The 144,179-nt window shown below is 41.1% G+C and overlaps 2 protein-coding genes across 5 annotated transcripts; one reads left to right on the top strand and one right to left on the bottom strand.

The window, feature by feature from the left end:
* Positions 1-4,839: 4,839 nt before the first annotated feature.
* On the top strand, positions 4,840-6,083 carry LOC106567474 (insulin). The gene is made up of 3 exons (XM_014136745.3): positions 4,840-4,914; positions 5,306-5,492; positions 5,787-6,083. Exons 2-3 carry the CDS (start codon positions 5,318-5,320, stop codon positions 5,927-5,929), a joined length of 318 nt encoding a protein of 105 aa, XP_013992220.3. The 5' UTR covers positions 4,840-4,914; positions 5,306-5,317; the 3' UTR covers positions 5,930-6,083.
* A 27,449-nt stretch (positions 6,084-33,532) lies between these two features.
* LOC106567417 (glutamate receptor 1) lies at positions 33,533-126,535 on the bottom strand. 4 transcript variants are annotated; one of them, XM_014136625.3, is made up of 16 exons: positions 126,098-126,531; positions 125,772-125,906; positions 93,497-93,736; positions 72,529-72,716; positions 65,688-65,741; positions 63,233-63,391; positions 62,957-63,124; positions 62,291-62,395; positions 61,300-61,410; positions 57,315-57,521; positions 53,849-54,339; positions 42,742-42,940; positions 42,184-42,431; positions 39,459-39,573; positions 37,252-37,386; positions 33,533-35,636 (listed from the first exon to the last, which is right to left on the bottom strand). In XM_014136625.3, the coding sequence occupies exons 1-16, from the start codon at positions 126,180-126,182 to the stop codon at positions 35,472-35,474; spliced, it is 2,805 nt and encodes a 934-aa protein (XP_013992100.1). In that variant the 5' UTR covers positions 126,183-126,531; the 3' UTR covers positions 33,533-35,471. The 4 variants fall into 4 exon arrangements, 3 of the variants coding, with proteins under 3 accessions (XP_013992100.1, XP_013992101.1, XP_082816332.1); XM_014136626.3 differs by lacking the exon at positions 39,459-39,573 and adding an exon at positions 38,814-38,928 and having other exon boundaries at positions 126,098-126,530; XR_001320064.3 differs by lacking the exon at positions 33,533-35,636 and having other exon boundaries at positions 37,368-37,386; positions 38,814-39,573; positions 126,098-126,535.
* Between the last annotated feature and the right edge of the window lie 17,644 nt (positions 126,536-144,179).

The following is a 144,179-nucleotide window of genomic DNA, read 5'->3' as shown; positions in this document are numbered from 1 at the left end:
GTATTAATTTAAAATGTAAATACCTCTGCAATTTTTTAAGTCACGCAGCCCTCCATCCTTGACTTTTCCTAAATAAGTCTATTTAACAGACATATGTTGTTAGAATTTCAATATCACGAATAGAATTTGTGTTATAAGCAGTTTGAAGAGGACAGAGCAGATTCTGAGGTTTCCAAAACACTTACCTTTGCCCAAAACAATTTAAGATATGAGCTCTATTTCAGAATATCACTTTTCCAAGAATAACCGCTGTTCCATTGCGCTCCACATCTGAGCACGGGGGTAGCAGATCACCTACAGTAAAATAAACGATTGAAACTACTATTGTGTTCCTTGAAATATATATTATGTTACCCAAGACCTCCATAAACACAACCAAAATATTATTTTCCCAATAGTATATATTAAATGTGTTTATTAGACGTTAGAATGTTGCAGTAAAATTGTTTGCTCATTGACGTAATAAGGGGTGTAGTGAGGCTCGGCAGTTTAAGTGTTAAAAAATGTTGTTCTTAGAAAATCTAAACCTACTGTATAATACACTTAGAATTTTTTTTGTTCCAAACGGATTCTTCGGCTGTCTCCATAGGATAACTTGTTTTGGTTCCAGGTAGAACCCTTTTTGGTTCCAGGTAGAACTGTTTTGCATTCCATGTAGAACCCTCTGTGGAAAGGGGTCTACATGGAACTCAAAAGGGTTCTACCTGGAACCAAAAAGGGTTCTACTTGGAACCAAAAAGGGTTCTTCAAAGGGTTCTCCTATGGCACCTTTTTTTTCTAAGAGTGTAGGTATAATTATAATCCACTCTTCTTTCTTTTATTTTACAATATGTCATGCCCACACACTAATCAGCCACACATCACAAGAGCGGTGCTAAATTACAGGCGCTGCTCAGTTTGAGCTTTCAAGACAAAAATAAACATTAAAGATGAGCCTCTGTACTCTGGTCTCACTGTGAGATAGAGTACATTAATCAACCCAGTGATTATCAAGCACATTTTTCTTGCAGAAAAACATTTATAGTTCTGTCCTCCTTACATTATGCTGTTCATTATGTTCATAAGACTGCCAGCACTTTAAAGAGCAAACATTATTAATCTTGCCCATTGTTATCAGACACCACTTTTGAAACTTATAACAAAAGTCTACTTTTTGTTCTCTCTCCCTGAACTCATTTCATAAAGCACATCAGTCAGGCTTAATGGCTTTTGTGAAGTCTGAGTCCTTTGGAAAGACAACCTAATGAGCTTTACTGGCCTTTAATTCACATAGATGTTTGTCCAGAAATAAGTAAGCACATACCCAACTATGATGGTTTGAGAAGATGTCATTTTTGAGAAGACTGAGACTCTAGTCCTTGAGCTTTCGACAATGTCTTAAAGTATTTGTCCAGTGTTCCATATTTTTTTAATGAAATATTACCTAAAATGTATTACGCTATTAATTAAATAGATGTCCTTCCAAAACATTATAATTAATGATGCTAAAAAGCAGCTTTTCTCAGTGCCCCTGCTTGGCCGGTTAGAAAATAACAGAGTGGTTTGGGTATGTACTGGTAAAAATTGTCAATGAGACATGCATACCCTTGGTTATTCAAATTAGCTCCCATGTGGGGGCACTGGGGCAGATTGCCCGAGCCCAGCTGCACCAAGTCAAATAGTAAGGATGGATTCAGGAAATGCACTATGGAACTACTAGGGCACAATAAATGCAGAGTGATTATTTCACAAGCGTGAGTCGTTTCTGTCCTTTGGTTTGTCACTGTTCGTGAAGCCAGCTATCTAGCTACTGCTTCCACCTATATCAGTCAACAACAGTTAACTGCTTCTAAACAGCCAGCAAGCCAACTCTTACAAACCGCATCATTTCAAATAGAAGTGACTGGCGAGAAAGTTGCTTCATATGCTTTGTCCTTTTTCTGACACCAGCTGCGGATTGCTTGGCTTGCTAGCTAGCTTTTTTGTGTGCATTGAGTGTGCACTCCTGAGCCTGTCTTCCCTAGTCTCAAGAAGGATCTACCTAGCAAACAGGGGACATCCTAAGCACATTAGGCGACACTTGTGGGGGTCGTAGAGCAAAACGAAGACCACCATCGTGAGAGTGGTAGTTAATAGTTAGTAGGTGAAACCATTCAGACGCTACAGACGTTTTCACGAGAAGACCGATTTCTGGGATATCTCATGGTCTGACAAACACCGCTCTAGCTCTGCCACCTTTAACGCAGATGCGGAAGTGCGATATCGGCGGATGTGGTGGATTGAGACACATCCAATGCAAAAAAATATATCTCTAGCTTAAACTGACAGATTTTGATGGGGACTTTTTTTATTATGTTACTTAGATTGACTCTAGGGGGTTAAGTACCTTACTGTGATTGTTTTCAATTAAAATAGTCAAAAAGAAACAAAAATAGCTTCTTAACAAAGACCAATATCTCAAGCAATACGTTTTATAGGACTGTCTGGGCGTGGTTTGACTTGGGAGAGGAAAACTGAAAACTAGCTGTGATTGGCAGAGAGGTTTGGAACTCACTGTCTTTAACTAATTTACCACCTGGTGACATCACCAAGCAGGCCAAAACTCCATCGCAACAAAATAAGCTGAAATTTCAGGCAACTCTTATACTAAAAGGGCGTTATCATAATTTTCACAATTTAATAGTATTATTCCAACATAGTGTGGAAATACATATAAACCACAGGAAAATCATGCTTTTGAATGCGCTGAGCCTTTAAGTTGTATTTTTAACATGTGCAAAATTTAGGAAATCTCAAAATGCTGTAAACCATAGAGGTTGTGAGTTCAAATCCCAGGTGAGAACATGTTGAATAATAATTATTGAATAAATAAACACAAATCTAATAATGTATGTCAAAGTGTATCAAATGTAGTATGTAAGTTGAAAACTAAACTGTGAATTGATCAATGGTTCACCATTCAGGGCCTTGATGGGCTTGGCAACAGTAACAAGGGGTGACCAAACGGGTTCTTTGGAAGCTAGGATGGCCGTGCCCTGGGTAGAATGTGTAGATGCTCTACAGACTATCAGTAACATTTCAACTAATTATCTGCTAACCCTAACACTGGTTCTAACCCTAATCTTAACCCTAACCCTAAACTTAACCCTTACCCTAACCCTAGCCCTAACCTTAACCCTTACCCTAAACCTTATTATAAACCTAACCCTAACTGTAACCTTAGCAAGCAGTTGCTTATCAACAGATAGTTTGTTGATAGTGTGACCATATGTAGAACATCTACAGATGGAAAATCTGGACTATCCAAATAAAGTGTGACCTTTTTTGGGTGGGGATAGTATGTTTCTTTACAACCAGTGGGTGACGTCCCCGGAACAAGCCGGGAACTAGACAAAAACCTCCACGGGACCATGACAGAACATTCTAAGAGCGTCCTATAAAAGTCCTTGAGGATTTCCCTGGAACAAACCAGGAATAAGACAAAACCTCCAGGGGACCATGACACATCATTCCAAGAATGTCCTAAAAACATCCTCAGGGATGTCCCCGGGACAAACCGGGAACTAGACAAAACCGCCCGGGGATCATGACACAGCATCCTGACCATTTTAGGCGACCATTTCGGGACCAAAAAAAATTTGAAAACATTTTTAAAGCTGCTGGGCCAATCACATACGGGCCTGTCTCGGCCAAAGAGGATGATTGCATTATACAAGCAAATTGTGTTTTTTTTAACAGTTTGTTTAAAAAACAAGTTTGAGATGGGGTTTTACTCAGTGTTTTTTCTCAAATGTATGAATTGTCCACAAGTACAAGGAGAACGAATTTATTTGGGTATGAGCAAACAGTATATTATATATATTTTTTTATTATTTACTTTAAGAAAAGCTAAAAAATCCATAGAACCTTTAGCCATCATTTGTACTGACAGCAAACTTGAGAGAGGAGGGGGGAGTCAAAGGTTGTGTTCTGTGAGACAAGTGTAACACCTGCTGGTACTCAGCAGTACTACTGGAGGGGATGCTGATGCGATGCAGCCCACTTGCAGTAGTTTTAGCTCTGTTAGAATACGATTGTGTTGCATTTTGTGGATAATATTGTGCAATATAGATTTTTCTGTAGAAGGAGGCCCGGCAAAAACAGAATCAAATGTTATGCACTGCACACCTTTTCATCAGAATACTGGAGGTTGTTGGGTCAATACTGCTGTTGCCTCATCAAAACCAACTAAATGTAGTTATGGCAACTACATTGAAACATTATACAAATTAATGTTCTCGGAAAGTTCATTTCTCGTCACACTGACTGAGCCAAGAGTATTTGTTTTATTGCCATCATTGTAAAGCTAGCCATGACAAGAACTTAGTGAGTGCATCATGGAAAAAGTTGTCACAAAATGATCTGACTCTGTTAAATGGGCAATGTGTCAACATGAAATATCCTGCTAACATCACAACAGGTCATGGTAAGTACCTTCACCTCCAAAAACTGATGCAAAGGACACTCATTGAGCCACCAGCTGTCTCTCACTATCTTCTTCAAACAAACACCTCCTATGCTCTTTAGCATGGCTGAATCAGGAGCAGGTAGCCAATACATAGGTCACCAATCCCTGAAATCCTCTGTACATCTCAGACACAGGTCACATTAGTTATGTCCGATTCACTGGCCCTCTGCTTGGACCACTAATGTCACTTAGTAAGACAAACATGCCTAACGAGGCGAACAATTGGATTGCCACTTACCATTTGATTTCATTGAGTGACTTCTCTTTTTTCCGCTGACGCTGGCAAAGACCACAGGCCCTTGTTCCGAGACCCGTCTGCTCCAGGGGTATAAATGGGGAGATGACCTGGTGTTCTGCCTCAGGTAATTCTTCTCTCAGCATTTTTGCTACTCTTCTACAGAGCTTCTTCACCACCAACAACTCCATAGGTAAGAGCTTAGGGGTCTATGTGTTTCACTGGAGGATTGGGAACAACAGTAGGGTTAGAGTGGTAGATCTTGGGGATGTAAATGCAACTGGAATATGAAAATGCCTCAGAACTCTTACCGTTTTTGTTGAACAAATGTATTTCTATGTACTATGTACTTTACTTCATCTAGTACCCAATAACTGTAGTTTTGTTGATGTAGGGATATGGTTTATTTTAGAACATACTGAATGACAACATATAGACAGGATATGGGTCGTCAGCATCACACAAAATGAGTAATATCAATCCAAGAACTAGAATAGAGATTGTTCTCATACATTGCATGAAGCTCCCATAGTGTACTGTAAGCAGTGTGAATATATCTGTTTCATTGTGTTTCCTTCCTCCAGCCTACCATCACTATGGCCTTCTGGCTCCAAGCTGCGTCTCTGCTGGTGCTGCTGGCACTCTCCCCCGGGGCAGACGCTGCAGCTGTCCAGCACCTGTGTGGCTCTCACCTGGTGGACGCCCTCTATCTGGTGTGTGGAGAGAAAGGATTCTTTTACAACCCAAAGAGAGATGTGGATCCCCTTATAGGCAAGACACCTCTAGCACTGTCTGAATTCAAAGACTTCATAGCTGCTCGAATACTCAACTTGATCTAAGACCACAAGATGCTTTCCTGTTTTTGTGTGTGTAGAAATAGCATGTAGGAAACTCAGGGTCACTATGAAGAACAATGTTGTGGAACAATGTAAAACCTACAAATATTTAAATGAATGTGAAGGCAAGGATGAGACACAGGAAAAGGCATATACAGTAGTCCATACAACATATGCTGGTTTATGTTGTGGTATAGCACTCACTCAAAATATTTTTCTCCTCTTGCAGGGTTCCTCTCTCCAAAATCAGCCCAGGAGGACGAAGAGTTCCCCTTCAAAGACCAGATGGAGATGATGGTAAAGAGAGGTAGTGTAGAGCAGTGCTGTCACAAGCCCTGCAACATCTTCGACCTGCAGAACTACTGCAACTGAGGCCTGTCGCACCACTTAGCCTGCTTTCACCCACTGCCACGGTCAAATTCTCAGAGACAGCATCCTATTTCAAAGATTTGCAAACATGTAATGCAAACAAGAAATGGTCTAGACGTGTTTTATTTTTCACAGAAAATAAAGTAATATGAAATTATCAAGGAATTTGAGTTTTGCTTTAGGGGATGGGCCTTATGTTCTGAGTAGGCTACTATGACTTCTGTGCAATTTGTGGTTTTGAGTTTACATGATATTGTAAATGCATATTGCGGTAATTCAGACATGTTCATATCATGTCCTCTTAGTTGCCTCGATTGTGGTACTATGCAGTTAAGAGCGGCCTTGCACAATGACCCCTATTTCTCCCGGTATTGCATTCTTTTGACCGTCTACCTTATCATAATCAACTAATGTTACAGTGTTTTCAAATCTATTATGCTCTTTGCTAACATCAGTCAGTGTTTTTGAGATAGGCATATGCACAGCTTCATTCACCTTGCTACTGTGCTTGGTTCATTCACCATCATGTTATAGCTCTCAGACAAGCTTTTGGTTTATGAAACTTTATTTAGTATTTGCTAATTATTATGCATTTTTCTGTCTTTAAAATTCATTCATTATTCACTTCTGAAATCTTAATCACGTGGGCCCAGTTTTTCAAAACTTTTCATCTGGATCTGAGTGGTCCGGATTCAGATCGATCGGGCTGTTTTTTAGAAGAAAAAAAATACTGATATAGCCCTCTCACCAAAGGCTCAGCATGGAAATAATCGTGAAAAGGATGAACTTGTATGAAATTGACTCGTTAGGGGGGAAATGAGAAGCTAGGGATATTACTAATAGATATTTAAAGGCTAAGATTCCTGTTTCCAGAATGTTTTCCCATGTAATAAGAATAAATGCAGTATGACTCAATAAAAATACAACCACACACTGAATACAATTTGACTTGAATGTGTTATTACTGTTATGAAGAAAGACAATCATAAATACAATACAATACAATATATAAAAAAAGAATAAATAAAACCTCAGTAACTGACACTGTTAGATCTAGCTTGCAAGCTAATGTTGGAGCGCATTGGAGATTAATGAATGTTGATAGAAGACGAATGATTCAGCGAATGAATGGGAAACCAAATGTCACTGGGAAACCCTGTAGGCTTTCTGTGACATGTAGCATAGCAAAGTCCTTTTCAGTTTGATTATTGCCACTAAAATGCCACAGGAATCCTTACAAAAAGTAGGAATGTTCATTCAAATCGTTAACATGTTACATGTTCGCAACAGACAGAAGCCTTGTTGAACTCACCTCCGGTTACATTAATTCACATGAAAGTAAACTTACATTAGTTAACATGAACGTAAACGTCAAAATACTTATATTGAATTAAAACCAACACTAATTCTTAAACTATTGGTATGTTGTTTCTTTGAAGCTTGCACATGAAAGTAGCATAAGTGTTTGATGCGATGCAAACAACAGGCTTTACCAAAATAGGCACGTCCTCATGACAAGTAAACTAGTGTAAAGAACATAATGTACAAACACAGGCAATGTGTCATTCCTTGTTTTCTGTTGCCTAGAGTATCTAAAAGGGCCTGAGTACTGCCTGTCAATGCAATAGAATGGCGAATCTTGATCATTTCCTGTGTTCTCTATGTTCTGTTTTTCCTGCAGTGGTCTCTGCGAGTTTGTATACAGCTTGCAACTCTTTATGTCAGACTTTTCTGATGCACCATCACTCGAGACTCCAAAGCATAGATCTACAGGTAACCTTGCTTCACGGCCAACATGATAAAGTACAGAGAATATCCGGTTGCTTTGTTATGAGTGCAATTGTACGAATATACAAGATGTCTCAGGTTGAGGATAACCATAATGGTTAAATACTTCTCCCACAACCCTTTTGCAACCATGGATGCTGTCTGATTCTTAGTAGGAAAGACAAGCATGTCTAATATAGCGATCTGTATTGACTAGGACATTTGCTGCGTTACTGGAATCTGGTTCAATGGACAGGAAATCCATGCAGACAAGATCCAAAGGTCCGTCACTATGTTTATGAGACAAAGGAGCAACTATTTAGTCTTTCTATAGATACAGTGAGCACAGGAAATGCAGTAGTCTTTGACCTCTGGTTTCATATGTGGCCACTAGAAACTGTCTCTTACTAATCCATAAGTATTGTCGAAACCCCAGATGACCTGAGTCACCGTGTAGTGACTTCAACACATGTAGTGACTTCAACACCAAACTTCTCTGGCAGAAGTAGCTGCTTTCAGTGAGGTCTGTTTAGAGGATTTGTATAGCAAAATATATAGCAAATAGAAATCCAATATGGATGGTGTTAAGAGATATATGGGAGGGGTTGCATGGAGCTGTAGGGTGAGACTAATAACAACAAGAACACAAATGTAAAAGATTCTGAGTCTGTAAAATGTATATAGGTCCAGAACTTCATGAAATTGCACAGTTAAAAATATATAGCAAATAGAAATCAAACTGGATGGACATCAGAAATAGATGGGAGAGGTGGAGGTTTGAGGAAGGCCAGGACTAAAAACAAACAAAATATAACTATTGTAAAATAGATTGCGTCAGTAAAAAGTATATAGTATGTATAAGCTGGAAGTAGAAGCCTAAGTGTTTTGTATGTATGTATGTACGTATGTATGTGTATACATATATACATATATATATATACATATATATATACATACGTGTATATATATATATATATATATATATATATAAATATATATATATATATATATATATATATATATATATATATATATATATATATATACATATACATATATACATACAAATCCCGCAAACCCTACCACCCTTCCCCTAAATGGAGAAAACGAATAGATGGGAGAGGTGGAGGTTCGAGGAAGGCCAGGACTAAAAACAAACAAAATATAACTATTGTAAAATAGATTGCGTCAGTAAAAAGTATATAGTATGTATAAGCTGGAAGTAGAAGCCTAAGTGTTTTGTATGTATGTATGTACGTATGTATGTATGTGTATACATATATACATCTACATATATATACATATATATTACATACATGCATACATACATATGTATATATATATATATATACATATATATATACATACGTGTATATATATATATATATATATATATACATATACATATATATATATATATATATATATACATACATATATATATATATATATATATACATATACATATATACATACAAATCCCGCAAACCCTACCACCCTTCCCCTAAATGGAGAAAACGAATAAACAAACTATAGTTTTAGCATGTCGGTTAGGACATCTACTTTAAGCATGACACAAGTCATTTTTCCAACAATTGTTTACAGACAGATTATTTCCCTTATAATTCACAGTATCACAATTCCAGTTGGTCAGAAGTTTACATACACTAAGTTGACTGTGCCTTTAAACAGCTTGGAAAATTCCAGAAAACGATGTCATGGCTTTAGAAGCTTCTGATAGGCTAATTGACATCATTTGAGTCATCTGGAGGTGTATCTGTGGATGTATTTCAAGGCCTACCTTCAAACTCAGTGTCTCTTTGCTTAACATCATGGGAAAATCAAAAGAAATCAGCCAAGACCTCAGAACAAATATTGGAGACCTCCACAAGTCTGGTTCATTCTTGGGAGCAATTTCCAAAAACCTGAAGGTACCACGTTCATCTGTACAAACAATAGTACGCAAGTATAAACACCATGGGACCATGCAGGTGTCATACCGCTCAGGAAGGAGACACGTTCTGTCTCCTAGAGATGAACGTACTTTGGTGCGAAAAGTGCAAATCAATCCCAGAACAACAGCAAATGACCTTGTGAAGATGCTGCAGGAAACAGGTACAACAGTATCTATATCCACAGTAAAACGAGTCCTATATTCACATAACCTGAAAGGCTGCTCAGCAAGTAAGAAGCCACTTCTCCAAAACCGCCATAAAAAAAGTCAGACTACAGTTTGCAACTACACATGGGGACAAACATCGTACTTTTTGTAGAAATGTCTTCTGGTCTGATGAAACAAAAATATAACTGTTTGACAATAATGACCATCGTTATGTTTGGAGGAAAAAGGGGGAGGCTTGCAAGCCGAAGAACACCATCCCAACCATGAAGCACGGGGGTGGCAGCATCATGTTTTGGGGTGCTTTGCTGCAGGAGGGATTGGTGCACTTCACAAAATAAATGGCATCATGAGGGGGGAAAATGATGTGGATATATTGAAGCAACATTTCAAGACATCAGTCAGGAAGTTAAAGCTTAGTCGCAAATGGGTCTTCCAAATGGACAGCATACTTACAAAGTTGTGGCAAAATGGCTTAAGGACAACAAAGTCAAGGTATTGGGGTGGCCATCACAAAGCCCTGACCTCAATCCCATCGAAAATGTGTGGGCAGAACTTAGAAAGTGTGTGCGAGCAAGGAGGCCTACAAACCTGACTCACTTACACCAGCTCTGTCAGAAGGAATGGGCCAAAATTCACCCAACTTATTGTTGGGAGCTTGTGGAAGGCTACCCGAAACGTTTGACCCAAGTTAAACAATTTAAAGGCAATGCTACCAAATACTAATTGAGTGTATGTAAACTTATTTTTACTTGTATTAAATGTCAGGAATTGTGAAAAACTGAGTTTAAATGTGTTTGGCTAAGGTGTGTGTAAACTTCCGACTTCAACTGTATATATATATAAATATATTTACTAAACAAATATATGGGGGATTGGAAATTATGCAGACAATTAAGTTGATGGAAGTTACAACCAAAATAATTTTTCTATTGTTTAGTTCTGAACAGAAACATTATTTTTTTTCCCGTTCCGCTGTTCCGAGCAGCAAAATAAAGTTCTGAACCGGTTCAAACCAAAAAAAAGCTCTCCATCACTCTCCTTGGTCAAATAGCCCTTACACAGCCTGGAGGTGTGTTTTGGGTCATTGTCCTGTTGAAAAACAAATGACAGTCACACTAAGCGCAAACCAGATGGGATGGCATATCGCTGCAGAATGCTGTGGAAGCCATGCTGGTTAAGTGTGCCTTGAATTGTAAATAAATCACAGACAGTGTCACCAGCAAATCACCATCACATCTCCTCCATGCTTCATGGTTGGAAACACGCATGCGGAAATAATCCTTTCACCTACTCTGCATCTCACAAAGACACGGCGGTTGGAACCAAAAATCTCAAATTTGGACTCATCATACCAAAGGAGAGATTTCCACCGGTCTCATGTCCATTGCTTGTGTTTCTTGGCCCAAACAAGTCTCTTCTTATTAATGGTGTCCTTTAGTTGTGGTTTCTTTGCAGCAATTCGACCATGAAGGCCTGATTCACAAAGTCTCCTCTGAACAGTTATAACTCTGGGTCTTCCTTTCCTGTGGCAGTCCTCAGTTGGTGATGGTTTTTGCAACTGCACTTGAAGAAACTTTCAAAGTTCTTGAAATTTTCCACATTGACTGACCTTCATGTCTTAAAGTAATGATGGACTGTTGTTTCTCTTTGCTTATTTGAGCTGTTCTTGCCATAATATGGACTTGGTCTTTTACCAAATAGGGCTATGTTCTGTATACCACCTCTACCTTGACACAACACAACTGACTGGCTGAAATGCATTAAGAAGGAAATAAATTCCATATATTAACTTTTAACAAGGCACAACTGTTAATTGAAATGCATTCCAGTTGACTACCTCATGAAGCTGGTTGAGAGAATGCCAAGCGTGTGCAAAGCTGTCATCAAGGCAAAGGGGGGCTACTTTGAAGAATCTCAAATATAAAATGATTATTGAGGTGTTTCATACTTTTTTGGTTACTACGTGATTCCATATGTGTTATTTCATAGTTCTGATGTCTTCACTACTTTCTACAATGTAGAAAATAGTACAAATAAAGAAAAACCCAGACAAGAACTTTGTTGGAAGCCACAATCTATTTGCATTATTAAAGCTGATTTACACCCGAAAAAAAATCTATAAAAAATTACTTCACCAATGGATAGAGCAGCTTGCTATGGAGTGGGCAAGCTATGTATATCCATTGGACAGACAAGTGTAGTGTATGGTGCGACATGCGACTGAAATTTTGCGTGTGAGGAGAGCGCTGGACATGAAGTTCTGGGCCTCTTCTTGTTATGACATGCATCATTTGAATTATCTGTTGTCACCTCAAACGTTTCTCCATACAGGTAATTGTGCAGTTTATCAACGACGGCCCACTTCAAAACTTGAAATTCAAAGTTCAGACGGGGATGAACTTCTACTGATTAATGTGACTGGACGCAGGATTTGATCCTTGTATTCTCGTTACAGTATTCCGCCTAACGCTTAGCCGCTTACACCGATATGTAGTATATATGGCTTTCAAGAGCCTGCACCAACCCGCACCTGTGACGACACAGCGTCTGGTCTCGGCCATGTGGTTACTGCTTCAATCTTTGATGGATCTATAGCCATTCGATCTTGGGAAACTGTGTGTCCAACATAGTTGACTGACTTCAGCAGAATTGACAAGGCAATGCTATTTGAAGAATCTCAACTATAAAATTTGTTTAACACTTTTTTGGTTACTACATGTTTCTATATGTGTTATTTCATAGTTTAGATGTCTTCACTATTATTGTACAATGTAGAAAATAGTCAAAATAAAGAAAAACCCTTGAATGAGTAGGTGTTCTTAAACTTTTGACCGGTAGTGTAGGTCTACTGCAGCTCTAACTGGTTATGATGCACAAGTCTGTGTAGAGTACAGGCCTGAGTACTGCCTGTCAATGCAATAGAATCCTACTCCAATGAGCTTTGCCTACAACAAAATCTCTTCCATAGTTAGTTTTGCATACTAAAGCTTGCATAGTTTGTTTTGATTCAGTATGTTGCATTGAACGTGGCTAATGTTGCGTTGATTCAATCACAATTCCCAAAGTAAAGGGAAACGTTGATAGTTGTTAACTAACGGAGAAAACAAGAAAGTTGAGTGAAGTTCAATCTCGTGCTTCTCTGCACAGGCTGATTTCACGAGCAGTTTAGAGGTAATATTGCTCATAAGCCTCTTTGATGGTAGGATGAACTCTTAGTGTGCTCAGGCAGTCTTCACGTCCTTTCTCTTTGCAAGCCGTCATTAGCCTTCTTACCACATAAATGTTCTTAGCAACCAGGATAGAGACTTACGCTTCCATGGCAGTGTCTGGACAAACCAACACAAGTGCTTCAATTGCCTCTGCTGCACCTACTACTGATTCTGAAAACTCTAACTTCAGCAACAAATAACCATCGTAGGGGTATGAGAGGACGAAACTACTCCAGACAGTATTCCGGGCAGGTTCTTGTCTATGATATCCTTCAATCCCAAGAAGCGTTCAGCTGTAAATATGATGATATTGATCTTTCTTGAGTTCTTATGGACTCTGGCAGTGCAGTTTATCACCATAGCAATAAATGCCAAAAATTATTATTTCACTATGAGGGTATCGGGATCCTACAGCTGACAAACAGAACTAGACTGTGGTGTCTCCGCCATGACAACTGACACACTTGCACTTTCTTTCACTATTTTGGGATTACTTCTCTGTGAATGTAATTTGCCTGATGATGCGCTAGCGGAGAAGGGTGATTCCTCACAAAACTGGAACAAAAAAAGACCATAGAGAGGTCTGTTGGAGGAAAGACATTGTTGACATATTTGACATTTATATCTTAAAGCATAATCGAGAAATCATTTATTGACTTTATTGAATATTTGAGACATTTTGGCCTCACTCAGGTCTCACTTAAGACACCATAATGTTTCATCTGTAGGTGCTACAAAACAAAAGTAGGTGTCATATGGAGGTTTACAGCTTGCTCTGTAACATGAGTATATTCTTACTTAAATGTATGGATTCTGAAAAATATATAGAAAATGAACCGTTTTTTTGATTTGGCAAATGTTTCTACATATTCTAGAACATAAAATACTCTACAACTGCAAAGTATTGAAAGGGGCATGGAATTGATTAGTTGTGAAAGCACAGCGCTGTATTTTGACGGAGGAAATTGGGCAAGCCAGACATACATATATACACATATACCTGAGCAGGTCAGGTTGACTTGTTTGTTTTGTTTGTCCACACTGGATGCCATAATAACCCTGTAGCATCGATTTGTTTTGGTTAAACATTTTATTTCTGCTTGGAATGAAAAGTCCATCCAAACTGTGTGGATAGAGAAGGAACACATTATTTTATACATGTCTTTTATTTAACTTGGCAAGTCAGTCAAGAACAAATTCTTATTTTCAATGACATCCTATGAACAGTGGGTTAACTGCCTTGTTCCACTACTACTACTACTACTACTACTACTACTACTACTACTACTAAATTAAAATTTTATTTTATTTTATTTTTATTTTATTTAAAATTTAAATTAAATTAAATTCTGCTAAATGACTTAAATGTAAATGTAAATGTAAATGTAGGCTATATCCTCTTTTTGAATGGAGGCCTTCAGTATTTAAAATGCTTGTAGGTTATTGATTTACAGTAGTCTTATTCGTGAAGGGCGTTGTTGGCAGAGCCTAGAAAATAAGAACTGTTGGGTTGACATACATGAATACACATAAAGCTTACATTAAAAAAAATATGATATTGTCAGAACGTCTTCATTTTGACCAGGACACATTTTAGGATAACAGCAGCTGATTTTGTATGTGTTTTTAAAATGTTTTTGAATATTAAGTTTGGTTGTTCATGTCTTTGAAATATTTTAAAAGGCCAATTTTCAGGACATACCAGTTGAAATGTCCATATAATTGGTGATTTCTAAACTCACAAGAATAGTCATCCGTGTGTTTAAGAACACCTTCGTTGACAGAGAAAACATGTCATTGCATCATGGTACAAAAGTGTGGGCCTTTTTCAAATAGTGAGGTCATGTATTGAACTACAGAAACTGTCAGTCTCACTAACCTGAAATGTCACATGGATTTCTAAAGTATCTTCTTACATTTTTGTCCTTCCGAAGAAATTGAGCCTCATTTTATTTGACCATTACAATATTTAATTGGGCTTTGTGTGGATAGGCCAGTGTTGATAAAAAACAACATGAATACAATGGTATCATTCTGATAATTGTCATGGTTGTAACTGGTGTGACATAACAGTCAGTCATCAAATGACCTCAGTAAAGATAGTCCTTAATTAAAACAATAGCAAAGCGGATACCCTGTCACTGTTTCGGTAAAAAGGGATAAGCCTGGAGAAATGAAACCATTCTCAAATTCATAGACAGAGCTATGGATGCAAGGACTGACCGTCCATGATATCCAAATTATAGTTTTAACCATGTTTTGAGGTTATACAATATTTGTTTACATTTACATTGTTTATAAACATAGCCCCCTTTTTTTCTATTTTCACCTAAATGACATACCCAAATCTAACTGCCTGTAGCTCAGGCCCTGAAGCAAGGATATGCATATTATTGATACCATTTGAAAGGAAACACTTTGAAGTTTGTGGAAATGTTAACTGAATGTAGGAGAATATAACACAATAGATCTGGTAGAAGAAAATACAAAGAATAAACCAACCTGTCTTTTTCTACCACCATCTTTGAAATGCAAGAGATAGGTCTTGCAGTTCACTTCATGCCATCACTCTGGTTGCAATTCCGATAGTGTCCACAAGATGGCAGCAGTGTATGTGTCAGATGGATAACTTGAAAAATGAGTGAACAACAAGACTTTTAGTGTGAAGTCCCCAAGTACATTTGGGCAAATCGTGAAGGAGACATTCACATTCATATTCCATTTTTCTGCAAGAATATCGTCAAATCTATATACTTGGAATTTGTTTTAGCTTTCCAAGTATTAGTAGCCATATTATAAGTTCAACATTTGCAAACAACCAATTTTCATGACTTCATAACTCTGAATATCCTTATAATTTTTGTCCAAAATGAAAAGGCATGCTGTAGGAAAGGTAAGGTAAGGTAAGTAGCTATATTTTACGACATATACATGGTTTCCGGATACTCCCGTAAAGCCCAGCTCATTGGCTATCTAGCTAGCTTTGTTTGACCCCGATTGGTGCTTATTTGACAAAGGTACAGTTGTTCAAGTGATGGCCGCCCGCGTCATCGGCGTGCCATGAAGGCTTCGCTCTCTGACCAAATATGATGTCCTATAGGACATACTACACCCCTAATGAAATAGTGAAGTCTAGTTACCTTCTAGGATCTCTGAGGAACAGATAGGAATGTGATTTGACTCATTTAAACAACGTTTAGGGTGATTTTTGCGCAGATTCCTTTCTTGCAAATTGAACGAGTGGAAATACAAAATCGATCGTGCATGCTATATGGATCTTTTAAGGATATGAAAAATGATTTTATCTAACAAAATGACACTTCATGTTATCTCTGGGAGCCTTTGGATGATAAATCAGAGCATGATTTCAGAATGTAAGTACACATTTCACCTTCAGAGGTGAATTTATCAAACCACAAATCACAAAGAAAAAAGTGTTTTGTTGTTAGGAGCTCTCCTCAAACAATAGCATTTTTTCGCAGTAATAGCTACTGTAAATTGGACAGTGAAGTTGTATTAACAAGAATTTAAGCTTTGAGCTGATATAAGACACTTATATGTACCGACATTTGTTGTGTATTTCAAATTTGCGATCTTGACAAAACGTGCTGCATGATTTTCAACTGTTCCGTTGACGGAACGTCGATCCTTAAATGATACAATGTTTGTTTACATTTACATTGTTTACAAACATTGGAATAAAACAAGCTTATATTTTGGGTTCTGATGTGGTATTACAGTTGAACAAATGGGTATATATTATTCATTTATAAGTCCTAAGATGGACATCAACTAAGGATTCTAGCTTTAAAGGCCCAGTGCAGTCAAAAAAAAACATTTTGAAAAGACCGCCTGAAATGTTTGCCTGTTTTGGTGGGATGGAGTTATCTCCTGCCTTGTGACATCACCAGGTGCTGAATTAGTTAATAGACCAATAAGAAAGAGAGTTCCAAACCTCTCTGCCAATAACAGCTAATTTTCAGTTTTCCCCTCCCAACTCAGACCACTCCCAGACAGTCCTAGCAAAATTATTGCTTGCAAAATTGCTCTTTGCCAAGCTATTTTTGTTTCTTTTTGACAATTTTAATTGAAAATATTCACAGTAAGGTACTTAATTGTTATCCAGAAATTATTTGATGTTCATATAAAAATGGCTGCATTGGACCTTTAAGCAATCTGCATCTCTATGTAGTCCATTATCTCTGTTGCTCATTTCAATATGAACTGGGTGTTTTGGATTGGTTTCTTTTCAACAGATATTCTGATAGCAGGAATATACTTTATTTTACAGAAATACCAGGTATTTACTTAAAAAGTACATGGTAAATACACAATAATAGCATCATAGCTTTTATAAAGCTATAATGTTAAATGTTACTGCACTCTGCTTGTTTATCCAGGTTCCATAATGAGGCTGCTGTGTCTGTCAAAGACTGCTGTGTGTATAGTCAATGGGGAGACAGGCTTACTTAACACCTCGTTCACTGACAATCACAATGCCACTGAGACAGGGCTATCAGCCGTCGGCAACAATTGGAGCAGTTATAACTTCTGGATTGGTTTGACCCTGACGGTGCTGTCTGCCTTCCTGATTGGAGGAAGTGTGATGCTGAAGAAGAAGGCTCTGCTTCGTCTAGCCTATTTTTTTGCTCCTTTGCACCCCAGTATCTCTACTTGCACATCTATAACTCCAGTGTTTAATTGCTAAATTGTAATTATTTCGCCACTATGGCCTATTTATTGCCTTACCTCCCTAATCTTACTACATTTGCACACACTGTATATAGATTTTTCTATTGTGTTATTGACTGTACGTTTGTTTATCCCATGTGTAACTCTGTGTTGTTTGTGTCGCACTGCTTTGCTTTATCTTTGACAGGTCGCAGTTGTAAATGAGAACTTGTTCTCAACTGACCTACCTGGTTAAATAAAGGTAAAATTAAAAAATTCAAAATAGCTTGTAATGGACAGACAAGAGCAGGTGAGTGTCTTCTCAGGAAACAATGTTTAAGGGTGTAGAAAAACAAAAAGACATCTACAGTATAGGGCTTTGTTCCTGTTCATTGAAATGAAGTGGTATCAACTGACAGTAGTTCTTGCACTATGACCTTACAGTATGATATTTCAGCTATCCATAAGGAAAGGGAAATTGAACAGTACATCCAGCCACTCTTAAAGGTTGTTGTAGCACTCGAAACTGGGCACGAACCCTGACCGGAGCAATGCACTGTCTATAAAGGGTTCTCTTAGTCAGTTATATAACATTTGATTGCACAAACTGTACTAGCATCAAGGATTTCTGAGGGCATGAAACAACTTTATGGCCTTTACAGGAGGTTGTCTGTGTTTGTTCAATTGAAGGTGGTCATGGATATTTAAAGGACTGGCTATGGTGGGGTGGCCTTCTAACCAGTGAGTTTGTTTTGTCAAGTAGCAAAATCTACTCTCAATATTCGCCAGAAGCACTTGTAGGGCTGGAAATTGCCAGGGACCTCACAATACAATATTATTACCATACTTAGGTGCCGATACGATATGTATTGTGATTCTCACAGTTCTATGTGTATTGCGATTCGATACTGCGATTTAATTGCAATTTGATGTTCCAAACATAATGCTCACCATTATGTCTGCTGCAGAGAGACGAGAAAGAGAATGATACATTTTTCGGATCAGTCATGGAAATAAAAGTACTGTAAACATGTTGGCTCACTATTTAAAAAGGAGAACAGTCTATAGGATGAAAATACATTTGTTTTGGCTCAGGTACAGCCAACAAGCTACTAGTGTTAGCTAACGCTACCGAGCAATTTATTTATTTTTTACAAATCGATACTTGGAGTCAAAGTAATAATATTGCGATATGTAACTGTATAAATATTTTCCCCTCATCACTAACTATATGTCATGTGGGAATACTTGTATTTTATGAGTAGTTTCACTATATTTCTGTTGGGTTACATAAATGTTTGTTCTTTTCTGCTTCCCACAGTGGGTGCCGGCGAAGCGGCTAACTTTGCAGCATACACGTTTGCCCCAGCTAGTGTGTTGACTCCTTTGGGTACTCTGAGTGTCCTTATCAGGTACCCTTACCTCTCTGTTACCTGGCTTATATCTACATACAGCTAGCTATCATTGCATTCTCTCTGGTGCCTCACTTTCCATGACTGTGGAAAACCGAATACCTATGTCACAAACCAGGTACCCATCCAACATTTTTATGCGGGTAACAAGCAAAGTACATGTCAGATAAAAAATGTCACGACAGGCCTGATGGAAACAGAACATTTGTCTGTAAACTTTCCAAATGTCGACAAAACAAAATATGCTAGACAAGAAGTGATCTTTTTGTGTCGGTAAAATTAATTATGCGAGAAATGACGGTGGAAATGCTTTTATGTGCAAATATTGATATAATAACTATCATATCGAAGTAAACTTGGAGTCACGCCATGATGTGGTGTGGTCCTCCCACTACGACTCGTCGGGGAAGCATGCAGTTTATTAGGCTATAAAGCAAATAAATGATGATGAACTTCACAGAGTGGTGAAAGTGCAAGGTGATGAGCTTGATGGCCCTTTCCAATTAATATTGAGGGTCTAATTCTGGTGACATGATCATCTATGCTTGGCTGCCATGTGACAAATACATTTTTTATTTTGTCCATAATAATTTCATCATGTAAGCTATACCTGCACTGCATCGGCGAGCTGTTGGCGAGAGAGCCTGTGCCAATACCAAAATGTGCACAGTTGCTATACACTGAGTGTACAAAACATTAGGAACACCTGCTCTTTCCATGACATAGATTGACCAGGTGAATCCAGGTGAAAGATATGATCCCTTATTGATGTCACTTGTTAAATCCACTTCCATCAGTGTAGATAAAGTGGAGGAGACAGGTTAAAGGATTTTTAAGCCTTAAAACAATTGAGACATGGATGGTGTATGTGTGTCATTCAGAGCGTGAATTAGCAAGACAAAATATTTAAGTGCCTTTGAACATGGTATGATAGTAGGTGCCAGGCGAAACGGTTTCAGTGTGTCAAGAACTGCAGCGCTGCTGGGTTTCTCATGCTCAACAGTTTCCCATGTGTATCAAGAATGGTCCACCACCCAAAGGACATCCAGCCAGCTTGACACAACTGTGGGAAACATTAGAGTCACCATGGGCCGATGAATTGAGGCTGTTCTAAGGAGGTGTTTCTAATGTTTTGTGAGAAATCCACCATTTTTTGTGAGAGCAGAGTTGAAAATGCCATGGAATATTTTTTTATTCGGTACATGGTAATTTAACCGCTAAAGGTATTTTTATGTGCTATACCTCATCAAGCACAGCCTTTTATCTGCTAAAAGTCAATTTGATGGAAACACATCTCTGGTGGGAAAATGCGCATATTGTTTATATGCACATTTTAGAATATTCGCATGAAAATCTGTTGCCAATTAGATGGAAACCTAGCTAATGTTATCATGTTGTACCCTTATGTTGGTATATGTGAATGAGTGCTGAGTGATTAGTGCTTTTTGAGGTCTGTTCGTTTCATTATTTTTTTACATTAAATACGCTATGCATTATGTGGGTTCAATGCTGTAACAACACAGAATAAAACAATTAATAGAAGTCTCATGATGGTAGTGACTGTCCCAATACTGCTTATCACTTATTAACCATCATTTGTTCACATTTGTTTTATTGGATGACTTAATTATTTCATTCCAAGTCATCATCTCATCTCTATAGAGCTGCTGCTGTCTGACAAATAAAAAACATTATTTTAGAAGTTCTTCAAAGTAAATAAACTTAAATCTGGTTAACCTCATTTCTACCACCATGTTACATGTGCATTAAGAAAAAAAAAACTCTAGACCACCTTTACTTGCTCAATACGGAAGTGGTCAGATGACGCAGATGCTAAGCTACAGGACTGGTTTGCTAGCACAGACTGGAATATGTTCCGGGACTCATCCGATGGCATCGAGGAGTATACCACATCAGTCACCGGGTTCATCAATAAGTGCATCAATGACATTGTCCCCACAGTGACCGTACGTACATAACCCAAACAGAAGCCATGGATTACAGGCAACTTCCTCACTGAGCTAAAGGGTAGAGCTGCCGCTTTCAAGGATCGGGACTCCAACCCACTGTAGCCTATGTGAGTAAGACCTTTAAACAGGTCAATATTCACAAGGCAGCAGGGCCAGACAGATTACCAGGATGTGTACACCAAACATGCGCTGACCAACTGGCAAGCGTCTTCACTGACATTTTCAACCTGTCCCTGGCCGAGTCTGTAATACCTACAATTGAAGAAACAAAATGACCATTCATTGTGTAGCTGGGACACTTGGGATTGCAAACAGAGGAAGATCTTCAAAGGTAAGAGATTTATTTTATCGCTATTTGTGATTTTGTGACGCCTGTGCTGGTTTGAAAAGGTATTTTGATGTGGCGCACTGTCCTAAGATAATCGCATGGTATGCTTTCACCGTAAAGCCTTTTGGAAATCTGACAACGCGGTTGGATTAACAAGTAGTTAAGCTTTTAAATGATGTAAGACACTTGTATTTTCATGAATGTTTAATATTACGATTTTAAATTTCGCGCTCTGCAATTTCACCGGATGTTGTCGTAGTGGAACGCTAGCGGGACACCGAGCCGTAAGAGGGCTTGTAAGTAAGCATTTCACGGTAAGGTCTACACATGTTGTATTCAGCGCATGTGACAAATAACATTTGATTAGATTTTTAGCTTCTTTTCATATCTTTTGTAGAGGCATTGTTTTGTCTGAGTCACTTCATTGTGTGTGTGTTCGTGTGTGCTGGTGTCTGTGCGCACACGTATGTGTGCCTGTACATGCGTGTGTGTGTTTGTTTTAGGAATTGGAGTCTAATAATTCAATCCACAGTATGTAGGATCTAATAATTTTGCTACAATATGAACACTATGATATTCCTCTTTGTAAACAGGATCCAGAACCATTTAAAAGTGAAATAATTACTGTAATGTGAAGTCATTATCCTTTTTCAACAACGTTTCTTATTACAGGTCAAGTGATTGAATGCCAACACAGAACCCCTTAAACTGTAACAGTGCAGTTGAACATTGAATTAATATTCAGTAAGTTATTCAGTGTACTTGTTTTGGCCTCCTAACTATATTCCACATTGTGACAAACAGGTTTCCCTGCTTTCTTTCCAGGAGGAGGTGTGAACTGGTCCCAGTCAACAAAGAAGTGTCAGGTGTCTGCAGCACTGAGCTTTGTCAGGAGCAGAGCAGACTAACGATGTGGGTTTGTTATTAACGGCTGAGCTGAGAGCGGGACCATACTCTCTCAGACAGAGCCCAGGGACAGGTTGCTATAGAGCCATCAGAAAGGTAACATACTAACATAATATCAACCCTACATAAAAAATACTAGTTTACTATAGAATACTATACTACACTACGTAGTATCCCTCGATCATGTAGTGTTTAGTATATAATATTGTAGTATACTGTAGAATACTATACCACACACTGTATTGATATGCTAATATCAAGTTTGCATATGTCCCGCCCCTTTCCCTCCCTCTTAATCCAAATTGTGCCACCCATGACTGAAAAATTTACTGGCCAAGTATAGATCATATATTGTGATCCTTACATGTTATAGGGGAAAAAAGCAGAAGTACTGAACTGAGCTGGTCAGACTGCAATCTGACCGACCTACCTACCTAGAGGTTATGGACAATTTGCACTTTTAGAGTTTGTCCAGTAAGGAGAAAGCCCCAAAAACAAAAAAAATATCATTAATATTACAGTATAATTTTCCACGTGGGATGCAAATACACAAATGAGGGTTTCAGTGTGACTACACCATCACTGAAGTATCTAAAACCCACAGGTCATGTAAGGGTTAATGGGTAGCCTAGTGTTACTAAGAGATTGATTCTATCATATGGTAAACTAAGCCTGCTCTGGTTCCTTGTGTATCACTATCCCAGTCTAAGCAAGGTGTACTGTGGAGAGGAGAGCACGTTTCCCCCATCCTCACACTTCAATCCCTGTTCCCTTATGAAAATCCTCATCATATCCAATTATCTGATAGTAATTCAAAATAATACCCCCAATAATTTGTTAAAACGCTCGTGGTCACGGTCTGTTCTTTACATTAATTGTATGACTTTTAAATGATAATCGAAGGACTGCCTTGGAGTTTTAGAACATGAATGGTTCATGTTTCACATTGGGCATTTAATATTAAGCATACAGTAGAAAATAAAGCTTGACTGATAGCCAAACTTAATAGCTCCAATAAAAGCACCAAGACATAATGGTGTCACAAGCAATACACAAGATGTCCAGTAGATGGAGTTCTGCATCCAGTTATAGACAAATCTAACCATTCTTCTGGTTTAGGCTGCTTATCACCCATACTACCATAGACGACAAGAACACAATACCAGCATGCAGAATAACAGATATGGTAAGTTCGTACATATCATACAAAAACAGCTTAGACTCTTAAGAGAAATGCCCACTTAGGGTGTATTAGGGACTATTGTACTATCTTAATATAGACGCATTAGCAGCCTACACATTAGTGGCAGACATTATGAACCAGTCAGCATCAGTCAAAGGTCAGGGTTGTGGCTTAGAACAAAGTAGTTTAACTGCAACACAGATGTCAATAGAATTGTTGTCCACGATTTAGTTAATCAGCTCTTTGACTGTGAATGGAGTTTATACTTGTGTGATAATGTCCCAGAAGCACAAGCAATATGGAAATATATGACTTTCTAAACTTTCCTTCAATTTGCAATCAGTATAGCTAAGAGATGATCATCTTGTGTTTTTCTTCTCCAATCATCGGCATTATGATTATGAGGAAGGGCTGATTATGTCGAAGGCTGAGGAGGAGAAGGACTCATTCTGTTCTGTAATAGAAAAAATTGAAGATATCGTTGTTGTTTGCTTCATTGACCATAATGTAGTGTTGATGAAGTTATTAGTCTCAGTCATTCATCAGCCAGTGCGTCAGTGAGCTCATCACACCCTGTTCCTCCTCATGTTTATCAACCAGTTGGTTTCTGCCTTTGATGGTCATTTAAATCCCTAATCTTCTCAAAGGGATTTGTCTCGCCGCCACTCAACTTGAAACAACATTTTGGTCACAGTAATATATTATGTTGTGCTTCCCTCCTTCAATCGTTCTAGTTGTATATAGTGACAAAAACATGTTATTATCTGAAAGTGGCAAAAGATTAAATGCATAGGCCTTCATAACTCTGTGCATATTTCCTTTTTGTAAAATGCCTTTTGTTCACCCTCATTGTGTGTTGTGTTAATTACTGCGATCACTCACCATTGAGTCCCGCTCGGGGTTTCAGCTGCCTCCCACTCAAATGAAGGATGCACAGAAACTAAATGATCAACTAAACCACACTATAAATTGTCTACCGCTGGCTAGATTGTACCAAGTGGAGACATCTTTGTAATATACTCATAAAGCTTACATGTAGCTAACCATTACGTGCAGTAAGTACAGTGCATTCGGAAAGTATTCACTTTTTGACTTTTTCCACATTTTGTTACGTTACAGCCTTATTCTAAAATTGATTAAATAAAACAATTCCTCGTCAATCTACACATAATACACCATAATTACAAAGCGAAAACAGGTTTTTAAAAATGTTTGCAAAAGTATAAAAAATACAAAACAGAAATAACTTATTTACATAATGTAAGTATTCAGACCCTTTGCTATGAGACTCGAATTGAGCTCAGTTGCATCCTGTTTCCATTGATCATCCTTGAAATGTTTCTACAACTTGATTGGAGTCCATTTGTAGTAAATTCAATTAATTGGACATGATTTGGAAAGGCACACACCTGTTCATATAAGGTCCCACAGTTGACAGTGCATGTCAGAGCAAAAAAGACAGGATAGTGTCGAGGCACAGATCTGGTTAAGGGTACCAAAATTATTCTGCAGCATTGAAGGTCCCCAAAAACACAATGGCCTCCATCATTCTTACGTGGAAGAAGTTTGTAACCACCAAGAGTCTTCCGAGAGCTGGCCGCTCGGCCAAACTGAGCAATCTGGGGAGAAGAGCCTTAGTCAAGGAGGTGACCAAGAACCCGATGGTCACACTGACAGAGATCCAGAGTTCCTCTGTGGAGATGGGAGAAAGTTACAGAAGGATAACCATCTCTGCAGCACTCCATCCATTCAGGCCTTTATTGCAGAGTGGCCAGACGGAAGCCACTCCTCAGTAAAAGGCACATGACTGCCCACTTGGAGTTCGCCAAAAGGCACCTAACGAGACCTCTCAGACCATGAGAAACAAGATTCTCTGGTCTGATGAAACCATGATTGAACACTTTGGCCTGAATGCCAAGTGTCACATCTGGAGGAAACCTGACACAATCCCTACGGTAAAAATGGTGGAGGCAGCATCATGCTGTGGGGATGTTTTTCAGCGGCAGGGACTAGGAGACTAGTCAGGATCGAGGGAAAGATGAACGGAGAAAAATACAGAGAGATCCTTGATGAAAACCTGCTCCAGAGTGCTCAGGTCCTAAGACTGGGTTGAAGACCTTCCAGGACCTAAGACCTTCCAACAGGACAATGCAGGAGTGGCTTCGTGACAAGTCTCTGAATGTCCTTGAGTGGCCCAGCCATAGCCCGGAATTAAACCCAATCGAACATCTCTGGAGAGACCTGAAAATAGTTGTGCAGCGACGCTCCACATCCAACCTGACAGAGCTTGAGAGGATCTGCAGAGAAGAATGGGAGAAACTCCCCAAATACAGGTGTGCCAAGCTTTCCAAAGTCCAAAGGTGTTTCAACAAAATCTCCATTGATCTTTGTGGTTGAATCTGTGTTTGAAATTCACTGCTCGATTGAGGGACCTTACAGTTAATTGTATATGTGGGGCACAGAGATTAGGTACTTATTAAAAAGTCCATGCAACTTATTATGTGACTTGTTAAGCACATTTTTACGCCTACATTTATTTACGCTTGCCATAACAAAGAGGTTCAATACTTACTGACTCCAGCCATTTCAGCTTTTAATTTTTAATACATTTGTTAAAATTAAAAACATAATTCCACTTTGATATTATGGGGTATTGTGTGTAGGCCAGTGACACAATCTCAATTTTATCAATTTTACATTTTCAGGCTGTAACAAAACAAAATACAGAAAAAGTAAAAGGGTGTGAGTACTTTCTGAAGGCACTGCAACTATATGATATAGGCAGCAAGGATAGTTGTAATGCATGTCATATAACTCCTTTGTGCATGTTATAGAAGTAATATGTTAGAAATGCTCGTCAATCTTCTGAACGCACAACTCAATTATTTGTTGACTATAGACTTTCAAGCCTCTCCAGATGCAAGTGGACCTCCAATGCCACCATAATCTGATTAACTTCAATCAGGCATTTCCCTCTCCTAATACATAGAAAATGCATTAGACGTTGTGGCGCTGTCATCCTAAGTACATAAGGAAGAGGCATTATAATGTGTGGTAAGGTCAATGTGCACGTGTCCATCTGTTAAACATCTGGATGTCTAGGCTGCCAACCGGAGGCAACACTTTGAAAGGATTTTCTTCATGCACACTTTATGGACAACACAACCTGTCCATGGACCAACTTTAGGCTACCTGCTATTAGAGAAATCTCTGTGTCTGTGAAATAATGTCCAATCATCTTTGTGCAAGGATTCGATCTTGTGCCTTATGGCACACTTGATATCGTACAGTTTAGCACTCAGTTTGAATACATTTCATAATATCACATTCTCAGCACATTGGGCTGAAGTTTACCATTGTGTAACAATAAGAGAGATGTAAGAAAACAGAAACGCTACTGACTCTGCAGCAACCAGGCTCATTCAAGGACTCAAGTCATGTCCGTAGAATTGCAAGGTTGGCATGGCAACATTTTGGGGGACTGAAAATGGAGAGGTAGAGTGTTAACACCTTGAACAATGAAGTTCTCCTTGAGTGTGTAATGATACTGCTGTGCTGCCTAGGCCCCCTAGCCCACTAGTCTAAGACCAGACACAAACAGTTGACTTGATACAAGACGGGTTCATTCTTCTCCACCCTGGGCTCTGGGAGATCTGCTTGATTAGCCCATGCAGGCAATAAGGGTCAGTCCACTCTGGAGGGACGAGCTATTGTTAATTTGTTGTCGCCACATGGAACGATGGCCAGAGGTTGACAACACATTAGATCACGTGATGTACAGAGTGATTGAGCCAGCACTCATCTATCCTGGAGAGGTCTTAGATGAAGATGCTATGGTTTATACAGTGCGTACTGCAAGCATTGCATAAGGCACAAGAGAGAAAATGAAAAAGTAAAGTCAACAACAACAGAAATCTTCAGCTCCTTCTCCTTGAATCAAAATTCTCTTATCAGCTGTAACAATGCTCCCATAATGCTCCCCACTCAGGGACTTATTCAACTGGAAGTGTGAAGGAGAGAGACAGAGAGAGCAAGAGAGGGATAATAAAGTGCTGTCATTATTGCGTGGTATATCAGGAATGGTGTCTTTTTTATTTGATAAATACTTGCAAATATTCCTGAATATTCCTGATGAAAAGGCACCTTTTCATATGAGCTTATGGTGGCTATGCGATGTCAACAATCAGCAAGCTCACTCTGTACATAGTGAGTTTGGGATTTCAGCTGCAAACCTTTTAAGATGCAAAGGTGGGTGGAAGAGATAAGAGTGGGACAAAATTATTATATTTAAGAGCCCCATACTGTATGCACAAACGTATTTTACTCACAAAGGAAAATAAGTCACTTTACTACCTGTATGAAGATTTATAACTCTCAATAGCCTGTCAGTCCATGTAAAAAAGCCAGTTCATTCAAATTCAGAGGTTGGCAGTAAGTGTGACTGCAGATAAGGAAGGTTTTCTTTGGTGGATGATGGAGATCAATTTGGCTCTCTAAAGCTAAAATATGAACTGCTTTAGAAGACATCTAATGGTTGAAACTTGGAGAATACTGTCAACTAGCAAAATACTATACTGAACAACAAAAAAATGTATAAATGGTCTCACTATCAAACAGTCATGAAATAATAAAACAATAATATTAGCTTCAAGAGACAATCAAGTAGGCCTAGAAATTTTGCAACCATATAACGGTCAGTTATCACTGGACCCAACGCTGCTAATAGAAATACAAGGGAGGGCACAAATATCATGTAAATCCGATGGCATAACAGAATATATATATATTTTTTAAACTCAAATGTATATGCTCAGCCAAATTAAAATGCAAATAAACTATCTGTTTTAGTTAGCTAAATGTGAATGCTTCCATACAGCCGGTACACAGTAGGTAGGGTAAAGCATAGCAGAGAGAATGTTCGACCAACCTTTACTTGGCAATACTTAATTCCCGACTTGGAAGACTTCTAAACTTCCATGTCTAGTTGCAGGGGGTTAGTTTGAATTTAGAAAATGCTCCATTATTAAATTAATGTTTTGCTCCATGAACTAATCCAACAATGTGTACCCCTGTACACATTGTTGGATTACTTCATCTCTTCCTAACACACTCACTTGCTGTATCAACTCAAAACAGGAAGGAAAAGGCGGGATCCTTGGGATGTCCAACACGGACGTCACCCCATTGAGTTGAAATGTAAAACTGTTAAGGTAAGGGTTAAGGTTAGGGTTAGGTAAGGGTTATTATAGTTCAATTTAGGGTAAAGGTAGGGTTTAAGATTAGGGTTTAGGGCAGAGACGTCCCAAGGATCCGGTGTGGCTAGAGGGTAACCAGGGTGGAGCCCAGAGACTATACACACTCAAGGAACCCTGGCACCTTGTGGGTAACAGATATATGAAGGTGGCAGCAGGTAGCCTAGCAGTTAAGAGCGTTGGGCCAGTAACCAAAAGGTCGCTGGTTTGAATCCTCGAGCCGACTAGATGAAACATAACATTTGTTGATGTGCCCTTGAGCAAGGCACTTAACCCCAATTGCTCTGGATAAAAACATCTGCTAAAATATAAAGAACTACAGTTGAAGTCGGAAGTTTACATACAGCCAAATACATTTCAACTCAGTTTTTCACAATTCTTGACATTTAATCCTAGTAAAGATTCCTTCTTTGGTCAGTTAGGATCACCACTTTATTTTAAGAATGTGAAATGTCAGAATAAATAGAGAAAATTGTTTATTTCAGCTTTTGTTTCTTTCGTCACATTCCCAGTGGGTCAGAAGATTACATACACTCAATTAGTATTTGGTAGCATTGTCTTTAAATAGTTTAACTTGGGTCAAACATTTCGGGTAGCCTTCCACAAGCTTCCCACAATAAGTTGGCTGAATGTTGGCCCATTCCTCCTGACAGAGCTGGTGTAACTGAGTCAGGTTTGTAGGCCTCCTTGCTCGCACATGCTTTTTCAGTTCTGCCACACATTTTCTGTGGGATTGAGGTCAGGGCTTTGTGATGGCCACTCCAATACCTTGACTTTGTTGTCCTTAAGCTATTTTGCAACAACTTTGGAAGTATGCTTGGGGTCACTGTCCATTTGGAAGACCCATTTGCGAAAAAGCTTTAACTTCCTGACTGATGTCTTGAGATGTTGCTTCAATATATTCACATAATTGTCTTTCCCCATGATGCCATCTATTTTGTGAAGTGCACCAGTCCCTCCTGCAGCATGGCACCCCCACAACATGATGCTGCCACCCCCGTGCTTCACGGTTGGGATGGTTTTCTTCAGCTTGCAAGCGTCCCCCTTTTTCCTCCAAACATAATGATGGTCATTATGGCCATGCAGTTCAATTTTTGTTTCATCAGACCAGAGGACATTTCTCCAAAAAGTACAATGTTTGTCCCCACGTGCAGTTGCAAACTGTAGTCTGGCTTTTTTATTTGGACCAATGACTTCTTCCTTGCTGAGCGGCCTTTCAGGTTATGTCGATATAGGACTTGTTTTCCTGTGGATACATACACTTTTGTACCTGTTTCCTCCAGCATCTTCACAAGGTCCTTTGCTGTTGTTCTGGAACGCACCAAAGTACGTTCATCTCTAGGAGACAGAACACGTCTCCTTCCTGAGCGGTATGACGGCTGCGTGGTCCCATGGTGTTTATACTTGCGTACTATTGTTTGTACAGATGAACGTGGTACCTTCAGGCATTTTGAAATTGCTCCCAAGAATGAACCAGACTTGTGGAGGTCTCCAAGTTTTTTTTCTGAGGTCTTGGCTGATTTCTTTAGATTTTCCCATGATGTTAAGCAAAGAGGCACTGAGTTTGAAGTTAGGCCTTGAAATACATCCACAGGTACACCTCCAATTGACTCAAATGATGTCAATTAGCCTATCAGAAAAGCCATGACATAATTTTCTGGAATTTTCCAAGCTGTTTAAAGGCACAGTCAATTTAGTGTATGTAAACTTCTGACCCACTGGAATTGTGATAGTGAATTAGAAGGGAAATTATCTCTGTAAACAATTGTTGGAAAAATTACTTGTGTCATGCACAAAGTAGATGTCCTAACCGACTTGCCAAAACTATAGTTTGTTAACAAGTGGTTGAGAAACAAGTTTTAATGACTCCAATTTAAGTGTATGTAAACTTCCGACTTCAACTGTATATGGTCAAATAGCTCCATATCATTACATTTACATCATTTAGCAGACGCTCTTATCCAGAGCGACTTACACATTGGTGCATTCACCTTATGATACCCAGTGGAACAACCACTTTACAATAGTACATCTATATCTTTTTTGGGGGGGGGGGGTAGAAGGATTACTTTATCCTATCCATTAAGGTGACACAAATTTTTATTTGACCTTTATTTAACTAGGCAGGTCAGTTAAGAACAAATTCTTATTTTCAATGACAGCCTTGGAATAGTGGGTTAACTGCCTTGTTCAGGGGCAGAACATCAGATTTGTACCTTGTCAGCTCTGGTATTTGAACTTGCAACCTTCCAATTGCTAGTCCAACACTCTAACCACTAGGCTACCATGCTGTACGTAAGGTAGGAATGGAACATGCTGTTTATCCAATCTGAAGCTTTTCTGACATGTTGTCTGACATTTTAGTCCAAGTGTGTAGATGATGTCCAATTTCATGCAAATTGGTTCAGTGGTTGATTCCATAGCCATTGATACAGGTGCTTCTTCACACAGGCAGGTAGGCTTGAACCTGGGTGAATCTACAGTACAGATTCTTTACAAATAATGTTATTTATTTAACAAGTCAGTTAAGAACAAATTCTTCTTTACATTGACGGCCTACACCAGCCAAACCTGAACGACGCTGGGCCAATTATACGCCGCCTATGGGACTCCCAATCACAGTCGGATGTGATACAGCCTGGATTCAAACCAGGGACTGTTGTGATACCTCTTGCACTGAGATGCAGTGCCTTAGACCGCTGCGCCACTCAGGAGCCCACTCAGGATGCTGGAGTGCCTTATCAGTGGACAGCTGCTGGAACATCCGGGAGCGTCAATATCTCCTATGGTTTTACTTGAAACTCTTCCATTTCTATATTTCGCTCTCAGACATTGTGATAAAGTTATTTTAGAATCCATTTCATCCTGTAGTGCTGCAATGCTGTGCAGATGATGTGTCTGTTATCTGTGTGCAGAGATACAGTAGGCTCACTGAATTAGATATTCATCTGAATAACATTTTTTACAGTGTGGGGTAGATCTACTAAACCATTCTAGTACCGTAGGCATGTGCAGATACTGTACGAATTGTACTGGCACTCTATGTAGGCCTATGGAACATTGACATGCAGGAAACTGCAATACATAAAACATTACAGATTGAACTAGTGACTTAGCCCTGTGACACTACAAGACTTCCCCAGAAAGTTTTAATGAGGGAACAATATAATGTAATGACCCATTAACTCACAATTATGGGCTGCTCAACTAATTGCCAGCTCTTTTTTAGCGTGTCTCTCTCCTCCTGATGCCAGTGCAGTGATTAATGTTGTGTTATGCTGTCTGATGCCTCCAGTTCACAACACAAAGAACAAAAGGTCCTGAACCAGGGATAATCAACTAGATTCAGCTTGAGCGGATCATTTGTAGACTGCAAATTCACAGCAAGAAGCCCAAACAAGCCCCCTTTTGCCCTCAGAACAGCCTCAATTCGTCAGGGCATGGAATCTTCAAAGGTGTTGAAAGCGTTCCCCAGGGATACTAGCTCATGTTGACTCCAATGCTTCCCACAGCTGTGTCAAGTTCACTGGATGTCCTTTGGGTGGTGGACCATTCTTGATACACACACACAGGAAACTGTTGAGCGTGAAAAACCCAGCAGCGTTGCAGTTCTTGACTCAAACTGATGCGTCAGGCACCTACTAACATACCCTGTTCAAAGGCACTTAAATATTTTGTCTTGCCAATTCACGCTCTGAATGGCACACATACACAATCCATGTCTCAGTTGTCTCAAGGTTTAAAAATCCTTCTTTAACATGTCTCCCCCTTTCATCTACACTGACTGAAAGAGATTTAACAAGTGACATCAATAAGGGATCATAGCTTTCACCTGGAATCACCTGGTCAGTGTCAGTGTCATACTCAGTGTATATCTCTCTGTTATGTATGGGAATACTTTGAAACAGATTTCCAAAATTAAAATCACTTGGATATGCTGGTGTTTTTACAGTCCATTATGTCCAACAATAAAAATAAATGATCAGTAGCCAGTTGAGGAACCCTGTCCTAGATGTTTGATGCATTGGACATTTTGTCTCTTTAGTTTGAAGAGTAAAAACTCTTTCACTCAGAGAAAATAACAGAAAGAAAGGAACAGAAAGGAACAGAGGGAAACAGAGAGATAAAATCTTAAACACTGCCATTTGAGGCCCAGTAGGTTTCAGCAAGCCCTGAAATTGTATCACGTCTGAACCTTTTTTTCTTTCTTTTAAAACCACAAAAAAGCCTCAGGATGTTTCCTGTGTTTGGTATCGAGTGAAAATGGGCTGGGGTTTCTCCGACAGCGCCTTGCCTGGAAAGGTCAGCTCCGTGGGGGAAATGAAAGTGAGAACAAATGTGGCATTTATTATGATCAATACCCCACTCTGGGCCAACAGGAAGAGTCTCACAGCACAGCAGGCCATGTGAAAAGAAGACCATTGAGACAATGTATCTATGTACTCAACACCAAAACACACATTCATGTACTGGTACTCACCTGTAGAGAAATCAGGGGAGGGTAAATAGGAGAAAAAGTGAAGACAAAGTTTTACTCCTACGTAGTAATGAGGTGGGATCCACTTGATACCTCCAGTTTCAGGCCTTTTGTGAGGATTCTAAAAGGCACTCTTAAAACAATTACCCATCTTCAGTTCACTGATTTAATGACACTATAGACTACAGAGATACACACAAGGGGAGAGTCTCTTTCTCTCTCCCCAGACTATTTTCACTCTTAGCCTCATCATCCATCCTCCCTAGAGCGCTGAGTAAAGGAAAAGAGAATCCAGGGAAATCCCAGTCATGTGGTTACAAAAGTCATCTTTATTGAGAGCACTGTTACTAAACAAAGTTTTATTTCCCCACCTATTGAAATCCAAGTCACATCTTGGATTAGTCTTTTCTAAAAGCTATCTCTTGAGACAAATGTGAACACAAAGACATAAGGTAGCTTTTCTCTTGCATTGTTAGAAGTAAATTAAACAAAGTAGTGGCAGACCAAAAATAGTATTTAAAGGACAATATACATTGAATCTCACTATAAATGCACAAAATGAATTGGACTGAAAATAGATTAAAACAAAACTGGCTGAACCAATAGTCAACTGAATGGAACACCATTTCAACATCATCAGGGTGTCTGCACATATAGTTCATATCATACAAATGTGGATATTATTTACTTTTTTTAAACAAATTGATTATGGTACAAAAACATTTTCAGTTATGTGACACTCCCTTTTATTGTGCTATGCCAAAGATGATGACAAATAGGGAGAAAATGTATAGAATACAATTACTCTCAAGTCATACAGTAACATATTAGGTGATGTATAGTAAGAGATATGATGGATGGCTGCTCAATGAACTATGAGATGCTTTCCCTTAACAGTAGAATACCATGTTACAGTACATACAGTATAATATACAGTGTGTATTTTGAGTCCATTTTAAGAGTGTTCTTAAAAGGGAATCTTTATCACAAATCCATTCATGTACTGGTACTCACCTTGGATGTACTATGGATCAGCTGTGGAAAACTGTCTTCAATCATATGCCTTATTTCAAAATCACCATCCACAAATTCATTTAGTAGGTTTAAAAGAATGAAACGTCAGTGGATTTGTAGAGTTAAATAAAAAGGCACACCTTCATTTGTGGGCTAATTCTGCCATCCTCTCACATCCGCTCATTTCCAGCTCTAAAGCCACTCTATTAATCATCTCATTAATGTCAAAGATGTTAAACCACTAGATGTTGTACTGCCATCTACTTACCAGCTAATTGGTAGTGGAACATTTCCATCTCTTTGTCAATGGCTTATACTTCAACCCTGAAGTATTAATGGAAAAATGCATCATGAAATATCAGGTAGAAATTATAATCTCTTCTATCTGTACTCCGTTTTAATCCTTTCACCTTAGTTTGAAATCTAGTTGGAGTCTTGCCACACGTCACTGCACTTAAAGGATATCACTGTGGTATCAAATGACAGGTTAATCGATTGCCCACAGACTGGTGGTTTAAGACATTTATGAACAGACAAAATGGTTGGGAAATATGTAATGGCTGCACAAAAACTTCTCTCTAAACAGTCATTTCAAAATGTCACATTTTTCTCCATGTCAGGTGTTGAGCAAATTAGAGAGGAAATCTGTAAGTAGGAGGCATTCCATTTCAATGAGTGGCATTAACAGAAAAAATCCTCCAGTCCTGTGATGTGTCCTTCCAGTACAAACATACAACAATAATTTTATTCAGCATACTGTATGCAACTATAGATAGTGTACTAAGTGGATGTGAGTAAAATGTTTGGAATTGGAAATGCTTGAATCTTTGTGTTTCAAGGAACAAAACCACTGTTCAGTATAAGGCAGACGACATAGCTGTTCATGACTGTTATTGACATATCAAAGTAAACAGGACAAACTGAATTGGCATAGTGCAATAAGTGTCACTATTATTGGGTTGGGGAAGAGCTTCTCTTTTTAGATACACCACAATTATGCCCTCAATCAAAGTCCAAGACAGCCTCTTTATTGCAGCAGAAGAGATCCGAATAAATCTCTTCAGACAAGTAATTTTGTTCGTTCTTTCTATCTTCAGGAGTCCAGCGTGAGCAGTCAGTGAATCCTTTTGGCAGTAGTTCAGTGGTGGTTGAGCGAAATGCCGCAGTGCAACACTTTCCCATCTTCTCTTTTTCCTTTCCTCATTTTTGTGGGGTTTGGGGAAAGGCTGCCCGATCACATGCCCGTGGTGCTTAGGCCCATGCCCGCCTGGCTCATGCAGGGGAGAGTCTGTGCAGCTTTGGGGAAGTCATGGGCGACCAGCCGTCCGTTCTCTCCCCCGCTCCCTGTCCTGGTCATTCTGCTCAGGGTGGAGCTCAGCATGGCCGCATCAATGATTTGCTGCATGGGAGAGTTTCATTACACTACTGGGTTACATAACAACACAGAGAAACACATGATAGTTATGCATGAACTCTGCTGAACTCCGCTAAGGTAATCTGTTGAACTATTGAACTCTACTGGGTTAATTTTCCTTTTCTGAGTTCAATCCCTCGGTTATGCGTAAAAACAATAAAAAATGACTTGAAACAGCCACTAAGTCATCATTATCGGTTCAGTGACTTTGTCTAAAGCAGGGGTTTGCAAACAGACAATCCTGACTTCTGTACTCTGAGTCACTCAGTTGCTTTAATTCCTTCGTAAACTCTTGTGAAAGATGAGAGCATGAACTCATTCTCTCTGCTTATTTCTCTCTGTTTATTTCACACAGTGGAGAGCCATGTGCAATAATTGTACCATGCAAAATATGAGGCCGAACCCATAACAATAATGCAAGCAGAACCGCGCGGCGCTAGCTCCCAGCCTAGTCTCTTTTGCATTAGTTTAACATAATGAAACCCTGTAGGCTTGAAACTGGAGCTAATGATCTAGATGTGGGCTGCTACATCCTCTGTGTATAAATGATTTAAATCCAGCACACTTCAATGGATTCCGAGGATTATGCTCTCCGGATGATGCAGACTAATTGGTATATTCGCAGCAGCGATTTGTGGCTGTGATACTTTAAACACAGCAGTTATGTGATTCTGCTGTCTACACGATATGACAAGGAAGAAATTTCAACAGAATGGCTGTTCATGCTGGAGAGTTGAACATGTACTGTAAAGCAGGCATGTATTATATACACATTGAAATATAATCATGTCATTAAATCACTTTTGTTGCTCACATGCAACAACAAAAAAAGTCCCTAGTTTCATGTCTTCTTAACTGATGTAATAAACACACCTGTTGTAATGAATTAACTACTGTCTGCTACAATTGGAAAAACCATAACGTTGTTTGGGAAACCCTGCACTAACTGTAAGTAGTTCTGGATAAGAGGTTCTGCTAAATGAATACAATGTAAAAAAAAAAAAAAAATACATTCTAATATTAAGCATGAAGTTCATGAGGTTAATGAGAAGTTGCAAATGAAAGTTCAATACAAGTCTGAACTAATTCTCTGATGAGATGAAAAGATACCCACATCTTTGATCTAAATAGGAACTTCTACTGCAGCATGATCAAATGCATCTGCCAGTTAAAATGTGATTGTTTTCAAGGGTCATCAGAGACGGAGATTACAAACATAACACAAACGTCTCTATTTCCAGAAGATACAATACACCACAGGAGAGAATAAGTACTGTACAACTAAGAAGTGGTGTGACATATTCTCCACCTACACACAAACACTTCAGCACAATTACTCAAATCATAGTCCTCTAGTAGCAGTAGGACTGCATAGAACCCTTCATTAAAACAGCTCTATGCCCCACAAAGTGCTTTAGTCTTCAGTCCTGTAGTTCAGGGGGATGTACAGTATCTCTGTATGAGTCATAGGGGCGGCATAAGTAGATAATAACGGGTGCCAAGGTAGAGTCATGAATATTGGCTCTTATTACATTACAGAGCCTTCGTCATTGCATAAAGACCATGGCAAGCGCTGCCTGTAGTCCTGCACTTAGCTTACCTTCATCCTCCTGGACTCAATCCTGGACTTGTAACAGAACTCGACCAAGGCCACGAGCATAGCCAGCCCCAGCCCGCCAATCAAGATGTAGAACACCCCAGCCACATTGCTGAGGCTCAGAGCACTGGTCTTGTCCTACAGGCACAGAGACACAGGGTGAGATGCACCAAATAATGCCCAAGAGACACACCACATCACATCATAATACACAAGTATAAAGGTAGGATAACCATACAACTGCTCTCTAAGGCTACTACTCTGTCATAGTGACCTTATAAAGGCACATACCCTTGAGCGTGCCTTCATGATTAATCAACAGGTTATTGTTTATCACCTATAAAGGTGCTGGCATGTCTTTCTAATTTAAGTGACTACTATCAACAACAAACTTGATACAGTATGTATCTAAGACTGACAGAAACATGCAGAGTCATGCATATCTAACAAGCTTGGGGAGAACATATCCTCAGAAAGTAGCAAATTAATGTGCATTTATGGTATACTGTATCTTTTATATGACATAATGTCCAGTCAGTCAAAATCACATATGCATTAAAAACCATGAATTCCATTCTATATCTCCTCGCTTATTTATTTATCCTTTACTTAACCAGGAAGTCCCACAATTATATGTAGTTGGTGTTGTGTATTCTAAATAATTTCAAGACTAGTAGAGTGGAACCATGCAAGAGGAAAAAAGGTCAACATTGTTTTAGGTTTACTTCATAGGTAAGGGTATCTCTATAAAATATCATTACATTTTCAAATAAATGCACCAAATAAGGGAGGGCAATTGGTTCGACAAGCCATGGTAGTCATGACATCACAAGAGGGGTTGTGCACATCCATGACATGCATAGTCTGGGTTTGGTGGCCGACAGGCCGTGCCTTGGGTCTTATACAATAGCATGCACACTGTCTAAATAAAAGACAGAGACGAGGAAAACAGCACTTGAGGGGCCGATTCTGGGAGAGAAGATCGAGATATGGAGTTGGTCTCGTATCAAGGGCTTTCTCTCCGCACCGTCATTTACACTTGTGTCTCTTTATTTGATTTTGAAAGTTAAGATCACAAATCAATCAAAATTAAATTCAGTCAGCAAACTCTGAATTCTTTGTCCTTTGATGACTCAAGAATATCCCAGACATTGGAAAAGATGGTATTGGAGCTGACAGTAACTTTATGGTTTTTAGCCATGTTTTTCATATACTATACAACTTCTATTGTTATCATTGCATCAGCATTAGCTACTCGGATTTTGGAGAAAAGAATCCAACCCTAGGTATACGTTTTGGTAAGATGAAACAAGCATTTGCCAAGATCTAATTACGGGCCGATGACTTATCTATAGGATGTGAGGACACAGCAATTAACACTAATCACTAAGGTGTCTGAGTTCCACAGCTGACATGAATCGCAGTTATAAGGACACCAGTTTGGGTAAATGGCAGATTGGAGACAAAGAGAAAAAGTGCTGAGTGCTAGGGAGGGGACGAGGGACCTTACAGAAGTGCTAATGCTCAATCTTGGTGTTAAGTATAGGACCAACACATGGACTGACCTTTCTTCCGGAGTCCTTGCTTCCACACTCTCCCTTATCGTACCACCATTTGTTCTTTAGTTTGTCTAAGACGGCTTGCTCATTGAGTTTCAACACCGCTAGGTTTACGGGGATTCTTCAACCAGGGAAATAACATAAATAACATTACCCATGTTATCTTATGTTATTCAGCACATAGTAAACATACACCCATTATTATGTATAGATATCTAGATAGATAAACAAAAAAACACAATCACAACTTGAAACTGTCACTGCCAAAGTGATATGCATTAATACTCCATCTAGCTTTGTGTCCTTTCTCCCTACTGCAAGATGTGTATTACTATATCACTTTGGGTAACCGGCAAAATGTAAACACTCAGATATGCAAACCTGTCGATTATTGTTGCTCTATAAAAACAGTAGTTGAGAAAACATACTCAAAACTGTGTTCTTTCGGGGATTGCTAATACAACTACTTTGAAAGTAAACGGCACATTTTTGAAGAATTTATAGTACAATATAGTTCTACGGTTACACAAACTAACGTCACCAAGGACGAAGGGGGATTTGTGGTATTGCAGCCAGTGTGTTTTTGAAGGTACATTGCCGGTTACCCCCATCGTCGTGGTTACCCGCTAGGTTTCTCATACTGGGGCTGACCTTGGAATCACCTCCCCCGCTGCCGCATTCGCCCTTGTCGTACCACCATTTGTTTTTCAATTTGTCCAACAGGCCCTGCTCGTTCAGTTTTAACACTGCCAAGTTTACTGGGTTTCTTGAAATGATAATAGAATAATACTGGTCAGCATTTATGGAGATGTGATGTGTGGCAGAGGTAGTTCAGAAATAAAGTCTAAATACTAAAAAGTAGGTATTGTCGTCAGAACAATGAGAAATGTATAAAAAAGAAGTAACTAATAATGTGGCTGACACTGTACAATTAAGAAAAACATTTGTTTCTAGTATGTAAAAATGATATAATATGGCTAAACCATGACAGATTTTACCAAGCAAGACAAGGGTTGTAGGTAGGAGAACTATACATGTCAGTAATGTCTTAGATTTTAGTGTGTGATCATATCGTTCTATGAACATTTCCTGAAATAAGTAGTTCCCTGGATAAGGAAAAGACGTAAATAGCCAACTTGCTGATTCACTTTGCAATATTCAGTTTCCGTCAGTCATCATCATTCATTGTGTTATTGTTGTGGTCAAGGAGCACCATCCAAAGGATTACTGATATTGTCCATTGTGGTCCATTCCCTTGTCTTCACCCTTTGCTATTGCTGGTCCACTGTGGACAACCCTCTCATTACTAACATGGCAGAAGGTGCTGCTGAAAAGAAGACTAATGGAAACATATAGCAGCATGAACCTCAGCAAACTAGTCTTTCTCAGTAAAACCCCTGAATTCTTTCTTATCAAGAGAGAATTGGAAAGAAAGAGGTCAGTCTGCTTTATGGATGAGTAAAAGAAATCCACATCCTGTATTAGGATTAGTAGCATTTATCTTTGAGAGCATCAGTTTTCTTGCGATGCAGCTGACAAAATAAAGGGATGTGAGTGACGTTGATGTGGGGAAAAACAGGAAGGAAGAACATTACGTTTTCAACTGGTAAGGCAAGATTAGGCAAGGGTGAGATGGAATGGTGGGCCACATCAGAAGCATAGCAATGAATGACTCTTGGTCCATTTGTGTTTCATGGATATTATGCAGAACTGATTACAGTTTACTACTTTATGATGGTGGACAAGGGTGTTGTCCGAATCTGACAGAGCAACATTGGTTGTATTTAGAACTCATGGTTAAGAGATTTTCCAAATGATCAAAAACAAAGCTCATATAGAATACTGTGCATCTGATGTGGCACAGTTGCTACAGTTCATACAGTAGTTATTTCAACAGCATTTTCTACTTCCAACATACACAAACTATCATTAAAGTGCAAATATAGTACACTGTGGCATGGTGATCATTGATTGGTTAAAGCTAGTTTTAGATGGTTTGTTTTCAAGAGGAAGATTTTTACAACTTCAAGAATATAGAATAGGAAAACATCAATCCCATATACAGTACGTAAATCCAAATAAAGATCAATTCACATAATTGGCTCAGAACTTGATAGCGAATTTGAATTCCCAGCCACAGCGTGATACAAGACAGTTAATCTCAGAGCATGCATGAGGCAGTCCAGCCCAGTCTGTACCAGCCATCACATCAGTGAGTGTAACTATGAAAGCCTTTGTGAAACACCACTCTCTTCAGTCACATTGATACAGATATTATATGTGTATCAAACATATGTGGTGCAGGTAATGTGGAATTGGTAAACTATAAACTAGGTAAATGACATGAGTGATCAATCAAAAAGGCTGCTAGGTGTGGTTGTCAAAGCCTATGGGCTTTGTGAATGGTTCATTAAGACGGGCATGTTAATATGAGGAAAATAAAATCTGATTGAACACAGATGCATGAAAAGTGGTGTAACTCATGACTTCCTAAATTTGACATAAATAAAACTGGGTCACAGTGCCTTTGCCCTGAAATAACTAGGCAAATACTGGCTAATAATTGTTTTTTGGTACTAAATTAAAATGGTAATTAAATCATGAGAGATGGTACAGGAAAGGTAACAACTAAAATGTAGGATTTTATTTCTAGGGCTCTTTCTTGCAAAAATGCTGATTTGATATTTACTACCAAAGTACACATCTCTTGTAGTGTCTCCATTGTCTACTGTGTTTCCAAATTAAGGAGTGTAACAGCACCACAGAGCTCGAAGGTAAAAAGCTGCAGGTAATAACATCAGGGCTTCATTTAAAGTTCCTTTTAATTGGCTTTCATGTACTATATGTCAAGACTGAATTTATATTGTCATAACCGTTGTCGTCCCATTTGCTTAGTTATTTAATGGAGAAAGACATTGTAACATGATATTGTATGAATAAGTAAAAAGACTGAACAGTAATGCTTCCAACATAAGTACGTGTTGATGATACTTTATTAACTGAGTTGAGACAGTGGGGACACAAGCATTCTAGACTTCTGGTGAGAGTAGTTACAAACCATAAGTACAGTATAGTTAGCTATGGCTGAATGAGATCTCACTATACCACTACATGAACTATTATGTAAGTGTTATGCATTATTACTGAAACAGACAAAATGTGCATAATTTACCCATGAATTGTGAAATGAATATAACATTTAACTAAATGTATTGAAGCAATTATCTCTTCACTCATTATTATCTACTTTAGAATTACCACTGAAAAAAAATTCATAATTTATGTAAGCTCACTCACCTCATTGTGTCTTTGGCATTCACATGTAAAACACAACATGTGGTCGATCGTCATGGTGATGTGACCAGCCTGTAATTACCTTAGTGCTGATCCCTTGGGCGTGGCAATGCCGTATCCTTTAGAGTCCAGGTTCCCGCCCACCTTCATAGTGTCACATGGTTTCCTCTGCTCGATGTACTCGTTCATGGTGGACTCCAGCAGGTAAGCATACCTCCCTTTGGACTTCCTGACCCGCACCACGCCCTCGTCTGTGGTCTTCACAAACACTGACGGGTCGGCAGACTTCATGTAGGACCACATCTTCTCAAACACGGCGATCTTCGATCTCTGGGGTGCAAAAACATGAATGACTTGAGTGAACTATAAAGGCTACAGATATAGCCACATCATGACTTGCTCCAGAGTGGCGCAGCGGTCTAAGGCACTGCATTTCAGGGCTAGAGGCGTCACTACAGACCCTGGTTCGATCCCGGGTGTGATCGGGAGTCCCATAGGGCAGCGCACAATTGGCTCAGCGTCATCCGGGTTAGGGGAGGGTTTAGCCGGGGTAGGCCGTCATTGTAAATAAGAATTTGTTCTTAACTGACTTGCCTAGTTAAATGAAGGTTAAATAAAAACATTTTGAGCAGCAGTTCACCCTGAAGAACTCTTTGGTGGAGCCTCCGTCTAGTGTACCATAGGCGATCTCTGTCTGCTTGGCCAGGTCCTCAGCGCTCTCTATGGGTGACACCATCCTCTCTACTGTGAGGAAAGCAGCCAGGTTGGCCGTGTAGGAGGAGATGATGATGAGGGTGAAGAACCACCACACGCCCCCCACGATGCGACCAGAGAGGGACCTAGAGAGAAGAGAGAAGTATCTTTAATTATCAAAACATTGCCAATCTACGATAGAAGCAAATGAAAAGCGAAAGTGTTGCGTGAGGGGAGTGACAAATCCATTTTTCAAAAGTAACACTAATCGTTTCTTGGCACACAATGACACTGCATTACATTCTGTTGACACTATGGATAATCACTCAATCAATTGGATAACCACAGTTTCTCACAATGTCACAGGTATAGTGAGATGTCTAACATACACAATATGAGCAAAAGACAAGCACTTAAAATATTAGCCATCAATCATAGCAATATTTCTACCTTCAAAAGACCTGGCACGTCATTTATCAACTGTGCGTAAATTTCTCACTAAATTCTGGCATATGTGGAGATTCTAGGATTTGCGTACAAATTTTGGGGGTTTATCAAACTGTCGCATGTAACATATACTCGTGTTTTCATCGATAAATTAGAGTGTCACTCCCTGACCTTAGAGATCTTTTTATTCTCTATTTTGTTAGGTCAGGGTGTGACTAAGGTGGGTAATCTAGATGTTATATTTCTATGTTGGCCTGATATGGTTCCCAATCAGAGGCAGCTGTCTATCATTGTCTCTGATTGGGGATCATATTTAGGCAGTTTTTTCCCACCTGTTGTTTGTGGGATCTTATTTTGAATTAGCGCATGTTGCACCTCTGTCGTCACGGTTTGTTATTTTGTTTATAGTTTATTGTATGTCTTGTGAAGTTTCACATATTAATAAAAATGTGGAACGATACTCACGCTGTGCCTTGGTCCTTCTCTACAAACAATCGTGACAGAAGATCCCACCAAAAATGGACCAAGCAGCGTGGCCAGGAGGAGCAGACATCCTGGACATGGGAGGAGATCATGAGTGGAGCAGGGCCCTGGACACGAAGTGGAGAGTATCGCCGTTCAAGGAAGCAGATGGAGGCAGCAAGAGAGGAACGGCGACGATACGAGGAGTTAGAACGACAACGGAAGCCCGAGAGGCAGCTCGACATGGGGAAATTGGCGGAGTCAGGGTTTAGATCTGAGCCAACTCCCCGTGCTTACCGTGGGGAGCGTGTGACCGGTCAGGCACCATGTTATGTGACGTTTCACAGTCCGGAACCTGAGACGTTTCACAGTCCAGAACCTCCTGAGACGGTCCACAGTCCGGAACCTCCTGAAACGGTCCACAGTCCGGAACCTCCTGAGACGGCTTACAGTCCGGAACCTCCTGAGACGGTCCACAGTCCGGAACCTCCTGAGACGATCCACAGTCCGGAACCTCCTGAGACGGTCCACAGTCCGGAACCTCCTGAGACGGGCCACAGTCCGGAACCTCCTGAGACGGTCCACAGTCCGGAACCTCCTGAGACGGCTTACAGTCCGGAACTTCCTGCGACGGCTTACGGTCCGGAGCCTCCAGCGACGGTCTGCGGTTCGGAGCCTCCAGCGACGGTCTGCAGTTCGGAGCCTCCAGCGACGGTCCGCGGTCCGGTTCCTCCGGCGACGATCCACTGTCCGGTTCCTCCGGCGACGATCCACGGTCCGGTTCCTCCGGCGACGATCCACGGTCCGGTTCCTCCGGCGACGATCCACAGTCCGGTTCCTCCGGCGACGATCCATGGTCCGGAGCTTCCGGCGACGATCCATGGTCCAGAGCTTCCGGCGACCATCCTTGAACCAGAGCCGCCACCGAAGATGGCGGATCCGCGAGCGGAGCGGGGTCTATGTCCCGCACCGGAGCCGCCACCGAGGCTAGATGCCCACCCGGACCTTCCCCTATAGAGTCAGGTTTTGCGGCCGGAGTCCGCACCTTTGGGGGGGGGGGGGGGGGGGTACTGTCACGCCCTGACCTTAGAGATCTTTTTATTCTATATTTTTGGTTAGTTCAGGGTGTGACTAGGGTGGGTAATCTAGATGTTATATTTCTATGTTGGCCTGATATGGTTCCCAATCAGAGGCAGCTGTCTATCGTTGTCTCTGATTGGGGATCATATTTAGGCAGTTTTTTCCCACCTGTTGTTTGTGGGATCTTATTTTGAGTTAGTGCATGTTGCACCTCTGTCGTCACGGTTTGTTATTTTGTTTATAGTTTATTGTATGTCTTGCGAAGTTTCACATATTAATAAAGATGTGGAACGATACTCACGCTACGCCTTGGTCATTCTCTACAAACAATCGTGACATATAGGCATACTATATTTGTGCGCTCGTGAACGAGTGCTACAACCCCACTTGGAAAATGCCTTCCATTCAACTTTTATGGTAACAAAAACCCTCATTTGCTGTATGATTTGGAAATGTTGGAACTGGGCCATGTCAGTTTCTAAAAGAAAGCACAATGGCTAATCTTTTTCAGTGACTTTTTCAAACTGAAAATGCACGCCGCCTATAACAAGTGCCAAACACTGGCCGCACAATCTGCAAGATCGATTGTGTATTCAAACAATTTCTCCTCCAATGGCAAATGCATCTGTTTTATCATTAGGGCTACATTTTTATATTTTTATTAGACTAACATTATTATAATTCCTGTGCATCAAACAACGGTATTTTCCCCAAAATAACTATATTTGCTTGCAATGCAGTTGATCAACCGCTAGAAATTGTGCGTACGCATGGTCTGAGATTTGCATGGAGATACGCACACTTTCCCGTCAAGTTCAAAAGGGATCAATACCAACTTTTGCGGGAAAACTGGCGCACGCAAACCTTTGATAAATGAGGACCCTGAACCCATCCTAGGTCTAAATCTGAGCGCCTTCTACGTTCTGCTACAAATGTGTTCTAAACCGCAGCAGGGACAGAGATAGCTGCTGCAGCATGTCTGCTCCAAAGATCACAGCGTCGCTGCGAAACAGTGATCACATTTATGTAAACAGAAACACGTATTGTTGGATTGTCTTTTGTAGGCTGCACCCATCCAATTATTATGCATTGTATGAAACAATCTTCTCAAATTCAGGCAGATCAGGCGTAAACAAACATGAAAGTTGTGTGGGCTGAGGGGAAGATGGGGAAAGCTGATAGATCTGTAGCAAATGGCGTTCTGCATTACAGGAGCACTGAGGGTAAATGCAGATTTCTCAAAGATGACACTTCTCTCTTGGAAGCAGCAAGGCAGCTAACCAAAGCAGAGTAATTGTGTGAAAATAAAAATAGCAAAGTGTTGTTCGCTGTTGTTTTATGCAAAGCAGAGGATAAGCTGACTCCAGTATTTGGATTCACCCTGCATATTCGGGGAGAAGAACATCCTCACCCACAGACCTGTTTCCAAATCCAGAAATCACGGCAACCGTTACTCTGGAAGATTTGCTGAACAAAAGCTCATTTTAGTGCCCTGAATCCCTGCTGCACAATGCAGCTCACACACTAAAAGAGAATTTAAAAACAGCAACAACAGAGGGAGCCCAGGAATAGGGGTGGGGGGGGGTGGCGTGTGAGAATGCCACTGATAATACCAACAAAGCAAAGCAAAAACAACTAGAGAAGTACATTTCCAGAAGAAAATGTGTGTTTGCTAGCTTGTGGTTGTGAAATAAGTTATAGTAGAGGAAGTAACTGCAGTAGTAATGGTAGTGACTTGTTAGAGTTAAAAAAGTAGGTAGATGGGAGAATTGATAGATTGATTCATTGATCGAATTATTCATAGGATATGATAGCTTGAACATGTGAAAGTTGTTTTGGTGACTCTCTCTTAAACAATTCAAGAGTTGGTGGGTTATTTTATGCACAGTTATGCAAATATAAATAGATGTTAACGTTGTTTAAATGTTTGTAGATTAAATTGTTAAAGAGCAGTAGCATTTAACATGTTTACCACTGTGGTTTTATAGTTGGCATTGAACACATTAAGTTATATGCAAATTTATGCAAATTAAATTGCTTTATAGTTCATAAAGATTTTAAAGTTGGTCTTGTAATTGGCCAAGGAGCAGGACCATTTGGAATAGCTACCACTGTATTCCTATGGTTCTTATTCAAACCCATGTTATTTTATGCAAATCATATTTGTAATTGTTATTGTTGAAAAAAAAATGATAGTATAAAAAAATCTGAATGCAAACAATATAAGTTGGGTCAGTCTGAATATCTCAACGTTGGTTTAGTGTTGATAGCTTAAACGGTGAAAGAGGAGATAGGTTTATTTTTACCATTAAAGTCTCGCCCCTTTTTGCCATTGAAATGCATTGGTAGCTAATTTAAGTATTATTGTAGTTTATAGTTTATATGGTGACAGAGTTATGGCTTTTGCTCTAATATGGAAATGTATGAACATTTTCATTCATTAACGGACGGAGAAATTAAATAATGAAGTTGATTTAGAGTTTCTATCTTAAACGGTTAGAAAGTACTGGCACTGTGAAAATCTACCTCTTATTGTCACCATTTACTGTAATGTAAATATTGTAAGTTTTAAATACATAGCAAAAATAATAAATAGTATCAAAAAGCTTTTGATATGAAATCTAAGTAGGGTCGTTCTCAACATCTTAACGTTGGTTTAAACGGTGAAAGAGGAGATGCGTATCCATTTTCAAATGTTTCACCATTCAAGTCTATGGCTATTGACTTGCATTGAGTTTTATGCAAATATGGTTGTAGTAAAAAAAGTAAAAGTGGTTTCAAAAATATATTGTTAAGGAACCTGAAGTGGTCTGTCAGCACATTCTAACGTTGATTTGGTGTTAATAACTTAAGCAGTTTAAGCGCTAGATAGAGCGGAATAATAATAATAATAATAATAATAATAATGTAAGTATGTAAGAAATCTAGTGTTCTTGCCTTCAGCAGGCACACTAATAAGCCATTTCTTCTGTTCAACTTCAATTCATGACAGCTAACAGGCACAAGAACTGGACACAGGGGAATGCTCCAAATCCAGCCACAAGATGGGAAAAACCTCAGCATCGTCGTCCAGTTACACTTCCAGCATGTTAGCAGCAGGGAACTCTTCTAAAATTGACATTTCTTTACTTACATTTTCATGAAAATGCAACTAACTGGTCAGCAGGGTTGATATGAAACGTGGATAGCTATAACACTGCCATCAATTCAATATAAGAGGTAATGAGGTACAATAACGATACACAAATTGCCAATGGCAACACTAAAATGAAAATTACATAATTTCCCAAGTGTGTGCTACAGCAAACACACATGCCCACACGCATACACACATAACACTAAGTTCTCCGTCACGGTGAACTGTCCTCTCCAAACATTTGAGCTCATTAGAGGGAGGCAGTGTTATGTCAGTAGGTCTTTCAGCCAAGTCTGAGCAGGTAACGAGTCTCCAGAGACAACGCTTAACTTCACAACTTGCATTCTGTCGGTCTGTATTATCTGAACAGGACAGTGCAATGATAGCAGTACACAGCTCAGATGTGACGGTCATCTCTGTTTTTGACAGAACTGTTGTTCTGTTAAACAATGTTGAGCATGTCATAACACTCAGGGTGACTGGGTCACCTCTGCACTGGGAAAGGGCTGTGAGGCACGCAGGGTTGAGTTTGTGAGTTTGTGAGTGTGTGTGTGTGTGTGTGTGTGTGTGTGTGTGTGTGTGTGTGTGTGTGTGTGTGTGTGTGTGTGTGTGTGTGTGTGTGTGTGTGTGTGTGTGTGTGTGTGTGTGTGTGTGTACGTGCATGCCTATGTGTGTATGTGTGTGTGGGTCGGGGAAACAGTGTGTACTGTAAAAGGAGGAGAATGTGTGAGTGTGTACACATTTGTAGCTATGGGATGGCTGAGTGTTGGGGTGTGTGTGTGTAACAGCAGAGCTGAAATGACAGGCTGTGCCTGGGGGAGGAAGAGGAGCGTCTGGGCATCTGGTCACGCTGATCACATCTGCCTGGGGCCTGGAGATCTGACCCTTTCAAGACCATGGCTCACTGCAGACACACAGACAGGAGGACAGGGGGACTAGCCAATGATTACACAGTGATCCTTCTCCACTGTGTACACCAGCGGAGGCTCCTCAGAAGAGGAAGGGGAGGACCATCCTCTTCAGTGGATTTAAATTTTTTGTAAATTGTTAAACATTAAAAACAGTTGTCCTTTTTAGATAAAACTATACTAAATATATTAATGTCACCAAATAATTGACTAAAACACTATTTTGCAGTACTCTGTAGGGAAGCACCATGGTTTAGACACCTAGCTTCTGTCCTCCTCTGGGTACATTGACTTCAATACAAAATCTAGGAGGCTCATGGTTCTCACCCCCTTCCATATACTCACACAGTAATTATGACAACTTCCAGCGGACATCCAACCTATCAGAGCTCTTGCAGCATGAACTGACATTTTGTCCACCCAATCAAAGGATCAGAGACGTAACCTACGTTATAACCTACGTTATAAACTTTCATTCATAGGCTAGGTTGTAGCAACCTCATGATGTGTATAGGAAAAACTTGAGTATCATGTAGTAGCTTAAACCTATCACTGTTACATTGAACTGGGTGAATGGAATATGAATGACAGTCATCCAATATGTTGCAATAGAAATGAGGGCGTGCTCATTGAAAAAAAAGAAAAGTGTCCTTTCATCTTAAATGGCACTGACCGCTACTGGTGTGCACACACGTACGTACTGTACGTATGCACAAACATACACGTTTCTTTCAGTAAGTTGATATCACCCTGGCTAGTGGCAAAAGATGTGCTGTCAGAAAAAGCCAGATTATATTTAATTATATTAAAACCCATCTTAACCCTTTCACAACTCACCTATCTACAGAAGCCTCTGTATGACATAGGTAAGTATGCAATGCTTGTCCAGTAAATTACATGAATATGGTGTGAAACGTTACAGTAATGTTAGAGGTGCAGCACACATTCCTCCAGCAATAGAAGCGGAGTGTATGAGACAGAGTGAGAGGGGCGAGGCCTGGCGAAGGTGTTCATAATCAACACTGCCACTTCTTCACTGCCTCACTCAATCCCTCAGTAAAACTCAAACTATTAGATTGTCTCGTTGAATGGGAGAGAATCTCATCAGCTTTACACAGGGGAGAACAAAAAGGTTAGTGTTCGCTCTAAATCTAGCTGTCATGTATACACTCAGTATACCAAACATAAGGAATACCTTCCTCATATTGAGTTGCACCTCCCCCTTTTGTCTTCAGAATAGCCTCAATTCATTGGTGTATGGATTCTACAAAGTGTAGAAAGCATTCTAGAGGGATGCTGGCTCATGTTGACTCCAATGCTTCCCACAGTTGTGTCAAGTTGGCTGGATGTCCTTTGGGTGGTGGACCATTCTTGATACACAAGAGAAACTGTTGAGCATGAAAAAGCCAGCAGCATTGCAGTTCTTGACACAAATCGGTGCGCCTGGCAACTACTACCATACCCTGTTCAAAGGCACTTAAATATTTTGTCTTGCCAATTCACCCTCTGAATTGCACACATAGACAATCCATGTATCAATTGTCTTAAGTTGTGAAAATCCTTCTTTAACCTGTCTCCTCCCATTCATCTACACTGATTGCAGTGGATTAAAACAAGTGACATCGATAAGGGATCAAAGTTTTCACCTGGATTCACCTGGTCAGGGTCAGTATGTCATGGAAAGAGCAGGTGTTGTTAATGTTTTATATAATTAATTAATTAATTAATGATGGATGGATTAATGCAGCTTTATGTCTGTTAAGCTAATCAGTAATCTGTAATCAGCATGCATTAAGACATCACACACAGACATTTACCTCAGAAGTTAAACTAGGCGTTAAGCGGCTCCTGTGAGTTGCAATGTGACGAGCCCTCTCCGAGTGGCAGTGCTGACATTTACAGAGAACAAACACATTTTTACCATGAATAAATAGCTGGGGTTTGCCCACAAAGCTGCTCCTTCCGTCTCCCATTGCTCTTGTAAAGATGTTGTTCTTCAAAGTCACGTTTCGATCTGGCTGTTTGGAGATTATCATCATTATGCCCAACATGGCAGGTATGCTAGTTACCGCATTCTCTGACAAATAACATCCTGCCAAACGCAGCTGGCCGACCAGTCTTTAAACTGCTCCCTCAGAGCTGTTGTCTATATATAACATTTGAGTTGTTGCACTGCAGGCCTTCTCACTGAACTCCCCAGTATGGGTAGCTAGTTGACCTTTCTATTTATACTGACCTTCAGGTGACCTTTCACAATCCCCCACATCTCAGCAGCAAATTAGCCCCCTCAGAGATACAGTACCATCACTGTAGTGTACATACTCGCTCAGCCTCACATTGCACACTGTGAAATGTATGCAATACTGACGAACCTACATGTGTATACAAAACACTTAGAACACCTGCTTTTTCCATGACAGACTGACCAGGTCAATCCAGGTGAAAGCTATGATCCCTTAATGATGTCACTTGTTAAATCCACTTCAATCAGTGTAGATGAAGAGGAGGAGATAGGTTAAAGAAGGATTTTTAAGCCTTGAGACAATTGACACATGGATTTGTTTGTGTGCCATTCAGAGGGCAAATGGGCAAGCCAAAAGATTGAAGTGCCTTTGAACAGGGTATGGTAGTAGGTGTCAGGCACGCAGGTTTGTATCAAGAACTGCAACGCTGCTGGGTTTTTCACGCTCAAAAGTTTCCCATGTGTATCAAAAATGGTCCACCACCCATAGGACATCCAGCCAACTTGACACAACTGTGGGCCAACATCCCTGTGGAATTCCTTTGACACCTTGTAGAGTACATTCCCCCCAAAATTGAGGCTGTTCTGAGGGCAAAAAGGGGGGGGGGGGGGGGGGGGGGTGCGCAACTCAATACTAGGAAGGTGTTCCTAATGTTTGGTATACTCAGTGCAGTTTCTTGCCATAAACAATCTCAGAATGAGAAAGAGCGAAGCATAAGAGTCTTCAAACTAATTGGAGATGTGTTCTTATATAAGTAGTACCTCCATTGTGATGTGTTACTGATTAAGAGACCCCCTATGTGTGTGAGACATGAATGTAGCTCATCTGTGCTCTGGCTCCATGGGTAAAGAGCTACTCATCCCACTGAGTTCTTTCATCACTGTCTGACCCCCTGAGGTAGCAGGGAGGTGAATCACCACTGTGTCAGGCAGACCTCCTCTCCTCTGGCAGCCTAGGAGACAAAGTCAAATCACCCGTCCGCCCAGAGGCTTAGACTATATGAAACCCGAGAGACAGACAGAGAAAGAGAGAGAGAGAGGGAGAGCGCTCCCAAGCAAGTCAACTGAGGAGAAGGCACTTAAATGTTGGGCAAAATAGCAGATAAGAGATGATCAACGCATTTGTAAAGATTTGATTTAGAGCAATCACCCATCTGCAGTACACCACCATGCCTGGTTGGAGAGTATAAAGGGACAGAGGAATAGGGGAGAGGGAAATAAACATGTACAGTACAAACTAAGACGGAGTGCTTGGGAGGTTCTTCTCCTGAAGCTTAACCATTCTGGCAGAGCTAAACGGACGCATCTATGACAGGGAAAACAACATCTGCCACAGGCAGCTTTCTGCAAATATAATCTAATTTGAGCCCATTAGTTCCCCCAAAGTAAAAGGATACACATGTCCTACCTAAATGTCAGACAGTGGCTGAGGAGCCAGCAGTTAGCACAAGCCAAGCGCCCAGAGGAGGAGGAGGCAGTGAGCCATCAGCAGGAACGTCACCAGACTGACCTGCACTATTGATCTTGTAAAGAATCCCCATATGACTTTATGAGAGAAGAAATGTATAATACACAAATGTTAACTGAGCTGAGGTGACAGTGGAATATGAAAGAACAAAGGATGCCAGGTGAGGATCATAGTATCTTTACCTGCAGGCAGGAACGCAGGACAGTACGGTCAGTTGAAAACAAAGGCGCAAGGCGGGGAATTGTGATAATGAGAATGGAACTCCTGCCCTATGCCAAGAGAGCAGTACATAAGGAGTCACATAGATATGACCAAAGCAATTGCAATCCAATATGTATTTTTTCTTTTATTTCTGTGAGATACACAGGTGGCACAATGTCAAAAAAGGGTTGCTTTATTGTTAACTCACTGGAAGGAATGCATCAGGTAAGAAACATAACCGAATCTATCTAGATACTCCAATTCTTCTTTTGAAATTGATATATCTACTTACAGAGAAACAGCATGAAAAAGAAACACTCTTTTGTGTCCCAAAAATAACACTATCTTAAGGAAACCTTTGGATATCCTCTCTGAGAAGCGTCTGTTGATGTCCCTGTCTGCCCTGATAAGAGCACAACAACTAGCCCCTCCAACAGCAGCCTCCTGGCCCAGACTGGACTCTGTGCACTAAGCCCTGGGGCTTGACCTGGGCTAGGGTACACCTGGCCTGGGTCTGACCTGGACCTCATTGCTGCTGCCTTGGGTTGTGAATAGAACATAACCTCCTCAAGGCCCAGTCCAGCCATACTGTCTGCCGGTCAGTCTGTCACTCTGCTCTGCTTCTGTTCTGTTCTGCAGGATGCCTCTGTATCCTGTCTGCTGATGACGCATCTCCGCTGTCTTCACTGTGGGGTAATTATTCTAACTACTTTTGTTCTTGACCTAATTCATCACCATGTGGAAGGGGGTATGGGGGGGACAATGCATTTCATCACACTGGAGGATTTATCTTCAGCAGAGTGCAGTTGCAGTAGATTGACAATGGTCACCTGCCTTCATCAGTTCAAATGTTTTCACGCATTACCTGGGTTAATTGTATTTTCATTTCCTTGGTATTAATCATAATAATGTATTTTGTTGTAAGACATTGTATGGAGGATCTCACCGATAACAAATACAGTATTACTCAAGTACAACAACAAAAAAACACAATTCAAGATTATGTCTGCTGATGATGACACACAGTAATACTGATGGATGAGGAAGGACGTTAACGTTGTTGATAGAAACACTACAGGTAACAGCGGGGGTAGAAAACAGATCACCTACCTTGGCGAGATGTCACAGCCCTGCTGCATGAAGGCGCCCAGCGAGAACCACAAGCTGTTGAATATCCCAAACTCATTGGTGTGCCCCTCGTTCTGCCCCTGGCCCTGTCCCTGTCCTTGGCCCTGGTTTTGGCCCTGTTGGGACTGGGACTGACCTGGCTCTCTCCTGGGACTGGAGGACGATGGCTGGTTGTGCTGCTGTCTCTGCTGCTGCTCTTGACCCTCCTCCCCATCGGAGTCGTCCCCCTGCCACTCGTACGGGCTGAAGCGACTGACCAGGAAGAGAACCACGCTCACGCCGATGTAAGCAAACACAATGCACATCCAGATCTCATAGGCCAGAGGATCCAGGAAGGAAAAGACTCCAGGTTTGGACTTGGTAGGCTTCTTGATCATGATGGAGATGCCCAGGGACATGAAGGGCTTGGAGAAGTCGATCACCTCCTCTCTTACCAGGGTGATGGTCAACGGCGCTACTGCCACGTCCGCTTTCTAGGAGGCAAGGAGATAATTACGTGTTTATCTATGTATCCATCAATTTAATTAAAATCAATTCACCAACAGTATCCCTACTCTCAGAAATCCCATCTCTGTACTCGTCCTTCCACCCATAAAGTCTTCAAGTGGAGATGACAAAAGTATTTCCTTAAGGTGAGGTAAGGAATGTAAATAACTATTCCCATGGGCAGGGATTAGCATACACATCAGTAATAGTAAACTCTCTTTTCATAAGAGAGGACTTTCTGAGATAACTCTCTCTAGAGAGCTCCAGCTTACATAAACTCTCAGTCTTTTCAAGCTGAATAATAATGAATCGCTTTCAAGAAATATTAGGCTTACTACTCTGAGAGAAAAAACAAAAACCCTCCAAGCGAGACTTGATTTGGTTGAGTCCACCCAGCACCTCTGTCATTGTATGGACAGAACATATTCTACATTACCCTAGACCAAACTGTTAGAGCGTATCTTTCATATCAAGTTCCTGAGGGCAGAGAAATAGGGTTTGACATGATTCCCATGAAGAATTGAAGATATGGGAAGTGACAGTTTGGTAAGGGACATTTCAATAACAGACTTCCTGGAATACACATCCAGCTACTGTATTGTGCTCATTATGTTGCCTGTTACTCAACTTTTGGGGGGTAACGGGCAACAGCTTTTGACTATTTGGTACCTTACCACTTCAACATTGACAGCCTATCTGGGCCCATCTGCATTGTGTAGTTATGTTTTGACATTGAGGGAGCTGATGGACAGAACATATCTTAGAGCTCATAGGGACACATTGTGTCCTGGCTGAAGCCAAGCTGTGACACACTTCTCCAACACATTGTCATTCTTCTCAAAGATATTATGTTAACCCTACATAGTATTGGAAAGAAATAAACTGCACTACAGTATGTCCTTTGTCTACAGCAGCAACATAACGTACAGTGTAGATCTGTACGTGTTCCAGAGAACAGAACAGTATTTATACGAAAAGCCACATTGAATTTGTTTTGTGTATTTAGTATGTGACAAACATCCACTAATATGATCATTGTCTTTTGTAGACATTTGTTAGGTTAAAATAGGTTTAAGGTAGTGTCTGGTTGAATATTGAAGCATATCACTGGGGAAGAGCTATAGTGAAGGTTGTGATGCAGCTATTCCCAAACTGGGGTATGCCCAAATCAAATCAAATTTTATTTGTCACATACACGTGGTTAGCAAATGTTAATCCGAGTGTAACAAAATGCTTGTGCTTCTAGTTCCAACCATGCAGTAATATCTAACAAGTAGTCTAACCTAACAATTTCACAACAACTACCTTATACACACAAGTGTAAAGGAATGAATAAGAATTTGTACATAAAAATATATGAATGAGTGATGGCCAAACGGCATAGGCAAGATGCAGTAGATGGTATAGAGTACAGTATATACATATGAGATGAGTAATGTAGGGTATGTAAAAAATTATATAAAGTGGGGTACGCGCAATGCCACTGGCGGTACGCCAAATAAAAATGTGATTCACATTTTTTCTTCACATTTTCAAACAGTCCATTTATATTTTCCAACGGGGCTATACATTTGGGTGATTTTTTTTTTTCTTCCTCGCCTGAGTAGCCTTGTTTCACTGCCAAAAATCTAATTAAACCATCTAGTTTTCAGCGAAATAACAACACAATGTCAAATACAGGTAGCCCAGTCAAATAATGAACATCAATCACATTAACCGTTACTCTCTCGCAGGAATTCCACTAACAGTCCGTATGTAGCCAAACGTAGCTTCTGCTCATGTTAGTATCTCTACTGATGGCATGAAAGCCATGACAGGGAGACATAGTGGAGTGGTAACGCGCGTGCAAGTAGTTGTTCCCGACGCCACTTGGGTACACTGCAGCATCCACGAAGAGGCTCTTGCTGCCAAGGGAATGCCTGACAGCTTGAAAGATGTTTTGGACACTACAGTGAAAATGGTTAACTTTGTTAAAGCAAGGCCCCTGAACTCTCGTGTTTTTTCTGCATTATGCAATGATATGGGCAGCGACCATGTAACGCTTTTACAACATACGTTGGTTAACAAGGGGCAAAGTATTGACACTTTTTTTAAATTGAGAGACGAGCTTAAAGTTTTCTTTACTGACCATCATCATTTTCACTTATCTGACCGCTTGCATGATGACGTGTTTCTCACACAACTGGCCTATCTGGGTGATGTTTTTTCTCGCCTGAATGATCTGAATCTTGGATTACAGGGACTCTCTGCATCTATATTCAATGTGCGGGACAAAATTGAGGCTATGATTAAGAAGTTGGGGCTCTTCTCTGTCTGCATTAACAAGGACAACACACAGGTCTTTTCATCATTGTATGATTTTTTTTTGTGTGAAAATGAACTCAAGCTTACGGACAATGTCAAATGTGATATAGCGAAGCACCTGAGCGAGTTGGGTGCGCAATTACGCAGGTACTTTCCCGAAACAGATGGCACAAACAACTGGATTCGTTATCCCTTTCATGCCCTGCCTCTAGTCCACTTACCGATATCTGAACAAGAGAGCCTCATTGAAATTGCAACAAGCAGTTCTGTGTGTGTTGCAGGCTTACAATGATGGCAAAAAAACAACATTTGAGAGTGTGCTGACCCTGGTGCTAGAGGGGGTACGCAGCTGGAGGTTGAATGTTTGAAGGGGTACAGGACTATAAAAAGTTTGCGAACAGGAATGGTAAAATGGTGTGTACTGCTGCAAATATTGTACCACATTTGCAGCATTCCATTTTAGTTACTGCAACTTTATAAACCGAATGAGCGGTTACATTAAAAATGAGTCAGGCTGTGTCAAATTAAAAAGCTATTATTGTCATTGCCATTGGATGAATTCCATGGACTGCTGTGTTGTCTGAGAGTGTATGATAAACACATTTGTCCTCTTAGAGCCTAGTGAGGTGCCCGGTATGTTCATGAGATGGTTACTAACCCCATAAACCAGCTCGCCCACCATCCCGTTCCACATCTTGGACTCAGCGTCTCTGGCTCCGTACTTGCCATCACTTACGACCTCTAGTTTATAGGTGTAGCCCACATGCTTTGCGATCTCGGCGGCCAGCTCCACACAATAGCCCTCATACTTATCGTTCCCCACCAGCTGCTCATGGTTCTTCTTTAGCATCACATATGGAGATTCCTTGGAAACATGAAGGACAACATTGATGCCTGGTTCTTTTAAACATTTTCATCACATATTGCATGCATTCACCATGACTCTTTCAGGGGCACTTATTATAAAGCTTTCCTTGTCTACCTTTCTTTGGGATAATGTACACAGTACGGTATACTATATCACCTTCTATGCAAACATTGTGCAGTGGTATAGTGCAATTATTTTGTTATGATGTCATCATTTCTCAATCAAAGTTTGTACTGACAGATGTAGCCTATTGAATATCATTGTAGAATAGGCCTATGCATAAAATGCATCCTCCAATTGCAACATCTGCCTATGACCACAGAAAGCCTTAAGAAAATATAATATTTTTTATATTCTCAAACAACAAGTTAGGCATAGGCCTACCTAATATCAAAATAGGCCATTATCACTGTCAATCGTGAATGATTATTCTTCACGTTTTACCAGTGAAATATCCAAACTGCATGCCTATCAACTGATCTCAATCAGTTTCATGGAAATATGCATTTAGATCTTCTTGAATTACTGTTTCATGAGCAAATTAAAGCAAATGGTGTTAACAAACTATTAGCCTTTCTTGTAGGCTTATTTTGTTTAAATCAAAGCATTTATCCTGCCCAGTGGCGCGTGCAGTTGATATTTTTTTGGTTTATTCAGCTTCAGATAAGAAATGACTGAGGTGTTTTTGGTGTAACATATTATAGGCCTACTATGCTACAGTATATGCTATTATACTGAACCAAAATATAAATGCAACATGCAACAATCTGTCAATTAGGGCCTAATGGGAATACAGATATGCATCTGTTGGTCACAGACACCTTAAAAAAAGGTAGGGGTGTGGGTCAGAAAACCAGTCTATCTGGTGTGACCGCCATTTGCTTGCCTCATGCAGCGTGACACATCTCCTTCGCATACAGTTGATCAGGCTGTTGATTGTGGCCTGTGGAATGTTGTTCCACTCCTCTTCAATGGCTGTGCGAAGTTGCTGGATATTGACGGGAACTGGAACACACTGTCGTACATGTCGATCCAGAGCATCCCAAACAAGCTTAAATGGGTGACATGTCTTAGAGAAAATGCAGGCCATGTAAGAACTGGGATATTTTCTGCTTCCAGGAATTGTGTACAGATCCTTGTGACATGGGGCTGTGCATTATCATGCTGAAACATGAGATGATAGCGGTGGATGAATGGCATGACATCCATAAAATGCAATTGTGTTTGTGGTCCGTAGCTTATGCCTGCCCATACCATAACCCCACCGCCACCATGGGGCACTCTGTTCACAACGTTGACATCAGCAAACCGCTTGCCCACACAACGCCAGACACGTGGTCTGTGGTTGTGAGGCCTGTTGGATGTACTGCCAAATTCTCTAAAACGACATTGGAGGCAGCTTATGGTAGGGAAATGGACATTAAATTCTCTGGCAACAGCTCTGGTGGTCATTCCTGCTGTCAGCATGCCAATTGCACTCCCCCTCAAAACTTGAGACATCTGTGGCATTGTGTTGTGCGACAAAACTGCACATTTGAAATTGGCCTTTTATTGTACCAAGCACAAGGTGCACCTGTGTAATGATCATGCTATTTAATCAGCTTCTTGATACGCCACACCTGTCAGGTGGATGGATTATCTTGGCAATGGAGAAATGCTCACAAACAGGGATGGTAACAAATTTGTGCACAACATTTGAGAGAAAAACTTTTTTTTGAGTATGGGAAATGTCTGTGATTTTATATTTTAGCTCATGAATCATGGGACCAAGACTTTATATTTTGTTCAGTGTATATTTGGTTCTGTTATGTAAAATACTAATGAATCATTATGTGATCTGCGAGACATTGATTTAGCTTTGGTGTACCTTTACTAGTTGAGCATCATTGTGAGAAGTGATAAGCTTCTATTTGTAACATTATTATTATTATTATTAAGTGATGAGTAGAACTAATAGGCAACAGATCTTGATGAGGGTTATTTTAAGCGATTTGAACACGCTTTGAATCATGGTGGTGAAAGAACAGCACCGTAACCAAGTGCTCGCAAATCGTTCTGGGTTCCACTGCGCAAGAGGGGTCCCGTGGAGCTTTATGAACGTCAAGGCAGACACGCTGTAAATTTGTATCCTTGATCTCGTTGGTGTGATGATGAGGTTCATGCGGTAGATCAGTTTGTCTGAATACGCAACAGAGGTGGTACTTTTCTGTGAGCTAAGCTCTCGGACAGTAGGGTGAGTTCAAGTGCCTCATACGTTAGCCCCAAGTCCATAACAAACTGTTTTGAAGACAGCCGTTTTAGGAACCCCTGGTAGAGTATTCTGTCTATCTTGCTATGTTGGATTTGGCCCGCTCAAAGTGGTCAAGCGTCCGACCGACGGGCCTCCGCACACACACAACTACAGTTATTCATAATTCGCGCCACTGCCAGAGAGAGAGAAGACAGGGAGGAAACCACCATTTACCTACCTATAGGCTGCTATAGCCTACATATTTATGTAGTTACTCGTTCTATCGTTTTCATGGAATTTTTGTGGTAATTAAATCAGAATAAAATGTACTGAAATATTTTTACCAGCCGTGCTATAGTAGCACTACATCCCTGGCCTTAGGGCTTCACACCAATTGATGTACATTTCTTTATGTAGCCTACACGAAGGGGCCTTCAAATGGCATTATTCATGGCCACCCTCTCGCACCTTCTCCTTAGTGTGGGTTGACTCAGATCTGATGGGCGAGCAGCACTCCTGCTATTTCTGGCTGGCCAGGCCGGTGTGACTGTAAAGGGTCTGTGTGGAGCTCTGCCCTCCAGATAAAGCAGAACAGAGCTGCTGTGAAAACAGCCCTCGTGGCAAGGCTACAGGTGGACAAAGCATAGCGTACAATCTGGAAATAGACCATAGTGTGGTAGAGATGGTGGTTTCAAAAGGACAGAATTAAGAGTTTAGATTAGCCCAGAAGCATTTTGAAACAGGTAAGGTCTCTCCCTCCCTGATCCCTTCCTACCTCATGTAGATGACTTGACCCACTGGTATTGATAGACTATTTCAACAGGGATTGCTTACATGGATGAATGTGCTGTACGAAATAGAAACCCTGCAATTAGGATATGAAAAGTTTAAATAAATACACTCTCCAATGTATCTGGGATAGTTGCCAATCATTTCTATCCCTTTGTGAATCTAACCAAAAAAATCCCTATTTTTCAGTATAGCCTTTCCACCTGGCCGTCATTCTCATGCCAGTTCTACTGGCAGTGTTATTCAGCACAGCCGACGGGACTGATCAGAGGTGACCTGAACCTCTCTGATGTGTTGATATGGCAGAGCTACAATGGTGAAGCTGAATGCAGTCACCATGCAGAAAGGGAAAGAGCATAATCAGCAGGCTTGCCAACTCTGACCGCTCGGACTTCATAGCCAGGCAGGAGAGTCGCTTCTGGGACAGCCCTCAAAGACACACTAATACCACAGCTTCTGCTGCCAGGTCATTGTCATATGACAACATGAGAGAATTTGTGTATCTGTTCTTTTGCTGCAGCTACCTTCTGTTTACAAAGCTGTGCAGATATCACTATGCCAAAAAAAATACAGACAGTTCTAAGGACTTTGTAACATTATACTGCACTGCCATTCTGCTACATGGGTTGATAAAAGCGACTCCACTGTTCTATGTTTCCATACCAAACACAGCTTTAAACAACTGTTGTCTTTTGGTCCACGGAACATTATCATCATACAAACATTGAGCCTTTCAGGTAAGCTAGTGAGACTTACAAGGATAGTGGTCACAACGTAGGTCCTGTTTTGCAGTCCGAAGAATTCTTCAACCACCGGCGTGTATACCGCTGTGTTCACATAGTTCTCATTCTCATTCCAGTAGCCCACCTGCAGTCAGAAGGGGTACAGTATATCAACACACATAGCAGAGGAAATCCTACACTTCTATTTATAGTGTAATAAATATGAATATGCTGTAGTGTAATGTGGGGATAAGCACATCCCTTAACTCTTATGCTTAATCCCCTAGCTAGTCCTCAAACCATACTCCATGAGAACCAACACCTCCTACTGTACGTCTTGGCCAGCCTGTCCTACTCTCAGGTTGTAAGACTGTCTTGGTGATAACATTAAAGAGAAATATACAGTCATCTTAATGCACAAACACCCTGCATACTAAATGATAAGAGGAATTTGCTCAACATATGCAAGATCACTAAGTTCTATAGCTAACGTGCCACTGGTTGAATAAATGTATTTACTCTGATAAAATGTACATTTTGTCATGTGAAATATAAATGGGTATATTATAAACTCAAAGAACTAGGGTAACTCATTTTCTGATTCATTGTAAAGAAATGATTTGCATATGAATAAAATAACATGAAAATAAAACAACTACGCCATGAAAGCAAATACAGTATGTCACATTCTGACATGACCTGAACATTGGAGACACTCATTATAGACAATGCCAATTTGTTCATTTTACTGTTATGTTTTGTTTGGCTCCAGCTGTTCTTGATCCTGGGCATATTGCTAGTAAATGACCAGTCCATTTTTATTGAAAAACCATTTGTCATTAACATTAAACCAATCATTAAATCAAACATTTAAATCAAATCTGATGGATTTATCCTACTGTGTCTACTGTGCTTAGGTCAAATATCATACAGTATACTGTCTAACTGTACACAACAGATTTCCCCTGAGGATGATAAAGAGGTTGATTGATAATTATAGAGATTATAGAAAAGTCCCGATTCACCTTCAGTGGTCCACTTGGGCTCAGCTCCATTATGCTGACCGTGAAGTTGGTCCGATGGCCTTTCTCGTTAAACTGGACATGCCCAGTCAATCCCTCAATCCGAACCTGTGGGACAAACCAGATATAGACCAGGATTGGTATGAAGAACTGCTAACTCTAGGACATATGTGCAACCTGGAATCTGAATAACGCTCAAGGCTTTTTAAGTACAGTACACAAAGAAATCAACATCTGCTATATTTTCACACAATACTGTATACATCATCATAGCTACAAGCAAAAATAACATAACATCATTTTTCTTATCTCAAGAACACAAGATTGCTATCTCAGGATTGTAATATTACCAGCTGGTTGTGTTGACATTGCATGATGTCTAACATAATATACGTCTCCAGGTCATAAGATAACTATCTAAGAATTACATATCGCTCATAGGCTTGCAATTGCAGTTTCTTAAAATGTTGGTGGGCCTGAAACTGAGGGTTTTAACACAATAGTACTTAATTAAGCTGGTATTGTATTTTATTGCATTGCATTTTATTGTATTGTACAGTATTTGTCATAGTCATACATGATTCATTACCTGTGCGGCTAGTATTGAGTTTAATTCCAAGTCATTGTCATCCAGCTGTGGCTGTGGAGTGAGTGATGCTAACTGCCTACCTGCTGTAGGGCTCTCTGGATGTCGATACCCTGGCCCCAGGGAGCTGGTGGGTTAGCCAGACACTCGCCAGCATTACCTCGCCGGGAAATGTCAATACGCTGCTTCCGAAGGTTCTGAAATGCAGTTGCCATGACGCTCACTCCGTCGTATGTGAGGGCTCCTGTGTACTGAGAGGGCAAATCCAAGGAGGCAACATTAGAGGCTAACATATGTTTATTGTAACCAAGAAAACTTGAATAGAAAGATCTCTGAACAATGAGACAGTTCGAGCATACCTTCAGTCTTCCCTTGGGTAGTTTGAGGTCTTTGCTGTCAAAGTCCACCCACTCCTCTATGGCCTTGCTGACATTTTCGTCTGAGTAGTTCATTAGTTGGAACCCGGTGATATTGGCACCACTCTTCTGGAACTCAGTGAAGTTCATGTCCAAAAAGCCCTAGGAAAGACGGAATCAACTTCTTTCAAAACAGAATCAAACTTGAGCTAAGTAAACAAAACAGAGCCAAAAATGTCCCAGCCGTAATGATGGTGCAGATAATTGTATGACAGTCTTTTCAGAGTGCTGGTATTGAAAGTTTTGATTTCTCAGAGCTGCTATTCAGCTGTTCAACCCCACTTGAGAAGCCAGAGATTAAAAGTCCAGGCAATCATTACAAATCTATGAAGTGCAAGACAAAAAACACTTTTCTACAGTTCGACAAGCAATCTCCGCAGCTGTCTTTTCAACTTCATCTGCCCTCTTTTGCTATATTGATTTACAAATATGACTACTTATATTCATGCAAAGATAGAATAACACATTTGTTTCAAGTCAAACACAGGACGGCACTCTCAGTCTTTGAGCATACGGGTAAGTGTGCATACTAAAACATACAGCAGACACACATCAAGAAAATTGCCTGAGGACTTCAAATTGGAACTTGAAATTGAATTGTTCCTAGTGCTTTCTTTGATTGACGTAGGGATATGGTGGGCAACCAAGTGGGAGAGACTCCCCTCACCGTATTTGCATTTAATTACCTGCATCTCCAGTCTAAGAGCATCAAACTACATTAAACCTCCCATCTGGAGTCATACTGCAGCTTGCCTCAGAAACAGGCTTCAGCAAACATTATTTTAATGCTTTCTTGAATGATAAAAAGTCCCATATTACATATTTCATTCTTAACCTGAGGCTATAATTAATCAGAAGAGCGCTGGAAGTATAGGGAATCTTCACAGGTTGATAACTAAGATCAAGTCTTGTTACATAGGCCATGCTTAATCAATAAAAGAGAGGGAGTGTGAATGTGTTTGTGAGTTTATGTTTGTGTGTGTGTGTGCCCCCCCCCAGAAAATAGCTCCCATGGTAATGAACCGCAGGGATCCTATTTACACAGAGTGTTGCATCTTGCTGCCTTTATGATCATCATTATTTTAGAGTTGACAGCTCCCCCGTTTACTGGACCCAATTATAAACTAAGAAATCCTACTTGTACAATTGCAGTTTTGGGGTGTTTCTTTTTCCTATAGCACAATCCAATTATGAATTGAACAATCCTGCCTGTGAAGTCACTGTGTTTTTTTCTCTGTTTCACAGTCCAATTATGAGGTCTACCACAAATGTTTTCAGATCTCTGAGTTGAGCCCTCTGGAGTGCACTTTTAAACCATGCTCTTGACATGCAACCTCAAGCCAAACGTACAGCATCCTCTCCTAAAGAAGCACTCTGTATAACACACCTAAAAGTTAACCCAACATACCACTAGAGCAAGATGCTAGCTTGTTGCCTCAAGGGCGACAGTTAACTTCAGATCTCTGTATGAAGCTATGCTAACGTGAGAGGCAACCAAAGAAATACAATAACTTACTAGACATTACAGTTCTATTTCCATGGAAACATCTATGCTACAGTACACCTGGATACAGTAAGTGTAAATGCAGAAGCACTCTAACAGAGTAGCTTCTGCCTAATATTTATTGTATCTACTATAAGCTCATAAGGTCCCTGCTGAATTTGATTTACCATCACAGTGCTTATCATTTTAGCCTACTAACAATAATAAAATGATGGTGGCCAATGAATATAAACATCAAGCAATGAATTGATCCCATTAATAATGGAGGAATAACTTCTGTTTAGTTATGCAAAGAAAACACACACACACACACACAGATTCCAATACCAAATATATAAGCACAAGTATAGTGTAAACATGCACGCCCTTACTCTTACACACGCACACACACTTACACACGCACGCACACACATTTTCCTACACATAAAAAGCTCAGAGCCCTGCAATGCCTTGCAGGAGGATCATTCCCTTGCTCAGCGGGTAATCAGCCATCTGTCTACATTGTGTTCTGCATAGACAAGCAGAAGAGCTACAGTCAGTCAGATACAGAGAAGATGAAGAGGCACCAATACACGGAACAACGCCACCATCGATGAATCTAAACAATCAGTTTCTATCAATTCTGCATAAAAGTAAGCTACAGTTGTGCTTCAAAGTTTTTGATCCTTCAGTGCGGATGGAGTTATTATTTTACTTCTCACTGTGGCATCTGTAGTGTTGTGAACAAAACACACATTCATACAACTTTCACAGTAGTGTTTCCTTACTGGGAGTTTCAGTAATATCTACGATGACATTTGAAATAGATTGAAAATAAATAATGAAATTGTATTATGCAATGGAGCTTGCATATTGCATTAAAGCTTCCATCGTTTCAGAGACGGCCAGACTTACCAGGTTAGCCAATATGTAGTGATACTTTTTTAGGTTTTTCTTCTGAGCAGCGATCTGGAAAGGATAATAGAAAGGAAAATTATGTAATTTGGATCAAGCATTTTGCATCACGTCTAATTAAAATGAGGCTATTTCATTACAGATGTGGATTGAAGCGTCCCATTAATCGTGGTCATCCCAAAATAGGAGCTAATTGGTCCCATATTTTAGGAATTAATTGCTCATCACCCATCTCTGCCTGGATGTCTGAGTAAAATATCAGGGCTCAGTAGAAAATGGGCAGCTGGGACAACTCACCGTGGAGGGCTGGGAAGGATCTGGCATATGTCACTGTGGGAAGCCCAATTAGATCTTTAATGAATACATGTGCACAATCTGCATCAAAATCACTAGTACACCTGTGATTGACAGGCCCGGGACAGCCTCTGGCTGGGGGACACAAAATGAAGCAGCCATCAGGGTTAATTGAGCCTGACCTCTGATTTCCAAATGCTCATCTGAAACCTACATGTTTGTGAACATACTAATTTCACTAGCTCTCTGCTATTCAGACACCATGGCTGCGTTTACACAGGCAGCCCATCTCGTATCTTTTTCTACTAATTTGTATTTTCCAATAATTGGCAAAAGATCAGAATCGGGTGACCTGTTGGCAAAGTGGACACAGAGGAACATGTATGAGTACAGGGTCTGTTCTGCTCAATATCTTCATGTTGATGTCATCAAATTCTAACATCAGCATACAGCTTCTGTCCATTGGAAAAAGACAGTACTAAAGAGATCTTACATATTCAAAATAGCTCAAAGGAACTATTCTCTCTCTAAAACAAGATACACTACATTTATAAAAAGTTTTTTTTTTTAAATATACTCACTGAGGGCGATGACATTTCCAGTACAGTAAATTACTGTTACCAGGGAACTGTTGTTGTTCCCGGAGAACAGACTGATGTTATGATCTAAATCATACATATCTTTCTCTTCACTACAGACCTCTCTCCACTATCCCCTGTCCAGTGACCGGCAAAGTATAGCACAGAGACACTATCAACATTACAATGTGTTCAAACTGAACCCTTTTAACTGCTTACACTCAGGGGAATTGGACTTTATGGATAGAGCTAAAAGGAAGTGTTTCGTACAGAAGAAAATATGGAAATGCATAACCATGGTTGCAATTTTAAAAACAGAACAGTTGAGATTATGGGAACATTAGACTAAACGTGAGGACACAACAGCTCACTTGACACAAGATGGAATACAATCATTACTTGATTTTATGTGCATTTGATATTTCCTGTACTTTTTGCTGCATTTGTTGAGAACTAAATCTGAAAATACACTCAGTAACAATATTCTTGGAAAATTTGGGGTAGGAACTGTCCAAAGTGTGCACAGTTCCTAAGTAATTTCAATGCACTTTTGTGACACAAAGAGTCTTCAACTACAAAGTGCTTTTTGAGCTCTCCTAGCTGTGTCGTTGAGGAACTAGAACAAGCACACTTAGTTTTGTTTGGAACACAGGCCTGCATCCCCGCCTTTACACAATTACTGTTGTTTACACAATCCAAAAACGGCCCATTATAAATCGCAATCTGGGTCAGGGGGAATCATTTGGAAGCGTGTTCTACTGCCAACATGACTAGTTAAATTATAAAATACAATCTTAGTGTTAGGCTTTTCAGAAAAGCTTGTTGTCATTATTGTGCGCATAGAATGGAGTAATTAACGCGTTCAGATGTGCGGTCCATCTCAAATTTTCTTAAAAATACGAACATAGAACATAGAACATAATTTTCTTAAAAATACAAACCCTGAGTTGTTCAGGACAACTCAGGGTTTAACACCATGGCATCTTGTAACTGTACATCAAACAGTGATCATGAACGTTAACACTGTATATTACTTGAGTTTTATGGAAATGTGAAGTGCACTTTGACTCACTGATGTTTGGCTTGTTTGTGACATTAGAGCGGAATTTATAATCCTTAATGTCTCATCTTTCAAAATACATCGAGTCCTCATAATTTACAGCATTTCCCTTACTCAGACAACAAAAAAATTGCAAAAGTTGCCCAATTACCAGGAGGGATGGGAGCAACTTCTTGTTGCGTGCACAATGTTCAAGTTCTGAACAGTTGTAAAGCAAAACCCATACAGAGTTGCGAAATACATTTCCTGAGCTCTAATGTCATGTATAACGTTACTGCGTTCCAATTTAGGCACTTAGTGTCCAAATCTGCCATTTTCAACCAGTATAAAGGTAGAAGTGTAAAGGGCTACCTGAACCCTTGTCAATACCTTGAGTTGGAAAACTTAACGTAATGATGACGCCGTGAGTCGAGAAGCAGGTGCAGGTAAAACGTTTAATGAAACAAGACAGTAACAGAAGCGAGGTAACATGAACACAGGTGCAATACCAACTGAGGAATGAACAAAAGGAATGGACCTATAAAGGAGAGGTAATGAGGTCCAGGTGTGAGTCATAACGATGAGTGCCAGATGCGCGTAATAATTCCCAGGACCAGTGGTTCGTATTCCGGCGACGCACGCCGGAGGGCAGGAGCAGACATGACAGTACCGACCAGGAGGATGACCCCGGGGACGAGGAGCGGGTCAATTCGGGTGGTGAAGGTGGAAATCACAGATGATGTTGGGATCCAGAATGTCCTCCACCGGAACCCAACACCGCTCCTCAGGGCTATACCCCTCCCAGTCCACCAGATACCGGAGCCGACCCCCACGACACTGGGAATCCAGCAGAGATCTGAAAGCATACGCCGGACTGCCCTCGATGTCCAGGGGGGGTGGGGGGGGGGTGTCGTGGGGGACAGCAGCCACTAGGGGACCAGGAACCACAGGCCTGAGAAGGGAGACATGAAACGAGGGTGAGATACAGTAGTGATTGGGCAGCTATAACCTATACGTCATCTCGTTGACCCTCCTTGAAAGGCCTTGAAAGGCCCCACAAATCAGGGGCTCAGTTTCTTGCAGGGCAGGTGGAGGTTCCTGGTAGAGAGCCAGACGTGATCCCCAGGGTGGAACACAGGGGTCTCACTGTGGTGGCTGTCTGCCTGTTCTTTTTTTACGATGGACGGTGCGCTGGAGTCTCAGGTGAGCGTCGCTACACACTTCTGCATGCTGGAACCACTCAACCGCAGGAGCCTCGGTCTGGCCCGGAGTCCATGGGTCGGCTGAAAACCCAGAACATACTGGAAAGGAGTCAACCCAGTGGAGGAGTGTTGCAGCAAATTCTAGGCATACTCTGCCCATGGAAGGAATTGTGCCCACTGCCGGTCCAGACAGTGACTCCTTAGGAACCTCCCCAGCTCCTGGTTCATCCTCTCTACCTGCCTGTTGGACTGAGACTGATACACAGAAGTGAGGCTGACCGTGACCCCGAGCTTCTCCATGAAGGCCCTCCATACTCGTGATGTGAATTGGGGGCCACAGTCAGAGACGATGTCCTCCAGAAGACCATAATGACGGAAGACCTGCTTGAAGAGTGCCTCACCAACCTGGAGAGCAGTGGGGAGACCTGACTTCGAAAATCTATCCACCACCACCAGAATGGTGGTGAAACCGTCAGAAGGGAGATCGGTTACAAAGTCAATGGATAGATGAGACCAGGGTGGCTGAGGCACGCGAAGCAGTAGGAACTTCCCTGCTGGAGAATTCCAGGGAGACTTGATATGGGCACATACGGAACAGGAGTTGAAATAACAAGTGACATCCTGTGCCAAGGTGGGCCACCAGTACTTCTCAGTGATGGAGTGGATGGTGTGAGAAATACCTGGATGTCCAGCGACGACAGCTGCGTGTGCCCAGGTCAGCAGCCGATCCCTTATCCTTGTAGGAACATAGGTGTTCCTGGGAGGACAGTTCAGGGGTGCGGGCTCCCTCTCCAGAGCCTGGCGACTCTCCACATATATGTCCCAGACCACAGGAGCTACTATGTCCAAGACCACAGGAGCTACTACTCGGGAGGATAGGATTATAGGCTCACCCAGGACAGGGCCCTCTCCCGAATCATAGAGGTGGGACAAGGAATCGGCCTTGGTGTTCTTTGAGCCTGGGTGACAAGTTAGTGTGAAGTTAAACCTGGTGAAGAAAAGGGCCCACCTGGCTTGGCGTGGATTCAGACTCCTCGCTGTCCATATGTACTCCACGTCCCTTGAGAAGACAAAAGGCCTCATCGGCTGCTGGACCTCACACCAACCTATGGGGGCCTCCCTTAAGGAGAGAGCTGAAATTCCTGATGATCGACGGTAGAAGTTGGCAAACCCCTAAATCCGTTGTAGCCCTTTAAGTGTGGTTGGGACTGGCCATGACCTGACTGCATCTACTTTCTTGTCATCCATCTTCACTCCCTGCTGGCTGATTTGGTAACCCAAGAAGGAGACCGCCCTCTGATGGAATTGACACTTCTCAGCCTTGACGAACAGTTGATGGGCTAGGAGGCGTTCCAGGAATGCTCGAACGTGTGTGATGTGATCCTCCAGATTAACTGAGTAGATGAAGGTGTCATCAATGTATACGATCACCTGGCGTCTGAGCAGGTCCCTGAACACCTCGTTGACGAATGCCTGGAACACGGCATTGGCTAAGCCAAGGGGCATTACCAAGTACTCGTAGTGACCAGACATTATGCTGAATGCAGTCTTCCACTCATTCCCCTCCCGGATGCGGATGAGATTGTAGGCACTCCGCAGGTCCAATTTGGTGAAGAAGCGGGCCCCGCGGAGCTGCTCGATGGCAGACGGCACCAATACTTCATCAAGTCCTCTGTAACCAGTGCAAGGGTGTAATCCTCCACCCTTCTTGGCCACGAAGAAGAACCCAGCTGACGCAAGAGAAGTAGACATGCGGATGAACCACTGTTGGAGCGCCTCCTGAATGTAATCCTCCATGGCCTGGGTCTCAGGCACAGACAGAGGGTAGATGCATCTGCACAGAGGTGTTGCATCAGCAAGCAGGTTGAGGGCACAGTCCCAGGGGCGATGAGAGAGACAGGTGGCCCGGGTCTTGGAGAATACCGCCCTCAGATCCTGGTATACCTCCGGGATGTTGGGCTGAAGGGCAACCAACGTTGAACCACAGGGAACAGGTCCTCTGACATTCAGGTTACCAGTCTGTGATTCTCATCCTCGCCATGAAATGGTGGGGTTATGGCGTTGAAGCCAAGGTAGGCCAAGGATGATCTTGTGAACTGGTGATGAAGGGGATATTCTCCTGATGATTGGACTCCACAGTGAGGGTAAGTGGTTGAGTGATGTGTGTAATGGTTCCGGATCCTAATGGCCAACAATCGAGGTCTTGCACTGGAAAATAGAGGAGAGCGGGTATGAAGTAATATTGAGAGAGGCGGCAAGGGTCTGATCTATAAAATTCCCTGCGGCACCGGAATCCACTAAAACTGTTGACACAGGACATGAGGGACAGTCAACCAATGAGATGGACACCAAAAAGAGCCTAGCAGGAAGTGATGAAGATGGAATATTCACTCCTGGCCCAGGGGATGGCAGATCACGTGACCGTCCCTCTGTTCTAGTAGATACAGGATTCGGACGTGCTGGAGTCTGTACCCTCCTTGACCACAGTACATACAGAGCCCCAGTTGTATCCGTCTGCAGCACTCCGCCACGGGGAGGTGTGTGACCCCTACCTCCATGGGTTCAGGCTCTGATTCCGAGTGTTCGCTGAAGGAGGGAGAGAAGCGATGAGAGTGCCGACACTCCCGGACAAAGTTATCAGCGCGTCCAGGGTAAGGTTGTCATCTCGGCAGGCCAATTCCGTCTGGACCTCGTCGTGCAGACCTCTTCTAAATAGTGTGCGAAGCGCTGGAAGGTGAGCGCGTACTCAGCAGCCGCCTGATCTCTCTGCCGTGATTGAAGTAGATGCTCACTTCCCTCTCTACCCTCCGGGGGATGATCAAAGATCCATTTAAACAGAGCCATGAACCCCTCATGAATTTACTTCCTCTCTTCGACTGCCGTAGCCCATTCCAATGCCCGCCCTGTCAGCAGAGAAATAACCGTGGCAACCTTACACCTCTCGTGGTATGGGTTTCCATCTGGTGTGTAAAATAAAGTGTGCACTAAAGTAAGAAGCCACGTCATTTGGATTGGGTACCGTCATATTTCTCTGGGAGGGATAAATGGGCATCGCTGACCTGAGCAGTTTGCTGAATGGGCTGTTGGGCTGGCTCACTGGGTAGGCTGGTTCTAGAGTATTCTCCACCTCCCGGAAATGTTCGAGATCCTACAAACTGCGAAGGACCTCATCCATGGGCATCCCCAGTTGTGCCATCTGGTCATGGTGCTGAAGCAGAAGGTAACCCTGTTCGTCGACCGTCTGAGAGATATCCTGCTGCTTCCATTGTTTGAGTTGGTATTCTGTAACAATGACACCGTGAGGCAAGAAGCAGGTAAAACGTTTAATGAACACAACAAATGTGAAACATGACAGCGTGACAGAAGCGAGGTAACATGAACACAGGTGCAATACTAACTGAGGAATGAACAAAAGAGACCTATAAAGGGGAGGTAATGAGGTCCAGGTGTGAGTCATAACGATGAGTGCCAGGTGCGCGTAATGATGAGTGCCAGGTGTGCGCAAGGATGATTCCCAGGACCGGTGGTTAGTATTCCAGTGCCGTCGCACACCGGAGGGGAGGAGCAGGAGTAGACGTGACACTTAAGAGGAGAAAGGGTTATTTTGTCACTCTAGCTGAGTGGTCCTCTTGTTGGAGTGAACCCATCCCATCATTGAAGTAATGTGTCTAGTTTACATCTATCTCCCTTTTCATTACTGGACAGTCTGTCAATCCAATGTTATTTACCAGGTTGAGGATCATGTTGAGTCTCTCCAGCTCACAGTCCAGGATGATGTTGTACTCCTTCTTATTCTCTAGGTCCTGAACCACCTTCAGGAAGGCCGCCTGATCCATACCACTGTCCAGGTTCACTGATGTCACCTGCCATGTCTTTTCTGCTGCCGTGTCCAGAATCTTCTGGAGTACTGTCAGGCCTAAATGACAAGAAACACCAAAGGTAAATACTAATTAGTCTGGGCATATTTGAGTAAACCAAACTTAGGTATATATATGTAATTTCTTTTCATCCTTTGTAGCCACTTAAATTGCATTTACACCTGCTTACTTGACTTCACCTACTGTATGGAGCAAGTCACAACAACCTACAAAACCTATTGAATTGACAGAGTTGATTTTCTCTAATCAGCTTCTATAGTAGAGTGCCTTCATAAAGTATTCACTCCCTTTGACTTTTACAGCCTGAATTTAAAAAGTATTAAATGAAGATTTTGTGTAACTGGCCTGCACACAATACCCCATAATGTTAAAGTGGAAATATATTTTTCAAAAATGTATTAAAAATGAAAAGCAGAGTCAATAAGTATTCAACCCATTTGTTATGGCAAGCCTAATTAAGTTCAGGAGTAAAAATGTGCTTAACAAGTCATATAATAAGTTGCATTGGCTCACTCTGTGGACAATAATAGTTTTGAACATTTTTGAATGACTACCTCATCTCTGTACCTCACACATCCAATCATCTGTAATGTCCTTCAGTCGAGCAATGAATTTCAAACACAGATTCAACCACAAAGACCAGGGAGGTTTTCCAATGCCTCTCAAAGAAGGGCACCTATTGGTAGATGGGTAAAAAAAGACAATGAATATCCCTTTGAGTATATTAATTACACTTTGGATGGTGTCTCAATACACCCAGTCACTACAAAGATACAGGTGTCCTTCCTAACTCAGTTGCCGCAGAGGAAGGAAACTGCTTAGGGATTTCAATGGTGACTTTAAAACAATTACACAGTTTAATAGCTGTGATAGGAGAAAACTGAGGATGGAACAACATTGTAGTTGCTCCACAATACTAACCTAAATGACAGAGTGAAAAGAAGGAAGCCTGCACAGAACCCAAATATTTCAAAACATGCATCCTATTTGCAATAAGGCACTAAAGTAAAACTGCAAAAAAATATGTCAAATAAATGTACTTTATGTCCTGAATACAACGCATTGTGTTTCGGGCAAATCCAACACATCACTGAGGACCACTCTCCATATTTTCAAGTATGGTGGTGGATGCATCATGTTATGGGTATGCTTGTCATCGGCAATGACAAGGGAGGTTTTTTTTGGACAGAAAGTGAGGGCCGCACCAACCCAGAAGATTGGGTGATCTCGCTCTCTGGGGCCGACTTGAGTAAAGTCTTTAATCAGGTCAATACCCACAAGGCCGCGGGGCCCAATAGTATTTCAGGGTGCTTTCTCAGAGCATTTGCAGAACAGCTAACCCGTATACTCAAGGTCATTTTCAACCACTCCTTGTCCCAGTCTGTAATCCCTACATGTTTTAAGATGACCACCATCATTCCTGTTCCCAAGAACTCGAAGGCTTCATGCCACAATGAGTACCGGCTTTAGCACTCATATCTGTAATCATGAAGTGCTTAGGCGAGGCTGGTTATGAGACACATCAACTAGATCCATCCAATTTGCATACCGTCCCAACAGAGCCATAGACAACGCAATCTCAATTGCACCCCACACTGTCCTCACCCAACCTAGATAAGAGGAATACCTATGTTAAAAATGCTGTTCATTGTTTATAGCTCACTGGTCAACACCATTGTCCCCTCCAAGCTCGTCACCAAGCTTAGGACACTGACGGAGTGAGACTGAACACCTCCCTCTGCAAACTGGATCCTGGACTTCCTGATGGGCCGACCCCAGGTGGAGAGGGTAGGCAACATCGCCTTGCTAAGCTGACCCTCAACACAGGGACCCCACAGGGGTGTATGCTTAGTCCCATCCTGTACACCCTGTTCACCCACCATCACAAGTTTGCTGACGACAAGACATGGTAGGCCAGATCACTGGCGACGATGAGAGCATACAGGGAGGTGGTCAGTGACCTGGCAGTGTGGGGCCGGAAGAACTACAGGAAATTTGGGCATGAGCACACCCTCATCCACATTGACGGGGCTGCAGTGAAGCGGGCCAAGAGCTTCAAGTTCCTCATGTCGAAATCACTAAGAACTTAAAATGGTCCACACACATGCACGCAGTCGTGAAGAGAGCGCATTGAAAAGGTTTGGCATGGGCCGTCAAATCCAAAAAAATATATACAGTTGCACCATTGAGAGCATCTTAGCTGGCTGCATCACTGCTTGGTATGAAAATAGCACTGCACTCAATTGCATGGTGCTACAGAAGGTGGTGCAGACAGCCCATTACGTCACTGGCGCCGAGCTTCATGCCAACCAGAACCTCTATATCAGGCAGTGTGAAAGGAAGGCCTGGAAAATTGTTAACAACTTCAACCACCCAAGCCATAGACTGTTCTCTCTGCTTCCGCACGGCAAGCAGTACCAGTGCATCAAGTCTGACGTCAACAGGCTCCCGAACAGGTTACTGCTATGACTGCTAAGTAGGTAACAGCTGAGTTGACATTTTGTATTTTATTCTTATTTTTTTCACTGTCTATTCACATGACCCTACACACTAATCACATTGATACTCAAACACACATACAAACACTCACTCCATAATTTGCTCTCACACACATAACATGCACATGCATGTATAGTGACTCTACACACATCCACTCACATACAGTCATCATATACTCTGCTGCCACTGTTTCATATATCCTGATGCCTAGACACCTTAGCCAAATACATTTAAACTCCGTTTTTCACAATTCCTGACATTTAATCCTAGTAAAAATGTCATGTCTAAGGTCAGTTAGGATCACCACTTTATGTTAAGAATGTGAAATGTCAGAATAACAGTAGAGAATGATTTATTTCAGCTTTTATTTCTTTCATCACATTCCCAATGGGTCAGAACTTTACATACACTCAATTAGTATTTGGTAGCATTGCCTTTAAATTGTTTAACTTGGGTCAAACGTTACAGGTAGCCTTCCACAAGCTTCCCACGAGTTGGGTGAATTTTGGCACATTCCTCCTGACAGAGCTGGTGTAACTGAGTCAAGTTTGTAGGCCTCCTTGCTCGCACACACTTTTTCAGTTCTGCCCACAAATGTTCTATGGGATTGAGGTCAGGGCTTTGTGATGGCCACTCCAATACCTTGACTTTGTTGTCCTTAAGCCATTTTGCCACAACTTTGGAAGTATGCTATTTTGTGAAGTGCACCAGTCCCTCCTGCAGCAAAGCACCCCCACAACATGATGTTGCCACCCCCGTGCTTCGCAGTTGATATGGTGCTCATCGGCTTGCAAGCCTCCCCCATTTTCCTCCAAACATAATGATGGTCATTACGGCCAAACAGTTTTATTTTTGTTTCATCAAACCGGAGGACATTTCTCCAAAAGTACAATCTTTGTCCCCATGTGCAGTTGCAAATGGTAGTCTGGCTTTTTTAATGGCGGTTTTGGAGCAGTGGCTTCTTCCATGCTGAGCGGCCTTTCAGGTTATGTCGATATAGGACTCGTTTTACTGTGGATATAGATACTTTTGCACCTGTTTCCTCCAGCATCTTCACAAGGTCTTTGCTGTTGTTCTGGGATTGATTTGCACTTTTCGCACCACAGTACGTTCATCTCTAGGAGACAGAATGTGTCTCCTTCCTGAGCGGTATGACGGCTGCATGGTCCCATGGTGTTTATACTTGCGTACTATTGTTTGTACAGATGAACGTGGTACCTTCAGGCTTTTGGAAATTGCTCCCAAGGATGAACCAGACTTGTGGAGGTCTACCATTTTTTTTTGATTTTCCCATGATGTCAAGCAAAGAGGCACTGAGTTTGAAGGTAGGCCTTGAAATACATCCACAGGTACACCTCCAATTGACTCAAATGATGTCAATTTATCTATCAGAAGCTTCTAAAGCCATGACATCATTTTCTGGAATTTTCCAAGCTGTTTAAAGGCACAGTCAACTTAGTGTAGGTAAACTTTTGACCCACTGGAATTGTCATACAGTGAATTAATTAAGTGAAATAATCAGTCTGTAAACAATTGTTGGAAAAATTACTTGTATCATGTACAAAGTAGATGTCCTAACCGACTTGCCAAAACTATAGTTTGTTTACAAGAAATTTGTGGAGTGGTTGAAAAACGAGTTTTAATGACTCCAACCTAAGTCTATGTAAACTTCCGACTTTAACTGTATACTACCACCGTTCAAAAGTTTGGGATCACTTAGAAATGTCCTTGTTTTTGAAAGAAAAGCAAATTAAAATAACATAAAGTTGATCAAAAATACAGTGTAAACATTGTTAATGTTGTAAATGACTATTGTAGCTGGAAACTGCTTTTTTAAAATGAATATCTACATAGGCGTACAGTCTAAAGAAGGCCAGTTTTATTGCTTCTTTAATCAGGACAACAGTTTTCTGCTGTGCTAACATAATTACAAAAGTGTTTTATAATGATCAATTAGCCTGATAAAATGATAAACTTGGGTTAGCTAACACAACATGCCATTGGAACACAGGAGTGATGGTTGCTGATAATGGGCCTCTGTATGGCTATGTAGATATTCCATTAAAAGTCAGACGTTTCCAGCTACAATTGTCATTTACAACAGTAACAGTGTAGACAATGTATTTCTGATCAATTTGATGTATTTTAATGGACAATTTTTTTTGCTTTTCTTTCAAAAACAAGGACATTTCTAAGTGACCCCAAACTTTTGAACGGTGGTAGTATACAGTTAAAGTAGGAAGTTTACATAGACTTAGGTTGGAGTCATTAAAACTCGTTTTTCAACCACTCCACAAATTTCTTGTAAACAAACTATAGTTTTGGCAAGTCAGTTAGGACATCTACTTTGTACATGATACAAGTAATTTTTCAAACAATTGTTTACAGACTGATTATTTCACTTAATTAATTCACTGAATGACAATTCCAGTGGGTAAAAAGTTTACCTACACTAAGTTGACTGTGCCTTTAAACAGCTTGGAAAATTCCAGAAAATGATGTCATGGCTTTAGAAGCTTCTGATAGATAAATTTACATCATTTGAGTCAATTGGAGGTGTGTATGTATGTATGTATGTATGTATGTATGTATGTATGTATGTATGTATGTATGTATGTCGATCCAGTATCCCTTCACATTGTAAATATGGTACTGGTACTGACCCTGTGTATTGTTTGCTTGCTTACTTTATCATGTTCTTATTCTTATTTCTCCTGTGTTTTGGTTTTAACTTGTTATTTTTAGTTTTACATTGTTATTGTTACTTCATTGTTGGGTTTAGAGCTTGCAAGAAAGGCATTTCTCTGTGCATGTGATATCAAAACTTGAAACTAGAGCTAAGCACTGGCAAAGTCCTACAGGATAACCTGGTTCAGTCTGCTTTCCAACAAACGCTGGGAGCCAAATTCACCTTTTAGCAGGACAATAGCCCATAACACAAGGCCAAATGTACACTGCAGCTGCTTACCAAGATCTCATTGAATGTTCCTGAGTGGCCTAGTTACAGTTTTGACTTGAATCGGCTTGAAAATCTATGGCAAGACTTGGCTGTCGAGCAATGATCAACAATCAACTTGACAGAGCTTGAATAATTTTGTACAATCCCGGTGTGCAAAGCTCTTACAGACTTACCCGGAAAGACTTGCAGCTGTAATCACTGCCAAATGTGTTTCTAACATGTTTCATTTTCAGTACATTTGCTGGCGCCGACAGAGATGGCCGCCTCGCTTCGCGTTCCTAGGAAACTATGCAGTTTTTCGTTTTTTATGTGTTATTTCTTACATTGTTACCCCAGGTAATCTTAGGTTTTATTACATACAGTCGGGAGGAACTATTGGATATAAGAGCAACGTCAACTCACCAACATTATGACCAGGAATACGACTTTCCCGAAGCGGAACCTCTGTTTTGCCCACCACCCAGGACAATGGATCGGATCCCAGCCAGTGACCCAAAACAATGACGCCGTAGAAGGGGCAGACGGAGCGGTCTTCTGGTCAGGCTCCATAGACGGGCACATCGCGCACCGCTCTCGAGCATACTAGTCGCCAATGTCCAGTCTCTTGACAACAAGGTAGACGAAATCCGTGCAAGGGTAGCCATCCAGAGAGACATCAGACACTGTAACGTTCTTCGTTTCACGGAAACATGACTCACTCGAAACACGCTATCGGAGTTGGTACAGCCAGCTGGTTTCTTCACGCATCGTGCTGACAGAAACAAGCATCTTTCTGGTAAGAAGAAGGGCGGGGGTGTATGCCTTATGATTAACGAGACGTGGTGTCATCATAACAACATACAGGAACTCAAGTCCTTCTGTTCACCTGACTTAGAATTCCTCACAATCAAATGCCGACCGCATTATCTACCTAGAGAATTATCTTCGATTATAATCACTGCCACATATATCCCCCCAAGCAGACACATCGATGGCCCTGAACGAACATCATTTGACTCTATGTAAACTGGAAACCACATACCCTGAGGCTGCATTTATTGTAGCTGGGGATTTTAACAAGGCTAATCTGAAAACATGGCTCCCTAAATTCTATCAGCATATCGATTGCGCTACCAGGGCTGGCAAAACTGTAGATCATTGCTCTTTTAAGTTCCGCGACGCATATAAGGCCCTCCCCCGCCCTCCTTTCGAAAAAATCTGACCACGACTCCATTTTGTTGCTTCAAGCCTATAGACAGAAACTAAAATTAGAAGCTCCCGCGCTCAGGTCTGTTCAACGCTGGTCCGATCAATCAGATTCCGCGCTTCAAGATTGCTTCGATCACGTGGACTGGGATATGTTCCGCATTGCGGCGAACAACAACATTGACGAATACGTCGGTGAGCGGGTTTATTAGCAAGTGCATCGGCGATGTCGTACCCACAGCGTCTATTAAAACATTCCCAAACCAGAAACCGTGGATTGATGGCAACATTCACTCAAAACTGAAAGCGCGAACCACTGCTTTTAATCAGGGCAAGGTCACCGGAAACATGACCGAATACAAACAGTGTAGCTATTCCCTCCGCAAGGCAATCAAATAAGCTAAGCGTCAGTATAGAGACAAAGTAGAGTCGCAATTCAACGGCTCAGACACGACAGGTATGTGGCAGGGTCTACAGTCAATCCGTCGCGGACCAGGATGTCTTGCTCCCAGACAGACTAAACAACTTTGCTCGCTTTGAGGACAATACAGTGCCACTGACACGGCCCCCTACCAAAAACTGTGGGCTCTCCTTCACTGCAGCTGACGTGAGCAAAACATTTAAATGTGTCAACCCTCGCAAAGCTGCATGCCCAGATGGCATCCCTAGCTGCGTCCTCAGAGCATGCGCAGACCAGCTGGCTGGTGTGTTTATGGACATATTCAATCAATCCTTATCCCAGTCTGCTGTCCCCACATGCTTCAAGAGGGCCACCATTGTTCCTGTTCCCAAGAAAGCTAAGGTAACTGAGCTAAATGACTACCGCCCCGTAGCACTCACTTCCGGCATCATGAAATGTGCTTTGAGAGACTAGTCAAGGACCCTATCACCTCCACCCTACCTGACACCCTAGACCCACTCCAATTTGCTTACCGCCCCAATAGGTCCACAGACGACGCAATCACACTGCACACTGCCCTAACCCATCTGGAAAAGAGGAATACCTATGTGAGAATGCTGTTCATCGACTACAGCTCAGCATTTAACACCATAGTACCCTCCAAACTCGTTATCAAGCTGGGTCTCGACCGCGCCCTGTGCAACTGGGTCCTGGACTTCCTGACGGGCCGCCCCCAGGTGGTGAGGGTAGGTATCAACATCTCCACCCCGCTGATCCTCAACACTGGGGCCCCACAAGGGTGCGTTCTCAGCCCTCTCCTGTACTCCCTGTTCACCCACGACTGCGTGACCATGCACGCCTCCAACTCAATCATCAAGTTTGCAGACGACACTACAGTGGTAGGCTTGATTACCAACAACGATGAGACGGCCTACAGGGAGGAGGTGAGGGCCCTCGGAGTGTGGTGTCAGGAAAATAACCTCACACTCAACGTCAACAAAACAAAGGAGATGATCGTGGACTTCAGGAAACAGCAGAGGGAGCACCCCACTATCCACATCGATGGGACAGTAGTGGAGAGGGTAGAAGGTTTTAAGTTCCTCGACGTACACATCATGGACAAACTGAAATGGTCCAACCACACAGACAGCGTGGTGAAGAAGGCGCAGCAACCTCAGGAGGTTGAAGAAATTCGGCTTGTCAACTAAAACACTAGCAAACTTTTACAGATGCACAATCGAGAGCATCCTGACGGGCTGTATCACCGCCTGGTACGGCAACTGCTCCGCCCATAAGCATAAGGCTCTCCCGAGGGTAGGGAGGTCTGCACAACGCATCACCGGGTGAAAACTACCTGCCCTCCAGGACACCTACACCACCCGATGTCACAGGAAGGCCAAAAAGATCATCAAGGACAACAACCACCCAAGCCACTGCCTGTTCACCCCACTATCATCCAGAAGGCGAGGTCAGTACAGGTGCATCAAAGCTGGGACCGAGAGACTGAAAAACAGCTTCTATCTCAAGGCCATCAGACTGTTAAACAGCCATCACTAACATTGAGTGGCTGCTGCCAACATACTGACTCAACTCCAGCCACTTTAATAATGGAAAAATGAATGTAATAAATGTATCACTAGCCACTTTAAACAATGCCACTTCATATAATGTTTACATACCCTACATTACTCATCTCGTATGTATATACTGTACTCTATACCATCTACTGCATCTTGCCATCTTGATGTAATGTATCACTAGCCACTTTAAACAATGCCACTTTCATATGTTACATACTCTACATTACTCATCTCATATGTATATACTGTACTCTATACCATCCACTGCATCTTGCCTATGCCGTTCTATACCATCACTCATTCATATATTTTTTGTATGTACATATTCTTATTCATTCCTTTACACTTGTGTGTATAAGGTAATTGTTGTGAAATTGTTAGGTTAGATTACTCGTTGGATATTACTGCATTGTCGGAATTAGAAGCACAAGCATTTCAATACACTCGCATTAACATCTGCTAACCATGTGTATGTGACAAATAAAATTTGATTTGAAAAAAAAACAACGTTGTTTTCACTTTATGGGGTATTGTGTGTGTAGATGGGTGAGAAAAAACAAACAATTTAATCAATTTGGAATTGAGGCTGTAACAAAACGTGTAAGTCAAGGGGTGTAAATACTTTCTGAAGACACTGTACATACTATGTGTACTCTTGCCTTTAAAGCCACCTTGGTAAATAAACGGGTATTATAAATTCATAATGCTTTTTGATCAGGAGTGGTTTGTTTAGCAGAGTGCCACTGCATAGAGAGAACAGAGGATATCACCGAGCTAAACAGCATACTGCGTGCGAGGCAGAGCTGCCCAGGTTGTTTTCACACCAGTCACCTGAAATCACTGTCACCACACCTAAAATTGACAGCCAAGCTGAGGCACCATGCTGCTGTCTGCATGCCTATTTATTCTCCTCAGCCAAATTAAATGTGCTGCTTCGTATCTGCTTTCCCAAAGGCCCAACGTTTAAAAATTTACAAATTTAGCATTTCAAATGGCTTCCACCCCGTTCAATACTGGAAATGGAAAGGCTGAGTATTTTGAAATGAGGAAGACAAGAAGGAAGTATGTTTGAAGACAGTTAATCTGAAGACATTATGCAGTTGGGGGTGATCATAGTAAAAAGGGCCTATGAAGTGGAGAGAACTACTTCAGTGGCCCCCCTCTCCCTGTCCTTCCCCCACTCACGTCTCTTCTCTCCTTGAGGAACATGACTTGGAACTTAGATGGGTGACGTGCGACTGCAGCTGAACCATCTGAATTAATGCCATTCCTTCCCTGTATAAATGCCTTTCCTTCCCTGTATCAATAACACCGGCTCATCAATATTCCCCCCATATAAATTCCCTCCGATTTAAGTTCACCCGTATGTTTAATGATGTGGTGGAGGAAGTGAGGCTTGGGTTTTCTTTCTAGTGTACCCTTCTGTTTATGTAAATCCGTTTTGAAGCAGAAGTATTAGCATGAAAATAAGGATCTTCTGTTCTGAGACAGTGTTTCTGACATATCGTACACTCCCCTACACATTTAATGTATTTGGACAGTGAAGCTAAAATGTTTAATTTCGCTCTATATTCCATCATTTTTTTGGATAAAATGTGTCAGATGAGGTGACAGTGCAGAACGTCACCTTTTATTTTAGGTTATTTTCATACATATTTTTTACCACTTAGAAATGAAAGCACTTTATGTACAGTTGAAGTCGGAAGTTTACATGCACTGAGGTTGGAGTCATTAAAACTCGTTTTTCAACCACTCCACAAATTTCTTGTTAACAAACTATAGATTTGGGAAGTCAGTTAGGACATCTACTTTGTGCATGATACAAGTAATTTTTCCAACAATTGTTTACAGACTGATTATTTCCCTTATAATTCAATGTATCACAATTCCAGTGGGTCAGAAGTTTACATACACTAAGTTGACTGTGCCTTTAAACAGCTTGGAAAATTCCAGAAAATGATGTCATGGCTTTAGAAGCTTCTGATAGGCTAATTGACATCATTTGAGTCAATTGGAGGTGTACCTGTGGATGTATTACAAGGCCTACCTTCAAACTCAGTGCCTCTTTGCTTGACATCATGGGAAAATCAAAAGAAATCAGCCAAGACCTCAGAAAAACAATTGTAGATCTCCACAAGTCGGGATCATCATTGGGAGCAATTTCCAAACGCCTGAAGGTACCACGTTCATCTGTACAAACAATAGTACGCAAGTATAAACACCATGGGACCACGCAGCCGTCATACCGCTCAGGAAGGAGACGTGTTCTGTATCCTAGAGATGAACGTACTGTGGTGCGAAAAGTGCAAATCAATCCCAGAACAACAGCAAAGGACCTTGTGAAGATGCTGGAGGATACAGGTACAAAAGTATCTATATCCACAGTAAAACAAGTCCCATATCGACAAAACCTGAAAGGCCACACAGCAAGGAAGAAGCCACTGTTCCAAAACTGCCATAAAAAAGCCAGACTACGGTTTGCAACTGCACATGGGGACAAAGATCGTACCTTTTGGAGAAATGTCCTCTGGTCTGATGAAACAAAAATAGAACTGTTTGGCCGTAATGCCCATCATTATGTTTGGAGGAAAAAGGGGGAGGCTTACAAGCCGAAGAACACCATCCCAACCGTGAAGCACGGGGGTGGCAGCATCATGTTGTGGGGGTGCTTTGCTGCAGGAGGGACTGGTGCACCTTACAAAATAGATGGCATCATGAGGCAGGACAATTATGTGGATATATTGAAGCAACATGGAGCAGTGGCCATACCAGGCAGTGATGCAACCCGTCAGGATGCTCTCGATGGTGAAACTGTAGAATCTTTCTTGAGGATCTGAGGACCCCATGCCAAATCTTTGCAGTCTCCTGAGGGCGAATAGGTTTGTTATGCCCTTTTCACAACTGTCTTGGAGTGCTTGGACCATGTTACTTTGTTGGTGATGTGGACGCCAAGGAACTTGAAGCTCTCAACTTGATCCACTACAGCCCCATCAATGAGAATTGGGGGCATGCTCGGTCCTCTTTTTCCTGTTGTCCACAATCATCTCCTTTGTCTTGATCACGTTGAGGGAGAAGTTGTTGTCCTTGCACCACACGGTCTGGTCTCTGACCTCCTCCCTATAGGCTGTCTCGTTGGTGATCAGGCCTACCACTGTTGTCATCATCAAACTTAATGATGGTGTTGGAGTCGTGCCTGGCCGAGTGAACAAGGAATACAGGAGGGGACTGAGAACTCACCCCTGAGGGGACCCGTGTTGAGGATCAGCATGGCGGATATGTTGTTACCTACCCTTACCACCTGGGGGTGGACCGTCAGGAAGTCCAGGATCCAGTTTCAGAGGAAGGTGTTTAGTCCCAGGGTCCTTAGCTTAGTGATGAGCTTTGAGGGCACTATGGTGTTGAACGCTGAGCTGTAGACAATGAATAGCATTCTCACATAGGTGTTCCTTTTGTCCAGGTGAGAAAGGGCAGTGTGGAGTGCAATAGAGATTGCATCATCTGTGGATCTGTTGGGGCGGTATGCAAATTAGAGTGGGTCTAGAGTTTCTGGGATAATGGTGTTGACGTGAGCCATGACCAGCCTTTCAAAGCACTTCATGGCTACAGACGTGAGAGCTAAAGGTCGGTAGTCATTTAGGCAGGTTTCCTTAGTGTTCTTGGGCACAGAGACTATGGTTGTCTGCATGTTGGTATTACACTCAGACAGGGAGAGGTTGAAAATGTCAGTGTAGACACTTGCCAGTTGGTCGATGCATGCTCGGAGTACACGTCCTGGTAATCTGTCTGGCCCTGAGACCTTGTGAATGTTGATCTGTTTAAAGGTCTTACTCACATCGGCTGCAGGGAGCGTGATCACACAGTTGTCCGGAACAGCTGATGCTCTCATGCATGTTTCAGTGTTACTTGCCTCGAAGCGAGCATAGTAATTTAGCTCGTCTGGTAGACTCGTGTCACTGGGCAGCTCTCGGCTGTGCTTCCCTTTGTAGTCTAATAGTTTGCAAGCCCTGCCACATCCGACAAGCGTCGGTGCCGGTGTAGTACGATTCAAATCTTAGTCCTGTATTGATGCTTTGCCTGTTTGATGGTTTGTCAGAGGGCATAGCGGGATTTCTTATAAGCTTCTGGGTTAGAGTCCCGCTCCTTGAAAGCGGCAGCTCTACCCTGTAGCTCAGTGCGGATGTTGCCTGTAATCCATGGCTTCTGGTTGGGGTATGTATGTACAGTCACTGCGGGGGGGACGTCCTCGATTTACTTATTGATAAAGCCAGTGACTGTAGTGTACTCAATGCCATCGGAAGAATCCCAGAACATATTCCAGTCTGTGCTAGCAAAACAGTCCTGGAGTTTAGCATCTGCTTCATCTGCCCACTTTTTTATAGGCCGTGTCACTGGTGTTTCCTGCTTAAATTTTTGCTTGTAAGCAGCAATCAGGAGGATAGAATTATGGTCGGGGGATCTGGGCCTGGTTGGGTGTCTGTAGTATATCCCTCTCGTCCGACTCATTGAAGAACTCCTCGTCCAATTTGAGGTGAGTAATCCCAGTTCTGAAGTCCAGAAGCTCTTTTCGGTCATAAGAGACGGTAGCAGCAACATTATGTAGAAAACAAGTTACGAACAACGGGGCAAAAAAAATGTGCATGGTTGGTTAAGAGCCAATAAGATGGCAGCCCTCCCCTCTGGCGCCATCATGATAGCCTACGCTGCTATCATGTCAAACAAGGAGGACAGAATCACACGTACGCAGTTGAAATACATTTTAAACCAACAAACAAAATGTCTACAGGAAGCTGTTAAAACTGCAGGAAAATAGCTTCACAAGCTTTATCCAAATACTGGCTGATTCAATAAAAAAAAGAATGGCCGATCTGACCAGAGAGGTCCAGGACCTGAAAAAACTGTGCATTTCTCTTAAGGAGAGCTTGATGACTTGAAAAAGGACTGCAGCAACATGAGAACTGTGAGTCCTCGAGAAAAGACATCAACGCTGTCTGTAAATCGATGTTAATAATGATAGAGAGCAGGAGAACCTAGAAGGAAAATTAAGGCAAAATAACTTTGTTGAGGATGGAATCCCAGAGTCTCCACATGATACCTGGATGGAGTATGAGGAGAAAGTGAGAAAAATCATTGATAACCTGGAGATGGATGACCATCCGGTTCTTAGTCACCTCCCTGACCAAGGCCCTTCTCCCCCGATTGCTCAGTTTGGCCGGGCGGCCAGCTCTCGGAAGAGTCTTGGTGATTCCAAACTTCTTCCATTTAAGAAAGATGGAGGCCACTGTTTCCCTGTTTCCCTGTGGCTCAGTTGGTAGAGCATGGTGTTTGCAACGCCAGCATGGTGTGTGCAACGCCAGGGTTGTGGGTTCGATTCCCACGGGGGGGGGCATAAAATGTATGCATTCACTACATTTACATTTTAGTCATTTAGCAGACGCTCTTATCCAGAGCGACTTACAGTAGTGAATGCATACATTTCATACATTTTTTTTCTTCTGGTCCCCTGTGGGAATTGAACCCACAACCCTGGCATTGCAAACACCATGCTCTACCAACTGAGCTACACGGGCACTACTGTAAGTTGCTCTGGATAGGAACGTCTGCTAAATGACTAAACTGTAACTGTGTTCTTGGGGAACTTCAATGCTGCAGAATTGTTTTGTTACCCTTCCCAAGATCTGTGCTTCGACACAATCATGTCTCGGAGCTCAATGGACAATTCCTTCAACCTCATGGCTTGGTTTTTGCTCTGACATGCACTGTCAAGTGTGGGATCTTATATAGACAGGTGTGTGCCTTTCCAAATCATGTCCAATCAATTGAATTTACCACAAGTGGACTCCAATCAAGTTGTAGAAACATCTCAAGGATGATCAATGGAAACAGGATTCACCTGAGCTCAATTTCGTGTCTAATAGCAAAGGGTCTGAATACTTATGTGAATAAAGTATTTCTGTTTTTTATTTGTCCCATCGCTGCAACTCTCGTACGGACTCGGGAGAGGGTAAGGTCAAGAGCCATACGTCCTCCAAAACATGACACTGCCAAGCCGCACTGCTTCTTGACACACTGCTCGCTTAACCCGGAAGCCAGCCACACCAATATGTCAGAGGAAACACCGTACAACTGGCGACCGAAGTCATTGTGCATGTGCCCGTCCTGCACTTTTCCAAAAATGTGAGAATTTTTTTTTCTTTCACTTTGTTGCTATGGGGTATGGTGTGTACATTTTAGAATAAGGCTGTAACGTAACAAAAGTGGAAAAAAGGGAAGGGGTCTGAATACTTTCTGAATGCACTATAAGCTGGAAGTAGAAGCCTAAGCCTAAATTGTTGTCCATTACTTCAATTAGGGGATGGTGGTAGGGTTAGGGGAAAAACAATAAAGTTGGAAAATATATTTAAAAATCTATATATTTATGGAGGATTGGAAGTCATGCAGACAATTGAAAAAAATAAATCTCACTTCAAAGAGGCCCCCATTCTACCTTTACCTCAGGGCCAGAGTGACTATCTTCAAATAACATTTTTGATCAAAACAGACAGTCTCCTACAAAGTACCACTGCTAGGCAATCTTGTTAAGGCAACAATTAACAATACAGCTAAAACAAAAGTATCAGATGCAATTTAAACACACCACCTTCAGCTCTGACCTGAAAATGACCCACCTGATAAATTACTTTATATTTCATCAGGTAAGTAGGCTACTAAGCATTTTCATACGCTATAGTATAGAGGCAATTCCAGGCATTGTTAAAAAGGCAAGCCGCTACCTTTAGGATTTGGTTGGAGGATCACATTCAACTTTTAGGTGCCGTCACCACCACCTACTGTACTGGTGTGTGACCTACCTACATTAAATTCTTCATACGGTAATACAAAATTATTAGCCCTCTCAACAACAAAAAAACACCACCCCATTCCACTATTTAACCCTATCTAATCCTCCTCCAGACCAACGGTCTGAGAGGACAGAACACACTCGAATTCTGTCATTCAGTCCCTGAGCAAGGCAGTTAACCCGGGTGCCGATGACGTGGATGTCGATTCCGAGGGGTTAGGTTAAATGCGGAAGACACATTTCAGTTGAATGCATTCAGTTGTACAACTGACTAGGTATGCCCATTTCCTTTTATCACTCAACGCCCCCTGCAACTGTTTTGTAGTAAATCCTCGCAATCCCAAGTACTTCTCAGCTGGTGCCACGACAACCTTTATTTTCTGTGACTTCTGATCCATTTATGCAGTACAATTGACAAGCATGGCTATGAATGCTAAAAAGCCCACCTTACTGAAGCACATATTCTTCCCATCGCTCTCTGTCTACTGACAGGAATCCTTTCAGTATCCCTCACCCTGCAACCATCTTCCTCTACCACGCTCTTCACTGCTTCGGCATACGACACTTTCTCTACTACTCTAACCCTGGCAACCTCAACCTGCCTTTCTCTCACCGGACACCTCGGATCTCCAGCCCCATTGGCACCCCCACAACTTTCTTCACCGATACTACACATTCCTTCGTCTCATGCCCTCCTGCACACTTTTCCTATCTAGGAATCTCCCTCCTACACACTGCTGCAACATACACATAAACTTGACACCTTAAACATTGTAGTATTTCAGAACAAAAGCTCTCAAGGGATAACTTACACTTCCTAACTTGTCCTTGTCAGGCAAAGACTCTACATCAAAACACAGCAGGACAGACAATCACTTCTCTGTTACCCCACGCTCTCCACCTGTGTCGCACCAAATGGCGGGCGTCACAGACACCGGCCATATTACATTTCTGATCCTCCTCAACACTTAATGCTACCTCTGTTATCACTTCTTTTAAAGGCGCCCTGCTCCGGAGAGCAAAGAAAGTCACATTTCTTGTCCCTAATCATGTGATCTGTAGCACCCTCTCCCTCTGGACTGAAGAAACACAATAAATCATCACTATTCCACTCCGAGTTACTCTCACCAACTCAAAAGTCCCCAACCTCTTTTCCACCCAACCTTACACCACATTCGGATCAGCCAAAATGCAAGGATCAATTCTCACCACAAATCTCACTCCCACTGGGCCAGAATTATCCTTTTCATCCTCGGGACGAGGCCCGACCTCGGCGGTCCTTACTGCACGTACTACATCCATACTTTCGGTAGGTTCCATCTCTGAGAAACTAGAACCTGTATGCCTCTTTTTGCACTTGGCGCCAACCTTCCTCACCACACCGCTTCCCTCTACACCCAGCTCCTTCTCAGCAGTCATCACTGTACCGTCCCCACAATTAATTCACCCTTACTCTCTTCACGTTCACTTTCCTTCTCTAACTCTTCCAAAAGTTCCGTGTGATCCTCCATTCCGTATTCCCTCAAAACATATTCCACTTTTTTTATTTTTTCCTTATCCGCCATCTTCTCCATCACCAGATCTTCCAGAAGTCTTGTGCACTCCCCACTCCATTTTTCTTTGTCCTTTCGTCTTGTCCAAGGCCACTTAAGGCAAGCCTTCTCAACCTAACCCTAGAGTAAAATACCCATAGACTTAGACAACATTAGTGCCCAAAAGCCTGTTTTAGCATGAGGACTTCCACCAACTGGGAGGGACTCAGACGCCATAACAGGACAGATAAAATGAAGTGTGCTTTAAATACCTGAGAAAGGTGCACTAACTGAAGTGGAAGGAGACGGGGGTCTGCAATGCAACCAAGCGTCTTGATTGGTTGGGAAAATGGCAGTAGTGTGCTAGGACATTGATAGGTGATGTGAAGTTGGTGGTGAGAACAGTTCACTTGAGATGGCTGGCCTTTTTTTTTACAATAATGAAGTTGAAATGATCCTTATTGTTAGTCAAGTAAAACAGTAACTATGGGTTAGTGGTTAAGTTCACTGGGCCAGTAACTGAAAGGTTTCAGGTTTGAATCCCAAAGGTGGCAAGGTGGAAAAATATTCCATTCTGCCCTTGAGCAAGGCAGTTAAGCCCTAATAATTGCTCCCTGGGTGCAGATGTTGATTAAGGTAGCCCCCCAAAACCTCCTTGGCATGAACAAAGTGGGAGATGATTTCTTTCGTTGTGATGTGGGAGAGATTGTTGTTGTTTTCTCTGGCCCTCTGTTTATAGTAGTGTTTGTTGTCTGAATCAACCAGTGGGCGACCTCAGGACCAAAGTCCTCAGAATTATCTCTAAAACAACAGCTTTGTTCAGGAGGAAGAGCATAAGATGACATTTAGGTCTGGGTAGAGAGGAAATTATAAATATAGATATCTTTCTACACCGCATATGATTTGCATAAACATTAACAATGCATATAATTTACCAAAAATACCCAAGTACACCCAAATGGAGATCATACATTTGGAACCACAGCAAGCTGCTGCCTTTTCTATATCAAGCTATCACTGGAGCCATGCAGTCTATGTATTAATGCACTCATAAAATTAGTCACAGCTTTTAATTTGTATGCAAATAGAGCAATTACATTATGCATTCGTGATGCACAGGGCTAAGAATTTTTCCTGACCATGTGACCTGACAAGGAAAATCTCCTAGTGATGTGTGCTATGTATAATACTTTTGTCTTTGCATTCATTAGCAGTAAAAACCAAATATTTCATGCTCTGAGAGAGATTGAATGGTTAACTAAGTCTGTTATTTTCTGTCATATACAGAAACAGAAAGTGACGTTTTTCTAATTTTAGTTGCGACATGGATTACGCAACAGATGATAAAAGTAGGTTGTCAGAAGTAACAGTGAGGTTGAAATGCATTTAATGTTAATTAAAACACTTTGTCGAATCAAATTTTTAAACTGCCTCTGCTCGCCTTGCGATACACTTCCTGTCGTCTCTGTACAGGCACATAGAGCTTGTCTCAGCAGCTGTGAAATTGTCTCACACTGGAGAGCAAACCAGCTTTATCATCCACTGAGCAGCACTAACCTGCAGATAAACTAGGGAGACAAACTCTGTGCTCCCTCTATCTGTCTAGCGCTAGCAACGTGTCACACCACTGCAGCAGTGAAACGGAAGAGATCAGTGTTGGGATTGGCAAAGAAAGCAGCCTGGGCTCCTATCGGCCCCTTTCTCTGCTGCTTTCACTGACCTGCCCATCACAGTTCCTCTCAAATGTCGCACAAATCCAAATTCAATTTCCGCATTGTCTCCATTTGTGTAGTGTAGATTTTTTTAACCCCCATAAGTGTTTATTTAAGCGGATTTTGGTCTTTATAATATAGTCCCTGTCTAGGTTAAGAGGCTGAGCCTTTTTTGCGAAACAATAGAGTTGCCTTCCTTTTTACTATTGCAAACATGTGTGTAAACTAGCAAGGCAGGAAAATAAGGGTTAATCTAATCAAACTTCATCCACCTCTACCAAAGAGGTTAGGTCTGCTTCATGTTTGAAGTTTAGCCATGGAAAAAAAATATTGTGAAACTGCTATCGTTCCAGCCCTAGCAATCATACTGTAATGTAGCACTTAAGGGAAAGTGGGATACCTAGTCAGTTGTACAACGGAATGCATCTTCCGCATTTAACCCCTCTGAATCAGAGCGGTGCAGGGGGCTGCCTTACATTGACATCATCTGCACCCGGAGAGCAGTTGTTGGGGTTAACTGCTTTGCTCAGGGGCTGAACTACAGAGTTTTACCTTGTCAGCTCAGGGATTTGATCCAGCAACCTTTCAGTTACTGGCCCAATGGTCCTACCCACCAGATTACAGGGAAGCATGTCTTGTCGTATGGTTACAAAACTGTTCTCTGGAGTCTAGCCTTGAGGCGTCACACTACTGAGCAGGGCAGTGTGGCTTCTGGAGCCCTGAGCTCTGGCTTTAGAGTTAGAGTAAAGCAGGAGTAATTCATCTCTGGTTACATCCTGAAGAGTACATATGTAATGTAAGCCTCAGCGCACGCGCGCACACACAGACACACACACACACACACACACACACACACACACACACACACACACACACACACACACACACACACACACACACACACTACACAGACACATTGTCACAGACATAAACATTGGAGTGAAGTTCCCTAAAAGGCTTAAATAACCACTGACTGTGCGGTGCAGTATCCAGGCAACAGGGCTTGAATCAATGGCGGCGAGGGGGGTGTGTCACTCGGATGTGTCATGAAGAAGTCGACAACCTTGAGTTCCTTGTCCAAGACTAAAGTGCTACGGCTAGAGAAACAAATCGATGGAGCATTTGTCCCGCTGCATGGATCTCACCGGAAATATACAACAACAAAAAACGATCCATTGTCAAAGAACCACTTATGTGCAGATCAAAGACTGTACATGTTAAAAATAAGCAAGCAAGTACACATTATGTAATTATATTTGTTCATCTACGGTTCAGACACTTAGGTCTAAGTGCCTTTACATTTACATTTACATTTTAGTCATTTAGCAGACGCTCTTATCCAGAGCGACTTACAAATTGGTGCATTCACCTATAATATCCAGTGGAACAACCACTTTACAATAGTGCATCTAAATCTTTGGCACATCCACTGCATCAACCAGACTCTGCATCATTAAGCAGTTCACATCTCCTACTAGCTGCATCTGTTTCTGATGGCACTGAAGTTGAGTGATGGTTACAGTTGAGTGGCTGCAAATTGAAGAGGAACACGCACCAGGGGCTCATTTCCCATAGGACACCATCGCAGTTAAATATGCCCATCCAAGCACAAAATGTGCATTGAGGACGTACAGTTTACAGAGTACAGCTTACACATCCAGAGGAGCTTCTGGCAGAATACCAAACAATGCATTTAACAAACACAAATACATCCACAGATGTTGTACAACAATATTACATACCATATACAGCATGGCAACACTCGTAGTCAGAGAGGAAACAGTACAGCAAACTTTAATTGGACGAGTCTGACTTTACAACATTCCAAACCATTTCAATTAATGCCACTCTGAACTGAGAGAGAATACATTAACAAATATCAACAATATATCCACAAATACTTTAATAATAGAACGTATCCAGAATAATAGCTAGGCTACTTCAAATGTATCCACAACAACAATTGCAGAGATGCTTGAGCTTAACATTGATCAACTGTGCTTTATCTGTGTATTGTGAAAGTACGCATCTCTTTTTGCCAAGTAGCCTACTGTACAGTTTGACTTTCTCAACAGGTTCCACAAAACAAATATGACAGAATGATGAACAGTACCTGAATGTGAGCTGTACATGTAAACGAACTTGGTCCATTTGTAGTGCTGGATCAGGGCAATGAGGGGCTCCTGGAGTTCCGGTCTCAGCTGGATTACAAACTGGTTGTTGGTTTCTATGGGGAAACTGGGTGTCACAAAGCAGACGTGGAGAGCCCCGCAGAATGACATGAGCATGTTCATGGTCTTCCTGTCATACAGTCCGATGATGGCATAGACTCCTTTGGAAAACTGTGAACAAACTGTGGAGAGGAAAAAGAAAGAAGAGGAGAGGTGATCACATCTGATTGCTATGTTTATTCATGAAAAAGACTGAACAGACAGAAAATCGGTGAGACATAAGAATGGGTGTAGGCATACATGTTAACTGTTAACTCCCCGAGAACAGAGACCGCCTTAAGTAGGCCCGGGGATACATTTTTTTAAAGGAACTCAGTCGGGGTCTCAACTTACTGTATACACAAAGTGCAAATTCAAAATTTGTTTGTGCATCAGCAATTTTTCTCTTATGTCAGTCACTGATAGTCACTCAATTAGCCCTTGTCAGCAAAAAAAAAATGTGATCGGTAAGTTAGTCTAGCCAGCTTTCTAAACGTGTAGTGATCATGGTTGAATTACCGACCCGGGCGGCCCCCATTTTGATTTTGTTAGTAACTCTCGAATGTCATATTAAAAACGGCAAACATTTCTCTCCACCCTATGGATCAGTAGAATTGCATGAAGTTACGTATGACATTTCTAAATCTTCTCTCTGCCCCATGGCAAAATTTGTGAATTGCAGCAACCTTGCTTTAAGTTCTATTTAGGGTTTTATCTATTGGGATGATAATGTTTTTGATAAATAAAAATGTTATTTAATTATTTTAAATGAAATATCCTTGGAATGTTCTCCTAGCATTCACTAAAATGTTGTGCACAACCTCTGTAACAACCACCGTAGAACATTCCCAAAAAGGTCTCATTAGGTTTCCAGGTGATAACACAATGTACCTGTAATGTTTTCCAGAACATTCGTCAAGGTTGTGGCAAATGTTTTCATAACACAAAAACTGTCCAGTTGTGCTGTTGATTAAACAATGTTTGTATAAAACATTTGCCAGAACACATTTTGTCTGTTCTTTAAAGGTTCACAGAATGTTTCATTAGGTTGTGGGAACAGTCTGATGGGTACATTGTGGGGACATCACAAAAGATATGTTCCCAAAACCCCAAAACTGTCCAGTTGTGTGGATGATTATACAATGTTTATTTTAGGCTACAAAAAACATTCACCTGATGTTACAAGAACATTCTCAGAACACATTTTGTCTGATATGTAAAGGTTCTCAGAATGTTTCTTTAGGTTTTGGGAACATTGTGGGGATATGACTAGAGTTCCAAAACACAAAAGTGACTGAAACATGGTCCTGCTCCTCTTTTTTTAACCAGCTCATGTTTAAAACAAATACAATGTGTTAAAACACCACTGGAGATACAGCTCAATACTATACCTGTGCCTCTGCTCTAGCCATTTTGTTTGCCTCCCTGTTGTGCTGTCTATCTGTCTCAGCATCTTTTCTGCTGTCATTATGTGCTTCTTCTTGTTCTCTGTCTTTATGCCTTTATGTTATTAAAGCCAAGCTAAGGACTTAAGATAAGTTGCAAATTAGTGTCTGTCATGTGTTTTCCTACCCTAAGTTTTAATTAGTATTACAGGGCTCCCGACTAACATTTTCCCCTGGTATCACTGGTGCCATTAAATTTTACAGTTTGTGGGACCAGCCCATGATTTGGTCGGACCCAAAATCATGAGTAATCATCATGTGAAGTCATTCATAGTGCTTTATCAAGAATGATAAATAGACTACTGAGGTATTCAATAAATAAGTTGTTTCATCTAACAGTTCCAAGCAGGAATGCATGATTCAAGATATTTTAATGGGCAACTTTAATCCAGTGATTATCATGAATTTTGGGTTGACAATTAGACTATAGTTACTGTCAAACTAGGACTGCATAATGTCTTGATTTCTTTTTGTACAATAGAGATTAATTTTTATGTGCACTAACTAATATCCAAGCTGGTCATTAGAAATAGACGTTGATTTGAAAAGGTCGTAGAACGTCCATATATACATTTTTTTTTTTAAAGATCACCCAGCACTGGGCGCAAACTCACAGATCATCCTGATCTCGCAGGCTTACATTCTGTTTTGCTACAAATATAGTCTGGCCACGACCAGATTCAAACTATTTGAGCCCCTCCCTTCCATCCACTGTATGGCCGGACCTGTCACGGTTGTCGTCGGTTAAGGAGGACCAAAACGCAGCAGGTATGTGTATGCTCATCGTGTGTATTTATTTACAAACTAAATGAACACCAAAACAACAAAAACGAAACGAACTCACGAACAACAAAACAGTCTGGCAAGGCACAAGGCTAAACTCAGAACAATCTCCCACAATTAAACAGACAAACACACCCAACTAATATAGGACTTCCAATCAAAGGCAACACCACACAGCTGCCTTCAATTGGAAGTCCACCCCAATTAACTCTACATAGAAATAGACTACCTAGACTAAACATAGAATTACATAAACATAGATCATAAACCAAAAACCCGGAAATACTAAATCAAACGCCCTTTTACCAAAACACCACCCCGAACCACATAAAACAAATACCCTCTGCCACGTCCTGACCAAACTACAATAACAATTAACCCTTATACTGGCCAGGACGTGACAGGACCTGTATGGCCGGCATCCTCTGATAATCTGTGGGGGTGGTTTAGATGATGACGACAACGAGAACCGCCTGTACTGGCTGCAGAAGTCAAATCATAACAAAACTGGCTGCTCTTGAGGAGGTTGGTGTTGATGCTGGTATAGCAGCAGTTATATCAGAACTGGAGGGCACAGCTTAATTGAAAGAAAAGAAATAACAGCATTGAAGGCTTTTCTTAGGGGTGAAGACACATTTGCTCTTTTCCCGACTGGAGTTCGCCAGGAGCTTGATTTACCAGCTAGCTCCGTTTAGACAAGAAAATGGGACGGATCGAGTGTCGTCAATGGTCGCCCTCATGGAAGTTCACGTCACATACACATAGTAAATATACAGCGCATTTGGAAAGTATTCAGATCCCTTGACTTTTTCCACACTTACTTTACAGCCTTATTCTAAAATTGATTAAATAGTTTCTTCCCTCCTCAATATAGCTACCCCATAATGACAAAGCAAAAACAGTTTTTTAGAAATTTGGGCATATGTATTAAAAATAAAAACTGAAATATCACATTTACATAAGTATTCAGACCCTTTGCTCAGTACATATTACAGCCTCGAGTCATCTTGGGTATGATGCTACAAGCTTGGCACACTTGTATTTGGGAAGTTTCTCCCATTCTTCTCTGCAGATCCTTAAGCTCTGTTGGGTTGGATGGAGAGCGTCGCTGCACAGCTATTTTTTCAAGTCTCTCCAGAGATGTTCGATCGGGTTCAAGTCCGGGCTCTGGCTGGGCCACTCAAGGACATTCAGAGACTTGTCCCGAAACCTCTCCTGCATTGTCTTGGCTGTTTGCTTAGGGTCATTGTCCTGTTGGAAGGTGAACCTTTGCCCCAGTCTGAGGTCCTGAGCGCTCTGGAGAAGGTTTTCAACAAGGATCTTTCTGTACTTTGCTCTGTTCATCTTTCCCTCGATCCTGACTAGTCTCCCTGTCCCTTAAGCTGAAAAACATCCCCACAGCATGATGCTGCCACCACCATGCTTCACTGTAGGGATGGTGCCAGGTTTCCTCCAGACATGACACTTGGAATTCAGGCCAAAGAGTTCAATATTGGTTTCATCAGGCCAGAGAATCTTGTTTCTCATGGTCTGAGAGTTCCTTACGTGCCTTTTGGCAAACTCCAAGAGGGCTGTCATGTGCCTTTTACTGATGAAAGTCTTCTGTCTGGCCACTCTACTTTAAAGGCCTGATTGGTGGAGTGCTGTAGAGATGGGCGTCCTTCTGGAAGATTCTCCCACCTCCACAGAGGAACTCTGGAGCTCTGTCAGAGTGAACATTGGGTTCTTGATCAGAACCAAGAACCTGATGCATAATTTGCATAATTGCATAATTTGATATCAAACGAGTCCTTGCTATCGATAAAAGACAATACTGTGCAGTCGTCTTCGACCTGGCCAAGGCTTTTGACTCTGTCAATCACCGTATTCTTCCAAGACTCAACAGCCTTGGTTTCTCTAATAACTGCCTCACCTGGTTCACTAACTACTTCTCAGATAGAGTTCAGTGTGTCAAATCGTAGGGCCTGTTGTCCGGACCTCTGGCAGTCTCTATGGAGGTGCCACAGGGTTAAATTCTTGGGCCAACTCTTTTCTCTGTATATATCAATGATGTCGCTCTTGCTGCGGGTGATTATTTTATCCACCTCTATTCAGACGACACCATTCTGTATACATCTGGTCCTTCTTCGGACACTGTTTTAACAAACCTCCAAACAAGCTTCAACGCCATACAACACTCCTTCCATGGCCTCCAACTGCTCTTAAATGCTAGTAAAACAAATGCATGCTCTTCCACCGATCGCTGCCCGCCCAACTAGCATCACTACTCTGGACGGTTCTGACTTAGAACATGTGGACAACTATAAATACCCAGGTGTCTGGTTAGACTGTAAACTCTCCTTCCAGACTCATATTAAGCATCTCCATTCCAAAGTTAAATCTAGAATCGGCTTCCTATTTCGCAACAAAGCCTCTTTCACTCATGCTGCCAAACATACCCTCGTAAAAATGACTATCCTACCAATCCTTGACTTTGGCGACGTCATTTACAAAATTGCCTCCAACACTCTACTCAGCAGACTGTGTAGTCTATCACAGTGCCATCTGTTTTGTCACCAAAGCCCCATATACTATCCACCACTGCAACCTGTATGCTCTCGTTGGCTGGTCCTCACCACATATTCTTTGCCAAACCCACTGGCTCCAGGTCATCTATAAGTCTTTGCTAGATAAAGCTCCGCCTTATCTCAGCTCACTGGTCACCATAGCAACACCCACCCATAGCATGCGTTCCAGCAGGTATATTTCACTGGTCATCCCCAAAGCCAACACCTCCTTTGGTCACCTTTCCTTCCAGTTCTCTGCTGCCAATGACTGGAACGAATTGCAAAAATCACTGAAGTTGGAGACTTATATCTCCCTCACTAACTTTAAGCATCAGCTGGCAGAGCAGCTTACCGATCGCTGCAGCTGTACACAGCCCATCTGTAAATAGCCCATCCAACCAACAATCTACCTCATCCCCATATTTGTTTTTCTGCTCTTTTGCACACCAGTAATTCTACTTGCACATCTATCACTCCTGTGTAAATTGCTAAACTGTAATTACTTCGTCGCCTTACCTCCTTACTTAATTTACACACACTGTATACAGATTTTTCTATTGTGTTATTGACTGTACAATTGTTTATCCCATGTGTAACCTTGTTGTTTTTGTCGCACTGCTTTGCTTTATCTTGGCCAGGTCGCAGTTGTAAATGAGAACTTGTTCTCAACTGGCCTACCTGGTTAAATAAAGGTAAAAAAAGTTGAACATTAATTGTACTCCTAGCTAGCAGTGGATAAGTAACAGGACTTCCCAAAGACAATAAGCTAGCTAGCTTAGTTAGCAAACTGTAGCTAGCTATATGACTTGCTCTAACATAACGTTGCAACGTTATGGACAGTAATGGACAATATGATGACTTCTGTTTGCAAGTCCATAAATATGGATGTTATTGATATACTTTCTCATGTAGACTATTTTGGATCTTATTTTCTTTCAAGTCAAATGTTTGTCACATGCTTCGTAAACAACATGTGCAAACTAACAGTGAAATGCTTAGGTCCTTCCCAACAATGCAGAATACAATAAAAGAATGCAATATTAACAGAAAAACATAGTAACACGAGGAATAAATACACAATGAGCAATGATAGCTTGGCTAAATACATGGGGTACCAGTGCCAACACCCTACATCCCACTGCCTGCTTGCATCTGAAGCTAAGCAAGGTTAGTCCTGGATGGGAGACCAGATGCTGCTGGAAGAGGTGTTGGAGGGCCAGTACGAGGCACTCTTTCCTCTGGTCTAAACACATATATATATCTCAATTCCCCAGGGCAGTGATTGGGGACATTATCCTGTGTAGGGTGCTGTCTTTTGGATAGGACGTTAAACGGGTGTCCTGACTCTGTGGTCATTAGAAATGCCATGGCACTTATCGTAAGAGTAGGGGTGTTAACCCCGGTGTCCTGGCTAAATTCCCAATCTGGCTCTCATACTATCATTTCCACCTAATCATCCCCAGCTTCCAATTGGCTCATTCCTCTCCACTGTAACTATTCCCCAGGTTGTTGCTGTACATGAGAATGTGTTCGCAGTCAACTTACCTGGTAAAATAAGGTTAAATACAACATGTAAATGTGTACATAGGAGAAAAGTGACTAGGCAACAGGATAGATAATAGACAGTAGGTGTGTATGTGTTGGAGTGTCAGTGTGGGCAGAGTCCAGTGTGTGTGCATAGAGTAAAAAAGGGTTAGTGCATGGGTCAAAGCAGATAGTTAACCAAATAGCTACCCGGACTATTTTAGCAATCTTATGGCTTGGGGGTATTTGTATTTGTTATCGCTCCCCATTAGCTGCTGCCAAGGCACCAGCTACTCTTCCTGGGGTCCAGCAACATTTAAGCAGTTATACAACCATTTTTAAACATTACAATACATTTCACAATTTCACAATACATTGTGTGTCATCACACCACTACTCTACTACATCATATATACAACACAAAATCCATGTGTAGTGTGTGTATAGTGCATATGTTATCATGTGTATGTGTGTGTCTCCTCACAGTCCCCGCTATTCCATAAGGTGTATTTGTATCTGGTTTTTCAATCTCATTTTACTGCTTGCAAGAGTTACAGTATCTGATGTGGAATAGAGTTCCATGTAGTCATATCTCTACGTAGTACTGTGCACCTCCCATATTCTGTTCTGGACTTGGGGACAGTGAAGAGACCTCTGGTGGCATGTCTTGTGGGGTGTGCAGGGGTGTCTGAGCTCTATGCTAGTAGTTTTTACAGACATCTCAGTGCATTCAACACGTCAAAACTTCTCACAAATACAAGAAGTGATGAAGTTAATCTCTCCTCTACTTTGAGCCAGGAGAGATTGACATGCATATTAATGTTAGCTCTCCTTGTACCAGTGTTGTAGTACTCGTCTCGGTCTCGAGACCTCATATTGAATGTCTCGGTGGATACATTTGTACTCAGTCTCGGACAGTGAGGACTCGTAATTTCCTCCCAATACGAGCGGAGACAAGGCCAAATATATACTTTCTTTTTATATATAACAGCCTTTATATCTATTATAGACATTTTTGCGAAGTGGTGAACCTATAGGCTTTCAGTGTGTAACAGGTTTGTGATTCTGAAAGGACAGCAACCATAATACCAGTGCACTCATGTAGGAGAGTGCACTTTTTGTAAAACACAAAGGGCCAGTGGTGGAGAGGAGGCTACACTTAAGCAATAAGGCACGAGGGGGTGTGGTATATGCCAATATACCACAGCTAAGGGCTGTTCTTAGGCATGCGCATACAGCGTTTAGCCGTGGTATATTTGCTTTATACGACGAACCCCCGAAGTGCCTTATTGTTATTATAAATTGGTTACTAAACTAATTAGAGCAGTAAAAATAAATGTTTTGTCATACCAATGGTATACGTTGTAATATACCATGGCTGTCAGCCAATCAGTATTCAGGGCTCGAACCACCCAGTTTATTATCAGGTATATGCCGTATACCCATATACCCAGGTAGGAAAGAGGTTTCAACTTGTATCTACCAGTAAATGCTGACCACACCGTTCGCATTACGTGAGTGAGCGTTGCAAAATAAATGTACACATACATGTTATTCAATCATTGCATCCAAACTGCTCGCGCGTGTCAACGAACGTCTGCGTAGCCAAGCACAAAAATAGAACTTGGTTCTATTTGTGACTCTTGACGTGCTGCAAGTCCCGCCTCTCCCATCTCCTCATTGGTTTTTAGGAACATATTCTCACGTGGGTGATTGAAAGATGAACTGAGGTCCACATTACAGTGCAGTTGGTGGTGGTAATGCACCTTAAAGTTGGTTGTCAACCGCCATTTGAAGAAGAAGAAGAGATTACTAGAAATGAACTCGGTTTACCCTTTTATCTGTGGATTCATTGTCAGAGTAGAGGACCATGTGCATTTCAGGTAAAATAACAACCCAAAGTTTATATCCCAGGAAAAATTTGCTAGCAACAGCAAATTAGCTAGCTAAATTGCCATGATTGTTTAATGCTTTTTGACCTGTCCCCAAATTAATATAGTTGATTCAGAGTTCATTTTGATATTTCATCCTGCATGTCCTGATCGTGTCTGGTGTGGATGGACAAAATCAACATGCACGCAGACGCACGCACGTGCCAGGTCTAGTCAGCATGTAAAGGCAACAATGGGTATGCAAGCCAGTTATTGAAAAAGTTTATTCCGAAGTGGTGGTTTGTGATGCACAATGAATCAGGGGTGTAGACATGTATGGGCCTGGGTTGACAGAGACCCACCCACTGGGGAGCCAGGCCCTGACAGGCCCACCCAATCAGATTGATGTGGTTTAAGCATTGTTGTGGACTTAGAAAAAAAATACAAAAAATGTGACGATCATAATATCAGTAAAAAATATAAAATTCCCAGTTTTTGCTACAAAACCAACTATATAAGAAATTTAAAAATAATATACAGCATATTTGACTCAACGTAGATGGAGGCAGTTCAATGCATGATTAATATAATTCACCAATACATTTCTTGGTAGTTCAAAAAATATTGCTATCAGGTTGTAAATCACAGCTGGCCTGCTACATTGTTTGCTGCCTTCATTCGGGATGCACTGTTTCATTTTCAATGACACAATAATGTGGACAAAAACGGACGAATGTAACTAAGGCTAGGAATGTCAATACAATCAAACTAACAAGGGCAGTGATGACAAGTCAGTCATAATGTGGCTAATAGGCTAGCATTTCTATTTATGTATAATAATAAAAACACGGAGCCTAAGAGTGTACAAAGCTGTCATCAAGGCAAAGGGTGGCTACTTTGAAGAATCTGAGATATATACATTATATTTTGATTTGTTGTAACACTTTTTTTTTGGTTACTACATGATTCCATATGTGTTATTTCATCATTAATATTCTACAATGTAGAAAATAGTACAAATAAAGAAAAACCCTTGAATGAGTAGGTGTGTCCAAACTTTTTAAAGTCGCACTGTTTCAATTGCCTGTAAACACACAGTCCAGTTCAAAGGGAATGGTGGCAGGCCTGTCTGGCAATGGCTTGTTTGCATAAAGGCCTTCAGTAGCTCTGATTTGGCTATGTTGCACCGGTCTGCGTACACTCCGGTCCTGGACGAGTCGGATGTTTTATTTGTTTTTAATTACTGCAGTGTCTATTAATTGTCCAAACACACGGCCACTTTCCCACTCTATATTGCTAGAGGATTTTCACAAATGCCTTAGTATACGTAATTCTCAAACATTTGTAAGAATTTATGAAAACGTGATAATGACCATGTCTACATTTATTTTTTAGTTAACCTTTTATTTAACTAGGCAAGTGAGTCAAGAACAAATTCTTATTAACAATGACAGCCTACCCCGGACGACGCTGGGCCAATTGTGCGCCGCCCTATGGGACTCCCAATCACGGCCAGATGTGATACAGCTTGGATTCAAACCAGGGACAGTAGTGACACCTCTTGCACTGAGATGCAGTGCCTTAGACCGCTGCGCTACTCAGCACATGGCCTGTATAGAACGCTTTGATGTACGCATATCATCTGCTAGCGACTCAGCTGCCTTCATTCAAGTAGACATGGCTGTTCAGTGGAGAAAGAAAACAATGCTAACAAAAGAGTACCTTTTTAAAGGGGCAATCTGCAGTTGCTACATACATTTTTGGACTTAAAGTATTGTTATGTACCCATTTTGATTCTTATAGGAATGTCCTAAGTTAAAAAAAAATTGGAAGTGTCATTCTTCCTGGGGGTGTATATGAACAGATTTTTTATAATATTTGTTGCTAAAATGCTGTCAGCTCCACTTTAAACCTAAAACAAATATGTTATGAATGTCATAAAAACAGAATTACTGTATTTGGAAATTGTGCAATATTGTGGGAATGTTCTGTGGAAACTGTGAATATCACAAGAATATTCTTGCAACATCTCAGACAACTCCTATAACTTAATTAAATATTCAAAAAAAATAATAACTTAGTCCAGGTGTTTTTGTCAACATTCTTACAACACTATAGGAATGTCCTTTGCAACCTAACAAATGTCAACACAACTGAGCATATCTTGTGTTTTGGGAACCTCTCTTGTAAATGTACCCACACTGGTCCCACAACCTAATGAAATGTTCTGGGAACCTTTTAAAGTACTCAACGTCTTTTCTGTAAACATTCTAGCAACATCAAAGGATTGTTTTGTTCACCCTGATACAAAAGCTATCTGAATGTCAGCACAACTGGACAGGTGTGGTGTTTTGGAAACCCATAATATTCTCACCAGACTGTTCCCACAACCTAATGAAACATTCTGGGAACCTTTTAAAGAAGAGACAGAATGTGTGTGGGATGGGATGTTTGTGACAGCTGTCTTTGCAGTCCTCCATTGATTCTCTAAGCTGGTGTTCCTTTTATCTTATTCATGTCTGTGTATATATTTAATTTCTTTCCATGGTTTAGCGCAATCATTTCTGCACTGTCACTCATTGTTGCATCTCTCTGCAGGTTTCAGTTTCAATTGTTTGCTTGTTATTCAATATGAGTCTCATGCAGGGAGTCAGCCTGGAGCCAAAAGCCATCTAAAAAGACAAGAGCTGCTGCCATAAAATGACATGATAAAGGACTGCAGCAATGGTGCTGTATACACATGGCCTATATAGAACGCTTTGATGTATGTATTTCATCTGCTAGCGACTCAGCTGCCTTCATTCAAGTAGACATGGCTGTTCAGTGGAGAAAGAAAACAATGCTAACCAAACAGTACCTTTTAAAGGGGCAATCTGCAGTTGCTACATCAATTTATGGACTTCAATTATTGGTAGGTACCCATAGATTTTTGAAGAATATAAGTTATAAATGCCTCATGAGCTAAGTTTAACTGTCGTAGCCCATCAGAACACAAAATATAAGCTTGTTTTACTTCAATGTGTCACGTCCTGACCATAGTAAGTTGTTCTTTTATATGGTAGAGTAGGTCAGGGCGTGACAGGGGGTGTTTGTCTGTTTTGTGTATTTCTATGTTTAGTTTCTAGTTTTTGTATTTTTAGATTAGTTTTTGTTTGGCATGACCTCCAATTAGAGGCAGCTGTTTGTCATTGTCTCTAATTGGAGACCATATTTAAGTTGATGTTTGTCTCACTGGTGTTTGTGGGTGATTAATTTTGTGAGTAGTGTATGCCTGCTCTGCGTCAAGGCTTTCTTATTTTGTATTCCCAGTTTATTGTTTATTGCATTTAGTTTCACTATTGAATAAAAGATGTTGAACTACGATAATGCTGCGTATTGGTCAGATCCTTCTAACAGCCGTGACACAATGTTTGTAAACAAAGTAAATGTAAACAAACACTGTATAGCCTCAAAACAAGTATTTTTTTTTAACTATAATTTTATATCATGAATGGTCAATGCATCCAGCCCCATCCATCAGCTTATTACCGAAATAGTGGCTACGAGAACGCGTTGTTATTGTTTCAAATTCAGATTGCCCCTTTAGGGGAGACAGACCCAAAAAAGTATCAGAATTGGAGTGACTTGTGTAATGCTGATTTGAATTAATATACTTATGCTAATTTGTCTGATTATATTGTGCTGATTTGATTAGCTTTACTGTGTACGCTATGTTGTTTCCATTTAAATCACAACTACTGATTAATTTGTCCTTGTAAAAGCCAGGGCCATTTTTCCTCCAATGCCAAAGATACCAGAAGCTGACAAAGTATATTTTATTACTTTCAAGATACACATCTTTCTCTTTAGCAGATACAAAGGCAATACAAGACTCCACAGTTCTGTTATCTCCTTTTACCACAGTACATTTTCCCATGTACCTTTTAATCTCGTCATAATTTACCCGGCATTGTATTTCATACAAACTACAGTGAGGGAAAAAAGTATTTGATCCCCTGCTGATTTTGTACGTTTGCCCACTGACAAAGAAATGATCAGTCTATAATTTTAATGGTAGGTTTATTTGAACAGTGAGAGACAGAATAACAACAAAAAAATCAAGAAAAACACATGTCAAAAATGTTATAAAATGATTTGCATTTTAATGAGGGAAATAAGTATTTGACCCCTCTGCAAAACATGACTTAGTACTTGGTGGCAAAACCCTTGTTGGCAATCACAGAGGTCAGACGTTTCTTGTAGTTGGCCACCAGGTTTGCACACATCTCAGGAGGGATTTTGTCCCACTCCTCTTCGCAGATCTTCTCCAAGTCATTAAGGTTTCGAGGCTGACGTTTGGCAACTCAAACCTTCAGCTCCCTCCACAGATTTTCTATGGGATTAAGGTCTGGAGACTGGCTAGGCCACTCCAGGACCTTAATGTGCTTCTTCTTGAGCTCCTCCTTTGTTGCCTTGGCTGTGTGTTTTGGGTCATTGTCATGCTGGAATACACATCCACGACCCATTTTCAATGCCCTGGCTGAGGGAAGGAGGTTCTCACCCAAGATTTGACGGTACATGGCCCCGTCCATCATCCCTTTGATGCGGTGAAGTTGTCCTGTCCCCTTAGCAGAAAAACACCCCCAAAGCATAATTTTTCCACCTCCATGTTTGACGGTGGGGATGGTGTTCTTGGGGTCATAGGCAGCATTCCTCCTCCTCCAAACACGGCGAGTTGAGTTGATGCCAAAGAGCTCCATTTTGGTCTCATCTGACCACAACACTTTCACCCAGTTGTCCTCTGAATCATTCAGATGTTCATTGGCAAACTACAGACGGGCATGTATATGTGCTTTCTTGAGCAGGGGGACCTTGCGGACGCTGCAGGATTTCAGTCCTTCACGGCGTAGTGTGTTACCAATTGTTTTCTTGGTGACTATGGTCCCAGCTACCTTGAGATCATTGACAAGATCCTCCCATGTAGTTCTGGGCTGATTCCTCACCGTTCTCATGATCATTGCAACTCCACGAGGTGAGATCTTGCATGGAGCCCCAGGCCGAGGGAGATCGACAGTTCTTTTATGTTTCTTCCATTTGCGAATAATCACACCAACTGTTGTCACCTTCTCACCAAGCTGCTTGGTGATGGTCTTGTTGCCCATCCCAGCCTTGTGTAGGTCTACAATCTTGTCCCTGACATCCTTGGAGAGCTCTTTGGTCTTGGCCATGGTGGAGAGTTTGGAATCTGATTGATTGATTGCTTCTGTGGACCGGTGTCATTTATACAGGTAACAAACTGAGATTATGAGCACTCCCTTTAAGAGTATGCTCCTAATCTCAGCTCGTTACCTGTATAAAAGACACCTGGGAGCCAGAAATCTTTCTGATTGAGAGGGGGTCAAATACTTATTTCCCTCATTAAAATGCAAATCAATTTATAACATTTTTGACATGCGGTTTTCTGGATTTTTTTGTTATACTGTCTCTCACTGTTCAAATAAACCTCCCATTAAAAATATAGACTGATCATTTCTTTGGCAAACGTACAAAATCAGCAGGGGATAAAATACTTTTTTCCATCACTGTATACAACACATTGCTATTCATGAGCATGACCTTGGACTGTTCTCAATTGAGGTAGTTCATGTCACAGCCTGGATTAAGCAGTGAGAAAAACAGGTGTTTCTCCTGGGGTGTTTTTGGGAGATGCAGAACGCTCCAGAAGTGAACGATCCTCTCTGATCCTCTGGCTCCCCAGTGAAGATCAGCTGATGGCAGCTGGGGCTCTCTGTTCTGGCAGCCTGCTCTCTTGCTACAGAGAGGATCAAATAAAGACTGGCCGTCCAGTTGGGACTGTCTTACACAGCCGTATCATTGCTGAAGCACTTTGTGTTGACAAACAGTGATAACACATATTGACTTTTACGAGCATCATGCTGGAACTGGAGCCAGGCCTCATCATGAATCAGAGCCAGATCTCAATACAATCCACTTCTTAGGCCTAAACTCAGGCTCTTAACGTGAATTGTAATGCTTTCAATCTGCCCTCATGTTCTGCTGGCTTTGGTGCAAAAAAAGTTAACTTGTTACAGAGTTTATTGAGTGAGATTTGGTGCTTTATGATTCCCAAAAGATATCTGCCATAGCCACTATCAGTAGAGCCAGACTGCACCAGACTATAGCTACATGAGCTCTGTCAATTGTGTGATTTGCCCTAGTGACACTCCCAACTGTTGTGACACTAATTCACCCAGTGTAAGAAGGATACAGACATAATGTCACTTAATGTGGACCAAGTCGTTTAGGGGTTCTAAGCCATTTCATAAAATAGGTCTGAAATATGGCCATACCATGTATAACTAAATACTTAAAGCTCATATATATATGAGTGGACTGAAAAAACAGACAGTATATCTGAACAACCCTGCACAAGGAGACCAGCTGTCCTCTCTGACCTTGGGCCTGTTCCTGTCGGCAAATTATATCAAGCTAATGAGATATGTCACATACAATCAACATAGAAACCCCCTAAAACCAACCTATTCCACAACAGCGAACTAAAGACAATGCCCAAGTGTGACAGCGCTTTATTTTTAAAGATCCCAGAACCCTGCTAATAGGGCCTGCAGGGCCTGCAGCTCATCCTTGCTTCAGAGACAATGCCTCACAAAATGTAGGTGTTGGCTGCATGATTCAGAACCTTCAGCGGTAGTGTGTGGAGAAAGAGAGCCAGGAAGGACTTGTTGTTGAAAAGACTGCGGGGAAGGAGAGGAGAGAGGCTTTCTGCTCTCTGTGTGTGTTTAACATAAACACTGCTATCACCATGTAGGCTGCTGTGGGGCTGTGGTTGAGTGACATGACTGGGGCGTCTGGCTTGGCTGCATGTCACCACCATGAAGGAGCTGACGTGTTGGGAGGATGACCAAAAGCACTCTCTGACGGATGAAACGAACACACCGGACAGCCTGACACAAGGATGACGTGCTACTAGTGTGGGTGTCCTGACAGGACTGAACAGTGGGGACTGAATTTATTTGTGCCTCTCTCTTACTGCTGGAATGCATAGTCCTACACATCTATTGGAAACACCTTGACTTAGAAAAATACAAGGCCCCATGTTATGCTCAAACTGAGAAAGACAATGTGTACAGGATTGCACATGTTAGTCCAGATGTCCTATTCATGTGACAAAATGCACACATACACAGATTCAAAATTTGACAACATGACAATTGTTTTATCCAGACATATTGTACATTAATTCCCTTAGGCCTCAAGAGTTACCAAGATCAATTGCTCTGCATTTTCTATTGAAAGCAGCTGTTACAGGCATACACAATATGGTGCCTTTGTTCAGAATCAATGTAAATTGATGCTGCTGCATCAGACAATAAATTAGATAGTCACGTTACTCATTCCTCAATATTCTAGCCACACCTTTAGGCAGGAGGCAAACAATGCACTCACATTGATGGATGTATGCCACACAATAGAGAGACAGTAGTCTGGGACTGACAAGCATAGAATACCCAAACAATGGGAGGAGACCAGGGGCTTAAGGCGGCACAATATCTTTGCCTGTAATGGAATTACACTGAGACTCTTTGGACAATGACTATTTTGAACAATTTACACAGTAAATACAAATCTAAAAAACATTTACTGGAAAAAATGTGCACAACCAAAGTTTGGTAACAGAATTATAGTAAAATCTCCCTCAGTTTGTATCTGGACAGTTCTTAATGTAAATGTGTTTTTGTAAAATTTTCTGTGGAAATAGTTAAAAGTAGTCCTTGTGCGTAAAGTGCTTGGTTTGTTAAAGTTTTGATTCAAAGTTTTTTTGTTTGGTATACATTTGAAAGTGAAAATCTGAGTCTCAGCGTAATTCCGTTACCATGGAATTGCCCATGCGCACTGGAGAGGACAACAACACGTAGCCTTTGATTCCCACGTACTCTTCTGTCCAACTGCCCACATTGAGGTCCGTGTCATGCCTAGTGGCCACTGCCCTCCCCCGAAGGACAACACCACAGGCTCCTGATCAAGCATGCTGCTCCTGCACCCCATTTGTATCAGATCACATTGTCATTTTCTACAAACAAGCAATGTCTTTCCACCGTTTATGGAGTATGGCTATCATCTGGATACCTGCTACTCCCCTTGATATCGTAATCTAAGCATTACAGAGCCTAACCACAGGAGAACATATGTCCTACAGCTGCTAAATACTTTCAATCCCCTCCTACTTAAAAAGATTTTTAACAACTGCACTTCCCCTTCTGCATTACCCCAGAGTTAATACCACATATTCACAATTCTTAACTGCAGAAAATAATCAGTTTAGTTATGATGTAATGAATAATAGATTAACCCTTTGACGTGTACGATCAGATATTTGTGATCATTGTTGAGTGATCCCTGCGGCGTACCATCGCACATACGTGATTGGCACAGTAGCAACAGAACATATGATGCAACAAATGTGTGTAAACAGCATTCTTGTCTGAAAAGCATCTAAACAATGTTTGTACTGATGAGAAATAAAGGGCTTCACAACTTTAGTCCTCAGTTTGATCTTTTATTGTAAAAGATAAATGCAAACTTCATCATCCAAACATCACATGGAACACACCCACAGCCAAACATATGCGCTGACAAAAAAATGAAACCTAATTTAGCTGTTTACAATGTATCACATCTCTGGTGAGCACAAGGGAGAAATGTAATATTGTTTAGAAAAGAGATATGTGTCAGCTCAGCTAACGGCAGCCAAATTCTTTATGATGACAGCCATGTTTGTTTATATTTGACAACCAAAAATGCCCTAATCCCAGAATGCCATTCACTATAAGAGGCAAATAAACAAAGTCAAAGTCAATATGACTGCACCCATTGCCTGAAAAATATTAACTGAGTACATTTACATTTACATTTAAGTCATTTAGCAGACGCTCTTATCCAGAGCGACTTACAAAATGGTGCATTCACCTTATGATATCCAGTGGAACAACCACTTTACAATAGTGCATCTAAATCTTTTAAGGGGGGGGGGGGGGGGGTTAGAAGGATTACTTTATCCTATCCTAGGTATTCCTTAAAGAGGTGGGGTTTCAGGTGTCTCCGGAAGGTGGTGATTGACTCCACTGTCCTGGCGTCGTGAGGGAGCTTGTTCCACCATTGGGGTGCCAGAGCAGCGAACAGTTTTGACTGGGCTGAGCGGGAACTGTGCTTCCTCAGAGGTAGGGGGGCCAGCAGGCCAGTGGTGGATGAACGCAGTGCCCTTGTTTGGGTGTAGGGCCTGATCAGAGCCTGAAGGTATGGAGGTGCCGTTCCCTTCACAGCTCCGTAGACAATCACCATGGTCTTGTAGCGGATGCGAGCTTCAACTGGAAGCCAGTGGAGAGAGCGGAGGAGCGGGGTGACGTGAGAGAACTTGGGAAGGTTGAACACCAGACGGGCTGCGGCGTTCTGGATGAGTTGTAGGGGTTTCATGGCACAGGCAGGGAGCCCAGCCAACAGCGAGTTGCAGTAATCCAGACGGGAGATGACAAGTGCCTGGATTAGGACCTGCGCCGCTTCCTGTGTGAGGCAGGGTCGTACTCTGAGTACTTGTTACAGTGTATACAAGAACTGGAGCACAGATTATGCACAGATTATCGGTGGGGGTAAAGGACGAGCTTGCAGCCCGGAAACTACCGATGGCTCTCGACTCACTCATCACCTTAACCATCCAGATCAATGGACGGTTATGGGAATGTAGGAGGGAGAAGAGGTCTGATTGCCGTCCCAATCGCTCACTCAAGGAGCCCACCTTGCATCTGATGAACTACGGAAGACCCCGAGAGAATCCGAATTTACCCGAGTAAATCCAAGAGCCTCCGAAGACTGCCGAGTTGCCTCTTCCCGAGCCGATGCAGGGCTAGGGTGCCTCCAGCCGACCGCGTTGGCATACTGAACACCCAGAGCTGTCTGTATTGCGGTACTGTCGGTCATTTTGTGTTTACCTGTCCTTTCAAGAGACCCAGCTCATTTGTTGGCGTGAGTACTCTGGTGGGTCCTAAAGATAATTGTTCTTCTCCTCTTACTCACCCTCCTCTCCATGCCACCCTGCTGTGAAGCAACCAGTCCAAGTCTCTCCAGGTACTCATCGACTCAGGAGGCCAATATGAGTATCATGGACGTTACCCTGGCGTCCGAGCTGGGCATCCCCCAATCAACCCCTCTCCATTCCCATGATTTTTCTAGAGCTCTGACTTTCCGACCTGAAGATCACTGACGTCATGATTTGACCTCATATTTTTCCGAGTTCCCAGTTGTCTTGTTAGCACCATAAGTTAGTCCAGTGAACTATCCCTTCGCCTCCTTTTTTTCTAACACCTTTGGTCTGACAGACCCTTAAGTGGCAACCAAAATGCATTGTATAATGTCAACAAACATGGCACCACACATAGCTGGACAAAATCTTAGCATAAGCTCATAATCAGTACAACCTTCAAAGTATTTTACACACGTGTCTATTACAATCTATGCAAGAATCAGAATGCATGATTTGTCACCAGTACTTGAAGAAATTTGAATAAAACACAATACATTATTCTCCATACATACATACGGTATGCAATAGTAGAAAGGACAACACGATATACAGAAAATAAGGGCCTTACTTTGATAGTAACGCACACGTTATTTGTAAACAATGGAAGGCAATGTGGCCGCCAGCCAGAAAATGTTTAGGGGGAAAAAGTTAGTGCAAGGCCTGTTCTGACTAGATGCGCAATGTCTTCATACTTAATTGGGGAAACGCTTGGGCTCTCGTCAAAGAGAGAAGTTTGTCCGCCTCAAACATAAATTGTCCGCAACAGTGAAAGGGACTACTTCTTATGTGAATTAATGAGGCGGAACACACCTCAATTCAAACTGTTGTAAGAAAATCTAATTTGTTAGAAATTTATTTGAAATTGACAAGTTGAAACATAGCCTATAGATAACTAGCAGGCAGTGTACCTTGGTTTGAGGGCAGTGTGGGTTAACTGTCTTGTTGCATTCAATCACATTTTGGAACGGTGAGTGCATTCTGACGTCACGTGAATAAAACAACTCACACTGGGGCGACCGTTAGAGTTATTTCGAACTCGCTCATGAAAAGGTTAAATGGGTTCATTGAGGCAGGGCCCCGCTAAACAATTCACATAACAGGCACAAGCTCCATTGAGACACCAACGTCACTTAGGTAACAATTTCTTGCTATAATGACGTAATCACACAGGATAAGTTCTGTATTACACATGGACCTTTAACATGATTGTCTTCCCAGCTATGACTTTTCACAACTGTCATGAGGGGAAACAGGTGTGTACTGTAAATATGCTGTTCACCACTTCCACCACACACACATACTGTAGCTTACAGCTCAGTTTTCCCTATAGCCGAAAGTATTGGCTTCAACATAGTGATAGCACTAAACCATGTACAGTACCAGTCAAAAGTTTGGACACACCTACCCATTTAATGGTTTTCCGTTATTTTGACTATTTTCTACGTTGTAGAATAATAGTGAAGACATCAACACTTTGAAATAACACATATGGAATCATGTAGTAACCAAAAAAGTGTTAAACAAATCAAAATATGTTTTATATTGTGAGATTCTTCAAAGTAGCCACCCTGTGCCTTGATGACAGCTTTGCAAGGTGCCTTGCAAAAGTATTCACCCCCTTGGCGTTTTTCATATTTTGTTGCATTAAAACCTGTAATTTAAACATTTTTATTTGGATTTCATGTAATGGACATACACAAAATAGTCCAAATTGGTGAAGTGAAATTAAAAAAAAAAAGTATTTGATCCCCTGCTGATTTGTATGTTTGCCCACTGATAAAGAAATGATCAGTCTATAATTTTAATGGTAGGTTTATTTGAACAGTGAGAGACAGAATAACAACAAAAATATCCAGAAAAACGCATGTCAAGAATGTTATAAATTGATTTGCATTTTAATGAGGGAAATAAGTATTTGACCCCCTCTCAATCAGAAAGATTTCTGGCTCCCAGGTGTCTTTTATACAGGTAACGAGCTGAGATTAGGAGCACACTCTTAAAGGGAGTGCTCCTAACTGCAGCTTGTTACCTGTATAAAAGACACCGGTCCACAGAAGCAATCAATCAGATTCCAAACTCTCCACCATGGCCAAGACCAAAGAGCTCACCAAGGATGTCAGGGACAAGATTGTAGACCTACACAAGGCTGGAATGGGCTACAAGACCATCGCCAAGCAGCTTGGTGAGAAGGTGACAACATTTGGTGCGATAATTCGCAAATGGAAGAAACACAAAAGAACTGTCAATATCCCTCGGCCTGGGGCTCCATGCAAGATCTCACCTCGTGGGGTTGCAATGATCATGAGAACGGTGAGGAATCAGCCCAGAACTACACGGGAGGATCTTGTGCAGCTGGGACCATTGTCACCAAGAAAACAATTGGTAACACACTACACTGTGAAGGACTGAAATCCTGCAGCGCCCGCAAGGTACCCCTGCTCAAGAATACATATACATGCCCGTCTGAAGTTTACCAATGAACATCTGAATGATTCAGAGGACAACTGGTGAAAGTGTTGTGGTTAGATGAGACCAAAATGGAGCTCTTTGGCATCAACTCAACTCGCCGTGTTTGGAGGAGGAGGAATGCTGCCTATGACCCCAAGAACACCATCTCCACCGTCAAACATGGAGGTGGAAACATTATGCTTTGGGGGTGTTTTTCTGCTAAGGGAACAGGACAACTTCACCGCATCATTTGACCTGTCAAATCTTGGGTGAGAACCTCCTTGGGGCGACCGTTAGAGTTATTTCGAACTCGCTCATGAAAAGGTTAAATGGGTTCATTGAGGCAGGGCCCCGCTAAACAATTCACATAACAGGCACAAGCTCCATGGAGACACCAACGTCACTTAGGTAACAATTTCTTGCTATAATGACGTAATCACACAGGATTAGTTCTGTATTACACATGGACCTTTAACATGATTGTCTTCCCAGCTATGACTTTTCACAACTGTCATGAGGGGAAACAGGTGTGTACTGTAAATATGCTGTTCACCACTTCCACCACACACACATACTGTAGCTTACAGCTCAGTTTTCCCTATAGCCGAAAGTATTGGCTTCAACATAGTGATAGCACTAAACCATGTACAGTACCAGTCAAAAGTTTGGACACACCTACCCATTTAATGGTTTTCCGTTATTTTGACTATTTTCTACGTTGTAGAATAATAGTGAAGACATCAACACTTTGAAATAACACATATGGAATCATGTAGTAACCAAAAAAGTGTTAAACAAATCAAAATATGTTTTATATTGTGAGATTCTTCAAAGTAGCCACCCTGTGCCTTGATGACAGCTTTGCAAGGTGCCTTGCAAAAGTATTCACCCCCTTGGCGTTTTTCATATTTTGTTGCATTAAAACCTGTAATTTAAACATTTTTATTTGGATTTCATGTAATGGACATACACAAAATAGTCCAAATTGGTGAAGTGAAATTTAAAAAAAAAAGTATTTGATCCCCTGCTGATTTGTATGTTTGCCCACTGATAAAGAAATGATCAGTCTATAATTTTAATGGTAGGTTTATTTGAACAGTGAGAGACAGAATAACAACAAAAATATCCAGAAAAACGCATGTCAAGAATGTTATAAATTGATTTGCATTTTAATGAGGGAAATAAGTATTTGACCCCCTCTCAATCAGAAAGATTTCTGGCTCCCAGGTGTCTTTTATACAGGTAACAAGCTGAGATTAGAGCACACTCTTAAAGGGAGCGTGACAATGACCCAAAACACACGGCCAAGGCAACAAAGGAGTAGCTCAAGAAGAAGCACATTAAGGTCCTGGAGTGGCCTAGCCAGTCTCCAGACCTTAATCCCATAGAAAATCTGTGGAGGGAGCTGAAGGTTTGAGTTGCCAAACGTCAGCCTCGAAACCTTAATGACTTGGAGAAGATCTGCAAAGAGGAGTGGGACAAAATCCCTCCTGAGATGTGTGCAAACCTGGTGGCCAACTACAAGAAACGTCTGACCTCTGTGATTGCCAACAAGGGTTTTGCCACCAAGTACTAAGTCATGTTTTGCAGAGGGGTCAAATACTTATTTCCCTCTTTAAAATGGAAATCATTTTATAACATTTTTGACATGCGTTTTTCTGGATTTTTTTGTTATTCTGTCTCTCACTGTTCATATAAACCTACCATTACAATTATAGACTGATCATTTCTTTGTAAGTGGGCAAACATACAAAATCAGCAGGGGATGAAATACTTTTTTCCCCCACTGTATGTATTCACCCCCTTTGCTATGAAGCTCCTAAATAACATTTGGTGTAACCAATTACCTTCGGAAGTCACATAATTAGTTAAATAAAGTCCACCTGTGTGCAATCTAAGTGTCACATGATCTGTCACATGATCTCAGTATATATACACACCTGTTCAGAAAGGCCCCAGAGTCTGCAACACCACTAAGCAAGGGGCAACACCAAGCAAGCGGCACTATGAAGACCAAGGAGCTCTCCAAACAGGTCAGGACAAAGTTGTGGAGAAGTACAGATCAGGGTTGGGTTGTAAAAAAATATCAGAAACTTTGAACATCCCACGGAGCACCATTAAATCCATTATTAAAAAATGGAAAGAATATGGCACCACAACAAACCTGCCAAGAGAGGGCTACCCACCAAATCTCACAGACCAGGCAAGGAGGGCATTTATCAGAGAAGCAACAAAGAGACCAAAGATATCCCTGAAGAAGCTGTAAAGCTCCACAGTGGAGATTGGTGTATCTGTCCATAGGACCACTTTAAGAAGTACACTCCACAGAGGTGGGCTTTACGGAAGAGTGGCCAGAAAAAAATAAGCAAACATGTTTGGTGTTTGCCAAAAGGCATGTGGGAGACTCCCCAAACATATGGAAGAAGGTACTCTGGTCAGATGAGACTAAAATTGAGCTTTTGGCCATCAAGGAAAACGCTATGTCTGGTGCCACCCCAACACCTCTCATCACCCAGAGAACACCATCCCTACAGTGAAGCATGGTGGTGGCAGCATCAAGCTGTGTGGATGTTTTTCATCGGCAGGGACTGGGAAATTTTTCAGAATTGAAGGAATGATGGATGGTGCTAAATACAGGGAAATTCTTGAGGGAAACCTGTTTCAGTCTTCCAGAGATTTGAGACTGGGACGGAACTTCACCTTTCAGCAGGACAATGACCTTAAGTGTAATACTAAAGCAACACTTGAGTGGTTTAAGGGGAAACATTTAAATGTCTTGGAATGGCCTAGGCAAAGCCCAGACCTCAATCCAAATGAGAATCTGTGATTGCTGTACACAAGTGGAACCCATCCAACTTGAAGGAGTTGGAGCAGTTTTGCCTTGAAGAATGGGCAAAGCTCCCAGTGGCTAGATGTGCCAAGCTTATAGAGACATACCCTAAGAGACTTGCAGCTGTAATTGCTGCAAAAGGTGGCTCTACAAAGTATTGACTTTGGGTGGGTGAATAGTTATGTACGCTCAAGTTTTCCGTTTTTTGTCTTATTTCTTGTTTGTCTTATTTTGCATCTTAAAAGTGGTAGGCATGTTCTGTAAATCAAATGATACAACCCCCCCCCCAAAAAAAAACATTTTAATTCCAGGTTGTAAGGCAACAAAATAGGAAAAATGCTAAGGGGTGAACACTTTCGCAAGCCATTGTACGTACACTTTCAGTCATGAAATAGTGAACCAAAAGGTTAACTAAATGTTTAATTAGTTTTATGGACAATTTCTGTAGAAGCGAGAGGTCACCAGGAAGTGACATTTCAAAGACCTGTCACACTTTCCTTCTGTGGCTGTGCAGACAAATTGAAAAAAAAGGCATAATGTTTCTGTCGCTTAATTTGTCATGTTAAAAGGTTCATAATGTGCAAAAGTACAATGTAAGTCTTCAAATAGTAAGATAGATACCATTGTTAACTAAATGTTTTATGAGTTTTTATGATGATTTTGTAATGTTTATTGACCAAGTTGGAAAACGTGTTGACATTGCCAGGGGCTTAGCTTGCTGCTAGCTAGCTACATTAGTGAATAAGGGGGAAATGCTAGCTATCTATACCACCCTGTGTAAGTATGTTTTACTCACTAAAATTGTTATTGCGAGCTACGAGTCTGAAATGGGGAATTGAATTTCAATGCAGTGAATATTTGTTGAAAGTCAAACTGAAATATGTCAATAGTAGGATTCTTCGGCGATCTCCTCAGCAAATGTTTTATGTTCTACATCTGGAAAATTGATATAAAATGTTAATATTTCCTTTACAATTCTGTGTTGTGTCCGTGTTCTTTTTAAATTCTTCATAAATCCATTATGAATGGGAAAATATTAATTAAATTACATTGACTGCATAGAATTCATATATAAATGTTTGTTGTTATAGAGCAGTGGCAAACTGTACAATTGATTAATATTAAGTGCTTAGCTATAAACGCTTTATAAATGGAAACAGATTTTACTTTAACTTGACTGAACAAAAATATAAATGCAACATGCAACAATTTCAAAGATTTTACTGAGTTACAGTTCATATAAGGAAATCAGTCAATTGAAATAAATAAATAATTCCCTAATATAGGATTTCACATGATTTGGAATACAGATATGCATCTGTTGGTCACAGATTCCTTAAAAAAAGAAAACCTGTCAGTATCTGGTGTGACCACCATTTGCCTCATGCAGCGTTACACATCTCCTTCACAAAAAGTTGATCAGGCTATTGATTATGGTCTGTGGAATGTTGTCCCAATCTTCAATGGGTGTACAAAGTTGGATATTGGTGGGAACTGGAACATGCTATCAAACACATTGATCCAGATTATCCCAAACATGCTCAATGGGTCACATGTCTGGTGAGTATGCAGGCCATGGCAGAACTGGGACATTTTAAGCTTCCAGGAATCGTGTACAGATCCTTGTGACATGGGGCCATGCATTATCATGCTGAAACATGATGTGAAGGCGGTGGATGAATGGCATGACAATGGGCTTTAGGATCTCGTCACAGTATCTCTGTGCATTCAAATCGCGATCGATAAAATGCAATCGTGTTCGTTATGCGTAGCTCATGCCTGCCCATACCATAACCCCAACGCCACCAGGGGGCACTCTATTCACAACATTGAAATCAGCAAACCGGTCACCAGAAACAGACGCCTCACAAGTCATCAACTGGAAGCTTCATTAAATAACACCAGTCTCAATGTCAACAGTGAAGAGGCGACTCCGTTATGGTGGCATTCTAGGCAGAGTTGCAAAGAAAAAGCCATATCTCAGACTGGCCAATAAAAATAAAATATTAAGATTGGGCAAAAGAACACAGACACTAGACAGAGGAACTCTGCCTAGAAGGCCAGCATCACGGAGTCGCCTCTTCACTGTTGATGTTGAGACTAGTGTTTTGCGGGTACTACTATGTCAGTTGAGGACTTGTGAGGTGTCTGTTTCTCAAACCAGACACTCTAATGTACTTGTCCTCTTGCTCAGTTGTGCACCGGGGCCTCCCGCTCCTCTTTCTATTCTGGTTAGAGACAGTTTGCGCTGTTCTGTGAAGGGAGTAGTACACAGTGTTGTACGAGATCTTCAGTTTCTTGGCAATTTCTCGCATGGAATAGCCTTCATTTCTCAGAACAAGAATAGACTGATGAGTTTCAGAAGAAAGTTCTTTGTTTTTTGGCCATTTTGAGCCTGTAATTGAACCCACAAATGCTGATGCTCCCGATACACAGCTAGTCTAAAGAAGGCAAGTTGTATTGCTTCTTTAATCAGGACAACCGTTTTCAGCTATACTAACAAACTTGCAAAAGGGTTTTCTGATGATCAATTAGCCTTTTAAAATGATAAACTTAGATTCGCTAACACAATGTGCCATTGGAACACAGAAGTGATGGTTGCTGATAATGAGCCTTTGTACGCCTATGTAGATATTCCATTAAAAATCTGCCGTTTCCAGCTACAATAGTAATTTATAACATTATCAATGTCTACACTGTATTTCTGATAAATTCTATGTTATTTTAATGGACAAAAAATGTGCTTTTCTTTCAAAAACAAGGACATTTGTAAGTGACCCCAAACTTTTGAACGGTAGTGTGTATATATAAATAAAGAATATATACATTGAGTACAGCAAACATTAAGAACACCTTCCTAATATTGAGTTGCCTAAACGTTTTGGTTTCATTTTGTTAAGACAGTCCAGGACGGTACTTCTACATAGCAGATTGTGGATAAATCCTTTTTTCATTTTTTCTTTGTTAAATACTACAGAAAGGTATAGTTGAAGTCGGAAGTTTACATACTCCTTAGCCAAATACACTTAAACTCAGTATTTCACAATTCCTGACATTTAATCAGAGTAAAAATTCCCTGTCTAAGGTCAGTTAATATCACCACTTTATTTTAAGAATGTGAAATGTCAGAATAATAGTAGAGAGAATGATTTATTTCAGCTATAATTTCTTTCATCACATTCCCAGTGGGTCAGAAGATTACATACATTCAATTAGTATTTGATAGCATTGCCTTTAAATTGTTTAACTTGGGTCAAACGTTTCGGGTAGCCTTCCACAAGCTTCCCACAATAAGTTGGGTAAATTTTGGCCCATTCCTCCTGACAGAGCTGGTGTAACTGAGTCAGGTTTGAAGGCCTCGTTGCTCGCACACGCCTTTTCAGTTCTGCCCCAAAAATGTCTATGGGATTGAGGTCAGGGCTTTGTGATGGCCACTCCAATACCTTGACTTTATTGTCCTTAAGTCATTTTGCCATAATTTTGGAAGTATGCTTGGGGTCATTGTCCATTTGGAAGACCCATTTGCGACCAAGCTTTAACTTCCTGACTGATGTCTTGAGATGTTGCTTCAATATATCCACATAATCTATTTTGTGAAGTGCAGCAGTCCCTCCTGCAGCAAAGCACCCCCACAACATGATGCTGCCACCCCCATGCTTCACGGTTGGGATGGTGTTCTTCGGCTTGCAAGCTTCCCCTTTTGCCTCCAAACATAACGATAGGCATAATGGCCAAACAGTTCTATTTTTGTTTCATCAGAACAGAGGACATTTCTCCAAAAAGTACGATCTTTGTCCCAATGTGCAGTTGCAAACTGTAGTCTGGCATTTTTATGGCGGTTTTGGAGCAGTGGCTTCTTCCTTGCTGAGCGGCCTTTCAGGTTATGTCGATATAAGACTTGTTTTACTGTGGATATAGATACATTTTACCTGCTTCCTACAGCATCTTCACAAGGTCCTTTGCTGTTGTTCTGCGATTGATTTGCACTTTTCGCACCAAAGTACATTCATCTCTTGGAGACAGAATGCGTCTCCTTTCTGAGTGGTATGAAGGTTGTGTGGTCCCATGGTGTTTATACTTGCGTACTATTGTTTGTACAGATGAACGTGGTACCTTTAGGCGTTTGGAAATTGCTCCCAAGGATGAACCACACTTGTGGAGGTCTACAATTTTTTTCTGAGGTCTTGGCTGATTTCTTTTGATTTTCCCATGATGTCAAGCAAAGAGGCACTGAGTTTGAAGGTAGGCCTTGAAATAATCCACAGGAACACCTCCAATTGACTCAAATGATGTCAATTAGCCTATCAGAAGCTTCTAAAGCCATGACATAATTTTGTAGAATTTTCCAAGCAGTCAACTTAGTGTATGTAAACTTCTGACCCACTGGAATTGTGATACAGTGAATTATAAGTGAAATAATCTGTTCGTAAACAATTGTTGGAAAAATGACTTGTGTCATGCACAAAGTAGATGTCCTAACCAACTTGCCAAAACTATAGTTTGTTAACAAGAAATTTGTGGAGTGGATGTAAACTTCCGACTTCAACTGTACCTAAAATACATTTTTGGCATTTAAAAAAAAATGAAATGGTATCTAGAATAAAAGTTTGACAACATATCAACAATTCCCTATGTATTCGTCTGGAGAATGCGTCTAAGGATAACAACACAAATGTGGTGAATACAGATGCTTCTGAGGCTTATAAAAATGAGTTGGTGTGTGGAAAATGTCAGTTAAAGACAAGTACACTACCAAACCTCAAACACCTATTTAGAACCAATCACCATCTCTTCGAAGTAAGTTACTACATATATTCCAGTTCGTAACATTTTATATGAAATGGCCTTTTAAAAGTAATTGCAATTCATGACATTTTGATGACGGTAGTATGATATGACTTTTTGAAAATACTCATTTTAAATCATCGAAATACCCAAATCTCAAAATGTCATTTTAGCCTGTGGTGCCTGGTCTTAAGATGAGATCCAATAGATCCAATAGAATGTTCGAGTATTGTTTTTTGATAAACTAATTTTCAATGAGCATGTGAACGTTCCTACTTGTCTCAACAATCCTTTATCAAAAATCTGCCTGTGAACATTCAATTGCATAGACTCCCATACAACAAGACATATATAGGTGTGAAAAACATAGATAACTACATTTTTGGAGAGGTTATCATATATCAATTTGATCAGGGGCTAGTGGGGAACAATTTAATACCATCAAATCTTTGCCACCCCAAAGTGGACAAACTTCTAGTCTGACCCATGGACTACTGAGGAAACTTCTTCACTCAAGGAGGATTAGCTTCTAGTACAATGTATAATTCAACAAAACAATACTCCAGCACTGATAAATCATACAGATAGCGGTTTGGGATGGACTTAGTCCATCTTTATCTGTTTGTGCCTCCAAAATGAATGACAATTCTAGACACGATTGATTAGTGAACTAGTATATCTAGTCAATGAAATTGGTTTTCTCAACCTTTTCACTGGAAAACCAGTCTTTTGAATAAACAGCACTTGGTTTTACTGGACTAGAATACACTGTAACCATCACCACTTATTTTGTCTATGCCCCAACATTGCCCTCTATAGGCCTGATGTCAGGATACAGGGCATGACATTATGGCTTCAACCGATACACTTGTGGTGGTTAGCTTTAGGTGGTCAGAGAGTCTGCACTGGAGCTATCAAGTATTTATAGAAATGTTTGAATACATTATAGGTATTTTAAGACCAGGCTGAAATGGCATTTTTGCATCGAACTATCAATTTTGAGATGTGTTGACATTTTGGTCCGTTCATATTAGTATTTGCAAAAAATAAACATGAAAATGTCAAATTTTGAATTTTAACCACTTTAAAATGTACATAGATCATTCATTTCAAAGCTCGCTACATTGAATTACACATAATTTAAAAGCCCATTTCATACAGAATGTTACAACCTGGACTATATTCACTAACTTACTTGAAGAGATGGTGGCTTGATCTAAACTGGCGTTTGGCATTTGGTAGTCTTATTTCAGTGTACTTGTCTTTAACTGCAATTTCCCAAAAGTCAGACTCTTCCCATACGGCAATTAATTTTTCTCAGCTTCAGAAGAATCTGCATTCACCACATTTCACATTTTGTGTGGTTATGCTTAGCTATATTATCCAGACCTGCCCAGAGGGAATTGGTTAATATGTTGTACATTTTTTATTCTAGATAACATTTTCTTTGGAAAAATGCGCCAAAAATGCATTTTACGTAACTGTTATGTCTTACGTACATTTTATGTCTTTAGTATTTTACAGATAAAAAGATGAAAAGTATTTATCCACAATCTGCTCTGGACAAGTCCTGGAGTGTATTAACAAAATGTAACCAAAATATTTAGGCCGACTTCATTCATGTTTCCAGAAAAAAAACATGTTGCAAATATGTGCATTTCTTATTAGATATTGGCAAATTCTACTTCCCCAGAATCAGATGAACCCATGGATACCATTTTGATGATTCTGCATCCAGTATGAAGGTAGATCTAGTTTTGTGTGCCAATGCTAACTAGCGTTAGCGCAATGACAGCATGCTAGCAGTTAACATAGACTCCCAGTTATTGCGGTGAAGCTAGTTAGCAATTGCGCTAACGTTTGTTAGCAACTTCCTTCAAACTGCACACAGAGACATAACATTTTGATCCACAAGTTCATCTGACTCTGGAGAATTGACAAAATCCTGAAATATCCCTTTAAGACATGTAGCTATGTGGGACACCTTAAGTCATGTGTGGCACAAGAGACTGTCAAGAGTCCACTAACTCCATTTCCCATGTGTGTCCGAGCTCTCTACCAGGTGTGATACTGTGCTGCCTCGGAAAAGCAGGCAGCTGTGTCTGCACTTCCTGAGACCCTGGCTGTAGATGTGTGTGAACGTGTTTGTGATGCATGCAGACACATTAGCCTGAATAACCTCAATGCATTCCGCATTAATCCTTCACCATGGTAGGCATCAAGTAGTTTCTCTGAGTTATTGGTAGCCTAGCAAATGGTTCTAATAGAATAATTGGATGTTATTATTATTCTACTATACATTATTATTGTAACTGTTATTATGGCTCTCCATGTCTTGTCATTCCTCTCACTCACCCTGGGCAATTCAATTATGTTTTTCATGATGATGGTTGCTAGATTATGGCAACATAGCCATCTGTCTAAAGTAAATCTGACAGTACCATAACGATGACAAAAAGGGTTTCCTACTAATGGTTTGCTTTCTTAAAAAATATCCTTGTATTCCCAAGACACTATAGTGTACTTAAGACAAAATCATCATTGGCCCCCATTGAGAATGCCTGGGGCAGCACAGTCAGAATGGGAGTCAGTCGGGCTGAGAACGTCCATAACAATAGAGTGACGTGACCGTGAAATCCATCAATAGGTTGTCTACTGTCTTATACAGCCAAGTATCAGTATGACGTTGATCATGACTAAGATCAATTGTGCTATCTGAAGAAAAATTTTAATTTACAGTGCATAACCTACATAGTCTACATCTTTTTAAACGCACAATACATAATCTAGCTGTGTTAGTCCACACAGCTAGATTAGTCCAGTCTATTTAAATGTAAAGTACAGAATCTAGATTGTCCAGTCTATTTAAATGTAAAGTACAGAATCTAGATTGTCCAGTCTATTTAAATGTACAATACATACACGTAACCTAGATACCCCAGTTCATTTACATGTACAGTACATAACCTAGATAGACATTGACTATTTAAATCAACTGATAAAAACACAGCTTCTCCTTCCTAAAGCAAATCCTGATATCCTGAACAGCTCACACGAATGTCTAGAATCAGGAGGCATTGACAGGAACAATACTGAATCACTGATCTCTTATAACAAGAGCCCTGAACACAAAACCACTGCCTGGTAGTCGAATGCCTTTTATGTAGACAGGGCTGAGGTTAACATTCTTGGAAGCTTGAGGAAAACTTAGGAAGACAGCCTGAAATGTTTTTATTATAGGCTACTCAATTGAGCAGGTTGTGTATTTTTCAGATAATTTGCTCCTCATATTTCGTAAATGATGGTTCCCTGGTAGTGCTGTTAATTTGCTCCTCATATTTCGTAAATGATGGTTCCCTGGTAGTGCTGTTAATTTGCTTCTCATATTTCGTAAATGATGGTTCCCTGATAGTGCTGTTGCACATCACCCCCCCCCCCCCCCCCCCACACACACAGCTAAACTCCCCCTGTTGGTTGATAAATGATTAATAAAAGAACACCTCTCAGTAGTTTCTGGCGCCCTTAATGCCCATTATTCTCCAACTGTTGGGCAGCTTCCTTAGACAAAATGAAAGACAAAAAAAAAAAGTAGTTGCATGATGCCAACATATGGTGCATTAAAATGTTTTAATCTATCAGAAAACTGCAGATTTATGGAGGTATGTGTGCCTAGGTAGGATCATTTCCTAACTCCAAAATCAAAATGTCAGAATGTAGAAGGGGTGAATGACATTATCTTTGACATTTATTAAAGCAACAGATGTTAATGCAATCCAGGCAGCATTTGAACACCTTGAACACTAACTGTCATCAAAGTGGGAACACTGCAATTACATGTACTCTTCATTCGGGAGATAAAGGCTAAACTTACATGCATATGTCATAGCAAAGCTACTTGCAGTGTCGACCATATCCACTTGTGGTACCAGTTTGGGGATATCCTGGTGATGGGAGAGTGCAAAATGAAAAACCTCATTTTCATGGGAGCCCTTTGGGAACAATCCCCCTGTTAGCAAGACAAAAAAAATCATTGAAGACAAGGTTGAAAGTAGGTTCACGTCAACTGTCATCATACAACGAATATTTGAATGTATTACAACATTTGACGTATGGAGACTGTCATGCAACTCAGTTTAGATGTCAAACTAACAAGATGTAGTAGTGATATAATAAGCATTCCGTGTTGATAATACTCACCTATATTTATATTACTTGGGAAACTTGACCCATAGCAAAACCCAACACAAAAACTGACAAAGACCAAGGTAAAGCTTCGCTGCATATTTCCTTTTGCATTGGCGACGAACAAAGAGACAAATTCCAAAAGGTCTGCTTCTGTTCCTCACAAGGCTCTGTCAGTTCACTGACTCACAATGCATCCATAGTTGTAATAGACCAACTGAATTTGCAGAACTGTATTGCAGCCTGGTCTCATAGCAGCGTCAGAACCGCTCTCTCCCTATGGTAGCGCTCTCTTTCGCTGACTCTGCTGTGCGCGCAGACCTAAGAAGAATAACCATGCCAATAAACGAACCGACTGAGAGCCCTACCTACATTAGATATAGTCTGCGGAGCTTCAATTATTATATCAGTATGAAATGGGAGGGAACGATGGTTTTGTCATTCTAGCGCAGTATTCACCCACTCTGAAAATGACGGTTAAATAAATTGGTACAGCACTGGGAATGCCCAAATCCCTTGCCCAGACTGTACTACTTTCGTAACTGTTAAAGTAGTGGAGTTGCCAAGACGTTTATGGCATAATGATTGAGCATGCAGCTCTTTACCTGTCTATTTTTGGTAATAAAGTGTAACCTAAACGGATTAGTTAATAATGATATTTATGTACACAAGAATAGTAAAAATATTGACACTTTATTAGGTTATTGCAGATTATAAAATGTATAGCCCAATCAACTGCTCTTTCACATAATAGCATATAGGACAAAGTTTTCTAAATTCCGCTGCTGGAGCAGAAATAAGAAAACAAGACTACGGATTTGTCTTCACTGGCAACCGAGATCAACTCTGCGCGCACTATTCAAGAACATCGGAAAAGAATGGGCGCCTGATTGGCCTGATAATAACCTCATTACAGCCTTGTTTGAACCCACGACTGTTCTCTTGTCTGGAGCCTTATGACTTTGGATCATGGGAGAGACACTGACAGAGAATATATTTGAGAGTGTTTGCTCTTTTTGGACAGCATAATATTTGTTTTTCTGTTTAGATTGGCGGATTTGGCGCCATAGTGTATGTTTTTGCAAACGGCAGAAACAATTGGTCCTGTCTATTCGAACACTTGAAAGGCTTAAAACAATATATATTTTTTAGAATTTAGTAGATGCTCTTATCCCGAGCAATTTACAATAATGAGTGCATATATGTTCATACTTTTCCCCAGTGGGAATCGAACCCACAACCCTGGCATTGTAAGCACCATGCTCTACCAACTAAATCAAACCCATACCGCTGACGTTGCAAGTAGCTGTAACGGCTGTCTGAAGAAGTAGACCAAGGTGCAGCGTGGAATTTGTTCATCTTTTATTTTGGATGAAAAAAGGCACTTCACAAAGAACCCACAAACGACAGCCAAACAGTCATGTCATGTCATGTCATGTCATGTCATGTCATGTCATGTCATGTCATGTCATGCGTCATGTCATGTCAGTCCCCAACACACTAAACAGAAATGAACTACCCACAAACCCCAAAGGAAAACAGGCTGCCTAAGTATGACTCCCAATCAGCGACAACGATGTACAGCTGTCCCTGATTGAGAGCCATACCAGGCCAAAACAAAGAAATACAAAGCATAGAAAAAAGGACAGAATGCCCACCCAAATCACACCCTGACCAACCTAAATAGAGACATAAAAAAGGCTCTCTCAGGTCAGGGCGTGACAGTAGCATACTCTACCAACTAAACGACACGGGACAATGCAGCGATACAAAGAGGTTCAACATTACTTAAAACTGCAGAGCAAAAGTAAAACCATAGGTAGTAAAACATCCCCTTGGCAGGACAACTCTCCAATTACTTCTGACACAGGTTAAAAATGCATGTTTCTTTACTAGGTAAAAGCATGTGCACCTGTGTCAGTCTGAACAACCAATGAGAACACAGTAACAATTGACAAGACAATTATCAGCAGTGGTGTAAAGTACTTAAGTAAAAATATTTGAAAGTATTACTTAAGTAGTTTTCTGGGGTATCTGTACTTTAATATTTAGATTTTAGATTTTTATAGTTTTACTTCACTAGATTCCTATTGAAAATAATGTACTTTTTACTCCATACATTTTCCTTGACACCCAAAAGTATTTCTTACATTTTGAATGTGTAGCATGGTCATCCCTACTGCCTCTGATCTGGCAGACTCACTAAACACACATGCTTCGTTTGTAAATTAAGTATGAGTGTTGGACTAACAATAAAATTATGTCGTCCGGTTTACAAAATGTAGGGAATTTGAAATTATTTAAACTTTTGCTTTTACTTTTGATACTTAGATATATTTGAGCAATTACATTTACTTTTGATAATTATGTATATTTTAAACCAAATACTTTTACTAAAGTAGTATTTTATTGGGTGACTCACTTTTACTCAAGTCATTTTCTATTCGGGTATCTTTACTTTTACTCAAGTATGACAATTGGGTACCTTTCCCACCACTGATTAGCAATTGTGGTGTGCGTGGAAATCAGCGCAGGCTATATGGAATGTTTGAATGGAATGGCAAATACAAAGACAAACACATTACTTGCTTCAACGGTTAAATAAAGGAGTCTCTAGTCCAAGTGAAGACTCTCTCGTTCACACTGGATTTGTGAAAGGCCTACTCTGATAAAAAAAGACTGAGTTGTTCATCTCTTACATATCTTTATCCACATCCCAGAGTTTACAATGTTTCCATGCTAGCAGTAAAGCAATATTTTAAAACAACATTGTTGTCAGGAGCATCTACTGCGCAGTTCTATACATTGAAAACTCACAGCAAGAGCTCATGAATGATTCATGTTAACTTACTATTTTCCATAAACTACAGTGGGAAGCCAGGAAATTAATAAATTATGAATGCATTGTGCATACACAGCATCTATAAAATGCAGAATGACAATGCATTACAAACCTGAGAAATTAAACGCTGTTTAAAATCAGTTCTGCTATGTGCTGTGGGCACAGTTTGCAGCAGGGAGCGGGAGTAAAGCCCATTCATTGCTCTTACATCCATGGCATGTTGTTTTGTGATATTCATAACACATTATGCAAGATGCAGTGTCATCCAAACACATTTCCTCACCTTGGATTCCAGATTAAAATGTACATATCGTAAATACAGCAATATAGTAGTACAGAGTAAAGATGGCATTTTTACCGCCACAATGAATCACAGAATTTCACAAGCAGAGTGTCAGCCATTGTTAAATTCACAATGCGTACAAGAAGATAAATATTTCTGAAATATGAACATTTCAGTGTATTGGTTAGAACACAAACACTATGTGGTAAGAAGGAATATGGTTTGACTTGTGAATGTGTTTGGAGACAGTTGAGGGTGAGTGTGGATGTCACCTCAACAGGAATGTCACCATGGTACTGGACAATATAGAATGACTAATGAGATGAGTAGGAGGAGGAATGCAAGGTACCACTGTCACTTCATATGTATCAGAGATGGTTCACTGAACCACTCCTTCATGAAGAGTATAACCTTAACTCAGACCTGAAGACTTGTGTTAGCTGCAAGAACCAATGTCTTGGCTTTAGCTCACCGGGCTATACTGTCATCTAGAGTTGTGCAGATGGTAAAGGGTTTGATGCCTGTCGTCGGCAACACATGCACTAGTGATTATCACTTGATGTTCTTAGTTGAAAATAGATTTTTTTTAAATACCCAAATAATATAATGGATGTTTTACAATTGATGTGTTCATTGGACACTTGATTTGTTTAATTGAAACTACAATGACTGATATAACAAACACTCCTACAAGGCTAAAATGTTCAAGATCTGTATTATTCACTGGGATGCGAACGCTCTCTTTCATATCCAAGCAACAGATAGAACGCTGAGCTCTTACAGTGTGTTGTTAAAAGTAATTAAAAGAGAGGTGTGCACGAGCACTACCAACTGGGAGATCATTAGATTACATAGGGAAAGAACAACTTTGCTTTGGAATGCCATTTTACTAAACAGTGTCTTGTTAGTTTACAATTATGGCTTTTGCTGTTTAAATATTAAATTTACACATAGCAGTAACACCAGGGTGGCATCAAAAGGCCTCTACGTTGTGGAATTCACCCGGCTCTCCCATGGTAATTTTGCTTCTGAAGCAAGTACCAGGAATATGCCTTATGGGAGTTAGTTACTGTAGTTGTTGAGATTCGGTTGAAACACAAAACAAATATATAATTGAGTATTCCTAAATAATACATTAATGCTCTAAATTTAATAATTTAGTTTGGCCTGAGGGTATGTAATCTTTGTGTGACTATATGTAAGGTGACTACAGAGTGTGTCCTTTTGGGGGAAAGAGACCCTAGTGACAGAAAAGGGGAAAAGGACAGCTTGTCTCACGGCCTTGTGTGGCACTAAACTTTTTGAACCATTTATTTAGCACTGACATGCCCCCTACAGTATACTAAGCAAGTCAAATAAACAAAGTAATTGTCCATTTGGTAAATAACAGGAAATAGGACTGGTATGTTTGTGCAAGAGATTTTAACATCAGACCATGTTTTTAGCCCTCAAAACTGGCTATTAAAGTGCAAGGACATAAGCATCACCATTTCACCCACTATGTTAAAGATCATGGGATGGTGATGCATCATATGTTCATGTGTTTGTTGCTGAATGAACCATCTAGGAATTGAATTGTCTCTAGGTAAGTACCGCTGACCTCTTGTCTGTGTCAGCAATAAATAATCAGATCCACAAAAGCACATATCTCTTTGGGATTTACATTACCACATGAAGCACTGAGGGCTGTAATTTGTAAATTATGTAGTGCGTGCATTGATCACACCAGTTGACCACTAAAATCTCAAAGACTGGTTGAATCTGAGGCGTCGATCGCCAGGACAAATAGCCCCAGACAGGCAGGCCCATTTTGTACATTGTGTGTAGTAATTGGTCAAGTCCTGCGGCACGACACGTTTCAACATGGCACCCATTCATGTAAAGAGGCCAATGGATGAAATATTAAACAGATGAATAATGGAACAAACCATCCGACCAGCTGACATGCATTATTCTTCAACTATGTGTCGCATTGATTGTGCATTTTTGTTCACAGCGCAATCAAAACACTGGCTATTTTAGCTTCTCTCCAGGTCCTGACTGTTTTCCCTGGCTTGCGAGAAAGGTGACAGAGCATGGCTAATTCACTGGTGCTCAGAGGTAACATTTGCAGCTTTAAAAGCCTTTCACCTTTGAAAAGCAGACAGTGAGACAGGTGGTCTCAGTTGCATTCACCCCATAGAGGAAGGAGAAGGGCTATTACCGTCATTATTACACAAAGTAGTCTGTGGTGCAAAAAAACCCTCCTGCCTTTCATATTAAGTTTGCTTTGGCATCTCAACTGTCATATCTTGTTATTGCTGGAGGCGATAGGAGAAGCAAGTGTTTGTCTCAAAATGAGGCGCACAGGATTTTTTCACAAGATGGGATGATGAGGGGTAAGAATCATACTGTCAAATCTGTCTGTGAAGGACTGGCTACATCAGCTTTTCCTGTTCAAAGTCCTTGATGTGAGAAGAAGAGAGCGAGCCTTTGATTGTGCATCTTTGATTTTTAAGTTGAAGCCTTTATAAGCCATTTCTATACACACTATATCGAATAACAGATGATAGCTCTAACTGTGGCTTTTGTACTGAGTGTACTGCTAGAATGAGAGTTTTGATTGTTCTGATTAAATCAAACACTGTGTGAATCAAAAGAAACTCAACTATCAAGTCAGCACTCTCCCAGTGCATGAAGAGTGTTGATATACCTTAACCCAGGAAACTCTGCATACTCTGAAGACCTGGATATCTGTAAACAAGTGTTACCTAACATGTGTTACTCAACATACTGTAAGTGTTACCCAACAATGGAAGTACGGTGAATTCATTTCCAACGCTACCTCTGAAAATAGAGACATTTGACATAACTGCAGGAAACAAAGATTATGGAGTGTGTTGCCCTTTTAAATTTGGCCTGTGAATTTTGCTGTATCAAGTCTGGATTGACAGGTATGCAGTGGATTGACAGGTATGTCTGTTAATGTCCTCTAAGACCTTGTATAAAGAGACATAATGTCACGTCCTGACCAGTAAAAGGGGTTGTTTGTTATTGTAGTTTGGTCAGGGCGTGGCAGGGGGTGTTTGTTTTATGTGTTTCGGGTTTTTTTGGTTAATGTTCTATGTTAGTATATTTCTATGTTCGTTCTAGTTTTTCTATTTCTATGTTTAGTTTATTTGGTTTGACCTTCAATTGGAGGCAGCTGTTTCTCGTTGCCTCTAATTGAAGGTCCTATTTAATAGGGGTGTTTTGTCTATGGGTTTTTGTGGGTAGTTGTTCCTGGTATAGTGTTGTGCCTTACAGGACTGTTAGTGTCTTCGTCATTGTTTGTTATTTTGTTTTTCTGTGTTCACGGTTTCTTCACAATAAATAAGAAGATGAGTTTACACATTCCTGCTGCGCCTTGGTCCCATCTTTACGACGAGCGTGACACATAAGCTACACATGGTTATAGCTCTATTCCCTGTTGCAAGGGCACTTTATCAGTAGGCCTATGGCCTCATGAGTCTTCTCAAGCACCCCCTGCGGATAGGCCAAATACCCCCCAGGGGGCCTAGTACCCCTGGCTGGGAACCACTGCTCTATACTCTCAAAACGTACATAGTTCTGAGTGGCAATAGTAACCAGCATTCACAGAGTGCTTGAGAACAGTATGCCTCCTCTTTGGGCATTGCTTATTCACATTGTATCAGATCAGTCAGACTTTAAAGCAGATCAACACTAAAGGTCAGAGAAACACCATCAAAGACACTGCAAATGCTACCCCTCATCGGAGACCTTTAGGAGCCCAACGTGAGAGAGGATCTGTCGAGAGCTCATTTCTCTCATTTCCCGTGAACTACTAACACTTCTCAGAATATACTGACCTCCATCCTCTGTCTCAAATGTTATTACTGGAAAGCCAGAGGGGAAGATAGTGTCCTTACCATGAAGTGTAGAGATGTTAAATTACTCCGCTGATTGAAGAAGACTGGGATGGCTTTGTCACCATCATGGCAGAGAGGAAGTGGATGAGCACAGCAAGTCACATCATTAAAGAATTTTGACTGAGTCAGTCTATGAGTGGCAGACCTGAGGTTCTCAGGTGAAACATGTTCTGAAATCTTTTCTTGAATTTCCTGTAGGAACTGCAAACGTTCAAGCTGCTATTAAAAGTTAAGGCCTCATACAATGAAAGTGATTGTGATGGCAATATGAGTCAGTAATTATATTGCAGTAATGTGAACACTAAGTAATTAAAGTTACTCAATAGATGTCATGTTTTCTGGGGCTCCCGAGTGGCGCTGCGGTCTATGCACTGCATCTCAGTGCTAGAGGCTTCACTACAGACCCTCGTTCGATTCCAGGCTGTATCACAACCGGCCGTGATTGGGAGTCCCATAGGGCAGTGCGCAATTGGCCCAGCGTCGTTAGGGTTTGGCCAGGGTAGGCCATCATTGTAAATTAGAATTTGTTCTTAACTAACTTGCCTAGTTAAATAAAGTGCCATGCCATGAGACAAACTTTAAGCTCAAAACGACATGCCAGGAAAACTACTATTGGCCTCTTTGTTAATCTATATTTTGATTCTATGTCCATGAGAAGGAAGACTATGATTCATGGTTCAAGGGAACCTGATTAAGTAAAAGCATGGTGATTTGCAGGTAAAACATCTTTGGGGGAGGAGTTCTAAACCAAGATGTGGGTGACTCCATGGGCTACCTTGAAATTCCATCTCATCAGCCTTTTCTCCTTAAATCATTTATAATTGATCTAATGGTGGTTGTCATGACAACCGTGTCATTACTAAATGACAGAGTTTGACTGTGTGATATTAGGTTGCTTCTTGTGTAAATATGTTCCATCTGGATTTTAATGATTTGTATTTTAATTACATTTTTAATTTAATTTAACTTTGATCAGGTGTGATTTTTTGTTGTTGTGGTAAGTATTGTTGGAGCTATGACATATCCAGTCAGTGTGAGGCCTGAGGTTTCACCAGCTCGTAGCGAACTCTTTGAAGCCATTTTATTTCTTCCGGGGGGGGGGGGGGGTTGTAATGACTTTCAACTTTATAGCACCACAAATAGACTGTGCAGCGCTGGAGCATAAACATTGTGCACCCTGGGCTTTGTGAAACAGAAAAACTGACACGCGTAGAGATAGAGGAGGCGGAGAAGGATAAAAATGAGATAAAGACGTGACAGACACCTGCTCTGAGGACTTGCTAATGAAGCCCGTACAATGAGACGAGAACATGCAGCTTTGCAAACACAACAGGCAGCACATAGTGAAACTTTTTTCAGAGGTTTCTTTCAGCTTTCTATTGTCTCTGAGATGCTTGACAACAGGAAACATACGCCACTAAGTGAATCTGGCAGCCAGAACTGAGGCACCCCAGAGCTCATCACACATCATGGAAGCCTAATTAATACGGTAATGGAGTCAGTAGTTTTATGCTGGAATTAAGATATCGCCTGTCAAAAAAACTCAATTACTGTAATGCAATGGAAGCTGCTTTAAGTGATGGATCACAGAAGAACAGGAGCAGATGGCATCCCTAGCCGTGTCCTCAGAGCATGCGCAGACCAGCTGGCTGGAGTGTTTACAGACATATTCAATCTCTTCCTATCCCAATCTACTGTCCCCACATGCTTCACCATGTCCACCATTGTTCCTGTACCCAAGAAAGCAAAGGTAACTGAACTAAATTACTATCACCCCATAGCACTAACTTCTGTCATCATGAAGTAATTTGAGAGACTAATCAAGGATCATATCACCTCTACCTTACCTGACACCCTAGACCCACTTCAATTTGCTTACTGCCCAAATAGATCCACAGACGATGCAATCACACTGCACACTGCCCTATCCAATCTGGACAAGAGGAATACGTATGTAACAATGCTGTTCATTGACTATAGCTCAGCATTCAGCACCATAGTACCCTCCAATGTCATCATTAAGCTTGAGGCTCTGGGTCTGATTCCTACCCTGTGCAACTGGGTCCTGGACTTTCTGACAGGCCTCCCCCAGGTGGTGAAGGTAGGACAAAACACCTCCACTTTGCTGATACTCAACACTGGGGCCCCACAAGGATGTGCTCAACCCCCTCCTGTACTCCCTGTTCACCTCCAACTCAATCATCAAGTTTGCAGATGACACAACAGTAGTAGGCCTGATTACCAACAATGACGAGACAGCCTACAGGGAGGAGGTGAGGGCCCTAGGAGTCTAGTGCCAGGAAAATAACCTCTCACCCAATGTCAACAAAACAAAGGAGCTGATCGTGGACTTCAGGAAACAGCGGCGGGAGCACGCCTCATCCACATCGACGGGACCGCAGAAGAGAAGGTGGAAAGCTTCAAGTTCCTCGGCGTATATATCACTGACAAACTGAAACGGTCCACCCACACAGACAGTGTGGTGAAGAAGGCGCAACAAATTTGGCTTGTCACCTAAAACCCTCATAAACGATGTCACAGGAAGGCCAAAAAGATCCTCAAGGACAACAACCACCCGAGCCACTGCCTGTTCACCCCGTTATCATCCAGAAAGTGAGGTCAGTACAGGTGCATCAAAGCTGGGACTGAGAGACTGAAAAACAGAATCTATCTCAAGGCCATCAGACTGTTAAATTCTGTTAAATAGCCATCAATAGCACATTAGAGGCTGCTGCCCTGTATACATAGGCTTGGAATCACTGGCCACTTTAATAATGGAACACTAGTCACTTTAATAATGTTTACATATTTTGCATTACTCATCTCATATGTATATGCTTTATTCTAACCTATTCTGCTGTATCTTACACTCTGACATTGCTCAACCAAATATATATATATATATATATATATATATATATATATATATATGCTTAATTCCATTCCTTTACTTTATATTTGTGTGTATTGTTGTGAACTCGTTAGATATTACTGTTAGATATTACTACAATGTTAGAGCTAGAAACACAAGCATTTCGCTACACCCACAAGAACATCTGCTAAACACGTGTATGTGACAAATACAATTTGATTTGAATTGATTTGAGATGGAAAACTTTGAGTGTATATGTGTGTGTTTGTGTGTTACCAGACACCCAACAGGAATATTTAGGACAGCCTCTGTAATGGTAGCTTTTTAAGTGTTTCCTTTGTCTCTGGCACCCCAATGGTGGAACAAGCTCCCTCACGACGCCAGGACAGCGGAGTCAATCACCACCTTCCGGAGACACCTGAAACCCCACCTCTTCAAGGAATACCTGGGATAGGATAAAGTAATCCTTCTAACCCCCCCCTTAAAAGATTTAGATGCACTATTGTAAAGTGGTTGTTCCACTGGATATTATAAGGTGAATGCACCAATTTGTAAGTCGCTCTGGATAAGAGCGTCTGCTAAATGACTTAAATGTAAATGTAAATGTCTATTATAACCCATAGCTGTAGTACTGACTCTGATGTTCCTCCTCCATCAGCCATTTCGCTGAGAATAAAGTGAGACTAAAATATGTAGCTTAGGGAATGGTTAGTAGGGGTTCCAGCTAAGCTGTGGCATGGAAAGAGGGGGAACTTGAAAGTAGAGAGAAGAGTGGTTCAGAACAGTTGGATATTCTCAGACAATCCTCTGCAACACTCGTTTTCTTGTTTTCTTCTGCTCCATCAGTAAATCACTCATCTAACTAAAGGGCCTTTTCTTTTTGCGGATGATTCATTGAAGTGCCAGCACAGAACTGTAACAGTGTTGTTCCTTTTAGAAGGCAGCTAAAAGAACAATCTACCAGATATATTTAAATGATTAATATCAGTTACAAAACTGCATACTCAATAAAAAAAAAACTGTGTATAAAAAGAGAGAACAAAATAGTTTGCAAAGTTGCCATGACTAGATACAGTCATTTGAGGATAACAACTTTGTTTTGCTTATTCGGCTGCCGTTTCCCACCCATCTGTCAGATACCTGTTATTGGATGCGGAGGGAGAGCAGAGAAGCAAACACACCTAAAGTCAACCTTACATCACTCACAGTGTTCCATTCCAGGCTTCTGCTGTGGTTGCAAGCTGATGAATAACTCATCAGATAATGTGATTAATAATTTGTAATATGACAATTAATGTGTTGGAGGTTTCCTGCTGAAAGTTGGCGATGAAGTCAATGCTTTATCCATGTTTTTTTTATGTTGTTATATTCGGAAGCTAGAAAGCAGAGCTTGCAGAAGAAAATAAAAATCAACAAGAAAGTTATGGAGAAATAGAAATGTGACTCATATCAACTTGCAGGCAAATTGCTACAAAGTGCTGAAGAAAATGAAACATGGAAGTTTATAGCTTGAAACAGCTGTATTTAGACATTTTAGAACTGCAAACTGGTGAATATAATTTCTTACAAGAGAACTGTACTGTAAAGAGTTGGATAACACCATATTCACATGTATATTTAAACATAAAAACAAAACATACTTTTTCAGGTTCCATAAATCCAAATGTTTATAGTGTTATGCATGAAACCACATAACATAACACATTTTCCTAACATAATATATTGTTACATTTGGTGTATTGAGCATGCCCAATACACCATCATTTTAAAACGTTAAATGTATCATCATTACTATCATCATGTTAACTTTTAAATATGATGGTTAACTAACCATAATGTTTGGCTAAATCTATATATTGGGCCGTTCTGGCTTGGAATTACTAACTTTACTAAGTAAAGCTTACTTACTTACTTACTTTACTTTTATTTACTATACCTGTATATTGGAGGTTCTTGAGGAGAGAGCAGAGCAGGAAGTGTAGTCAGTGCAGTGCGTACTGTCAGCAAGGGTGTCCTGCACACTTTGTCTCACTTAAGCACCATCAAACATTAAAATACATCCTTCAATTAATATTTAAAACGATGCACTTTGCCAGCCATCCAATCTAATTGTTCATGGCACAACATTACTATTTTGGGAAGGAATTATTTAATAAAGGTGGAGGCTCTGGTGTTATAAACATTATTTGTGCTCTTAGTTGAATATTGATAATTCAATGTGCATTCACTTTTCATGTTGTCACAAAATACTGTCTTTTCTTGAGCATGATTGGAATACGTATTGTCAGATTTAACTTATTACAGTAATACTTTTTACATTGTGTCATTGTGTCAACTCATATGGATAATGAACAGAGTGAAAATGGATTGAAAACACATATAGCCTAAATAAAATAGCCTCCTCCACACATGCTCCTAGACTCCTCAATCAAAACACATCATAAAACATGCTCCAAATAAAACGGGGGAAAATGCATATCTGACACTTTCATCTGCTTAGAAAATTTGCCTGCAGTCACTTGTTCAGTGGAGTGGAACTCAGAAGGTAACTAATTGCAATGTTTACACAAATCTGGAACGCAAACTTCCTGTCGCTGCCAACAATCAGTCTGTTGAGCTAACTTAGCTTGCCTCTACATATGGCAGACAGAGTTCAGTTCTGCTGTGCAGTCTGTGCAGAGGGGCGGTCAGCCAAGGGAGACCTCAGAGAGAAGGGGAGAGGACAACCAATACAACAAAGGCACTGGAGTTGGACCTTTTCTCCTTGAGTTCCTTCTCCTTCAATCACCTGCCATGGTTTTCATCAGTATTAGTATTCCTACAAACCCATGATCACCCCAGCTCTAACCTAGGGCTCATATCAATTTGGATCATATCCCAACCTAAAGAAATGACCCCCAGTCCAAACCAGGGGGTGGTTCTGATTTTCTTCTTGCTCACCACTCAAATACAGTATCTGACCAAACATTTTTCGGGAATACTGGAAGTGAAGTATGTGGTTACTTATTAAGATCTTATTACAATCAAAATTGGGTTGCTCCCCCTGAAACCTGAACAGGTCATTACTATTCTTTGAATCTAGATCCAGATGAATACATAATGTATAATGTACAATAATGTACATCATGCACTAAAGAGTATACAAAGGTTGATCTGTTTTACTACACCAGTTAATGAGTTTCACTACTGCAGGGATTATGGTACGCAGCTCATTAAAACACTGTGTAGGTCATCACTGCAGAGCTTTCAGGATACACATTTTCTTATACTCTCTAACAGGAAATCACTGATTACTCCATTAGGTGTCATAAATAAACATGGAACCCAGGCTGCTCACAGTGGTGCTCCAGCCCATTAGAGGAGACCAAGGTCAATCAGTGTGCTCACGAAGCATCAGCAGCTTCCCTAACTCTCCTGCCTGTCTGTGACCTGTTTCATCACATTCATGTGACGTACAATGTACTTTCAGGGTTGCTTTTGGCTTAGTTCCCCAAATAAAATAAATTCATTCATAAACTTTTATAAAATATAAATATTTGACATTAAAATCTCTCCCTGCCAGTGTAACAGGGTTGGTTATGTTTCCACTTGACACTGCATAAATATGTATTTGACATTTATATATTCTAATTGGTTGGTTCAAGTCAGATTTCAATAGGGTGTTGTGCCATTGGTCATGCTTGCAGATGGGGGAGATCGCGAATGTAAATTCTTCTCAGTCTGATACTGACCTGCAAGTGGTAGGTCACATTCTGAAATACTGTATTCTATTTTCATATTTACAATGTGTAGGAATTCACTATGCCCTGATGTGTATATACACTGAACAAAAATATAAACGCAACATTAAAGAATTTAAAAGATTTTACAGTTCATATAAGGATATCCGTCAATTGAAATCAATTCATTAGGCCCTAATCTATGGATTTCACATGACTGGGAATACAGATATGCATCTGTTGGTCACAGATACCTTAAAAAAAAGGATAGGGGCATGGTTCAGAAACCCAGTCAGTATCTGGTGTGACCACCATTTGCCTCATGCAGTGCAACACATCTCCTTCGCATAAAGTTGATCAGGCTGTTGACTTTGGCCTGTGGAATGTTGTCCCACTCCTTTCAATGGCTATGCAAAATTGCTGGATATTGGCGGGAACTGAAACACGCTGTCGTATAGGTCAATCCAGAGCATTCCAAACATGCTCAATAGGTGACATGAATGGTGAGTATGCAGGCAAAGAAAGAACTGTGACATTTTCAGCTTCCAGGAATTAGGTACAGATCCTTGCGACATGGGGCCGTGCATTATCTGAAACATGATAATGCACGGACCTCAGGATATCGTCAAGGTATCTTTGTACATTCAAATTGCCATAAAAAAAATGTATTGTGTTCTTTGAATCCCGGTACAGATGAAACCGGGATTCATCCGTGAAGAGCACACTTCTCCAGCGTGCCAGTGGCCATCAAAGGTGAGCATTTGCCCACTGAAGCCAGTTACAACGCCGAACTGCAGTAAGGTCAATACCATGGTGAGGACGATGAGCACGCAGATGAGCTTCCCTGAGACGGTTCCTGACAGTTTGTGCAGAAATTATTCAGCTGTGCAAAACCCACCGTTTCATCAGCTGTCCAGGTGGCTGGTCTCAGATGATCCCGCAGGTAAAAAATCCAGATATGGAGGTCTTGGGTTGGCGTGGTTACACTGCCAAATTCTCTAAAATGATGTTGGAGGCGGCTTACGGTGGAGAAATGAATATTACAGTTCCTGGCAACAGGTCTGGTGCACATTCCTGCAGTCAGCATGCCAATTGCACGCTCCCTCAAAACGTGAGACATCTGTGGCATTGTATTGTGTGACAAAACTACACATTTTAGAGTGGCCTTTTTTTATTGTCCACAGCATAAGCTGCACCTGTGTAAGGATCATGCTGTTTAATCAGATTATTGATATGCCACACCTGTCAGGTGGATGTATTATCTTTCCAAAGGAGAAATGCTCACTAACAGGAATGTAAACAAATTTGTGAGGAATAAGCTTTTTGGGCATATGGAAAATATCTGGGATCTTTTACTTCAGCTCATGAAACATGGGACCAACCCTTAACATGTTACGTTGATATTTTTGTTCAGTGTATATGTGTACTGTACCTGTTAGATATTGGGGTATCCTGGGATTTTTTGTCTTAGGGTAATTTCATACAGGCATGATTTCTCCCTCCCAAAGCCATAATCTTGTTGCAGCCATGCAGGATGCCTGCGACTCTGTATGACTTAACAGGCAGAGTGGAAAGGTATGGCCCTAATCCGCTGACAGACTCAAATAGCGGATTCATCCTCAAAATTCCACGAGTGAACTACACACACTTTTGATCTTTCAACAACAGAGGTGTTCTGCTTGTGTATGTGTCAGTGTCTCATCTGTGTCTGTGTCTGAATACTGCAAGTAACATTTGCCCTTCTGTTACAGACATATACCGAAAGGTGACAATGAGAAGTCCACACTTAAAGATCTTTTTGATTGATCTGCTCCCACTGTTTTTAACTCAAGGTGAAATAGAATGTGTTTAATGTTAGGTAAATAAAGCCATTATTCATTGTTCCTTCTCTTGCCAGTAGTGGCTTTTGGAAACTTTGACCCAAATCCTTTTTTTCTGTCTGAACCTCATGTCATGTGTTTCTGTCTGTCGGTATCCTTGTTGTTGTTTATCCCGATGCGTCTATCCTTGCCGTTGAGCATGAGATGCTGTGCAGGAGAGATAGCACCACGTTCTCTCAGTAGCAGGATTGTGTGACTCATTTCAGCCCTGTTGTGTGACTATGACCCACTGAACTCATCCCCTCATTCCTTTGAACCAAGATCTTTCCACAGCCCCTGCCTGGAAGGTGCACTCATATGTGGAGACAAATAAGATGCTATTAACTTAGCTCTTTGCCCTGCTGCCTATTGATGTGTGTATTGTGTTTGGGGGGGGGGGGGGGTTCCAGTAAAAGTACATTTCAATTTTCCGTGTGTGTGTGTGCACAGTAAAATTACATTTGATTCAACATAAGGCAGGCAACCAGCTGCAATAGGTTTGTGAGTTTGCTCAACATTTAGGCATATACTGTAGCTCAACTAACATACATTCTCAAGCGGAATTGTAAGTTCACTCAGCATTGAATTTTATGTTGAGTGACCATACATTTCAACTTGAGAATTAATTTGACCTTATTTGCATATTTCCCAGTGCCTTGCCTTTCAAGTAAATTGTAGTTACCACCCATGACTGTATTTGTTAGCGACAGATTCATGGTTGTTGTATTCAATGGCTTTCAGTCCTGTAGTCTTCACCAAGTGAGTGTCTAAGTGAATGTTATCACTCAAATTAAACTCTTTATGACAATATGTTACATATATCATAAGGCCTTTCATTGAAGGCCTACAGTGCCTTGCAAAAGTATTCATCCCCTTTGGCGTTTTTCATATTTTGCTGCATTACAACCTGAAATGTTAATGATTTTTATTTGTATTTCATGTAATGGACATACACAAAATAGTCCAAATTGGTGAAGTGAAATGAAAAAAAATATTTATTTCAAAAAATAAATAAAAAATTAAAAAACAGGAAAGTGGTGTGTGCATATGTATTCACCCCCTTTGTTATGAAGCCCCTAAATAAGATTTGGTGCAAACAATTTCCTTCGGAAGTCACAAAATTAGTTAAATAAAGTCCACCTGTGTGCAATCTAAGTGTCACATGATCTCAGTATATATACACCTGTTCTAAAAGGCCCCAGAGTCTGCAACACCACTAAGCAAGGATGAAGACCAATGAGCTCTCCAAACAGGTCAGGGACAAAGTTGTGGAGAAGTACAAGTCAAAGTTGGGTTATATAAAAATATCAGAAACTTTGAACATCCCACGGAGCACCATTAAATCCATTATTTTAACATGGAAAGAATATGGCACCACAACAAACCTGTCAAGAGAGGGCCGCCAACCAAAACTCACAGACCAGTCAAGGAGGGCATTTATCAGAGGCAACAAAGAGACCACAGTTAACCTTGAAGGAGCTGCAAAGCTCCACAGCGGAGATTGGAGTATCTGTCCATAGAACCACTTAAGCCGTACACTCCACAGAGCCGGGCTTTACAGAAGAGTGGCCAGAAAAAAAGACATTGCTTAATGTGGTCGCCAAAAGGCATGTGGGAGACTCCCCAAACATATGGAAGAAGGTACAAAAGATTGAGCTTTTTGGCCATCAAGGAAAACGCTATGTCTGGCGCAAATACCTCTCATCATCATCCCGAAATCACCATCCCCACAGTGATGCGTGGTGATGGCAGCATCATGCTGTGGGGATGTTTTTCATCGGCAGGGACAGGGAAACTGGTCAAAATTGAAGGAATGATGGATGGTGCTAAATACAGGGAAATTCTTGAGGGAAATCTGTTTCAGTCTTCCAGAGATTTGAGACTGGGACAGAGGTTCACCTTCCAGCAGGACAATGATCCTAAGCATACTGCTATAGCAACACTTGAGTGGTTTATGGGAATACATTTAAATGTCGTGGAAAGGCCTAGTCAAAGCCCAGACCTCAATCCTTTTGAGAATCTGTGGTATGATTTAAAGATTGCTGTACACCAGCGGAACCCATCCAACTTGAAGGAGCTGGAGCAGTTTTGCCTTGAAGAATGGGTAAAAATCCCAGTGGCTAGATGTGCCAAGCTTATAGTGACATACCCCAAGAGACTTGCGGCGGGGGGGGGGGGGGGGGGGGGGGGGGGGGGTGAATAGTTATGCAAAATCAGGTTTTCATGTTTTTTTTCTTATTTGTTGTTTGTTTCACTGCAAAAAAATTGTTGCATCTTCAAAGTGGTAGGCATGTTGTGTAAATCAAATGATGCAAACCCACAAAAAAATCTATTTTAATTCCAGGTTGTAAGGCAACAAAATAGGAAAAATTCCAAGGGGATGAATACGTTCACAAGCCACTGTAAATAAAGTATTTCTGTTTTTTATTTTTAATACATTTGCAAAAATATCCCCAAACTTTTTTTGCTTTGTCATTATGGGGTATTGTGTGTAGATTGATGAGGATAAAAAAAAAAATCCATTTTAGAATAAGGCTGGAAAGTAATAAAATGGGGAAAAAGTCAAGAGGTCTGAATTCTTTCCAAATGCACTGTATAATACCTTTTTGCAATG

Source organism: Salmo salar, chromosome 13 (assembly GCF_965601325.2).
Source record: "Salmo salar chromosome 13, fSalSal1, whole genome shotgun sequence".
Lineage (NCBI taxonomy): Eukaryota > Metazoa > Chordata > Actinopteri > Salmoniformes > Salmonidae > Salmo > Salmo salar.
The sequence above is the reverse complement of the archived record's forward strand: the minus strand, read 5'-3'. Positions and strand labels throughout refer to the sequence as shown.

Coding starts and splice junctions, on each gene's coding strand:
- LOC106567474 (XM_014136745.3), top strand. CDS start 5,318: ATGGCCTTCTGGCTCCAAGCTGCGTCTCTGCTGGTGCTGCTGGCACTC. Junction 5,493..5,786: donor AGATGTGGATCCCCTTATAG/GCAAGACACCTC, acceptor CTCCTCTTGCAG/GGTTCCTCTCTCCAAAATCA.
- LOC106567417 (XM_014136625.3), bottom strand. CDS start 126,182: ATGCAGCGAAGCTTTACCTTGGTCTTTGTCAGTTTTTGTGTTGGGTTT. Junction 42,432..42,741: donor CCACCAAAGAGTTCTTCAGG/GTGAACTGCTGC, acceptor TTTGCACCCCAG/AGATCGAAGATCGCCGTGTT. Junction 37,387..39,458: donor GCGGGGGAGGTGATTCCAAG/GTCAGCCCCAGT, acceptor CTGTGCCTGTAG/GACAAGACCAGTGCTCTGAG.